Source organism: Scomber scombrus, chromosome 13, assembly GCF_963691925.1.
Source record: "Scomber scombrus chromosome 13, fScoSco1.1, whole genome shotgun sequence".
Classification (NCBI taxonomy): Eukaryota; Metazoa; Chordata; class Actinopteri; order Scombriformes; family Scombridae; genus Scomber; species Scomber scombrus.
The window spans coordinates 15,226,097-15,370,275 of NC_084982.1; the positions used below are offsets into that span (position 1 = coordinate 15,226,097).

The window sequence follows — 144,179 nt, forward strand, 5'->3', positions numbered from 1 at the left end:
TTAAAAATGTCATTAAAATGGTTCTTACTATCTATCTGGGACAATAATCTGATTGAAAATCGAAGTGCACCAGATAGCATGAAAGGAATCCTTTCTTCTTCAGGTTTTAGAAAGGCATTACATGAGAGAGCGAGAGAGAAGTCCACTTTGCAAACAAGTCACAAGACAACCAAGTGGACAGATTTACTCATTGAGCCTGAAGAAATGACTGTGAATGGACAGACATGTGAGAGAGGCTCATAATAAGACGCAAGATAGAGATTTCTGCTTCAGTCACTGTAGATGCTGTGTTTAGGTAAGATAGTGTAGTGTATGTTATTTTTAATGGAGCAAAATCACCCGATGCATTAGTAATCATCAGTTGGTACACCTAGTATTTTTATTTGATGGTTATTAACTATGACAAAAACTCTCAGTTTTGAAGTCCGGTTTTGAGTGTTTGTCTAGGCTTAACATCCCTGGAATCGGTTTCAATGTGGGAGAGAGCAGACCTGTGATGGTTACAAAGTATGTCACAAAAAACTAACAAAACAAAAAAGCAAAAGCAACTGAAGGCAAATAATTTTCATATACCACTGATTTCATTCATCCAAAAGATATCCTTTAATCTGGACACCTGCTGTTTGTAAACAAAAGATGATTTGACTTCAACACAGTCATCATTATGACAGTTACTGGTCCAGTGTGTAAGATTTAATTGCATCTAGTGGTGACTTTGCAGATGCCAAATGAATACACCTCCCATCATCCTCCCCTTCCAAGCATGTAGAAGAACCTACTTTGGCAATGAAAAATGCAATAGGTCCTCTTTAGTGCCAGTATTTGGTTTGTCCATTCTGGGCTACTGTAGAAACATGGTGGTGCAACATGGTGACCTCCATGGAAGAGGGCCCCTTCCCTCTGTAGATAAAAAGGGCTCATCCAAATGTAATGAAAACACAACCATTGTTATTTTCATGGGATAATACACCATTTAAAACATTGTTATGAATATTATATTCCATTTCTACCAAGTCTGTTCCTCTAGATGCCACTAAATCTTACACACTGGTCCTTTACATAATGGCTGTAATACATTGTTTTTTGTTACTGTTTGGCTGAAATGAAAAGCTGCAGATGTTATGGTAAGAAACCAAAGTAAACACAAAGTCCCATCAAGTTACCAAAAAGCAAGTTTTTGTACTGCAATGCCGTTAGGTTATTCAGTGAGCCAAGGAATCTGTTACTTCAGAAAGATTCAAGTGTCACTTCATTTAGTCAGCACATAGATAAAGTGTGTTTTTGCAGACCCAATGTCCTGAATTATAGCCTGTAAAGTCTCATGTGGGGGCACAGAGGAATCTGAGCAATGCAAGGTCACAGGCTCTACAGAGGCACGTCTAGCAAGGGATTATTAGTTTTGCTATGGGGCGGCTGTCCTCAAGCATTATGACATGAAAACACACACACACACATGCCCAAGTATCATAGTCTGTAGATATGCCAATCATGAAGTCACTGTACAATATTTGCTAAATGTGTAAACTGGAGTTACATTATGCTGATTGATCAATTAGCACTCTGTTTGCTATGGTTGATAAGCTTACAAACCCCCCTAAACAGATAGCTCCAGAACTCCTTTCCACAGATAAATGCAATTGCTTGCTTTTTCAGTGATACAGTCCATAAGGTTAAATATCAACACAAATCAACAAAACAATAAAAAGACGCAATCCCTAAGACCTCCCAGGAATAACTCAACTGCGATGTCAGAATTTAAAACAGTTGACCAAAAAACCATAGAGGAAACAGTTCAGCATCTAAAACCATCGACATGCTTGCTGTCTTGACACAATGCCATCAGACTTTTTTAAAACTATTGTGAACTCTGTCCAAACAGATTTGCGACAAATAATAAATAGCTCACTTCAATCAGGCACATTTCCTAAACCCCTAAAAGTAGCTGCCATTAAGCCACTCTTAAAAAAGAGAACGCTGGATGCTTCCATGTTAACCAACTACAGACCTATCTCAAATCTTCCTTTTATAGCCAAGATCATTGAGAAAGTGGTTTTTAATCAACTCAGCAATTTCTTGAACTCCAGTGGCCTTTTTGACAAATTTCAATCAGGCTTCCGACCTCACCACAGTACAGAAACAGCTCTTATTAGAGTGTTAAATGACATAAGGTTAAAAACTGACTCAGGCAAGGTGTTAGTTCTGGTCCTGTTGGATCTCAGTGCTGCGTTTGACACTGTGGATCACAGTATACTGTTGAACAGGTTGGAAACTTGGGCAGGACTCAGCGGAACAGTCCTAGAATGGTTCAGGTCCTACTTGGAGGAGCGGAGTTATTTTGTGACCATTGGAAGTTATGAATCCGATCGAGTGGCTATGACATGTGGAGTTCCTCAGGGGTCAGTTCTTGGACCCCTTCTGTTCAGTCTATATATGCTGCCTTTGGGTCAAATTCTGCAGAACTCTAATGTAGACTATCACAGTTATGCAGATGACACGCAGATATACCTAGCACTGTCCCCGGATGACTACAGTCCAATACAGTCATTGTGTCACTGTTTAGAGCAAGTAACAAATTGGATGAACCAACATTTCCTTCAATTAAATCAGGACAAAACTGAGGTAATTGTTTTTGGCAATAAAGAGAAGAGGATTGCTGTCAGTAAACATCTCGAGTCACTCTCTCTAAAAACTAGCGACCAAGTCCGAAACCTTGGCGTGCTGATAGACTCAGATCTGACCTTCAGCAGTCATATCAAATCAATCACCAAAACAGCCTTCTATCAGCTTAAGAACATATCCAGAGTGAAGGGTTTTATGTCTCAAACAGACCAGGAGAAGTTAATTCATGCTTTCATCTCCAGTAGACTAGACTACTGTAACGGTCTTCTGACTGGACTCCCACAAAAAAGCATTAAACAACTGCAGCTCATTCAGAACACTGCAGCCCGAGTTTTGACCAGAACAAAGAGATCAGAGCACATTACTCCAGTTCTAAAGTCTTTACACTGGCTCCCAGTCAGCTATAGAATAGATTTTAAAGTTATGCTACTGGTCTACAAATCACTGAATGGTTTAGGTCCAGAATACATGAATGACATGTTAGTAGAATATAAACCCAGTAGAGCTCTGAGATCTACTGACTCAGGTCAGATAGTGGAGCCCAGAGTTCAGACTAAACATGGTGAAGCAGCTTTTAGCTGTTATGCTGCACACAACTGGAACAAACTACCAGCAGAACTGAAATCAGCCCCAACTGTGAATATTTTTAAATCCAGGTTAAAAACACTTCTCTTCTCCTGTGCTTATGATTGAGCTATTTCAAAGCACTTTAAATTTTAATCTTTCATTTGCACTCTATGTCCTTTTAATGATTTTAAAGCAAATCATTATTTTATGCTGCAATCTTATTTTTAATGCTCTATTATAGTATTTTATTTCTCTCTCTTTCTATGTTTCTGTACTTTGTTTTTATTATTAGTGTGTGTGTGTGTGTGTGTGTGTGTGTGTGTGTGTGTGTGTGTGTGTGTGTGTGTGTGTAGGGGGGGGGGGGGGGGGGTATGTACGTGTTTACTATGATTGGGTTGTGATTTTTTATTTCTCAAATTCCATGTTTGTTTGTTTTTGTTTTTTGTTTTTTTTAATTTCTGTTGAATGTTTGTTTTATGTAAAGCACATTGAGTTGCCACTGTGTATGAAATGCGCTATATAAATAAAACGGCCTTGCCTTGCCTTGCCTTGCCTTGCCTAGAACTGGGAAATATTTATCAATACTATTATGCTCACTTCCTGCACTATCATAATCTCCTGATTTAGCTTACATGTAAAGGGCAGATTCAACATTATCTATTTCATTTGTATCATGGACTAGTAGCTATACATATCACATTTATGAACCACTCTGTTGGTCTGGAGTGGGCTGTGAACATTTTTAGAAAATGACTTGACTGATGGTAAAAGGTAACAACAAGGACTATAGTTTGAAAATAAAATCTCTAAATTTGTGGGATGACTGGATCTGACTGAAAGCAGTGAGTATTTACCAAGCCAGCTGCACCCACAGGCTCAGGTAGTTAATATTTCAGGATGCCAATGCTTGAAGTAGCCACATCTAGCTCAGACCTCCAAGATTTAGGATGTCTTCACTATTTACAATGAACTGTATTTGTCTGATTTGACTTTTTACTTCTCTTAATAAAGAAGTGCTGAAAGGATGCTGAAAACTAGTGTTCACTAATCTTATACTGTCCTGTGACACACTGACCAGTGTTAGTTTTTGACAATGAACAGAGAAAAAGGTTAACCCTTTCAGACAAAGTGGCAGTCAATATAGAAATGTCAGAAAGGTTTTTTTCACACATTATTTTCTGCTGTTCCTGAAACAATTTGATGGCAGGATCTGAAATCATGTGTGTATCAGTCATGCGTTTCAGTTCATCAGTAGTTGGCTGTGAGAATTGAGACACAACAGAAACACTAGAGTTTATGTTTTTTTATCTCTATGCCAACAGCACCAGTGTTAGCCAGGATGATACACGAGTTGTGCAAAAATAGACAACAAAAATATATGGTTTGTTGACTGTTGAACTTTACCCAACATGAACTAGTTAATCCTTGTTTATATTTGGCTTATTTAGCTCATTTAGATGATTCCCAGTTCCTGCAGTGTGAACACATTAAAAAAAGGGGTAGTTCCTGCAACACTTCTAAGAACTATATAGTACAGTAAAAGTTACTCTGGTCTGAAAGTGCCTTACTGTCAGCTTGTTTTGGGGTTCTTTAGGCCTGTAACAGCTCAAAACCAATGAATGATTTAGTTTAAGTGAGGATAATAGGACTTTCCCCATAGCTGCCCCCTCCCTCTGGAAATGTTCAAAATATTAATCAAAACTGCTTTTAATGTGTGATTATTTATTACCTTGTTTTATTAAATGTCTTTTTGTCTTACTTAACGTATCTTTGAGTAAAAATGCTCTATAAATAAAATATATTCTTATTATCAATAAGATTTTTTTTTTAATTCAGTTTTGTAGAGAACGCATTTGATCTGGCTGACTGAAATGGTGAGCACATGCCTCCAACTGCCAGTCATCATTTCCACATAATAAACAACAAAACCTGTTTTAGGGTGATACTGGCTCTCAGACAGAAAACAAAAGAAAAAGAAAAAGCAGCACACTCATTACTTAGAAGCAATATTTTGATTCATAGATCTGCATCCAACATTTCAACCCATATTGCCAGATTTTGTACTTGTATTTAAAGACTTAGTTCTCATGCTTGAGAAGATAATAGTTATCATGTACAATTGTGGGGTTTAATTCCAGCCTTAAAGTTCTCTTTAATAAAAACATGCCAGGATTACCAACAAAAATTACGGTACTCCCTTTAACTGTTATCTGTTCTGAATTTCATTCAGGATCATCAACTTTTTTCCTAAAAAGCAAAGCGATGCCATGATTGCAACGATATTTGCTGTTGACAAAACGTCCACTTCACATAATATTGCATAATGTAACAGGTTGATTGCCATAATAATGTTAATAATAACATTAGGAAAGCATGTAGATATTTCTCAGACCAAAAATCATTTTGAATTTGTTTATTCCATGTGCTGTTTGGTAGTGCCAACTTGGGGGCAAACACAACATGTTTAGCCCCCACAGTAGTCAAAAAACAGCTTGTCAATATGTTGTTCATTTTGTCCAGTACCTATAGTGGGTTGTAGAAGGTCTGAGAATAATATTGTTGTGTTGGAAAGTCATACTTCTCACCCCAACTGGACAGTTTAGGAAGATGCAAAGCAGTAAGGGAGTTTTGGATGAACAATAATATGCAGATCACACCCAGTGTTGGTGTGGGAACATCAAATATTATTACAAATGCCATAAATTCCCTATACATACAGTACATCAACGGAGTAGCTAAAACAGACATTCACACTGTGGTCTCTACTGGGTACAAAGTCCTGATTTCATGGTCACGGCTGTGGAGTAGACTGGCAATGGGATTAGAATTCTTTAACACTATGTCTACACTTCTTTTTCTCTACACATTTTACAACTGTTCTAAAACTAGGCCTTATTGACACTGCAAATACCCGGATAGAAGTAATTAATAAATTAGCATGGAAAAAATACACAATACCTCAGATTCAGGGTCTGTCCAGTTTATACAGCTGTGTCATCAGCAATTTTATCAAGACACCTCGAGCAGGTGACAGACATGAAGACACAGGCACAGTTTTGTTTTTGCCATCCAGGGCAGTGTTTTTTCAGAAGCCCAGGATGTGTTGCTGAATGAGATGAGACGTGTTGAAGCTTGACTGTGCTGATGCCTCATTCACAGGGTTTCCCAGGGAGGTCTGACACTCACAAACAAGCCCATTCAATACCACTGAACATACTTGAGAGACATGATCATAGACTACCAGGAAAAGACAGGCTTGTCATGATTGTGCCATCTAATACGTTTCATTATACAACTGTCTTGTAAACTTCAGTAATGCAAGAAAAATTTGACTCAGAAACAAATACTGTACAAGTACTGTGATGAATAAATACTGCATGCTATGATGTTGTATTCAACAAACCATCTATGTTTAAGTGCAGCCATCAATTAATTTCCAATTTGAATATGTGAAACAGCTCAAACTGATGTCTGATGTTCTGCCTCATACCTGAGGTAAAGAATGCAGAATGCTAAGACTTCAAAATATACAGTACACATTTCTACAGAAAAACCTCAACAATATAAATAAACATGAAAGGGCTTTGCACAATATCTAGAAGCTGCTTCTTATATAAAAGAACATCTTCAAATGCTTTTGTGCTTATGTTATGTGTGACAAAGACAGACTGGCAGTGATAGAAAAAGAAAGGTTGAAGAATGGTCAAAATGCATATTTATCTACTGTAATCAGTAACAGTAAACAAAAAAAGTAATCATAATTTCAGCAGGAGTCAACCAGTTGAACAAAGGTATATCAAAGTCCCTACATACCATTACACTCTGTTTTAGCTTGCATGACTTTTACCAGAAATATCACATTTATGCAAATTTACATCCAATAAATGAAGATCCCTTCAGGCAAATCTTAAATCAAACAGGTAGGAGCAGCACAAAGAAGAAACCAGACCAAAGCATTAGTAGAAATGTAATTTTCCTTTGAGGTTTCTGAAGAAGGTGAAGGATTAGCAAAAATGCCTACTGTGGTATGTTAGCAGCTGCTGAGCAGGATGGTCCCTTGGGGAATAGTGGGTTGATGTACAAAGAAGATTTCTATTTTTTTTTAAAGGGCCTTTCTGCTCGGTCACATTTTCTGAAAAACACCCCAGTTATTTTAAGTAACAAGAGAACAATTCAATGCTCCAATGACCAAAACATCCCCAGAACTCTAGATTACCAGCAAGTCAACAATATTGTGCAGGCTCAAACATGTCACACTGTGCGGCAAGTACAACGCACCCTCCACTTCGAGTCAAAACACAGTTAACCATCTGAGTTCAAACATTTAGTGCACAAATATATTTAAAGTTTCTGTCCAGCGCTTCAAGAGAAAGTCTGTGACAGCATGGCTTTGCTGTAAAGATACAATTATTGACAAAACAAGGAGAATAAAGCAGAAATTTGGAGAGCAGGTGTGACAGACCTGCTTTTCCTCTCAGCTTGCCAACATTTAATTCCACGCTCCTTACCTCTTTGCTTAAGGTTGTGTTTGCTCAAATAATTTCCATTGTGTTGTGTATCTCCCATGAGTAGTCTGACAGATTAAACTCTATCAGTATAGCCTCAAAGGGCCCACCTTAAATGCCACGCCCCAATCTGTGACATCAGACATCTGTCTCCTCTACCCTTGCACCAAAGCTCCAGTGCGTCGTGTGTCAGTGGCACTCCCCACGCGGCCGTGAGCCGCACAGTAAGCAGCTTTGCCTCTTTGTGCAGACATGAAACCTGTGGGTGGGGCCAGTGGAGCAACAGAGCAGTGAGGTGCACTGCAGCACGTGGGCTCACATTGCTAACTCAGGATTTAGCATAGGGTCAATATGTTGGATTACCATGATACAGTATGCGTTATCATGTACAATGAATGAGCCTTAACTCTAATCATGCCAGAAATGATTTAATTATCAGAGCAATAGAAGAAACTATTGGACTCAAACAGAATCTTCCTAACTCCCTAACTTAATCAGGTAGTTCTCCTGTGTTTGTTTTTCAATATAGAATCCACTGCCAACTTTTCAGCCACACCTTACTTCTTCTAAAACTGACTCACTCTAAAATCTTGTCGGTTGAGTGTTATGAGAACGATAGTTATTCTGGCAAACCAAAGTTTAGAACAACATATTCTCCTCACAGTTAGCAGTTTCTCTATGTACTGTTAATACTGGTATGCCTTTCATTTAGATTGTGACCATTTCATTGTTTTTCCTCACTTTAAGAATGCAGAAACTCGCCTAATGTTATATCATTTTAGGTGACATATAACTTCAACAGAACTAAAATGTGAAGAGCTGTGACTAACACAATATTCCAAAGTCAACGGACATATCCCTGACAGACAGATGGGTAGTATTGTGAGTAAAAGCAGTCAAAAGTGACTGTCAGCACCTTGCACTTAACAGATCCAGCCAGACAAAGCACTGCCTCAGCACGATTTTTTTCAGATGTTTTCATTGTTAATCTAATCAGCACTTCAGGATTGGTTCAATTAAAAAGCATTTACAATTTATTTTTAGCTTTATTTATTTGTGTAGGAACAGACGCCTTCCTTTCTCAGATTCACACAAAAGGTTTGCAAAAAAAGCAGGAAGCTGTAACTTTGCCATCTAGTGGCATTAGTAGCCTGTTATTACTTTTGTGTATTATAAATCATTTAATGAACCCTATGACTTACTGTGTAAATTTTGAAGTATGTCAAATCTATGGCTTTGTTTGGTTAAGTGTGCAGTGTGAAGTCTGGCACAGAAGCAATACATTTGACTTTCCATTATGAAATAAGTGGTCATTGCCTTGCTTTTTTATCAGCAGCCCTACACTCTCACTTAGGAATGTGTGGTTCATTCTACATACAGCACCACCAAATGCTATCAGATGATAAGGAGGTTAAGTGGTGAATGGAGATGTTCGTCCTCAAAGGGGTGGAGCTAAGGAGCTACACAGAAGGGGGTTGGTCCCAGAGGAAAGACAAAACACAGGGCCAGAGCCACAGCTGGTAATTTGGTGAGAGGTCACTCACAGTAAACACAAGCTTTTTAAAGAAGGTCTGGAAAGGCCATTACTTAATAAAATGTGTGGGGCGGAAAGAGATTAGGGGGAAAAGGAGCACAGGGACCCTATGAGAATTTCCTATGAGTATCATTTTTCCCACCCTATTTCCCAGCACAGTAAAACTCAAACTCTCAGGACGCACTTAACACTATTATAAAGAATTCTGAGAGATATTTAAGGATCAACCTTGTCACATTATTAGCTTTTCAATGCAGTATGTAATATCCGTTTGTCATGATCCACCTCATTTTCATTCAGTGTTATTGCTCTCTGTGGTGCTCACTCTTGCACATTTGTATGTTGTGCGGTGCCTAATACCACAGCAGAGGCAGTGTAAGCTAGCGGGTCAGTATGTCTGCCAGCCAGTTGAGTAATGAGATTTGAGATTATACTGTACATGGTGATCTCTCAGTTCCCTTTACAATGCCCCAAGCAGCGAGTGTGTGAACTGGGCTCTGTAACAGTACATTACCCTCACCTTATCTCAGTGTATTTTCAGACTAAACATTGCCTTGAAGTAATCTCATGGTTCTTGCACAGAAAATATGTGTGATAAGGACACATATGAAAAGAACATGTGTATTTCAGTTTCTGTTTATGCACAAATTTTATTTCAATTTACTAAAGCTGTCAAGAGGTTAACGTCTTGTTGTTTGGGGTTGCAGGCATATGCTTCCAGATACACAGCCTGTGGAGCATGTACAGAAAAGAAAAGGTAATTATCATTCTAAACTCTGGTGATGTGACCACAGTAGTGCCTTTTTTTTAAAGTTAGACCAACATTTAAATAAAATACCTTGATGAAGAGAGACAGCTCCCCCTTGAGTCATAATTATAACTCTCACACTGTGTCCTTTCATCTGAAACAATGCAGCATTGTCTACAATGGGGCATCTTTCAAAGAGCACACCAGCATGCTTTTTTGTCCTTTGCTTATCACGTGAACTGAGAGTGCACACAGTGAATATTTACTTAAACAGGCAAATGATCGTATTTACTTATTCACTTACTATTGCTAATAGTGAGAACAGAATACTGCACATACACCTCGAGGACTGGAACATCGGAAAAAAAAAAAAAACACCCCCACTTATTTTCATCTTAAAATAACAAGGGTTACACCCATATCTCATGTATGCTGACTATGCAAACCCAAGACAAGAACAATAACAATTGCCCTAATTTTTTTAAAGCATGGTTGAGGGAGGAACATTTCACAAATTCTGTTAAACTAATGCAGTGCCTATTTAAAGCATGCCTGTTTGGAATGGTCCAATTGCTTGGCCTCCGGCTGCTACCTCAATGCACAGATAAATGAATAAGAGTTGATGTGAGGTGTAAATGATCATATTCTATTGTACACAGACGATACAAATAATAGGTTAAGTACTCTAATAATGAATACATGCTCTTTTCTCATTTCAAGAAAAATAATAACCATGTACCTGAACGCCCCCTGTGTAGTCACTCACTGCTGATTTCAGAGTGTCCATTCTTGATTAAAAAGTCTGTCTTCACTGTATATTTTTCTCTCTTTAGACCACTTTTCTCTTACTTGTGTCAGGCCTCGTCTATGGTCTCTCTTTGACATGCAGGAGTCAGTTGACAGAGCTCTGGAGTTCCACACACCTCCCCTGCAAAGTGGAGCAGCTCACTGATTGCTGATGTAATTAAAGGTTATTAATATTAAACATATTGCATGTCCAAATTGCACCTAATTCGACACGGGGCTCCCTGTTTCCCAGCAATGCAATCGCCAAGTGTGGAGATGATCGGATGAACAGTTCAAGAGGACAAAGATACATGCATACCTACAAACAGACAGAGATTCCTTGCTTTATATAGAGATATGTTCTTGTGTTTCACTATATGTCTCCAGCATGAACTGAATTCTGAAGGTTTTCAACCAAATGCAGCCCCTCATAGGCATGCTACATAATGAAGTACAGCTGAAACAGAAAAAGAGCAGATCTTTGACACCAAGTGGCTTTTGCTAATTGTCAGTGTAGAAATCCTCATTGCAACAGCTGGCTGCTGTTTGTTGTGTCATGCCATGGTCCATTAACTTGCTACACAGAATATTAGGAAATGATAAGGCAACACATTACAAGTCTGATATTATGCCAGATTCAACAAAGCCAATGTCTATATGCACAAAGATCTAGGTGAGTTCAGCACTGTGAACATATTCACACACATAGTGCAATCTAGAGAATCATTTCAAGGTGTGCAGTTCTGGGTTCCTCATTTTATGCCTGTCTATTTCTGTTCAGCTGTATGATTTGTCATTCGCTGAGTAACTGCTACACAGTATATAAAGTATATAAAATGTCTATAAAATCTATAAAATGTCCATACAATTTTGATAATGAAAATAACAAGAAAAAGGAGCCAATTATTATTTCGTAGAGCTCATGGTGACATCTTTAAAAGTCTTATTTTGTCCAATTAACAATCCAAGCTCCAAATGTAGGATACAGAAAAGCATGAAATCATCACATTTAAGATGCTGCGAACAGCAGATGATACTAAAACTATTATTTGACTATCAAAATTGTTGCCAATTAATTTTCTGTTGATGGCTTAATTGATTTATTGACTAATCGTTGCAGTTCTACTAGACAACAAGCTATTGTTAAACAAATCATTAGCAAACCCAACCAATCCCAGGCAGACCGGACTCGGCCTTCTCTGTTATATCTCATCGAAACAAAACAAACTGATAATGAGGGTCAAACAAATTCAGAGAAATTGACTCCTTTGTCACATAAAAATGTCTGAATGTTATTGGAGATAAGTAACAGTTCCTGTTGGCAGCACACAAAGAACTAATTCACACAGGATGAGAGTGGGAGGCATCTAACTGTTATGATCTGGAAGAGTGTGTTATAGAAACAAAGAGGGACCAAGACTTCAGCCAGTGTCCACGCAGGATTCGTGCAGCAAATCTGTTTAAAACAGCTGCTTTGCACAATAACAGTATTATATAAATGCAAAATGAAAGTGTGTACTTTAGAGATAAAAAGAAAAATTAGTTGTAATAACCAACAAACTGTGTTTCATAACGCACATAATTGTCCGGTGAGAAGTATTCACTGGTATTTACGGTCAATGCGTTGGCTTCAGTGCGGTGACAAAGACGACCCATTATTCCCTTTTCCCTGGATCTTAGCCATTTTGTCTGTTTTAGCCCTTTGAGGCAGAAAGCATCCATCAGATGAAACATCCCAGTATTCAAAGACACACCAGTTTATTCCCAGGGCAAGACTTCATGCCGTTTTCTCTCTTTCTTACATCAAGTGGGTGGGTATCTTTGAATGACATCCTTTATCTTGCTTTTGAGTGCAGAACATCTGAGTGGGCTCTCTGAGGGCAGCATGCTGTATAGCCAATTATATATGTTCTTGAATGAAGACAGCCTTGTTATCCCTAGCTGTAAGTAAGTAGCTGTGAAAACAAGTTACTGTCACTGTGTTTTATCTAAACGTGCCCACTCGCTTAGTTTGACCAAGTCATTCTTGCCATAATTTTCATCTCTGCACTCATGTGAGCAGCTGTGCCCTTGGACGGACTGCCAGCATGTCTGGAAACAGCTGTGGGGATTCACAATACCTTAACTAATTCCACATTCTGCCCTGAGGAAAGCCAGCCATGTGAGATCATGGTTTAAGGTGTGTCCAATCAACAAGTCCAGCTCCAAGCAGTGCACTGTTAGATTGAGTATAGATGAATAATTATGCCACTTTGAGATATAGAGTTATTATGAATCTGTTTCTGGTTAGTTAAGCTTCCAAAAAGATTCATGCTTTTGGTGAATTAATTTTTAAAAAGTGTGGTGAAATTGATTTTCAGCTGAACATAAACAAATACAGAAAGAAAGAAAACCTGTGTCTTTAATTTTGTTGAGACTAACTCACGTTAAATAATATGTGTGTGGACGTGTGCAAGCAACATCTGTGTTTGGAGAACAGCCAACCAAATGATTCTGGCTGGGTCAGTAGTCGGGTAACAAATGTAGCATAGCTTTTTGGAGGGAGGGGGGTCACATGAAACCTTAACATATGACTGCTTTTAAACCTCAAGTGGCTGGATTTTCAGAAGCAGTGGTTTATTGGCTCCAAATATAAGAAGCCACAAATAAGATAGAGAACATGTGCCTTCCCCCGACACTCCGACAACTTATAGAAGAAGGTGGTTTACTTTTCCAAATAATAGTCAAACCACAGAGAGATTTAGGTAGTCTGCAGCTCTCCATTGCCAAGGAGAGTGGCTGTGCTCCCAGATTACACAATATAATACTTGGGAAATATGAATACAAGAATACAAATCAAATCAGTTTTTTTTTTTCTAGTTAACTGTATATGATGTGCTGGAATGCTATTTTTTTTACAAATGGGAAATTATAGTCCTGTATGCAGGGAAGGACTGGAAACTCTGCATAGCTCCAGTTTCATGGAATACTGGCTTTGAAACTGCATGGATAGCTATCAAGGCTTCATATTCTCCATCTCACCTCTAATTTAAATCTCAAAAACTCGGCAGATCGCCTCTGAATGCCAAAGGAGTGAGTAGTGACTGTACCAAGAAAGAAAAAAAAGGTCTGGAAACTCACTCCCCCCTTTTTAATGATTCCAACCACTGGAATACAAGCGGCTGACATCATCTCCAGGTCCCTGAATCCAAAACTGATGGTAAATTCCACCATGTCACATATCCACAGCACTTTAACAGTGATTTTCTTTAAATTATTGGACACAACCAATCAGTATCTTATAAAATATCAATTTCAAGCAAAGCTGAAGTGCAAGATTTCCACAAGAAAAAACAATCATCTGACTCATCACAGAGTCAGAGGAGGCACAATGTTTTGCCTTCAAAATACTTCCCATGACCTCAACATATGGTCAAGGCAATTTCTCAGTAAAGCTCTGAGAGCAGGAAATGAGGCAAGTTCAAAGGTTGAAACGTCTGCAACAACTGTGAGTTCGCTGAGATGTACTGAAAGGAATGTGAGTTGAAAGTTGGTTATACAGAGGCTTTTTTTTTTCTTTTTACAAAGGTGGCATTATTCTCATGCCTTCAACAGTTGCACAATGGTAAAAAGCTTGAAGGATTTATTTTTATTTTTCATGCTTTATCTGTTTTATAACTCTTTTTTCCAAACAGCAATATCAAAACCATGGAGATTTGGCTCAGAAAAATAATATTGCGGTGAGGAGAAAAAAAGGACACGTGGATTTTTTTACGTCATTGGCCAATAAAATACACAGATATGACAGCTGATATTTCCAATGACAGTGAAGAGCCTACATACCTCATACCCGAGCTCCGTGGATGGGGCTGTGATCCGTCATCATCCATGACTAAACTCATTGGTGTAACAAAATCCTTCGGACTAGTCAAACACAAACAAAAAACACAATTCATCTTTTTGTCATCAGCTTACATACTAAATGCTTCATTCTAACCTGCTCCTTTGAAGTGATGCAAAGAGGCAAATACTGAAATATGGGCGAATCCCACATGAGGTCATCAGTTTTTCAGTCTTACGAACCGTTTTCCCCTGCATTTTGCTGATAGAACTGACGAAAAACACTATTTACAAATCATGTCTTACCATAAATGCAGTTGGTTTCCCAAGCAGTTGTCAACTTCCATCGGTCTTCAAAGAGATAACGTTAGTAGTAGACTGCTAGAAACAGATTTTGTTTGGATAAACCATCCATAATTTCGCTGTGAAGTTCGGCGTTGTGTGCGTTTTTACACAAATCATTCCAGTGGTAAACCTTCTTCGATCCCTTCTTAATATGACATATCTATATAATTTCCGTCCTTACATCGTACACAGCTGTGCCAACTTTTCTCCGCACATCCGAGACGCTGCATGACTCGCAACACTGAGCTGTAAAAGTGGGGCGGACTCTCCAGTTTACCTTCCGTTCATCCTGATGGGGTGTTTTGAATAGCGGCGTGGGGCCTGCGTTTTGGTTACAACTTGGTAAGAAACACACAAAGATAAAGCCCAGCGCAGTCAGGCCTTGAAAAACAATTCAATAAAATCCATTGATTTAGTGTTAGGCTATACTTAATACACCAACATGACATCTGTGTTGTTGTTTTCTGCTTCCTTTTAATAACTGCTTTGTTTCTCTACAGTGACATCGCGTGGCTGCTTTTATAAACGACCAATTCCCCATCTGTAGGGTACAAATAATCCAGAATATCCTAAACATTAAAACAGACTATTCATTCTGAAACAAAAAATACAAATTAAACATTTCCATGTACAATATAATCAAACGTGGAGCACCAACACATTACACCCATTTATGATTCTTAAAGCACCAAACCCAGGGGCAAATATACTACCAGCCTCCAGTCTTTTGAGAAGTCTTTTCAAAAGATTCTGGAACCTGGCTCAAAAATTTTCTCCCATTCTGCCACACGAGCATCAGTGAGGTTGGGCTCATATGGACGATAAGGCCTGGCCCAAAATCTACGTTGAATGCTGTAGCTTTAAGATAGCCCTTAAACTGTCCAAAACATTTTTAAAAAGCCCCAGAATACTAAAAGTACAGTATCTGGCAGGGGTGTCCACATGCATTTGTATCTCTCAATACAAATAATTATTTGGGTAGATCTTCTTTTTATACAGGTGGTACAGTGCCAGAGATGTTGGCATCCGCACAGTAGAACATCTCCACACCGTGTGAACAGTCTTGGTGGTAGAGGCCAGTCATGATCAAACCAGTGACCATGACAAACAAGCCAAGGAATATCAAAATGGTGGGCATCAAGTTTTCTCTCTGGAACCAACGGCCCACGGAGAGTTTGAGGTAACACGCAGATGGGATGATGAAGATCAGCGGTGTGGCACACAAAACACCCTGGATGGTAGGACAAAGAGAGCATCATTAAGGTTAAAAAAAACATAAACTAAACTAAAACTGAACACAATTAAATACATTTTATTTTTATGGCCAAGACCACTACATACAAACAGCAGTCTGGTCTTGTAGGTATGACTTACATTCAGCTCCAAAACAATTCCCAGACAGTCATAGGCCAAAGATATTGATGTACAGACTGCAACTATGAGCAAGGTTATGGCCACATGTTGGGCTTTTGAAAGGTCCCTACAGCAGAGGACATTGGATACCACCTGGGAAGATAAACAAGAATATGCAAACGTATTTAATTTATGCATTTTCTGCTAATGGAAAGACTATTCAAATTAGCCTCATATTTGCAAGTTGGCAGAGGGTAACACATACAAACACCTGAGGAAGACATAATGAACAAGTACTGCAGCTGATTTTGCATTGTTACTCACTGAGCAACTCTGCAGGAGCAATTAATGTTATGTGCCAAATGTTCTTGTTCTTGTTAATGCAAAGCCCAAAAATACAACTAAGAGTCAAGCTCAAACTCTAAGGATACCACTTTCCCTTACATATGTAAACATTTAACTGTTTACATATGTCTATACTCTATATGTCATAAGTATTACTGTACTTGTTATAAGAAATTAATGATTACATTTAATAAAGAAAACTGGATTTGAAATATCAAACTTTAAGTTGAATTTCTTTAGCTTGTACAAGCAGAGCGTTTACCAATGCAACAGACAGAGTTACAATAGAAAAGGCTCCTCATGGAGCGTTGTCAGATAGGTTTTATGCTGTTCTCTACCTGGGTTGCCTCAGTCGCCTCCCATAACTGATAGATAGTTCCATAGACAGCATCATAACGGTCTCTCAACAGTTGGCAAACATATTCCCTTAATCAGTAGACAAACAGGAGTTCAAAAAGTGACTCCTCCATCACACATAGAGTTGAACTCTGTTTCTGCCAGTCTCAGCAAACCGTTGAGACAGAAAGTATTAAAACAAATGTGTAAAAACAGGAACACACACATACACACATTGTATGAATTAAAACATCTGAATTACAGTATAATCCTAATTTTTATAACAGTACTTACCTCTCGTGTAACAAAACACTCCAGTGGAAATGTGGTTATTATGCTGAGGCCAAAACAGAAACGACCAAATGTTGCCAGGTTATCATTTCTGCAGTAGTTCTCAAATATATCTCCTAAAAATAAAAAAAAAATGTAATTATAAAAAAAACCAAGAGGTATGTAGCACAAAGCTTATCATATTCTGTGCATTTGTACTGATACCTTGTGTGTACCCAGTGAAGGTGGCATAGCCTGCAACAGCGAATACGGCACTGATTATTAGTGCAGAGCCTACAGAGATGTGGGTGACTCGTGACCAGTTGGTTAGTGTGGGCTGCTCCAGAGAGCCATAGATCAGAAAGCTGTTGTGGTGGCATATAAAGGCTAAAGAGACACACAGTGGCAGAACATCAGAGTTGCATTATCATACCGAATAAAAATATTGAAAAATATTGCTGCATTTACATGAAAACCCCATAACCACAGTTTAAATATTGTTTTACTCCTTTGCTTGAACTCAAACTTAAAACATTTTAGATGTTGAATACACAAGCACTGGAGCCTAGATTATCAGGACTCAAGGAACTATTTATACTGTATATACTCCTGCTTTGTAGTTCTCTTCTTCAGTTGTAAATTGAATCTATCCCCTGTTAGACTAAGAAGCTACCATAGTTCCATGCCTGCCTTAGTTCAGGCTGCATTTTTTTCCCACAGCATGCACAAAAGAGCCAACCACATTATCATAGTTATTTCCACCAGGGAACTCAATTCAAGGCCATAATGTTCAACACTATGTTCATAAAGGCTTTGATGGAGTGGTGAAAACCCAGCTCTCCACGCCCTAAGAGTCTCAGTCAGAGGGGGATGACAGCAGATGACAGCACACATTATTTGAGATGCTTTAGAGTGTTTAGAGAGAGCATTCATTAAATTAATAGTCCAGATCTCCTGACATTAATGCTGTACTGCATATCTTATGCTTTATAGTCAATAAATGAAAGCTGTGGGCTTTGTCCCCATGATGGGATCAATTAACAGTAAAGACATTTACCTAAAGCTGTATAAATTGATTTTGTGTCAGTAGGGGGCAGAAAAACTCCAAAACAAGCTGACAGACGAACGGTCTTCACATTATAGTATGTTGATTTGAGAGACTTTAAACACTTAACTAAATGCACAGGCCATGAAACCAAAAGACAAAGTTAAAAATCTTTGTTACTGCAAGTGATCTAATGGTAAAGTTCTCAAGTGATATAATGATCACTTGCCCCCATACACCTTTGTCAACTCCTACCCTCCAAAAGATTTGACCTGCACTAATTTAAATTGGGATTTATTTCTCTGACTTTTTCTTAACAAACACAACTTCTGCCATCATAATTTGAAAGATGCTTTCATCACACAAAAACTCTACCCACAGGGGCTTTAATATAAATAATATGCATGCATATGATGATGTATCAAAGTGTATTTGGCGGTCATCTTGGCTTAAATTTTTGTCAGCACTACAGACTATTTGGTGACATACAGACTGGTGATAAATTAAAGGAAAACCTCAATAAATGAGTGGAGAGACATAACAAATGCAGATGCTTCTACACAGGTGCGCTGCATGGTACAATTAAGCAATTAACATCCAGTCATGCTCTGTGGCATGAATAAAAATACTGAGCAGGTTGATATTGATTTTGTATCAAGATGGCAAGACGAAAAGTTCTAAGTGACTTTGAAAGAGGGTTCATTGTTGGGAGACGGATTACAGGAACTTCAGTCACCTTGCTGCTGTTTCAATAGGAACAGAGACTAAAGTTATATCAGTTATATCATATAAGGATAAGACATAATTAAACCCCTGTGAGAGATTTTGGACTGATGTGTTAGACAACACTCGCCATCGACATCACCAAAACACCAAGTGAGGGTATGTGTTTTGGAAGAATGGTGTTCATCCCTCCAGTAGACTTCAGAGACTTGCAGAATCAATGCCAAGGTGCATTTAAGCTGTTCTGGCAGGACGTAGTGGCCCAACACATTACTAAGATACTTTATGTTGGCTTTTCCTTTAGTTTGTCTCCAGTCTGTAGGTTCTCTCTAAAAAGAGTTCAAGGCACCTCCACCATCAGCGTCATGCAGAAAAACTCACCAAAAGACATTACACCAACTGCCTGAATTGCATTCCACTTTGCAAATGCCCATGCATTCTCTGTAGGAGGGCTAGAGAGTGACATTCATGTTCAGTCATCAAGGTACACAGAACCACATAATTATGGTTAGTACTTATTTAGTAATTAGTAACTAGTAATTATTTGGTAATAATTTAAATGAACTCAGTGGTTGAAAATTAAGATTAGCAAACTGCAGAATGTGCATTCATACATTTGTGGGCCAAAGGTAGCTGCTCTGATGATTACAATGATGAGGATGATAAATGTCAGCACCATTGACAGGAAGGACACCTGGTAACACACATGGATGTTTTACAAGAAGCTATACATCACCAAATGACACTGCAAACTGTGCAAGAAACAGACTTACCTTCCCAAGTTTCTCGATGTTTCGATAAAGTGAGAGAGGCAGTGTGAATAAAAGGGTTGACAGCAAGATAACAAAGTGACGCTCTGCAAGTATGTGATCTGGACCAACTGCAAAGATAATATGAGACATCACATTAATTACTAAGTTGAAGCACTGGAATATTTTACATGTAATGCATGTTTCCTTTAAGGAGCTACATTGTATTGCACACATGGTTTTAATCAAAGGGGAAAGAGCTGTTAGCATCATTCCACCTCTGATGATAGGCTGCGTACCTCCAGGTATTCTCTGAAATACTTTGGTCATTGTGTCACCTGTTGTGATGTTGTAGCTAATCATAGCTGAGGAAGAAAACAAAGGTTTGGCTCATTAACAAGAACTGAAGCAGCAGCAAGACTAGAATAGAAAATACAATAATGTTTCAATCCCCATTGGAAATTTGATAAAACATACCAAAGCTTATAACTTCAAGTTGAATATTTTACTATCTTTAAACAGCTTACCAATGAAAGGGTAAAGGAACTGCAGTCCAGATAAAATGAGGAATCCAGGGAAACCAAATGTGCTTTGTACCAGTGACTGATAACTGTTTGTCCCTGACAGGTTCCCTCCTTTGATTAATAGTATGATTGAATAGTCTGCCATAAAAAGCAAAATATAATATTATTTATCTGATAAATTCATGTCTCCGTAGTTTTAATGGCACCGACAGTGTATACCCACCTGTGATGAATGCAACAACTATCAAAAGCAGGAAGCCAAAGGGGAGCCCCGCCTGGTTCAATGCATATGGTAAACCTGGTTTTAAATAAATAAGTAAACATGAATAAACATTGTAGGTGAATTTCAGCAGCAGTTACACAGCACAAAGTAGCAGACAATTAAGACAAGGTAAGTTTCATGTTAGAGACGCTAAGCCTACTTTTTAGTAGCGATGATGTCTTACCACATTGAGCTCTTCAGATAAAAAGAAATGCCAAACTTCATTTTCATACTCTATTTCTGTTTAAAGTTAGACATCTGATGCAAAAACCTGTATCTATCTCTACAGTGAACACTATATTGATATTTTCAATAGCTCCACTTAGACTTGTAAACAATCTTGAAAGAAACTGAGATTATTTATCTGTCTTGTTAAAAAAAGTCAGATTACAGACTTTTGAGATTTATAGTTTCTGTGCCATGCTGACACAAGTGACTGTTTATAATTAGTTTACGCACCTAAAGACAGGATAGATACAATTACTGTAGAATTCCCTTATACATGTAAAAAATAAAAAAAATAAAAAATAAATAATAATAATAATAATAATAAAATTATAAATTATAAATTATAACAATAATAATAATATGGAGCCTGAAACAATCTGTGCTGCTGTTTTGTGTAGTTTGAGCAATGACTCAGGACATTTTTGAGAATGAAAGAGTTAAAAGGGAGGATGGGGGTCAACAGGCGCTAGTCATATGATGAGAGGGGTTTAACACTGCAGGGCTTCACTGCTATTAAAGCTTCTATACTTGCAGCAAAAATAACAACTGAAACTGATTGTTGAACATAATCATAACAGAATTAAAAGCATGTAACAAAATAACCCATGGTTTAATTTAATTAATCTAATCAGTCTCATATAATTTAATGATTTAGGTTTTGTAAAAGGCAACAGACTGTAATGGAGTGAGCATTTAACCCTACCTATGATTCCAGATCCTATAATGGAATTAATAAAATTAAAAGAAGCAGATATCATTGAACTTCTTGACTCCCTTGCAACTTTTTCTGCAGGAATTAATGTGGTCCCTTGTTCACTGTTAAGCTGGAAAACAAGAAAACAAAGCAGTCATAACAAACAAAAAATCTATCAGTCTGTCACTTCAAGCCTACTGTACAAGATAAACATTTTGAACCTACCTCCTGAGCCATTTTGAGTACCTGCTTGTTGCCAATTTGGTTTCTCTTTGTCCAGGTTTCTCTTCAGTGTTTATTCTCTACCTCTCTGTTAAAAGTCTCTCTATGTAACTAAACTAAAGCCTTTCAAAACATCGCAGCGCCCCCAGCAGGTTGTATCCTGAGTGAACTCCTTGTCCTTCATAATGCATTGACATACATCAAAGTATCACTAATACAACACTGACTTTTTGAAACGCATGACCTATAATTCTTGCACTGTGTAACACAGGCTTTTTTTTAATGTTTTATTTTTTATTTCAACTCATTTCCAAACTTGGTACCAAATATGTATTGACACATGCACGGAAATCTGGAATTAAATGATTAATAAAAGGATTAAAGTTTAAAGCCGAATAATAAAAAGAACCATTTGTTCAGGGTAGAGGGAAGAAAAGGGAAGGTATTGGAGCTATACAATGTAGGCTACAGTAAGAAAAAAAGGAATTATTTTCACGCTAACAATTATGATAATTCTTGTGAGAGGTTAATTTCAGTTTTTTCTTGAAGTTGCTGAGAAGTTTAATTTTAAGCAAATAAATATTTTATTGGGGAAGTCTGAAGCAGCAAGTGGAAAAAAAGCTGGTGATTTATTTTGTAAGTCTAATCTAAATTATGTTTAACCAGGATACATTTTTCTAAAGTACTTTTTTTAACAGGTGAAAAAGGTTTGGCATAGAGATTTTTTAAATTCTTTTAAAATTGTTTGTTGTTATAATATTGCGGCCACAAGATGCTTAAGAGCATCACTACTCTATGTTCTAAATAGGACTAAAGCCATTCATGTTTTCTTCCAAACAAGTTTTATTTCTATATCTTCACTCTAAACACAAGGTGCATGGGCCTACAGTATATGTTAGGAGGTCATGTACCAATACTGTCATGTCTTTCTTTTGTCACCTGGAAGAAAAACATAAATCCTGTAAATAAATTGCTATTGAATAAAATGCTATTCAGAACATCGGGGAGAGGTGCACTTCAGCACTAAATGAGAATACAAACAAACACTTAAAAATTATTCATTTTTTACTTTTTCTTAAGTTTATATAATGATCTAACAACACACTTTTGTATTTTTGCCTCGCATTTTGCTACTTTTTCTATGCATATTTGTGTTTATTTAAATAAATATCAACATGAGGTCTGTAGCCACTAGGTGGCATCAAACTTACAGCGATCCTGAATCACACTTATTTACTGTAACTCACCCACCTGACTTTACAAAATGAATTATTGCTCGTGTACAAATAATACAATAAATACAAAACAAACAAAACAAAACAGCATTACATGTGACCTCCTTACGCCGCCGTTTGGTTGTATTATTTATATTGTGTTGTTTTCTGGATAACTGTTGGTCAGGGTTCAGCTAGGTCAACGATTGCCCTGTGGCCAGATGTTTGATCTAGACTCCTACAAACTATCTCTCTCTCTCTCTCTCTCTCTCTCTCTCTCTCTCTCTCTCTCTCTCTCTCTCTCTCTCTCTCTCTCTCTCTCTCTCTCACATACACACAACACACACACACACACACACACACACACACACACACACACACACACACACACACACACACACATTCAAAAGACGATGTCATTCATAGTTGTTGCTTGAGCTTTTAGTTTCAGAAAAAATATGTACTATTCCTGGCAATTACGCACGATCAAGTCCACCACAAGCAGGCATTGTGGCATCTCTGCCCCCTCTTTTGGTACTCAGGAACATCCGGAAGTTTAGCAGTCCAGTAGTCCGACAAGACTCAGCTGCACGGGATCGGATGAAACACTCTCACACTCTCTCGCAGAGTTTCCTGTTGAAATCGTGGAAATTACCAGCTCTGCGCAGGGAGGATCAGAAGAAGACGGACATAATTATTTTAAAGTAACATTTTCTACACAAACTAAAGCTCTTTCACCACATTTTCTCGAGTAATCTTCACCTGTCGAGGATGGAAAACTAATGGTGAGTTGTATAGAATCTGCTGAAGTTGTGTCCTGAGTAGTTTGTATCAAAACACATTGATTCGAAAAGTTTATTTATTTCTGTAAATTATTCATGGAAGTCTGTGGTGGGGAAAATTGTAATCTATCTATCTATCTATCTATCTATCTATCTATCTATCTATCTATCTATCTATCTATCTATCTATCTATCTATCTATCTATCTATCTAAGCCTTTAAACTTTACATAATATAATAACTGCTTTCCAGTGTGTCTGTTTGGAATGGATGGTCTTCATTTTACCAACATATTTAATGTCCTTGAATTTCAAGAACTGTGCCTGAGGGGTTTCACACATGACAATTTGATGTAGCCCTCATATATTATGCCATATGACTTATATGTAATATATTTTTAAATGTCTTTTTATGATACTAAGTGTTGGAAAAATGGGTGATTGATCTCATCTAGTTCATATAGATTAAGTCCCTAGTACAAACCATGGGCTATAGTATATTGCAGTAGTTAATGGGCATGGCAGCAATTATTAGCCCACACTCAAGCTCAGACAACTTCCTGTTTGCATGACTGTCAACATCATTATTAGATTGCTGTCAATTAGAGAATGTTGTTTGCTTTCTATCTAGGCTGTAGCCACAGAGTGTAGCCTGGCAGCCCTATAGGTAAAAAAAAAAAGAAAAACAATCTATTGAAGAAACAATGTTAGCAGCGCCTCATCATCAACTTTTTCCTTGCCAACGCCCTGAATGACCAAGATCTAATCCTGTAGTCTGTAAGAGGCGGCAGCAGCCAGCATTAGTTATGAGCACTTACTGTAAGGGCTGTGAGTGAGTTGGTCCCATAGGAGGGTGCAGATACTGAACTGTGATCACTACGTATGCAGGTATGTTCAAGACGAAAGAACATGCTATTTCAAATTCACTGATAAATTAATGTACTGCTTTAATCATTCTACCTGCCTTTGCTTGGTTAGTCAGTGTTGCAAAAAGTTGACAGAAACTGAGCTATGGAGCAAAGAGTGATGCTTTTGAATAACCATCTGCCTCAGAAATGACAATTCAGAATTCACAAAAACTTTTAAAAGAGTGGATAAATAGATAGATACATCCATATGAGTCTGACTTTACGCTCTCTTTACTCTTGACTGTGTTGACAAGTATCTTTTTCTGAAAAACAAATGTTTAGCAGTACAGACAGCTGTGCCTTGGCAGAAACAAAATGGACATACTAACTTCTCGTTTTGTACTAAATCTTCTGCCTCTGCTCTTGACATTTGTAAAGATCTGCTTGTCTTTATTTTATCACGCTTGTGACAGGGTGGCATAGATTGGGTTACAATTTGTTTGTAGTCTACTCACAATAATCAATTTCAAAACACAGACAATATTCAGAGAGGGAGGACCCTGGTGAGAGCAAAAACACTGTATTACGCCTCGCTTTAGTTTATTCATCAGTCATATTCAGGCTTCAGAAATATTTCTTGCTTAGTGTAAAATTCAAAACAACATGATAATTAATTTAATTGCATTTAATGGAATTAGATGTTTTAAAAATATGTCAAAATCAATGGTGTATTTGTCCTTTGTTGACACTGACAGTGCTCTTCATATCTTCCACTGGTTTCATTTGGAGGCCTGAAACCAATTAGCTTCAATCTGTCACGAAGCATTCTCCATCTAATTACCAAGAGGCATTTTGAGGTCAATGAAAACGCATATTGAATAACTACTGTTCATTAATTATTCAAGAGTTTTTTGATATACTTGATGCATACAGGTGGCTTGAGGTCAGTCAAAATAAAGCGCATCAACTGGACAGAGTTAAATGTTATGTGTGGAGATTTTGGTTCACTGAGAGTTGGGGTAATCAAATGTATACCCATTTTAGGTTAGTCGGCATAGCCTCATGATGGCGACAGGTTGCAGATAAACTGAAGTGGGCCTATTTGAAGCTTTAAAGTGGCAGCTCATATCTCAAGTTGTTTGTAATGAGTTGAGAGCAGATGAATGATGCATACCTCTTTGGAAGTTGGTCACTGTAGGTTGACCTTGCTGAGTGAGGTTTATTTTTTTTAATTTTTTTACATTCTCAGATAGTTATCAGATCATTAAGTAGAAGTTTGTCCTACTGTTGTTTCAGTGATGTCATTTATTGTCATCTCACAAGTTTTTTATCAATACACTTCATGCAAAACAATGGCCTCAATATGTATATCAATTAAATAATATGTGGTACACTGTATAAACAGTTGTAATGTAATGTAATGTTGTAGTAATAATTTATTTGTTTCGCACCAGCAGAGCAATCAATGTACCATACATACATATAAAGTAAGCACATAAACATGAATCAGTTATGTAATCAAAACTTTTATAATCAAGAACTAAGCATATGTTATATAAATGTTCACAGACAGTAGACATTCATCTATACTAACTAGTCTTACATATTAGCTTATGAAAAACAAACTAATATGTGACAAACTAATAAAACAAAAAAAATGTCACTGTCAAAATTCTCAAAATTGCTCAAATTGCTCAAAATTAAATTTTGAGGAAGCCTTGCTTTGGACCATGATGCTTAGATATTTATATACTGATAATATAGATAATATAGAAGTTGTAAATATGTCTACCCACCATTTTACTCCCTGCATTGCATTTGATTAGTTTAGTCATTTAGTCATTTGTGTGTCTGCCCAGAAATGCCCTCACCACTGATGCACATGTGCAAATGATCATCTGTTTACAAGGCATGTCATGGGCAGTCTGGCAATGGTAATGCTATTGACTTTTCTATTGAGGTTTCTTTATGATCTTGATTGTATTTTGTATGAAGACACCCATATTACACAATACTAAAATCCTTTATCAAAATCTCTCAAAGTCTCTGTTCAGTTGTGTCTGTATTGTTTTTGTAAGGATCACAAAAGTCTTTTCTGTCAGTGTAAACCAGACATTAGAGTAGTTGTGCAGGAGAAATGTGGAAACTCAAAGCTTTTCTTTTCTTTTCTATTTTTTTGGCTTTACTTTGTTGTTGCGATTACGTCACACATGTACAACCCACCGCTGTGAGCAGTTGATTGACCAGTGTGTTTGTGATTGATTTCTTGCCTCACAGCACAAAGTGTGGAAGTATTCTATTACACTATAACATTTAGTTCAGGCAAAAGCTCTCAGTGGCAGGGCAGGGCAGTGGCAGCCTGTAGTGCATTTATATTTAATGCTGCATAGGTCTTCCTAACACATCAGACCAGTCAGGCCTATTAGCAGGATGAATCTTTTCCTCCCGGTGCCGTGTCTCATGCTCTGAGGGAAATTTGATCTCTTTTCATTTTGAGGGATGGAAGAGGAGGGCGAGAGTCTCACCTGGAATTGATCATTGTCATGTCAAATCTTAATTTCATCTACAGAGGAGAAGATAATTAGGTCTAATTTTACCATAGCTGGCAGGAATTTATGTGTATGATAGCTATGGCTAGGCTCATTATAGCCTGCCACTTCCTGAGATGATGATCCCCGACCAGATAACTGATCACACCAACCTCCCTCTCCTTTTATTTAAGGTAGTTTTAATCAGTCAGTCAGATTTGTTTTATTGTCAGAAACACACAACTATAAAGTTACTAATTACTCATAAATAATGATCAATCTTTCAATTAATAAATAATAATAATATTTCATGTACGAAATAAAGATTTTAAAAATGATTTTCAACCCTTTAATCAACGCTCATTATCTGCTCTGACCCCTCAGGCCTTTCTCATGTTGGAGGCTCGCTGTTCACTCTGAAGGTGCAGAATGAAAAAATGGCACAGTTGCTTGTACCACCAGGACCAGAAAGCTTCCACTACTTCAGTCGTGAGTCCCTCTCTGCAATCGAGAAACGGATCTCTGAAGAGAAAGCTAAGAAACCAAAGGGAGAAAAGAAAAAACGCAAAGATGATGAAAATGAGCGTAAGCCCAGCCGTGACCTGCAGGAGGGCAAATCACTCCCTTTTCTGTATGGGGACATTCCCAAAGGAATGGTCTCAACACCGTTGGAGGACCTGGATCCCTACTACAGCAATCAGAGAGTAGGTTTGCTTGATTTCAAACTTAAACTGTGACAAAAAAACACAAGTGCTGTTTTAGAGGTCATGAGTGGACTCACACTCATACTTTGATTTTGTTTTAACTGTGTTAAGAAGTAGATATTATTTCTGATTAAGTATTCCTAAAGCTGTGAGGATTCCCTGACCCAGCATTGCATGTAGCTGTTATCAAGGCAGTGTCATCTTGCCAGAGGTTTTGGATCTTATACGGGAAGGCCGGTTAAAAGGATTTATATGAGGTTTAAATGCAATATACAAAATGTGATTAGTAATATGTACACTGAAATGCACTCTGTAAATCGTAGAGATAAAGTATTCTTTGATGGTAGTAGGAAGTTATCATATAATTAGATACTCTTTAATAATTTTTGTAAACTATAATAAGATGTGTCACGTCTGTCTTTCTATCAGACTTTCCTAGTATTAAACAGAGGAAAGTTCATCTTCCGCTTCAACGCCAGTCCTGCCTTGTACCTCTTGAGTCCCTTCAACCCTCTTAGAAGAATATCAATAAAGATTTTGGTACACTCATATCCTTTTCATTAAGATATTAATGTGGAAAGCATGAACCATGTTTATGTTAAGCCCACTACCTTATATCTGCTGTTTGTCAACGTATTTCAAGGGTGACTTGTTTCCAGTACTACATTGCTTGAGATTTGATAAATGAAAAATGACCAATGTTGATTTTGCTCTGAAATAAGTGGCTTCCTTGACAGCTGCCTGCAAATTATTCAACATGGTGATCATGTGCACTATCATCACCAACTGTGTATTCATGACATTGAGTCAACCGCCTGACTGGGCAAAGATTGTAGAGTAAGTTTTCCATGAATAACATGTTAAATCACATATACATACTGTATCGCAAGAGGCCTTGTAGAGTAACAGCAACACCTTTTGTCTCCAACAGATACACATTTACTGCGATCTATACATTTGAATCCCTCGTTAAAATTTTAGCCCGAGGATTCTGTTTAGGGAAGTTCACATTTCTTAGAGATCCCTGGAACTGGCTGGATTTCTCTGTCATTGTCATGGCGTAAGTACTTCAAAATCAGTTAATAAAACAATAAGACAATCTTTATATCTTTTCTTCATAGGTTCCTTAGTATAGTGCTTGTTTTGAAAGAGACATCGTTGATAGCAAAAACTGTTTTAGGAACAATAGTAACATCTATATTAACAGTTATAATTTAGTACAAGAGCTCCTTTTATGTTTGTTTGTGTCACATGGGATTCAGTGCATTATGTTGCCTTCAATCTGTGGTACATGTTTTTTTGTCTGAGTTTGAGATTCCATAATAATTCTTAGTTTCCCTTACAGGTACGTTACAGAGTTTGTGAACCTAGGCAATGTCTCAGCTCTTCGCACATTCAGAGTGCTGAGAGCTATTAAAGCTATTTCAGTTATCCCAGGTAAGCAGTAGGAGCATGCACATGTTAGTTAGCATCTTGCACGCTGCCCCCTCCAGCCTTCCTCCCTCCAATTACCTCTTCTTTTACTGTCCAATTGCCATGACATGAACATGGGGATACTCCCCATCCTTACTTCGTATCACATATATGTCACAGAGTTGTTTTTTATAATATCAAGGCGCTATTTCAGCCCTCATAACATTCTTAAATTTTGAACAGCATTTTGAACTTGTTGCTTGTTTTCCCTCTTAAGGATCTGTTAAAGCAATATTTGATTTTGTTTGTGTACTGTAGTTACTATATGAAATCTGTAAATTGAACAATATGCTTTTTATTTCTGGATTATTCCTTGACTACTCGTCCCTCTTTGCTTGTGGATAGTGAAGGCATGCATGCATGCATGATCCTAATTTTCTCTGCTACTTTCTTCTGTTTTATCACCACATATCACCACAGTTTTTACTGATAAATAAATAATATGCATGTTTTCAACAAAACTAATAGAAAAATACTAACAGCATGGTGTTTCTAACTATTTCTGCACTATTTCTTTCTAGTTTCTGTAGTCTTTGCAATAAAAAACCCTTAACTGTGAAAGATCCTCATTAGATGACAAAAGAGAAACATGTAATCAAACAATAAATGTGTTAGCAACAGAGCTCATTGGCATGATGTTCTATCATTTGCACATGCCTGCTGTTTATATTGTATAATGTCTTTTAATAGAATATCTAGAGTAACAAGTGATACTGTATTTGGTAGGCCTGAAGACCATTGTTGGTGCATTGTTCCAGTCAGTGAAGAAGCTGTCTGATGTGATGATCCTGACTGTCTTCTGCCTGAGTGTCTTTGCCCTCATAGGGTTACAACTGTTTATGGGCCATTTAAAGCAAAAGTGTGTACTGAATGTTACAGACACGAATGGGATAGACCCGCTCAATGAGAGTAAGTATTTCATATTCCTCTGTTCTGCTTTAGCCTGCATAAAAGAATGAAAAATGATGTGACTTAAGCGATATGGGAGGTTATGTAGAGTGATTATTTTTAAACCTCTGTTGATTTTGATTCTCTGACCACTGTCTTTATGTTTTAAGTGTTATGTTTCCCTATATGTACTGTAACCACTTTATTTATTACTTTATTACTTCTACAATCTAATGCAATACAATTACAATGTTAATTTATGAGGCCATATTTCACAGTAGCTTTGTACTGGAGTGCACTATATTGAAGGCATTTTGTATTATTTTGAGCAGCCCATCTGTGGCCTCAAAAATGACCCCTCTGATGCAACAAAAAATAACAATCTACCCATTAAACCTGTATCTCTGTAGGCTTCCTGACAACTACTGCTTTTGATACAATAAAATGTGAGATTTAGATAACAGTTATCACCATTGATAGCAAAACTGATTTTCCTTTTTTTCCCCCTACCAGGTTTGTATTATCGCCTCCCAGGCAAAAAGGATGCATTGATTTGTGGAAACAACAGTGGAGCTGGGTTAGTTTATTCCACAAGTAATAAAAAGGCCAGCTATTAAATAGAATGAATATACTTTAATGCCTGTGTACAGTATGTTTCTGCATTATTATTAAGATACAGTGTAAACAGGGAGATGGGTGATTCCTCATGAGCTTCATACACTCTATCTTGTTACAGGCAGTGTCCAGAGGGGTACAGATGTGAAAGAATAGGAAGGAACCCCGACTATGGTTACACCAGCTTCGACACATTTGGTTGGGCCTTCCTTGCTCTGTTCAGATTGATGACACAAGATTACTGGGAAAACCTCTACCAGCAGGTAGGCAGAAACTGGAAGAAGTTTTCCTAAGTATAATTATCAGATACCTATTGATGTACAAATAAAAATACAGAAAAATATTGCAATAATAAAATAAGAATTAATTAAATATGAAAACTTGCACCTCATTCATTGTAACATGTTAAAAAGGATAAAAGAAAATGTATTGCTAGAAAGTTGGAACGCCAAAAACGTGTTAAGAACAAATTGACACAAAAAATTACATTTTGGCCTGAGTCAAGAGATTAGCATACAGTAAGTTATAGTAATATAAGTAATTCTTGAATGATAAATATGATGTAATGATGTAATCTTATATATAAATATAAATATAATATGATTTCTTAAATGATCAAAAGAGAACCCCTCAGTTTATTGAAATAGCATTTTTTAATCTTTTCGAATTGCAAACTTTTAAAAGATTGTTGCCAGATAAAATATATGAGTGTCATCTGCATATAAATTAAAATGTTGTATGTCCACATAATGTGACCTAGCAGCAGCTTCTAATAATGATACATACATACATCTTTTTATTTTTTTATTTAGTAAAATATCAAATCCAGGTATTTTTAACAGCTGTTTTAAACTGTCACTCGGGATGAACTAGTCGTTTAAGCTAATTGTTTAACCTTAAATGCCATTAAGGGTCTTCCTGGGTTCTTTGGCTGCTCAGTGGCCCCGTGTTTGGTGGCGTATTGATCAAATATTTGACCCCACGGGTTGGTCATGATGCTATATTTGTACTGTCTGCCTCTTTAAATACATAAACAGCTGTGTTAGTGCTGGGGCTCTGGTAAGACAAAGCATTCTCACATTACAACATTGGTTTTCAAAAGAACATTTCAAGCACACTGTTCAAACAAACCTCTAAACTACATGCAGGTGTATCTTAGCCAGAGGGAACAAAGATGAACATGAAAAGCTCTAAAAAGGCGGAGGGGTCTCCAGTCAATAGGCCACAGCTTTACAGTGTAAGCAGTGGCTGCCTAATGACCACCGAGCAGATGACACCGCCCTGTTGTCTCTTATTCAGGGCTTGGAGTTTGATCATGGACCTGTTTGTGTCAAAAAACTAAGAAACTAATCATTGATTTGAGGATGAATTGTGACAAACCAAAAGCTATCATTATAGGTGGTGAGTATGTTCAAATTGTTAACAATATAAGCATTAAGGAACAGTGCTTGAGTTGGCTGTCAAGTGTGGACAACAAAGAATTCACTTAAGCTGAACTGTGTTTATTGAAGGACTTCTAACTTTCTCATTTGTATGCTGGTTTAATGGGTTGTCTGAGAAGGACAAAAAAGACTAAATGGTATTGTTAAGGTCTACTACAATATCATTGGAGCCCAGCAAAGACACATGTGCTCCCTCTGAGCGAAATGTGTGGCCCACAAATCAAAAGGAATTACTAACCCCCCTCAGGAAAATAAATTGCTATCAAACTGCTAAATGCTGACAGTAGGCATTTTAAATGAATGCTACATTCTTTTTAACTTGTATGAATGATAACAGGTTTATTAACAGTTTTGGGTTATTTTTGTTTTGTTTTTATCTTTGTTTGCTTTTCACCTGGCTCCTTGCATTAGTCTGTATTTATGGGGCAACCTGAGGGTGCCAGAGTGTGTTGCAAAATACTTTATTTCTTAAAACGTATGTGAATTATTTTTGTTTTGCTTGCTTCTCGTCTGGTTCCTTGTGTAAGGCTGCATGTACAGGGTGACCTGAAGTGCTAGAATGTCTTTGCTGCTTATGTTCCTTGTACCCATGTGCTGACCTGCTTTCATTATTTTTCTAAATGTTTTGGTGGCAGACAAAACTAATGGATTTAAAGAAGGATGTCCTATAAAACTGTACTTCTAGGTGGGACCGTGGCCCCACTATCATAGTCAAAATCACGCTTGTGTAATTTATTGCAAGGCAGAAAGAAAGAAATTAAGAATAGTAAAGATAAATGGTAGGGTAAAAGAAATAGTAATCATTAAATGCAAATGCTAGCACTGATGATTACCCATATTCTTCATCAGCTCTACTAGAACATTGTTTGTGTTTCTTCCAGACATTACGGGCAGCTGGAAAGCCCTACATGATCTTTTTTGTGCTGGTGATATTCCTTGGTTCCTTCTACCTGGTCAACCTGATCTTGGCTGTAGTAGCTATGGCATATGAGGAGCAGAGCCAAGCCACCATTAAGGAGGCTAAGGAGAAGGAAGAAGAGTTTCAGGCTATGCTTGAACAGCTGAGACGGCAGCAAGAGAATGCTCAGGTGGGTCCAGGACAATATGTCATATTTAACACTGGGCATCCGGTACAAAGATTTTTAAAAGGATTCTGATTAAATAACATATAAATATTAAATTAAATTGAATTAAAAAATAGGACACATCTTGTTTTTTTATAGTACTTGAAAAAAGTTATTACTGACAAAAGATGAAGAAACATGAACTGAGATGTGTAGTGTAGTATTTCCATGTCCACTAGTACCTTAGATATGAGTCTTACTTTGTGTTTGATCATATTTAATATGCTTAAATTGAACCGTCACTATCCCAGTCATACAGTACAGGTCTTTGTATACATGATAAATAGGGCTTCACCATAATCATCTGTGGTCGCCAATGGGCATTCACCAAGTTGCTGGATCAGAGCCAATTTTTTTGTTTTGATTGTTTTTGTCTGTATAATAGGATATCCAATCCAATTTCTTAAAATCTTCCACTGCAACCTGACTTGATCCACAGTGCATAATAGTTATCTGAAACCTAGATAATTGCAGTTTTCTATGGGATATTATAATCCAATCATAACCAGGAAATTAGTGCAACATGTTTACATAGTTGGTATATTCCATTTTGTGTGCAGTTGAATCATCACTTCTCCGAAACATTGTCAAAAAACACTGAACAAAAATAAAACTTCACAAAGATCTATTCCACTTGTTTTCCCTCATTTTCTTTTGTTTCCTCTTCTAGGCAGCATTATTAGCAGGGGCTGCAGAGAGTGAGGAGGATGGCAACAAAGGTAATGGCACTGGGAGCTCCTCGGATGTCTCCAAGCTCAGCTCCAAAAGTGCCAAAGAGAGACGCAACAGACGAAAAAAAAGAAAGGAGGAAGAGGGCAAAGGGGCTGACGAGAAGATTCCAAAATCCGACTCTCAGGACAGTATACGCAAAGCCCGATGCCGCTTCTCTGTGGATGCAAACCTGCTCAACTATGACATGAAATGCTCGTCTGCTCATCAGGTTTAGTATAATTTCAGTTATATTCTGCTACCTATTTATCTTGTGCTTAATATGTCCCTGCTCAATTTCAAGCCCGATTTAAGCTGTACTTTTTTCTACTACTATTTATGCATCTTTATTGAATGTAATTTAGTTACCAATGATATACAATAATGATATCATTGACATTTCTCCTCAATATGTAAATGTTTGTTTTTCAAATATCAGCTATCATATCTATCAAATTGCAATGGTATAAGTTAAGTAATATATGTCAACAATAAGATATTCAGATTAACTCGCTTCCTTTTTGTTGCAAAATAACATACTGTAGATGCATGTACAGTACAACTGACCACAGAGGTGTTGTAAAGCTCTGTCTAACTTTTGTCAATGAGAGGAGCATCTGACTTTTGTCAAGGTCTTTGCAGAGCTCAAAATGAGTGACAGGCAGGAGAAGAAAATGGATTGATAATGTCATTACTGCACTTGACAGTTCAGTGAAGGTTTTGTTATGTTTATTTCTTTACTTTGCTGATCCTATACAGGTTAACACCTTCCAATCATTAATCATATGAAATTAAGCCTCATACAAAGTTTATTTCAGTGTTATCACTATGACATCTTATCATCATCATCATCATCATCATCATCATCATCATCATCGTCATCATCAGCGTCATCATCATCATCTTCGTCTTCTTCTTCTTTGTCTTCAACTTCCTCTACCGTTTTCATTTTCATCATCAAGATGCATTTTTTAATTTTGCAGTTTTCCTTTCCTTACAATGCTTCATCATGATGAGCATCATAATCATCATGATAACATTATTCTTCATCATCATCATCATCTTTATCATGGTCATCATCTTCCTCTTCTTCATCTTACTATTCATCAGTATGCATTTTTAATTTTTCAGTTTCCTTACAATGACCACCGACATCATTATGATCATCATACCCATGCAGTTTTTTCTTCATCTCACCACACAAGTCTGTTTTATTGTCATTAGTACATATGACCGTTGTTATGTCACTGTTGTTTCTTCTTCGTGTATCAGTACAACCCACTGAAGAATATGTTTCTCTCTTAGTCCTTTCTAAGTTTTCGCGGACCCCTGTTCTCATCTCGACGGAACAGCAGAACCAGCATTTTCAGTTTCCGAACCCAAGCACAGGACATGGGCTCAGAAAATGAGTTTGCCGATGATGAAAACAGCATTTTTGAGGACAACCTTAGTCGGAGGGGCTCTTTGTTTGTTCCCCGGAGGTGTGATCGACGCAGCAGCAGTATGAGCCAGTGCAGCTTTATGTCACATTTCCTACTTGCACCCAGTGGGATCAAGCGCAGCTCTGTTGACTGCAATGGGGTTGTTTCTGTGGTTGGTGGAAATTCACTCCCATCATCACCTGTGGGGCTTCTTCTTCCTAAAGTGACAGTGGATATGGCCTCCACCGGAGACAATGTAAGAAAAGGCTGTTTAGCCCAGATGGCCCTTTTTCAATTGCTGTATAGCTCTGCTGTATCCTCAGTTGTGTTTCTGTTTCCTTTTTCTTTTCATCCTTTTCCTGTCTGACCCACACTGTGTGTTGTGCTGTATGCACTGTGTTATGTTGGCTGACAAGGACAAACGTGCTGCAATTTAAGAGCTACACAAATAACATTGGTCTATGTACAGCTTGGTGTGAAACGAATGCACAAGGGTCACCTAAAAGGTGTAACACCAAAAAGAGATACTTCAGACAGTTTGGAGGACAGCTCACTTTGATACAAATAATATTGTAACCGGTTGTCTACCTTACTATAGTAGAAAATGGGCCTAATTTGTGTTTTAATAATATTTAAATCTGAGTTACTGATGTGTCCATCATTCTTAAGTATCCTTTGGAAACACTTTGGTTGTCATTTTTGTAAAGTGTTGTGGTGTGGTAATTTGTTAGTGTTTTGTTTTTCGGTATCTGCAGCTGCGCAAGTGTTTAATTTGCTTGTGTTTTGTCTATTTGCATGTGTTCTCTTAAGATGCAGCATGTTTTACTCTATCTTCCACCATATTGTGCACCTTCATTTGAAATTAATATTTCAACCCAACAACTACACGTTTGACAGTATTGAACATAATTTTTCAAAATATCCCAATTGTTTGAAATACATTTCAATTTTCCATGCTATTAATTTCAGAGGGCAATTTGCAGTAAACATTTTGCTACATGTATTGTACATGTTTTGTGTCAAAGTTACATTTTTGTGGGAGTGATATGATTGCCAATAGGGGGCATTTTGAAAACCCTGTCATGCATTCTCAGTTACAATTTAATGTGATAATGTGATTTAAGCCCTTCCATTGAAAAAATGTAAAGGATATGGCTGATGAATATGGTTGGTTTCTATATTTTGTCTTATTGTCAAAGAAGGTCTTGTGCCGAGCTAAACCAACAATGAATTGATCCTACAATTATTATGTATGTATCAAAAGCCGGATTTATTTTATTACTTTATTACTAGTGCTGTAGAGCTCCATTTTTGTCTTAAAAACTATTAAAAACACATCAATGAGCCACACTGTCAGACTGGATGACATGGCCCTTCACCAGCAAAAGTTTTGGACATAGTAGTTTGTTTAAAAATGAAAAGACTAAGAAAAGCAAAGACATCCTCACCCTCTGAATATATTTCAGAAGAAACTTAATTACCCAAAACTCTTTATGGTAAAGGAACATGTCACTGAATGCAATGGTGCGGCTCATTGATGTGCTTTTGATTGTTAATGAGACATGATCAAATGTCTAAAGCACAGAGGAATGTGTGATATATCAGGCTTTGGATGCAACCACAATCAGTAGGATCAGTTCATTGTTGGTTTAGCTCGCACATGAGACCATTTGACAATAAAAAAAATATATAAAACTGCCAGCCAGTGAGCCCATGCTCACTATTGTATTACACAGAGTGATAATAGCAACATAACTTCGAACACCGGTAGAGTTGTCGAAGTTTTAAAATATAAGCAATTAGCACATTTGAATATCTCTTGAAACTGTAAAGGATAATGTTGGTATTTCATTCATGACTATGGTGCCATTATGGTGCCAAGTTATCATAGAGAGCTTTACTGCAAGATGTTATTATTGCAATCATACTTATATATGGTATCAGTCAGTACAATACAATGACAGTGTGGCAAATCAATCAATCAATCACTCGAAGGAATATGCAGTATTGTATTATTTTCTTTTCTTGCTACGTCCTTTTACTTTTGTAGTTTTTCACTAACACATCACAGATTAAAATTGAAACTGTTATTAGTGTCTGCAGCTACTACTGTATATGCTAATATGTGACACAATTGCATCAGTGACAACTGTCTAAAAAATGTATATTCAAACATCATATAGACAATGTTATTAGTAAACTCTGTCAAAAGGTTGGCTTCTTTTACAGAAACAGAACATTCTTCCCTATGAACTGTAGAAAGAGGATTGTTGAGGTTGTTTCTTTGTTGATGTTGGATTATGGGGATGTCATCTATAGAAATGCTGCTCCAACTGCTCTAAAACGAATCTGCTCTCCGATTTATTACTGGTGATAATTAAGGTACACACCATTGTATATTGTATGACAAACTGGGTTGATTTTCCCTAGCAGAACTTATTATCTTTAAAGCCCTGGTAGGCAAATTCAGTGATGCTGAATTGGAACCTCGGATTGTATCAATCTCACGCACACGATTGGCTTATGCTTAAGGTACCCCGAGAATTTGGAAAATCAGCCTTTTCAGTGTACCAAATACCTGGGATGACACACACTAAAAATAAATAGCCTACCAACCTATGGACAGTTTAAAATTCTGATCACTGACCTCCCTGTTTCACACTGTAACTGTTTTAACTGATTTCTTTTTATATATGTGTTTTCTTTCTTTTCTTCATTTTTTAATGTGTTTGTAACTCGACATCATTGTAAATAAGGAGCAACCTCAATGATCCTTCGAGTTTAAATAAAGGTGTGATTATGTTTCTGTCTCCAGGCTGACACCACTGACATAGAGTACAAACAGGCTTGCGGAGGAACAAACCAGGAGTCTATGGACTTCCTCGAGGGTCCAGAAGCCAGAAACAGAACTTATAGTGTAGCTAGTGTCATAACTAGCACAATGGAGGGTAGGTATTGTATGCCACAGTGTGGTTATCTTTATTATATCAAAGATTATGGCCAGTTTCAGACAAAAACATTTTTTGATTTAACTCCCCTGTGTATGTCAGAGCTCGAAGAATCAAGGCAGAAGTGTCCTCCTTGCTGGTACAATTTCGCCTACAAGTTCCTCATCTGGGAATGTTGTCCAAGGTGGCTCAAGGTCAAGAAGGTGGTTAAACTAATTGTGATGGATCCCTTCATGGACCTAACCATCACCATCTGCATTGTGCTCAACACATTATTTATGGCCATGGATTATTATCCAATGTCAAAATATTTCAGCAATGTGCTGTCTGTGGGCAATGTGGTGAGTGGAGTGTGGAATGTAGGATTTTTTTTTTAAATTTGTATTCAAAATAGGTACCATTTTCAGTTTATTAATTGTGAATATTTCTGTTTCTTGAAAAGGTATTCACTGGCATCTTCACAGCTGAAATGGTCTTAAAGATCATTGCTTTGGACCCATACTATTACTTTCAGGAGGGATGGAATATTTTTGATGGAATCATTGTCAGTTTAAGCTTGATGGAGCTTGGTTTGTCGAACCTCGGTGGCATGTCTGTCCTAAGATCATTTAGATTGGTAGGTGTAAATATGTTTATATTACATTTTATATTGCATTTTGAGCACAGAAACATTTGAAATAACTTCTTCTTTTCTTTTTCTTTTTTTCTTTTTTTCAGCTGAGAGTATTCAAGTTGGCTAAATCGTGGCCCACTCTTAACACATTGATAAAAATAATTGGTAACTCAGTTGGGGCTTTGGGCAACCTGACCCTGGTGCTGGCCATCATCGTCTTCATCTTTGCTGTAGTGGGCATGCAGCTGTTTGGAAAAAACTACAAGGATTGTGTGTGTAAAATCTCAGACGACTGCAAACTTCCCCGTTGGCACATGAATGACTTTTTTCATTCATTCCTCATTGTGTTCCGAGTGCTTTGTGGAGAGTGGATAGAGACCATGTGGGACTGTATGGAGGTGTCTGGACCGCACATGTGCATCATAGTCTACATGATGGTCATGGTTATTGGAAACCTTGTGGTACATTATCATCTCTTGTGATCAATTCATGAGTCAAAGTCATCCAACTATTTTGATCTAGTTAATTGATAAAGAATAATCATCTATGTTACAGTTATATAGCTATATGTTTTATCATGAAGTACAGTAGCTAATAGATAATGCAATCTTACATGAAGTCATATTATTATTCGATAGGTGCTGAATCTGTTCCTGGCCCTGCTGCTGAGTTCATTCAGTGCTGACAACCTGGCAGCGACGGAAGATGACAGTGATACGAACAATATGCACATTGCCATTGAACGGATTCACAGAGGCATTGCCTTCGCCAAGTCCCTGCTTCGAAGCACCTGCAACAGTGTCTGTCTCAGGGATAAGAAGAAAAAGAAGGGTGAGGAGAAATCCCTGGACGAGCTCCACAAACCTTTAGGACCCAATGGTGTCCCCAACCATACAATCAAAGACTTTCCCAAGAATGGCAATGGAGATGTGACTGGAGTGGACAAAAATGGTGACAAGTACATCGTCGTCATTAGCAAGAGTGATGATTCCATAATGTCTTTCATCAACAATCCCAGTCTGACTGTCACTGTTCCTATCGCTGTGGGAGAGTCTGACTTTGAAAACCTCAACACGGAAGACTTCAGCAGTGCCTCATCTGATGCAGCAGGATGCAACATAGTAAGTCTGCTCTTGTTCTATAATGCTCCTTTAAAACCAAGTATTATCAGCCATATCGCAAGAAGACTAGAGTTTGTGATGTGCAATGGATTGGCAAAGGGTTTCAGTATTGTGTGCGGCACTTGGCATGTACAGCTATTGTTGTTGAAGTAGATGTTCTGTTGCAGTAGTCATGTTGAAGCACTTAGCCCACACTCCTGAGCAATGAGGTATGAGCATGTGATATGATGATTCCTTGAACTTCCCTAAACCATGACCATTTAACAAGAAGAGGCCATATAGCATAGACCATACCTAATTAGATTATGTGCCATTTAAATCTGAGTGCAGAGGAGCTGAATTCTCCTCTTTAGGAGACTGCTTTTTGATGGAGAAAAGCTCTCAATGGAAAAGGAATGAAAGAAAAACACACTTTCTATTCAATATGTGCTGTGATGTTATGGTACTAACTTTTCACGTTTATATTTATATTGGTGGCTAGGTTCAGATATTTTACTTTTTTTATGTGGAGATTTGTAAGCAGTTTTATTGTTGCACATGCTTGCCGATCCTTTACAGATGCTCTGATGGGAGACTTGTAAAAACACTTTACTGTGCTTTACAATTGTCATGGAGTTGCCTGCCATATTTACAGTAACCATCAAATGCCCTTTTAGTGGGCCACTCATTTATTTTTCTCTTTTTTTTGTTTTCTTTGAGTGTCCAATATGTATGTTTGTAGCTGTGTTGATGCTGTAAATTGATTTTTTTGTATTTTTAGTAGTTATTTTGACATTTTTGACTTGGTTTTGGTTATTTTTTCTTTTTCTTTTCTTTTCCTTTCTATTCTTGTGTCTTCAGGGTTTTGACGAAACAGTGAATGGATTTTACTTGTGATTGTTCTCAAATTTAACATGAAGCAATTCCGACAGAAACAGAATGGATGGACTGAAGCTTAATTGGTGGCACAAACACATTAACTTTAGTGCTCAGAGTATATCGCAGGAACATGCTTACATCATTCCCTGCACTTAGCTGGTCCCAGGACAGGCAAGTGCTCCTGCATTCACCAGCAAGGCATTCAGCCTGTGCTCATCTACCAGCTATTAGGAGACACACTCTTAGGAAAGCTGGGAAGACAGATGCAGCGTGCTGCCATCCTTGTACTCATTTTATCTAAATACAAAGCAGCCACTGTTTTTTTTAAAAATGACAATTACAGTGACTACCATCACCTTTGGCATATTGTAATGTCTGTAACATAGTTGACTATGACTCTGGTGATGGGCACTCAACTGCTCTACTGCTGTGGAGCTAATAAGGATGTCCTAAGGGTTGATTTTCTTTTCATTTATTGGGGCTAGTTTGCTATGCAGGAAGATGACATATGTATCTGTTTTCATGTCAATAATAAAAAACAATTTGATTTGTTAAATCTTGTTACAGAAGGTGCACATACTGATCTTTATTTCCAGATCCATACACTTGATTCAATCTTGAACTGAATGCATGCCTTAAACAAGACATAATAATCTGTTCCAAACAATTACACTGGTCTTTTCCAAGTCTCTTGGTATTTTTTGTATGAAAACAAAAGTTTTGGAGAGAGATGGACTGCATGGATTATATGGACAAACAGGTGCTTCTTACATGTGCCACCATAAGCTCATCTATGACTATATTTTTCTTTGGCTTCATCTACAGAATGAAGATGATGATGATGGTCAGCTCAGTTCCTCAGAGGGCAGCACAGTGGACTTTGGGGAAGCTGGGGATGGAAGAGAGTCTCTAGACTTTGAACTACGTGATTCAATGGATCCTGATCCCTGCTTTCCTGCCGGTGAATATTACTGCAACTACTGTTGCCACTTAACTTTCTACAGCTTTGGAGTCAATCTGATGCTGCATTTTTAAAACACCATCTCCTCTTTGTCTTTGCACAGGCTGTGTGCAAAAGTTCCAGTGTTGTCAGGTAAATGTGGAGGTGGGCTGGTGTAAAATATGGTGGACGCTGAGAAAGACCTGTTATGAGATAGTGGAGCACACATGGTTTGAGAGCTTCATCATCTTCATGATCCTGCTTAGCAGTGGGGCACTGGTAAGTCTCTGTTGGAACTTGTTGTCTGGTGCAGTTGTTTTTGAATACCTGATTTGGCTGTTCTCATTTATTTACATATTGCGTTTGGCATTTGTCATCAGGCAGTAGACTCTCAAATAACTCAACTGCATTTAAAGTGTTTTTCATTGAATGTTATTGAGTTAGTGCCATCTCACGCTAGTCTGTTGTCATTGCTATGGTACAAATTTAATTCTCTGCAAAGTAAGGTCACGATTTTGAATGAGATTGACAAGTTTCCAATATGAACACATTATAAATGTCAACATTTACAGATTACTCCTTATACCTTTAAATGACAACAATAGTGATAATTGCTTTCCAAGCATATTGTATTGACAGTTAATCATTCACCATCATTGTATTCACATCCAGGCATTTGAAGATGTCTACATTGAGAAGAGGAAGACCATTAAAACAGTGTTGGAATTTTCAGACAAAATCTTCACCTATATCTTCATTCTGGAGATGTTACTGAAGTGGGTTGCATATGGATTTGCCAAGTATTTCACAAATGCCTGGTGTTGGCTGGACTTCCTCATTGTAGATGTAGGTTGAAATGTCTCTCTGTTTATGTAGAAAAAGACATACAGTGAAATGTATTTATTTTCAACTTATTCTTAAAAGCAATTCTTATAATCTGCTAGATGCCTGTAAGTATGTTAGAAGTGTCTCAGTATGGGACAGAGACAATAGTAGCACAGTGTGTGGTGTGGAAATGCTCCCTTATGCTCTGCTTAATGTGTGCCATGTATTTATGTCGTGACTTTTGGGGGACTGCTTTTGTGTGTTTGTTCCAGGTTTCTCTGGTCAGTCTGGCAGCCAATGCCATGGGAAAATCTGAATTTGGTGCCATCAAGTCTCTGAGAACCCTGCGAGCTCTGAGGCCCCTGAGAGCCCTATCACGATTTGAGGGCATGAGGGTAAGAGTCATTGGATTTCCTTACCCACTCTAGGTCCTGGTGCATTACCATCAGTTTACCACACTGGGACAGAGCATAGTCACTCTAGTCTGGTGAAGAGCAGCATATAAAAGCTCTACCACTTTGCAAGACCTCAACAGCAAATATCACAAAAAATATGTTGCATGTAAATGAGGCATTCCTCTTCATCCCTAATCCTCTTTCTCCAGTAGTTATTTGTGCTAAGAGGTGACTTAAATACTTAGCTGATTACTTCGTTTTCTTTGAACAATCCTCTAATTATTCACTTTTTTTGCTTTCTTGCAGACAGTTAGATTGAGAAGATTGATATTACTAAGTTAGAGTAGTCATGTGCACATCCACAGTAGGATAGGATGCTTGATACAAAACAATACAATTACAATACAAGGAGTACCTTCATAGCTCCCTTTAATTTTATTATAGATGGGGCAAAACATTTCTAATAAAAAGATTCATACTGTTAGCATATCTGTCCATTAAATATCAAGTTGCAGCCAGTTGCTTTGCTTAGCATTAAGACTGAAAACTAAGGGAAACAGCTAGCTCTGTCTAAACAGAACAAAATCCTACCAGTATATTTAAAGTTACCAGTCTGGCTCCAGCTTCATATTTAACAAACTCATATGAAAGTGGTATGAATCTTGCCCACTCATTCCCAGCAAGAAAGCGACTAAGGGTATTTCTTACAAATGGCGCCATGTCTGTTGTAAGCAAAATAAAACAATATTTTTGTTAAATCTACTTCTCATACCATTACAAAATGTGATGTGCAATGCAAGCATGGTATAAACAGAGGTTGATAAGGGGGAGGATATTCAGCTGCTGAAATCAATGCAGCTCATATTGATTAGTTGCTTTCGTATTGTGGTGGTCTAGATTTAGAGCACTGTTATGATGATGGTCTTTCCTCACGTGTTAGACAGTGAATTCCCTCATTTGCATGAACAGCAACAGTACGTCAGTAACACCACATTAGTTTCCATTATAATTTCACAGTTTTGGAAATTGTTGCCTGGGTTCGTTACCTTTGTTTTCATGTTTTATTTATGCTTTTGTTTACAGTAAACACATTTTGTGGCGTCCTCCTGCCTCTACAAGGTGTTCTGTTTCAATGTTTCTCAAAAATGAGTTGTAACCCACTAAAATCACTTTTGGATACATAGTATATTTCATTTCCTCAGTCTCCTGCCTCTTTTCCTAATTCTTTCCCCACTTTTACCATGCGATTGTCATTGTGAATGAGCTTTGGTGTTAGTCATAGCTGTGATGAGCTCTTGCTGATGTGCATGTTGGCACTCAAACATTCACTCTTGTGTTTTCCTATTCTGACCATAACCAAAGTATACAGTGTATGCATAATCTACAGTCTATGATCTCTGCCTGCTGTAAATAGGGGTTATGTTTGTGTGTTGGTGTGCAGGTGGTTGTCAATGCCCTGCTAGGAGCCATTCCTTCCATCTTCAATGTGTTGTTGGTATGTCTCATCTTCTGGCTCATCTTCAGCATCATGGGAGTCAATCTATTCGCAGGAAAGTACTCCTATTGTGTCAACATAACAACAGATCAACGCTTCTCTCCATACAAAGTGAAGAACAAGACAGAATGTGAGGCCTTGATGAAAGAAGGTGCTCGCTGGAAGAATGTAAAAATCAACTTCGACAATGTTGGCATGGGTTACCTTGCGCTGCTGCAAGTGGTAAGCAAAAGTAATAGTAGTAATTATTTGTAATGGTAAAGATAAGAATAAATAGTAATAGATGTAGATGATAGCAAAGTGTGTGCATTTGTAAGGTTGTAAAAGTTATTTGTTGTATTGGTGGAATATAGGTGGAAACATCAAAGGGCTTCTACAACATGTTTGTTGATATTTCTCCATTTCTATACAGGCCACATTCAAGGGCTGGATGCCCATAATGTATGCTGCTGTGGACTCTCAAAGCAAGGTGATTCCATTTCAAATTTAGTTCAGCCATGATATAACCTCATAAACTATACCTGTCTCTGGATAGGTACAGTACCTGTTTACAGCCTGAAATAACCTCTCTATACAATAGTTTTAATTGTTAATGGTCTAGTCTGCCATTCCCATACTGGATACAAATTGCCTTCATATGCACAGGGGACTCCCAGGAAAGAATGAATTTATGTAGTACCCTAGTACATGTGTGTCTGAGGTTAATGCTGACTGTGACATTTCATCAAAAATACATCTCCGAAACATGACAATGGCATTCTTGGCATTTTTCATCAACTGATCATTTTTAATTGTTTCAATGCCATAATAGAACAACATGAAGTAGCTACAGTGAGATGTTAGAAGAAGAAATTTCCAACTTCTGTCACCAAATCAACCAGGACTGAAATTTTAAGCATTATAACTTTAACCTATTGATATCTCCATTTTCTTTCACTATTATAGCAAGAAGAACAACCGGTCTATGAGAGCAACATGATTATGTACCTGTATTTTGTTGTTTTCATTATATTTGGAGCCTTCTTCACACTCAATCTCTTTATTGGTGTCATCATAGATAATTTCAATCAGCAAAAGAAAAAGATAAGTATTACATCTTTTTTCTTAACCAAATTTGATATTTTGACTAATTGCACTGAAATGCAATATGTAAAAGCATTATTTGCCATTCATGAAGTACCTCCTCATCTCATTTTCAGTGATTTAATATGCCTTATATTCCCTTTTTACTTTGGAGGTCAAGACATCTTCATGACTGAGGAACAGAAGAAGTACTACAATGCCATGAAAAAGTTGGGGTCTAAGAAACCACAAAAACCTATTCCTAGACCATCAGTATGTAACTTTAATCATGGCGACATCGAATCTGCATTGCTAATCTGATCATTGTTTTATATACTAAAATAGATTTTTGTTTCTCTGATTTGTGTATATTTCAGAACAAGATTCAAGGATACATCTTTGACTTCACCACAAAACAAGCATTTGATATTGTCATAATGGGTCTCATATGGCTCAATATGGTAGCCATGATGGTGGAAACTGTTGACCAGACAACGCAAAAAGAGAATGTTCTGTACTGGATTAATGTGTGCTTCATTATCATCTTCAGTGGAGAGTGTTTATTGAAGATGATCTCACTCCGCCAGTACTATTTCACAAATGGGTGGAATATATTTGATTTCGTCGTAGTCATTCTGTCAATCATTGGTATGACCCAACTCAAATGAATCATAATCAATTATTTTGTCAGTATATCTGTACTGTTTACGATTTGACTAATATGTTTTGCTTTCTTTCCTTAGGCACATTTCTCTCAGGTATAATTGAGAAGTTTTTTTTTTCACCAACCTTGTTCAGAGTCATCCGACTGGCTCGAATTGGGCGCATCCTCCGCCTTATTAAAAGTGCCAAAGGAATCCGCACCCTGTTGTTTGCCTTGATGATGTCACTTCCTGCCTTGTTCAACATTGGTCTCCTGCTTTTCTTGGTGATGTTTATCTACGCCATCTTTGGCATGTCAAACTTTGCTTATGTCAAGAAAGAAGGCGGCATTGATGACCTTTTCAATTTTGAGACATTTGGAAACAGCATGATCTGTTTGTTCCAGATCACCACATCTGGAGGATGGGATGGCCTGCTAGCTCCCATTCTTAACACAAATGAAGATGAGTGTAACAATACCACAGAGCATCCTGGCAGTTCTGTTAAAGGAGATTGTGGAAATCCTCCCGTGGGAATTGCCTTCTTTGTGAGCTACATTATTGTCTGTTTCCTTATTGTGATTAATATGTACATTGCAGTCATCCTGGAAAACTTCAGTGTGGCCACTGAGGAGAGTGCCGAACCACTGAGTGAGGATGATTTTGAAATGTTTTATGAGGTCTGGGAGAAGTTTGACCCTCATGCAACCCAATTCATGGAGTACAATAAGCTGTCAGAATTTGCTGATTCTCTAGACCCACCATTACGCATAGCCATGCCTAACAAGATCGAACTGATCTCTATGGATCTCCCCATGGTGAGTGGTGAACGCATTCACTGCCTGGACATCCTGTTTGCATTCACAAAACGTGTTCTAGGCGAGGGTGGGGAAATGGACATCCTAAGGGGGCAGATGGAGGAGCGCTTTATGGCCTCCAATCCTTCCAAAGTGTCCTATGAACCCATCACTACCACCCTCCGCCGCAAACAGGAGGACACATCAGCCGTGGTCATCCAGAGAGCATTCAGACGGTATTCAAGGGTACATGCTGCCACTAAGCCCTCTGACAAATCCAGGGATAACATTCAGAAGGATGAAACACTCAGTGACAAAGAGAATCCTGTCACAGACAAACTCAGTGTCTCTAGTGTGGATAAAAATGACCTAACACCTTCAACAGCCTCTCAACCTCTATGTAACAGTGTGACAACAAATGGAAAAAACAAATATGAAAAAGACAAAAGTGAAAAGGAGGTTACGGGTAAAGATGTCAGGGAGCAAGATATATGAAAGAATGTTGGAGATGCAACAAAGACATTTTAATTAATGACAACATGTTTACAACTTCTGAAAGTGACTAAGACTCTCTCTTAGTATGGATAACTATGCCAAACTGACCATCCTTAACTGAGTCTAAAGGTTGGTGCCTAAAATGGAAAAGTGGCTCATTCAGGATGTAGTGGACTGTTTTCAAGAGCAAGGAAGCCTTTTGGCTCTGTGTGAGGCTGGACAACCTGTGTCAAAATGTTCTTTGACACATTAGTTAATGCTTTAACTTCTATTGCGGCTAGTTCTGCTATCCAGTGTCTTGAATTATTGTTATATCACTGACTGTTGTATTACTTTACCTTTTTATTTTTCAAGCAGAAAAAAACAGTTTTAATGTCATTACTTTTAGAATTCAAAGCTTTGTTGATCGCCTTTTTATACACTTGTTTTACTCTTTAAAAGGGTTGTCCTTTCAGGGGTAGTTTTTACAAAGAGCTGCAATTCTTTGAAGCTAGTCTTGCTAACTGATAGCACTTAAAATACTTGACAAATCCTAGGGACAATGGTGGGGTTGCTGCAGTTAACTAGCAATGTGGACCTGCATGAATGTTTCTCCATGATTATGCATGCTACAGTGTACTATTTTCATCAGCCTCCCTCCCTGCCCACCAGGCTTCAAGATGCAAAGTATACATGTGGGTGGGTGTTTTTTTATACATTAACTTTAAAATACAGCCAAGTACGTTGAGTATGTTGGAGTATCCATGTCAGAGCAGTAACACTTGACAGTAATACTTTGCACATTTGGTGTTGTTGAACCATCAAATCATTCACATACGTCATCTCAGTTTGCTGTGTGCTACCAATGTTTCATTTACAATATTGGTGATTACATACAATTTTTATCATGAAACTGTTAAAAGCAAACTCCTGAACTGAAGAACTGTCTTTCAATGCTGGAAATTAAAGAAAAAACTTATATTGTTTGCACACTGTAACTGGCCCTGTTATAAGTTACCTCGCTTAACCACAAACCTCTGACAGTTACATGTAGCTCTGGGAACATTATCTGTAATATTGTCTGATTGTAGGACATGAGCATCACTAGTTAGTGCTTAAAATGTTTAGCATCTCCAAAATATAGGTATCCTCCATGTATCTACCTGTCCTTCATTTTGTCTGTCTTACTTCTTGTTTTTGATGTTGAACCTCAATACGTATTCCATAATGAGTATGAAACTATGGAACAATTAATGTTCATTAGTTGTGATATAAAACCAAATACTGCATTCTTCGTATTCTGTTGTATTCAGGCAGACAGGGATATGATACATCCAGCAAGAGCTGTGAGCTAAAAAAAAAAAAAAAAAAAAAAGTAAATGTCTAGGAACAATGTTATATGAATGGTAATTTTTCTGAATAATACAAAGCTCTGTGTTTAATTACTGGTGATGTTATATGACCCTGCTGTTGAAGCATTTTTATTCAACCTTTAACTGCACATTTCTATGATGACTGGAAAAAAGGAAAGTTGATGTTTTTTGATTTTTTGTGTGTGTGTGTGCTATGTAAACTGTTTTTGACAGTTTACCTCTCAATCTTTATCATGATAAATATCTGAATTGGATGGATGATGGCTCAGAATATTCTGAATGATATTCTGAATGATTGTCTCGTGGCTGTTTCCTACTTCTGTTTACATTTTATAGTGTCAGTTATGTTACTTGTCAGGTCTTCCCATAGATATGACAACCACCCTAAACTATATGGCAACTACATCTGTTGTTCCATGTTATAGAGGTATAATTCTATTCATGAAAGTATATTTTGCATGTAATTAAAACGCTCAATACTTACACTATACTTTATACATAACGAAAGAATGTTTTGATTACATAGAATTTAACGTTTCCCATCATTCATATGCATAATGTTTGTAGTGTATAAAAAAACTGCATGCAAGGCATTGCTATAACCCATTTCACTGAAAAGCCAAAAGAATAAAGATTACATGTACATCAAGTATGCCATTCATTCAGTCCATTTTCATTTAATTTGTGTTTCTTACTCTTGGAATTTAGTGTGAGAGTGGGGTCAGAGAGTGGGTATCTTTTATTTTAGCTTGTTTAAGGTGCTTTAACAGTTGATAAGGGTGTTTAGAGTAATGTCCCTTTATTTAAGCTCAGTGTTGTTATAGCATGAAGAGATGAAAAAATGAAGACAAAAAGATGAAAACAGAAAGGTAATGTTACGCTGTTGCTCCTTTTTAAAAAGACAGCTAGTCTTTTAAATGCTTTTTTTCTGAGCCTGAGCTTGTCTGCAGCTGTGTGGTCCATTTGTCTCTTTGGTGTCAGTTATATACTTTATTTACATACTTCCATTTCTTTGACGTGACTTCTTGTTCAAGTATATAACACTTTTATCCATGGCAATGTAGGGGAGCATGCATGTTACTGATATTTTCATCCTGGTCAGAACTTAGTCTGCATTATTTTGAATGTTATAGTAAGTCCAAAGCATTGTTATAATGACTAGTGGAACTGGCACAGTCTAATCAGAGAAGGTCTTTTGTCCAAATCAGTAGTGGTCTCTTGTATAGGCCACAGGAAATTCCCTAGGGTGCCAGTGCATCAGGGCACACAGAAAAGGGGGAACATGACATTCATCAGCTCCCAATTAATATATTTCTTTGTAGATTATAACTTAACTGCTTAGCCATATTTAAAAGGGGCACTTTTACACCAAAGATAAAAGGTCATGTGTGGTACAGTCTGGGATGAACCTACATTCTGTTCCCATATTCATCTTATTTTTTCACTAACATGGGAATTTTTTATTAATTAATGCTACATAAGCACATTAATCAACACTCATCTGCAAATGTATTTTATTCTCCCTGATATGAATTAACAAAATGTACTAAAGTGTGGTTAATAAATACTTTGCTCACTGTTTTGTTTTTTAGGTTTAAATATAATTTATAATTTGTAATCATTTTGTTGCTTCTAACTTAATTTAATAAGTCTTAAAGTTGCAGATTCTAATTAAAAAGTCAGAGGAAATTGGGCGCGCAGGTAGTCGAGTGTTTAGAGCACATGCCACATATGCAGCCGACCCCGGCTCGAATCCTGACCGGAGGTCCTTTGCTGCATGTCACACCCCCCTCTCTCTCCCATGTTTCCTGTCTGTCTGCTGCTAAATAAAGGTGTCTGCCAGACAAAATCTTCAAAAAAAAATTTTAAAAAGTCAGAGGAAACCTACATAAGAGATAATCACAAGTCTTAATGCATTTCTTAAAAGAATTAAACAGATGCTTTCTTCCTAACATTTTGATTATATTAATGAAGCTGGATTTTAAGAGCTAATGGCCTTCCTCAAATGTACTTCCTTCCTTTTTTGGTAAACGGATGTAAGTGATATCAGGCAAGCAAGAATTTATGATCATAAATGAATGACACGGATGAGTAATCAGGAAACTATCTTAATAACTTTTAGTACAGTTAGAGGATTTAATTTGGAAAAATGGATCTAAAGTTCTTACCACATAAATGATTCAGAAGCATTAAGCGTCAGCTTTTACAGTCATTGACTTTATGACTGTTACAATGAGATAGCTACCAAATCACTATCAGCATTAGTGTCATTTCAGTGTTAGAAGCTGAAATTATCAGTGTGCAAAATGTTATGAACACTCAAACTAAATCCCTCAAAGTATGACTTTACACAAATTATAGTGGCATGACAATACAGTAAATATTTCTTCAAAATATATCAATCTAATGGCCAAGAAGGGAGCTTCAAAACTCAAATTTGTAGCTTAATGGTTTGTGATATTTTTTGTTTTGTGTGCAGTATGTTGTATCAGCTGTAGGAGCTACATTCTGGTTTCTGAGTGTGTTTTGTGGCATCTGCCGGAAACTATTAGCATCTTAAGAGGATGGAACATTTTATTAATTATTAATAACAGTCCAAATATTTATTATAGTCCAACATTGCTTTTACCTATTGTGGCTGAATTCAGAGCGCAGTAAACAAGAGGCTGATGGCAAAGTGCTGATTATCCCTGCCATTCTGTCTCAAGATGATGATGTGATTATCAATTTGCACCACACCCATTTACAGCACTTAATAGCTCACGTGTTGTTTTCCTGACAAGCCAGTCAGCAGAACAATTGAGCTGTCCACAAATAAATGTTTTCTACCATGCTCTCAAAACACAGGACATCACAATAGCAGCAAACTGGCAATTATATTAAAAAAAGGTCAAAAGATGGTCCTCTGTAGGAACAAAGTCTTTGCTTGTAATGTCATCCACCAATAGATGTAAAAATGTAGTCAGTGACTGAAACCAGTACACAGCCCCACTGATGGCAACAGGTGGAGTTACAGATTGCTTATTTTAATGACCAGTAAATCAAGAGTGATTCTGCAGATTCCCCTTGCCTGTTGCCCAGCAACATGACATCAAGCTCCTCTGTTAGACTGAATTAGGGTGAAAGGTCGGAAGTTGGTCTGCGCTCGCACTCCTGGAGTCTTGCAGGCAAAGGCAATAATATGTGGACATGTGATATGTGAAAGGATGTCTGTTTGGCTTGGGATCCTGCCACTGGCATCCATGGAGGGGCATAGCGAAAAACAATTCAGAGAGAAATCGGAGAATGCTACCCATAACAGCTCTGTAATTGTATTTGCTCTAGATAGATGGGAAGAAAATCCCATTAGATTAGGTAGTGGTGAGTTCCTCCCCTACCTCCTCAATGTGCCAACAGACACACACTCTCAACCACTGACTAGTGTGCACAAACCCACACACATGCATATGCACTGTTTCAAGTGAACCACTCCAGTAACTCACAAGACACATACACAAATACTGCAGTTTACAAAGACAACTTGTTCAGTAGAAATACAGCAGAATATTACACACGTTAGCTTGATCAGATATTACAACCATATAGTCTTTACACAGTATAGTAACTGCAAACATGTAAGCAATTGACAACCTCTAACCATCAATAAAATACTTGCTGTATATTTACAAAGGTAGATTAGTACATGCATACTTGTGCACTGAAATGCAAAGCAATCAGACTGTGAGCAAACTTATATTGTAAAATGTGGAAAAAATAAATAAAAGAGTTAATTTGCTAGTGAGCTGCTTGTATTATTGAGCATGGCTCTTTGATCAATAATGGTCTGTACAAACCACAATGGATATAGCCATTAGAATGCTATAGCAGTATATCCCAGGGGTCACATATTCCACAGTCTTTCCTCTAATAGGTTTTCAGATGCATTCTTTGTAAGTGCAACAACACATGCAGTATTTATTGCTCTTTCTGAGTACAACACCTCAACTATCTAACATGAAACTGTTCTGTATGAGTAATTGAACATTTCATGTATTTAATATGGATTAATCAACACAAAATAGTTAATATTAATTAGTTGATATTATTATTCATTTATATTTATTCTGGTAAACCTCTTATAATATATGGGTTCAAAACTGTGAGCTGCATCGTTTGGTACAGCACACAGGCATTTCCCATTGCTGCACATGCTCAGAGCTCAATACCAACCTGATTTACTCTTCCATTGATGTTTGCTGCAGAGAGTAATGATTATGTGCCACAGTTAGTGCTAAATAGTATCTGACAAGGCATGGAAAGGTCTCTCTTGGAACAGCTGCACCCATGCTGGACACTGGCTGCTCCTGCCATAGACTCAACACTGTAGACATCAAGGGTTCATACTCAACAGTCAATGCACGGTGTTGTATAACACTGGGCCAACAATTACCACTGGTTGGATGGAAATATGTTTCCACTGTACGTGTTGAGCTATGTAAAGCTGTAGAAATTTGTGCAAAATGTCTTGTTTTCTTGTTTGGATGAATTTAACAATAATCTAGTTTTGTATAACACAAAAATGAATAAAGTGTTGAAATTATCTCTAAATTTCTCTCATTAATTGAAGATAGTCTGGAAAACAGAAGATCAGTCCAATACTAACCCGACCAACTGCATTAATTCAACCTCTTTGATTGTAATCCAGTTCACTGGAATGATTTGAGCTTCCTCCAATAATTTCCATAAATTCAAAGTAGGTTAAACTTACTCTGACATGCAATATGTTTTCTCTGTATGCTGCATCAAATCCCTAGAATTCAAAACATGCCATCTTATAGAAATCATGACATTTCTAGAAATTCATCAATTACTTTTTTAATTATAACCTTCCCACCTACCCACACACACACACACACACACACACACACACACACACACACACACACACACACACACACACACACACACACACACACAGGGTTTATTTTTCTTAAATCTTCCATCTGGATAAATTAATTTGCCCATATGTTCAATAATATTCATACTTGTATTTATTATTATTATTATTATTATTATTATTATTATTATTATTATTATTATTATTATTATTATTATTATTATTATTATCATCATCAAGCCACTGTTAATGTAATCAATTGACTAGTTGTAGCAGTTGTAGTGTAGCCGGCTGTGATGACATTTAAGAAAGGATGACTGCGCCACCTAGAGATACAAAGGAGAAAGTACATCAACTCAAAAGTAAAGATGGCGGTGAAGTGGTTCATTATTTCCTGAGCTTGGTCTTTAAGGCCACATCCTAGACTCGGAGATGATGTACGCTCTGTCAGTAACCGCCCAAAACTTTACCAATCAAATATTTAAGGATAAATAAATTGTATAAGCTATAGTTGTGGTTTGCATCTTCCAGTCATATTAAGGGAGCAGGTATATAAAAGCAGCCGTGAAGTAAGTGGTGCCTGAAAGGAAAAACTGAGAGGATAATAACCCAAAAGTAAGGAAGCTAGCTGTTACTAAGTTACCGAGCAACGCATGAGGAGCTGGTTTAATGTCAAAAACATAACAAGAACCTCAATAATGAGAGTGCTCTTATCTTAAAGTACAATGAAAACGGGGTAAATAGGCAGTTATCCACACGTCTGTTACTGTATAAGCACAACATATCTCAATCAAGATGGAGAACGAAGAGACATTGGTAAGTGAACAGCTTTTTAATGATTCAATATCACTATTACTAAACTAAGATATTAGTAAACTAAATGACATTAGGTAGCTAATATGTACTAAGATATGTAACGCTGGCTAGGTTAAATGAGAAATGGCTTTTCAACATAGCGAGAATAGCTGTTGGCCAATAATGAAGTTACTTAAGCTTAAGCTAACATGTACTATAGCTTAACGTCAAATGCAGGGTTCCCACTTTCAACTTTGGTTTACATGTTACATGCAGCTTGTGATTACAAGCCGTGTTTTGTTAACAGTTCGTTGTTTTCCCCCTAGGCTTTGATCCGGTACTATTGCTATGAAAAATATTTCAATCACGCCGTAAACGCTGCAGCAGCTGCTAAGAGGACATTCAGCAGTGATCCTATCTACAGCTTTTGGCATGCATATGGTACCCTAATGCAAGGTAAGTGTGAAATAATCAAATCAAATAATAACATGAACCTCCTACTGTCTTTTTGCCATCTGTAACATGTGCACTTATGTCTTTTTATTTGAATTTTACCACAGACCAAATTCAAGAAGCCACAATAGAGTTGGACACAATAAGAGATAGTCGAGATGTGTCTCTCTGCACGTCAATGGCTCTGGTCTATGCGGAGAAAAAAAAGACAAAGCCAGGTAAGCCAGCAAAGTCCTCTTGTCACAGGTGTTTACCCATACTCTGTTAAAGCACTATACACACTTATTTGTAATATTCTGATAAGTGTGTTTGTTTTCGCAGACAGAGAAGTCATTCAAGACCTTGATGCTAAGGTCAAAGAAGATCGTAAAAGTGCATCTCCCAAGAGTCTGTACAATGCTGGGATGTTTCTCTGGCTGTTGGGGCGAAATGACAAAGCAAGGGAGTACACAGAGAGAATGATCAAACTCTCCAATGGCTCTAGTGAGGTGAGACTTGCATATTTGTCCTATTTCTGTGAACTATTATTTGTCTTATTTATCCATATGATATGCTGGACATTCTGGCTTCTCATCTGACTGATATTTGTTGTTCAGGGGATAATCCTGAAAGCCTGGATAGATGTGACATCTGGTAAAGACGCCTACGCCAGAAAGGCTGGAAAATATTTTGATGAGGGGCTGAAAGAGAGACTAGATGTTTTTGCCTTGATGGGAAAGGTGAGATTGAAAAGGCAGCTCCATATTGACTATTAAGTATTCCTTAACCACAGAAAATGTTACAATGCTACAATTTCTCACATTGTTTATGCCTACGGTATTGTTTGTGTCTACCTGAGTCACTTCTTGATTTGAATTGTCCATTGTCATCACTGTTCTGGGTTTACTTTTAATATCTTGCAATTCCTTTGGAAAACATTTGGATTATTCCTTGATAACTTTTGAGATATTGCTTCCATTTGTTGCTCTTGATAAGTTTATTACCTTTACACATTTAGATATTTTATTTGCAATAATTAATATAGATTCATGCTGTTTACTTGCCTGTGCATATCATACACTTTAAGTGATGGTTTGTCTGTCCTAGGCACAATACTATGAATATCGTCAGAACTACTCTGGAGCATTAGAGGTGGCTAACCAAGTCGTTGTTAGTTTCCCTGGATTTTTGCCTGCTCTCAACAAGAAGATGAAACTGTTGCTGAGTCTTCAAGACTGGGAGCAAACCATAGATGCAGCACACAGGTAATGATTGAGGTGGTTAGGAGGCTTCTGTTTAATCATACACAGAGGTCACATCTGCCTCACTGCAACATTGTCTGAGCTCTCTTACCTAGATTTTTTAACAAATTCACAAGAAACACTTACAGTGTCTCTGGTGAGAGCCGAAGGAGGAGGAACATTTGTAATCTCCACCAGGGATGTGAGAAAGAAAAAACACAGTCTGTCTTTACAAATGGCTCCACATTCAAGTGCAAATGAAACACTAGCTTGATGCTTCGAACCAGTGTATACTGACTAAGCTATTGTTTGTGCTCGCCCCTCTGGACAGAAGCCAGTGTCAGACGACATAAAAAGGCCTTTGAGCCAAAGTGCTGGAGTCTAACGCCATTTGAAGGATTCGTTGGTTCAGGTTTGCTGAACAGGGGGAAGAGTGATTATTCGGGTTGCACCAACTACAGAGCCATAGTGGTGCCCTCACTGGGAGGTTGTGAGTTAGGAGGGGTCCAACCAGCAAAAAGTATACTTTTACAGCCTTCACAGTTCCTTTTAGTTTTAATGTTATTTGTCTGGGAGCCCAACACAGTACAGTAGCAGTATCAGCTATTCTATTCTATAAGTGTAGTAGATGGACTTTATTCACTGTTCCTTGTGTCATATTTCAGGCTTTTACAGAAGGATACAAATAACTTGGAGGCCCTACAGATGCTAGCCCTACATTCTTTATGTAGAGATGGAGATATTACTGAGGTAAAGTAGCAAATCAGCAGAAATCAAATTAAAATGTGAAATACTCAATTTACAGAAACGATTTTTATTTCCCCCCTGGCAGTCAACAAAGCAGCTTTCAAACCTCATCAGCAGCTTGGACATTGTGGAACCACACAATCCTGAGCTTTTCTACAGGATGTCTCTACCTTTCACCCGTGTTGTAAGATGATTTCCTGTCTTCTATCATCATTCTTAATGCTACAATATTGGGCCTTTTTTCTGAAGACGTCTTTGAAGAAGTTGCTGACTTAAATCAGAATTTCAGCGTTTACTGCATTTATTGTTGTTTTTTTTGTTATAGTGTGGACGAAGTGAGAAAGTGATCGAGCAGACGTTTAGAATGGTGGAAAGAGGTTTCTCTTTGGCATCGGGAGACTCTGATTTAGCCACAGAGTTGGGCTACCAGATGGTGCTTCAGGGCAGAATCAAGGAGGCCATGAAGTGGTACAAGACGGCCATGACTTTGGATGAAACTAGTGTTTCCGCTTTGACTGGTAATATGTTACAATGATTAATGTTACCTACATGCCTACACCCCAGATCTATACATACTTTTAAAAAGATTTCTTGAGATATAGCATTTTTTTATCTATGCAGGTATAATTCATTGCCAGCTGATCGAGGGCCATCTTGAAGATGCAGAGCAACAGTTGGAATTTCTCACAGAGATTCAACAGTCCATTGGGAAATCAGGGGTAATGTTTTTTTCATAAATGCCTACAGATGGCAACATGAAGTTACTTTTACTATTTACTATATTATAAGTATTGTAGAATAAAAACCCTATCCTTATTTACTGTTTTTCAAAGCACAAACCACACTGTTTGTGTTTATGTCTTTGATCCATCTTGTGCAGAATCCCCTTATCAAGTTTTCCTCCTTGCTACCTTCCTCTGTCTATTTTCCTTCATCAAACCCTTTTTGTTTTTCCCCTTCTGTAATTCTTTTTTAAACCCCATTAGGAGCTACTCTATCTGCGTGCAGTGCTTGCAGTGAAAAAGCGCCAGCCTCAGGAAGAGGTGACCAACCTCCTGAATGATGCTGTGGACACACACTTCTCCACACTCCAGAGTCTACCTCTGGGGGTGGAGTACTTTCAGAAGCTGAACCCTGAATTCCTGTTGGAGATCGTCAAAGAGTATCTTGCACTGTGTCCTGCTAAGGTATGACTTGGAGACTCATCAATGACTGTTGGTCCTTGAAATGTCTGTAAATTCTTGACCGTAAATATAGCCACTGCAAGTGTACCTCATTAACTTTACATTTATTAGCCATTTTTTGGTTGTGTATTTTACTTCACACATTTGGGTATGGCACTGTATATAGGGTTATGCGTACTTCTCTTAGTAAGACTCATCATGAAAAAGTAAATAAGACTTACTGTTGATGTTTCAGCCTCCAGCTCAAGGCCACCCTCCTGCTCCTCAGCTCCAGCACTGTGCCACATTGCTGGATACAGTGGTCAAGATTGTGCCAGGTCTCCTTCAAGGGGTCTTCCTGCTAGCCAGAGTCAGGTATCAGTCTGGTGAGCATCGCATTTCAAATATGTTTTGGTTGCTTTTGTGTAGATGCTGTTTCAAACTGCATTCCCTTTGTGTTTGTTCAGGTGATATTGATGCAGCTCAGAGCAGTCTACGTCACTGCCTGGACCAGTGTCCTTCTCACGCAGATGCTCATCTGCTAATGGCGCAGATCCATCTGCTGCAGGGTAACTTCACATTGTGTTCCCAGTCACTTGAACTCTGCCTCAGCCATAACTTTGAGGTAAGATCACCATCAGCATTACAGTAATATCAGTATAGAAATACAGCTCTGCCACCTTTTTGTTTGACATTTAGGAGCTTTTCAGCTTGTCCTCATTTAGACATATTAATACCACAATTGGCATACATGAAAAAATAGCATGAGATGGATATACTGTGTCTGAAAAGATAGCTGTGTGTATTGTGAAATGTCAGAAGTGCATTATTTCTGTGGTGAGAGTTCCTGCTTGAATCAAGAACTCTACCACATATTTATGTACACAAGCAGCACAATATTGATGAACTGATTGATTGAATTCATGGTGCATTCTTGTCCTTTTCAGATTCGAGAACATCCGTTGTACCACCTGATCAAAGCTCAGGCAAAGAAGAAGATGGGTGAGCTGACAGAGGCTATTCAGACATTGCAGATGGCCATGAGTCTTCCAGGGGTCCGCCGGGCTGGATCTTCATCCAAGTCCAAGATCAAGAAGATTGAGCTGAGTCCTGCTGACTGTGTCTCTGTCTTCTTGGAGTTAGCGGAGGCCCTGTGGCTCAATGGAGAACAGGTAATATAGTGAGTTTTTATGTAAAAAGGCATTCACATAATACTATCCCGTTTAATTTAAAGCACATTTTTAAAGCACTCTAAATATTCTTCTCTATGGTTTTAGTGATATATTGTTGTGTCCTTGTTTTCATCCCAATAGTGTTTATGAGTTTTGACATACTGTATGTTTGGCCTTGGAAAAAATAAATAAAATGATTTAATATTACAGCATGAAGCCGCCAAAGTAATGCAGGATGCCATCAATGAGTTCTCAGGCACTCCTGAGGAGTTGCGTGTCACTATTGCCAATGCAGACCTGGCCCTGCTGCGTGGTGACACCGAGTTGGCACTGAGTATGCTCAGAAACATTACCCCTGAGCAGCCCTACTACATCCAAGCCAAGGAGAAAATGGCAGACATTTATCTGAACCACAGAAAAGAGAAACGTCTGTATGCAAGCTGTTACAGGTGAGCAGTAAACCTCGTCAACAAGTACACTGAAATCTTCAAGTGGTCTTGATGTAAGATAGCAGTTGAACATATGAACAAATATAGTCTGTGTGAAATGTAATGCATTGTAAATGCAATAGCTCTCTCCTGTCTCCTTCTGGTCCCTGATGCCACTAATATTGACAGCTGAGAAGTAAAAAAAAAACATGACTGAACCTCAGACCAGTCGAGACATATGTCTGCATAATCAAGCACTGTACACCATATGTGATGTAATGTTTCTGTCTGTTCGCCAGAGAAATGGTGGAGAAGCTGCCCATTCCCCACACATATCTCTTACTGGGTGATGCTTACATGAACATTCAAGAAGTAAGTGGAAGATGCAATGGATCTGTGTTTGATGAGATATTGTCTTTGCCACATAACAACTGATTTATGTGGGTATGGATTAGGTTAATATGGTTTTAAAGCTGCTGCATGCTTCAAATAAGACATACAGATGTGTAGCCTCAGTGTTTCATTATAGTTCTATATCTCCGTTCTTACTATTCATGTTAAGGAACCTTGCTGTTTTCTGATTGTTCCCTTGTTGCTGAGCTTTGATGGAGCTGTATTGAAAACCATGACAAAGGTCTTGCCTTCAGTGCAAACTGAATATTTTTGGGGTGCTTCTCTTTAAAATCTACAAAACATAAAAATAAGAATTTCCCCACAGTGAACACAGTGAAGGATGTGGCCATGGGGAGACTTGCTGGTTTCACATGCATCCTGGAAAATCTGAAGAATCTGTAGATACCTAAGTGTTCAAATTGGGAAAAAAGTTAAAGTACTGGAAAACAATGCATTAAGAATGAAGCGAGAGCGAAAACTGTGGCAGCAAAAACGTCTGTGCGAGATTAAATAAGATTCAACATGTGATGAATGTATGAAAGCATTTTAAAATCAATTACTGCATGCTCACAGTGGCTCGTAAAAGAACATTAGAAGCACACTCTATGTAAACAGAAGCTTATTATCAGGTCAGTGGAAACGAGAGGATTGTAACACAGTATAATACATTGCTTATATAAAGGAGGAAACATGGTTGATAATAAAGGGGAAAAAATAATCTTATAGTTGTAGGTGAGTGATCAACTCAGAATGTTACATTGGGAGGAGTAAATTAGCTAAATATCTAACTAATATGGGAAAATGATTATTTAGTCCAGTTGTGCCTTTTATGAGAAAAAACGGTTAGACCACAGTATAAAGCAAACAGCACTATACAGAAGCAGCTTGGTGTTTTAATTGATAAGCTAGTCAAAAGCTGTAAATATATAAATGTATATATAAATATATATATATATATATATATATATATATATATATATATATATATCTGAAATATGAGGAGGCTGATAACACAAACTGCATATCTCTCACTAATGAAATCAAATGAAAAGCAAAAAAATCCCTTTCAAAACTGTTAAACCTAAACCTAAGTGATAGACAGCTGAATATGGAGGTGCAAAAATACCTCCTACAAGTCTTTAGTGAATGAGTATGTGAAAGATAAGGAGGTATGTCAGTACCTGCATGATTTTATGGATGGTGAGCTTAGCCTCTTAAGAGATCTTATCTCTACTAATTGTCCCTAACAGCTCTTACAGCATGCAACAGCCTTTAATGTGTTTACCATGTGTTTGCAGTATTTGGTAAATAAAGACATCTATCAGACTTCCTAAATAATATTTACAAAAACTTCAAATCATCACATCGCTTACGGTAAGATGTGTTTATCCTCAGCCGGAGAAGGCCATTGAGGTTTACGAGCATGCCCTGAAGAAAAACCCCAAAGATGGTGCTTTAGCCAGCAAGATTGGGAAAGCTCTGGTCAAGACTCATAACTACGTCAAGGTTTGCATCATATGCTTTTAAAGATAAGCGTTATTCACTCACAGAGAAACCCAATGTTGACACAAAGCTGCTATTACACAGGCAATAAATTACTATGAAGCTGCTCTGAAGACTGAGCAACAGAACTTCCTGCGCTACGACCTGGCTGAGTTGCTGATGAAGATGAAACAGTATGAGCGCTGTGAGAGAGTCCTGCATGATGCTCTGGACCATGAGCCAGGTACTAATGACTTCACAGTACTGCACACACACTGAACTCTCTTTTCTAGGACTCCTGACATCATGTTTCTAATATTTAACATATTCTTTGGCTCTACCAAGTGAATGAACTACCAGCCCTCTCAGATGATTGCCGTTATCTGGTCCTGTTGGCAAAGATCCAAAATAAGGTTGACAAAACTGAAGAAGCTTTACTCTCCCTGCAAAGAGTAAGTGTTTCCAGGTTCTCTGGTTTTCTGAGACAAAAAGTCACCTGTTCACATTGTGTCTCAAAACTTAAAGGTGATTATTTCTAAACCCTTAAACCCTTAAAAGACAACAGTGACAAAATTCTACCGACTTTTTAATTCATGTATTATTACTTGTGTTCATAGAGATGATGATTATTCTAATTATTTCCATAATGCGTTTGTGCCGATGCTGTTCATAGGCCCGCGATGTGCAGGCCAAGGTTCTGAAGCGGGTGCAGTTGGAGCAGCCTGACGCCGTCCCCATGCAGAAGCAGCTTGCTGCCGAGATCTGCGCTGAGATCGCTAAACACTACACAAGTCAGAGGGGCTATGAGAGAGCAGTCAAATTCTACAAAGAAGCTCTTGTGTATTGTGAGACTGATCGCAAGGTCAGTGCAGCTGAATCACAAACCTCCTGTGTACTCACTGCAGCTGTGGTTGACAAGCACTGGCATCTTTTTAGAATCTCATCCCTATATTTATAAAATGTTGTGATACATGTTGTTAGTTTGATTTAAGAAAAAGATCAGATTTATCTACTGTGCATTATTTCACAAAGATTTCCGTCACATTAACTAAAATAATGGCTCCCTATTCCCAGGTGATGCTTGAGTTGGCACGGCTTTACCTTACTCTGGATGACGTTGATGCGTGCCAGGAGCAATGCAGTGTCATTTTGAAGAATGACCAGTTTAATGAAGATGCAACTCTGGTTTGTCCTGTCTGTCTTTCACCACATGTTTGACCATAACCTTTCTTGGAACTTATTTGTAGATATTACTTTTAACGTATGTTTTTTTTCTTAGATGATGGCTGACCTTATGTTCAGGAAGCAAGACTATGAACAGGCCGTTTATCACTTCCAACAACTCCTGGAGCGCAAACCAGGTGAAAAATCGCCATCAGTTTCTTAAGACATTAATATACTACCACCCCTCAAAAGTAGTGGAAGTTTTAGAGGTTACTAAGGAAACATGTTGTGAATGTAAATGTGATTTGATGATATGAACTCCTCTGGAAAGCATAATAATTGCACCTGTTATTTTCAGACAACTATCCAACAATGTCACGTCTTATTGACTTGTTGCGGAGAGCTGGGAAGTTGGAAGAGGTGCCCAGATTTCTTGATATGGCAGAAAAACATACTTCCAGGACCAGATTTGACCCTGGGTTTAACTTCTGCAAAGGACTTCATCTTTGGTACGTCTGTTGAGAGTGTTTTCTTAAGATTATAGGGACATCTGTTTCAAATTTTGCACATTATGTGACTAAACCTGTGCTTGCTGCTCAGGTACACAGGAGCATCCAATGATGCTCTGCGACACTTCAACAAAGCACGGAAAGACAATGATTGGGGTCAACATGCTATCTATAACATGATTGAAATCTACCTAAATCCTGACAATGACACCATGGGAGGAGAAGTATTTGAGAATTTAGATGGTGAAATTGGGTAAGTGTACTTGATAAATAGTATGGAGCATAGTAACTGAAAGATTAGATTACTCATTATATATTATTGCCTTTTTACCCACAGTTCACAGACTTGCTTCTAATACTCACATGATTCAACTTTCTTTTTTTTTTTCATCAGGAACTCCACAGAGAAGCAGGAGTCGGAGCAGCTTGCTGTAAAAACAGCAGAAAAGCTTCTGAAGGAAATAAAGCCTCAGACACCGAGTGGACACACACAGCTCCGCATCCTGGAGAACTACTGCTTTCTGGCGACTAAACAGAGGGCCAATGTAGAGAAAGCCCTCAGTGTTTTTACAGAGATTGCAAACAATGAGGTAAGCAAACTCCAGATGGTGTGCATGAGTTACATCACTTTCTCCTGTGCAAATATACCCACACCAGGATCTGTCAATTACTACAGGCTCTCTTAACATCATACCATTTGGTTATAAACTACTCATTGTATTGGATCAGGCAAACCTTAAATGAATTGTGTACAGTATGAATCATTGTTTGCTATGTTAGTTCAGTTCTGAGTGTTATTTAACTTATAATAAAGTCAATATGTTTTTTGTCTGAACAAATGGGAGTGGGAAGATGTTGTCAGATTCATCCTGTCTAACAAGGATTCTTTGGTTGAATTCAGAAAGACCATGTGCCAGCCCTACTGGCCATGGCGACAGCTTACATGATGCTAAAACAAACTCCTCGAGCCAGGAACCAGCTCAAACGCATAGCTAAGATGAACTGGAGCATTGTTGACGCCGATGAGTATGAGAAGAGCTGGCTGCTCCTGGCAGACATCTACATCCATTCGGGGAAGTATGACATGGCTGCAGACCTCTTAAAGAGATGCCTCAATCATAACAAGGTCAGCCTGAAAATGTTGACACTACTGAAATATAATTTTTTGTTATGAAGGAATCCAATTCACACAAAACTTTTACTCTCCTTATTTGAAATATTTGTGTTTATTTACAATGCAGATGCCGATTTTTTATGTTTTTTAATTCTTTCTGATAATAATTGCACCTTTTTTCTGCAGTCATGCTGTAAAGTTTATGAATATCTGGGCTACATAATGGAAAAAGAGCAGGCATTCCGTGATGCAGCACTCAACTATGAACTGGCTTGGAAATATGGAAATCGGACTAACCCAACAATTGGTATGTCAACCAAAATCACATGTCCACTTCTTTTTATGAGGACAAAAGGTATTTCAAACATGTAATGTCATTTTTTGTTTTTGTTTTTGTTTTTTCAGGATACAAGCTTGCTTTCAACTACCTGAAAGCAAAGAGGCATGTTGATGCCATAGATGTGTGTCATAAGGTGAGGCAACTGGATGCTTACGAGAGTCTTAAGAAGTTTTATCCTTTTTTCCCTCATGAATCAAACTGTACTTCCATCTACAGGTTCTGGCTGCTCATCCAAACTATCCAAGAATGAGAAAGGACATCCTGGACAAAGCTCGCATTGCCCTGAGATCTTGAGAGAGAGAGAGAGAGTGTTTTGTCTGTGTGTGTGAAATAGAGAGCGAGAGTACGAAAGAGATGGAACTAAGGTCTCTGCAATAAAATGTATTTACTTTGATGTAGTCCACTTTTATTGTTTGGCTTAAATGAATGTGCATTTATTTTATTTCTTTGGGATGCCACTCGACTTGCTATGTACATTTTTTGAGTAGTATACAATGCAACACATCTCTTTCCTCCCAAAGTAACATCAAGCACCAAACTTCTCATTTTTGAGCATATAAACAAAATTATATTGCAAAAAGGAATTCTCTGTATTGGTTAAATATATATATATATATATATATATATATATATATATATATATATACAGATTAAGCTTTGTTTATTAAGAATACATACATGCTCCCTTATCTATCACACAATATATTTTTATATGATATCTTCATAGTGTCTTTCAAGTGATTTCCTATAGCTCATTTATATTTCAATATTGTGTTGAATGTTATTGGATGGAGTTGATAGTGTTTATTTCTCACTTTTCATCTTAAATAAAAGATTAAAATATCTACAAAAGATGTCTGTTTGGCCTGTTTATTTTCTTCTTATGACTTAATTCATGTTATTAAGCATGTGGGCCTGTCTGGGTAAAATGCACACCAAATTAACAATTTACATGACCAGTGTCAACACAGATAATTGCCACATAAGCAAACATTTACAGGCGTGACTGGACAAAACGTGGGACATAGTGAACATTTTAATGGACACAATAAACTGGATGCCTGTCGTGGATAGGAAGTGCTGGGGAGCACAGTCGCTCCAGATGGAGTCACTGTGCAAGTCGAAGGCATAAAGACTTCAAACCGGGCACCAGAGCAGGATCCTGCGGCTGGAATCCACGTCTGAACTCTTGCAAACACCCAACTCTTCATCAGGACTATCCGCTGTGCGTAAACCTGGGGAATTAAAGGGTTAGAGAAACTGCACAGACTCCGCTGGTGAGTGTCAATCCCAACCTTATTATTAAAAGCGCGATGTGATCAATAATCTAACCCTTCCATGCGAAAGGATGCTTAGTTTTTGGTGAAAAGCAGGCTGGACCATGTGCGTCTTCAGTTTCTCCTCGGTGTTCACATTTATTAGTTTTCCGTTTAACTATGTGCAAGATGAGGCGTTTTCTCAGAGACGCTGATTAGATGCGGTGGGCTGTGTGTGGCGTATAGCGCGTTCCTCCGTTATTTGTAACCCAGCAACTGTCCCAGTGAATAACCAGCTGAACAAATCCTATTGACACCATTATTCAATCAGAGGAACACCGCCGAGAACTCAACTTTTCAATATACCTCTAAAGTCTACTAACTTCATGTTTTTATCAACATGCTCGGATACTCAGCACGTGATTATTGAAAACAATATCTTAAAAGTTCCACGAGCTAAGGCAGACAGTGTCAGAGTCAAATGTGCTTGACGGGATCGGACGGTGATTTGTGTTTCAGGTATGGATCATGACACGCAGAAGTCCTCTCTGCGCAAGCGCACCAGCACGTCTCCTCCCTCTACCTGAGGAGCGCACCTGGATCCAACGAGACGGAAGTTTTGTGAAGTGCAAATCTCTTTTCGTTTTCACGAAAAACAAAGAGTTAGTTGGAGTCCACGTAACAAAAGAGGGTCTCCGGTCAAAGGAAAGAGGATGCTATTCGTTGGATTTTACAGGAACAATCTGAAACTTTCTAACATGAATCTGTAGTTCAGCGGCTCATATGGTATGTGGTCCTTTTTCTCTAAGGGAATCCGAGCAAAGAATGTTTGTGCGTGATTTGTAGATAGTAGCTCACCACTGTTAACTTCACCAAGAGCTGCTACACATAATGATTACAGATGTTTTGATTTCAAATACCACAAAAAGTTGCTTATAGTACACGATGTGGTGACATGGCTTTTAGCCTAATGTGAATGTAAAAATGTGATAACTGCTTTACTGGTATCTAATCACCAAAAAACATCTGACTCTATGTATTTATTTATTGTAGCTGAAACTCAGTCTAAAACCAGCCTGCCCTCCATTCAAGAAGAATGACAGTTCTCCGCAGAGTGCTCCGAAGGCGGCTGCACCCACTGAAACTGGTTTTAGTGGCCCTTGTCTTTGTCACATTTGTATTATTCATACAATGGGAAGTTGGGAGCCAAAGTCCTGAGGAGGACCCTTGGCTGAAAGAGATTGCAGTGAAGCGGGATGCCATGCTGGGCATGGTGATGGGAGCAGTCAATAACTTCAGGGATGTAATGCCAAAGATGCAGATCAAAGCTCCTGTACGTCAGCAGGACAATGCAGACAGCATGTCCTGTCTGCCGGGTCACTACACTGCTGCTGAGCTCAGGCCAGCCCTGGAGCGACCACCTCAGAACCCTCTTGCTCCTGGAGCTGCTGGGAAGCCCTTCAACACAGACTCACTGAGCCCTGCAGAGCAGAAGGAAAAGGAGAAGGGTGAAGAGAAACACTGCTTTAACCTCTACGCCAGCGACCGCATCTCCTTGAGCAGAGACCTGGGTGCAGACACGAGACCACCAGAGTATGTTGGCTAGTCTTTATGCTGTTGATAAACCTGTAAAGAAAATCTCTTGTTTACCCAAATTTTGCAAAAAAAGAACAAAAAGATGATGGTGTTAGTGATCATAGTTAACCAAATAATCTTCAATTTATTTTCCACATGATTATAAATCACAGACATCATGTGATTGCACCACCTAGTGGGTGTAAATGCAGCTTTGATGTTGTACAGGATGAACTTTAAGTTGCATACTGGGCCAATACACCAGTCTATTAAGTAAAGTCACTGAAAGATTCCCACATAGATTAGTGTAATATAGATTGGGTAATATAAAACTGACTGTCTAACCCAAAACAAATTCATCATATTTGCTTTTTGCAACTCGGGGAAGTCTCAGGCAGAAACCTCAGAGATGATTGTTCTGACTAAGACTTTGTTTCAGTATGTCTGCCCAGTTACTGTGGCCAGTTCAGGAAGAAGCACAGTTATGTTTGGCTAATTACACTATATCCAAGTACATGTGAGTCCAAGTACATGTCAGTACATAGTCAGTACATGACACAGACATAAAGCCTATCCGTGTACTGGATCTTATTAGAGGGAATTACAAAATCTCTCCCACTCAGATATGGCAGGTATTTCAAAAGGCTGCCACACATGCGGTGGCACAGCTGAAATGGACACCCCCCAGGGGAGAGTCTGCAGATGTAATAACTAGACTATTGTGCCACTTTACAGGACAGTCAAATCTTTGTGCTCTTTTTCCTTCTTGCTGCAGATGCATTGAGCAAACCTTCAGGCGATGCCCCCCCTTGCCGACCACCAGCGTGATAATTGTGTTTCACAATGAGGCTTGGAGCACTCTGCTAAGGACAGTATACAGTGTCCTCCACACCTCCCCTGCCATTCTCCTCAAGGAGATCATCCTTGTGGACGACGCCAGTGTGGACGGTAAAACTCAAAAGGGCCCTTCAGGACCGCCCTGCTCTCTTTTGGGTTTGGTTTCATGCAGCGTGTTGGGTGGGCAGCTCTTTGGTGTGCCACAAAACTTGCAGAGAGGAGCTCCTGCTCTTACTGTAGCCCATGAAGTGGGTTACAAGAAGAGGGGCTGCTAGTGAATACTTTCCTAAGAGGAATTAGCAGTAGTTGTGCTTAGACATGAGTCAGAAGTAACTCTTGTAAACAGGTCTGATAGGTAGGAAAAAACAAAACCCTGGAAAGGAAAGAGGTTTTTACGGAATGCAATCCATCTGATACTCTAAATTAAGTTATTTGTTGGGATGAAGCCACAGATGGAGCCCTGCTGTACAACAATACAGAAACTGTAGTGCAGAAACTGGTCAGACAGACTTGAAAGCCAACCAGTTTTGTCCTTTTCCCACCTGTTTGAATTTTATTTTCCAGGTTAAGGACTTTGAATATTTAATCAATTTGTCGCCACAGCAATCAGTGAGCCTTTATTCTAAGAATGTGTTCATATGAGACTGTTTATATAAGATTGTGTGCAACATTTACTCTCATATTATGTCATTTGATTTTTCATAATGTTCTTTTCAACCTCTGTAACTTTATGTCTCATGTATGTCCCATAATTTCAGATGTGTTAAAGGATGAGTTGGATGAGTATTTGAAGCAGCTGAGCATTGTGCGAGTTGTCCGCCAACGACAAAGGAAAGGACTCATCACTGCTCGGCTGCTGGGTGCCTCTGTAGCCACTGGTGACACGCTTACCTTTCTAGACGCCCACTGTTAGTCGACACCACTTACATCACTCACACATGAAAACAGGTTGCATTAACAATCTAAAATGAGCTGTTAAGTGGTTGTTGTTAAAAGTGATGATGTGACACAACGTGGTGTGTGTGGTGTATGTGTGTATGTATGTATGTGTGTGTGTGTGTGTCTGTGTGTGTGTGTGTGTGTGTTCGTGTTCGTTAACAGGTGAATGTTTTAATGGATGGCTGGAACCTCTGCTGGCCAGGATAGCAGAGAACTCCACTGTAGTAGTCAGTCCTGATATAACTACTATTGATCTCAATACCTTTGAGTTCATGAAACCTTCCCCATATGGCCAGAACCACAACCGGGGCAACTTTGACTGGGGCCTGTCATTTGGCTGGGAGAGTCTCCCAGATCATGAGAAAAAAAGGAGGAGGGACGAAACATACCCTATCAAGTATGCAAATAGTGTGCATGAGTATAGAATATCAACTTTATATAGTTTTGTGTGAAATAGTTAAAAACCTTTAACCACATTTCTCTACAGGACTCCCACATTTGCTGGTGGGCTCTTCTCCATCTCAAAGGAATATTTTTACCATATTGGAAGCTATGATGAGGAAATGCAAATCTGGGGCGGTGAGAATATTGAAATGTCTTTCAGGGTAAGACATTACTAAATTGTCATTCTGGATGTGCCGCTGTTCTGTTGTCACTGAGGCCTTTTGCCTGTTGGAAGTATCCAAATGGCTGCTTAGGTGTGTCCAACAGTGTGTCATTATGCATCTCTTCTTGTTATCTGACCAATAACCTGCAGGTGTGGCAGTGCGGTGGACAGCTGGAGATAATCCCTTGCTCTATTGTTGGCCATGTTTTCCGCACTAAGAGCCCCCACACCTTCCCCAAGGGCACGCAAGTGATTGCTCGTAACCAGGTACGGCTGGCTGAGGTCTGGATGGACGACTACAAGGAGATCTTCTACCGTCGTAATCAGCAAGCCGCACAGATGGCCAAAGATGTACGTACTGCTGATTTTAATACACCAATGAAGTACTGTGTGTTCTTTACCATTGTGATCTTCATAGATGTTCAATTTGCTGATTTTCAGCGAGCAGGAAATTGTTGTTTCAGTATTAGCTTTCACATCTACCGCTCATGGTCATATGTAGCTAAGTGACCACTCATTATCCCCCCTGTAGACAGGTTTGAGCAAATCCAACAACCAGCTGTATGCCTCAATTGGGGGGAAAAGCATAGAATTAGACTTTAACTGGGTAACCTTTCACTATTGTATTTCTCAAAGCATGAACTCTGTAGAATTCTTTGAAATGGAGAGAAGTAGATCATTTAGTTGAAAAGCCTAACTTGAGGCTATTAGAGGCTGATAGCTGTTAACCGACTGAGAAAAAGAGGTCTGAAGGAAGTCAGTTCTAGTAAATGACAGGCTCTCAGCGTTTCTCAACGTGGTCCCATAGGTGCCATAAAGAGCTCCCTTAGGCTATACCTCACAGAGTGAGCCAGTCCTCTCCCGCTGGCTTCAAACAGACATGCCGTCGTCAACAGCTTCAAGGAGTCCACTGTAGTAGCAATCAGTGTGCTCTAGAGTGAGTAGCATCCTCATCATAACAGTGAGTGCTCTCATTATTCAAGATCATGAGATGCCCACAAATCCCTTCAAATGTGGTGTTAATGTCACAGTTTAAAAAGAACAGTACTTGTCTGTGACATTGTTACAATCAGTTAATTTGTTAAACAATCTATCATTAGAGCAAAGCTACATGGTATGAACTTTAAACATTAATTGGTGATAACATTCAAAGTTAAATAAATTATTTTCAAAGTGGAATACTAAAATTGCAAAGTCATACTTTTTAATTTTTTTAATACAGTGAGATTTGGGATACTCAAATTCTTATAACTTTGGTGATCCTGAAACTTTTCATCCAGCTCCACCATTAGGTCAAAATTTGAATTTGTCCAATACATTGATTAATAATGAAATTCCTGCAAAATCAATGACTTTCCCATAATTCTCAGCTGGACTGAGTTTAATGCTTATTAGCAAATGTCAGCATGGTAATGTGCTCGATTAAACTGAAATTGTAAACATTATATCTGCTAGCATCAACAATCCAGCTTCGTCATTGTGAGCATGTTAGAATGCTGATATAAGCAGTTAGCTTAAAATATTGCTATGCCCGAGTACAGCTTCACAAAGCTGCTAGCATAACTGTACATTATTGGTGTTATTAGTATCCAGCAATGACAAACAATGTGAAAGATCTGATTTTCTCTCCTGCCTGCCATTGTTTTAACAGAGGACCTTTGGAGATATCTCCAAACGCATGGACCTCCGTGCGCGGCTTCAGTGCAAGAGCTTCTCCTGGTATTTAAAGAACGTCTATCCAGAGGTCTTCTTGCCTGATCTCAGCCCATTCCGCTTTGGCTCAGTAAGATTACACACCCCACCACTAGCTCTCCTCTTTCCAAACCTCAGAGCTCTGTCTAGCCACTGAGGGTTTCCACTTAGGATCTCCAGAGGGTACTGAGCAGTTCCAATTTGACACCACTGAAAGCACTCCAGGGACTAAAGTTGTTTGAACAGCTTGCACTGGATGTTAGCTTTTCATTTTGATTCCTCTCACTGCTTTGCCCTTTCCTTCTCTTTCTTTGTAGGTGAAAAATGTGGGCAAAGACTCATGTCTGGATGCTGGAGAGAACAATGAGGGGGGGAAACAGCTGATCATGTACCCATGTCATGGACTGGGAGGAAACCAGGTCAGTAAGAAAACATTGGCTATCTCTGATTGACAAAAAATGTTATTTAGGGTAATCACAGTGGTTGATGCAATTTTTCCTTTTTCCCCATGCTGTAGTATTTTGAGTATTCCACACATCACGAAATTAGACACAATATTCAGAAGGAGCTGTGTTTGCACGGGGCAGAGGGGGCTGTGAAGCTGGAGGACTGCCAGTATAAAGGCAGGAAAACATTTGTAGGAGCAGAGCAGAAATGGGAATTGAAGGATGTGAGTTTGTTCTTTTGCTTTTTCTATGATTTTTGATTTCAGATTTCTTTTCAGGAAAGTCATAGTTTTGTGTTTTTTTTTCTTCATTTAGAACCAGTTATTCCACATCCCAGGATGGAACATGTGTCTGAGTGCCCGTAATGAGCATCCTTCTCTTGTCATCTGCAACCCTGCAGACAGATACCAGCTCTGGTCCTTCGTTTGAGTGTGCAAATTACCACTTTATACTATACTGTATGCAGTTAACATGCAGGGTTTATTAGATTACTGACAACATTGAGTTTCTTAATTTATTTTTATACATAGAAGAACTGAACTGCTGCTGCTGGAAAGTTTGGATGTTAGGAGAAACCACAGTGTGCCACTGCTGGAAGGAAGCATTGAAACTATGCTCCCAGTCAGACTGTGAACTGAGATTCTTTGAACAATGAAGATGCACTGTGTTGGCAAGTGCCTCTTTTGTGTTTGAGGTGTTTTCACTACAGTCTACACAACCAACACTTGCAGTATTAAGTATTCAAAAACAAAGTTTGATTTTTCCAGTGATGCATAAATCTAAAGCAAAATAAATGTAGCACCAAAGAAACTGAAAGTGAAAACCTGATGCATCATCCCTTACATTTTTTTTTTTAATAATACAAGACTACTTATTTGGCTCCGTCCAGTGCCTTGGATGTAATTTTATTCTAGCTGGGGAAAAATGGTGGGGTTATGCTGGTGGAATGGGTGGTGGTATGGTTGGGTTGTTGCAGTTTTTCTGTTGATGCAGAATAGTGGCCCTTACAGTGTTGCAACCTTCAGATTAGTGTTACAGTTAATACAGTTTTATTTAAATCAGTTCTGGTAGTACGTTTTTTTCTTCAAAATCTTAAGACCAGAAAACTTTTGCAATATAAAGGTTTTATATTTTTTACGGAGACATTACGAATGAAGATTGATCAGTTTAAAAATTTGTTTGGATGTTTATGTTATGTTAAGTTTTATTTGGCCTAGAATTCATTCTTTATGAGCAATATGAATGCAGTCATGGCTGATTTGTACAAAGTATTGCTCTTCAAATCTCTTAATTGCTGCAATCTTTCCCAACATTATTAAAAGTTTATTTTCTGGTGTTTGTTAAAAGGGAACATTTTATGTAAAATTAATACACCCAAGGGACCCTATTTGTTGATCAAATGTATTTACATTGAGGTGTCTAAAAAGCTGGCTCTGCATCTAAACAGGAGTTCAATAATGCTTTTCTGGTGCAGGCACTAGTGTTTAGATGGCAGTGGGTTATTGTAATTGACTTTGTGTTTTTTGACTGGATGAGGAACAAATCGAATGTGTGTGATTGCCTAAAATGGAAACTGTCTAGTGTTAAGAGTGCCTTGGTATTAAGATGTCTTTATTTTGAGCTCAATAAATGCAGTTGGTTAGTGCTGAGATTCTTTTCGTCTCAATTCTCCCTGTGATCTGCAGAGGGCGCCTTGCACTTAGAAATAACTGAACTGTAAGCATACTGGTGACTCTACTGGCACAATGTGTTTTATCAATGCTGTGGCATGATGTGTACATAAATACAGGAATATTACATCATACGAGCTTAAGATCAAAAGAGCAAAGATTTATTACATTTATTTCAAAATCATGTTAAAAATGAAACAACTGAAAATGAAGTTGTCCCTATCTACATTTGGAAATCAAACATGAAGAAAAATAAAGTTACCGTTTTTGTGCAAAACGTATGCATTTCACGGAATATGAAATAGAATTAAATAAATCAGGCACATGAAGCTTTACAACTCACAACCAGCATGAAACAAAAGACAATTTTAAGAAGCAATTTACTCAATACAGACTTTTAGTAAACCACAATAAATACACATTTTAATATATCATTCATAATAAATACTGGAAGAAAAAAAAGTCAAACACAGGATTCTTAACTGGATGCAGTGTCATTGTATCTAGCCGTTCTCACACTGTATGCTTTGGCACAATTAATCGGTTCTATAGGCCATGTTGATGCCACTGATTGCCTGAAAGCAGTCTGCACACTTCTTTTGTACCACCGAGATGGCGTGAGAGGTCCAAGCTACTCAACAGCCACACAGAACCACCAAAACACCAGTACTGACCCCCTCTGATTAGAATGAATGGGCAGATATTTGCAAGCTTAGAAGGACAAATATCTGTATTCATGCACGAGCAAAGAGCTCAAGGTAAAAAAAACTTTTGCAATTAAAGTATTTTTTACTGGATTATTGCAGCCTCCCAGTTGTTGAGCAGTCATTTTAATTTCTTTAGTGTCAGTGATGTTATAAATATGAGGTTATTTACAGATTTTTGGTAAACAATTCATTCATATCTGGCTGTTAAGTCATTTTCGATGGCTCATAGGACTATTCATGTTGTGTGGCTGTTAATTACTGATTAGATTTTTTTTATAATAAGCTTTGATTGTCAACCTTGAACATTTGTTTCCCCCATATACAATTACTGTGGCACATGATTTTACGAAACTAACTGTGCTTTTTTAAATATAATATTTAGTGTGGCAATCAATGAAAAACAATCTCAATCCACTTTGCTGAGGGGTCCTCTCTATAAGAAAATTACGTGTGAAACTATTGCATGTAACACCTCAATAGAACAAATCAGCATAATTCCTGGAGCCACATAGATAAACATCTTATTTATTAGACAGTGGAATGTAGCTTATACTGCATTCAAAAGCAGAAATCTCATAACCAGTTACATAAGGAAATACTGACACATTATTTGGGATCACAATTTTTCTGCAATACATATAATTTATGGAAAGTTTTAAATGAAGCCTATTATGCAAATGTAATGAAGAAGATGGTGTTCCATTGTCTATGATGAATCATAGAGTTTCTCATAGTTTTGGAGATATGTCAAAGTGCTACTTTATTAATATCCCTGTATCAACAAAATGATTCAAAGAATAAATCTTCATTTGTAGTGACACTACATTATCATGTTAGTCTAAGAGTGAACAGTAGGGGAAAGAAAAACATGTGAGGGGCCACATTTTTCCACTGTTCAAGTATTAATCAATTAAAACCAACTGCATGCCACTGGACCCCTACACATAAGTGCAAAAGGCTGTGAAGTCTGACCTTTTATGTTATTGATATTGTATTCCAAACATACAAATAAGAATTCAGGCTTTTTTCATGCTTTTCCAAATCATAGAAAAGCATATAATAGTGACAAAAAAGAAGAGAAATGTACAACACAATTTTTTTTATATAAAACAATGGCAATCATTTTTTCCCCTAAATGTTACTGGGATTCCCAAAACAGCATGCGTATTGTTATCAAAACTTTTACAATATATATGTATACATGTAATTCCAAAACAATAAATAAACTGACAATAAACCATTTTTGCACATTTGACATATAGTAGACATTGAAAAGTTCCATCTACAGTACAATATCTCCTTAAAACTAGAACTTCACATCTGAAATTACAAGATACATTGCACAGCATGACATAACTGATGTTTCTGATCTTTCCATCTTGCAGCTCAGCACACACCGTGGTTGAGAAACATCAGAGTGAATACTTCCTCAAAAACATTTCAATCATGTAGTTATAGTTACAGATGAAAATGTACTGCGGTGCTGTAAATTGCTCTGAAATTTAAGGTCAGATAATGCAAAAAGGCCATGAATATGTTCCCTTAAAGTAGCACTTGGTCAGGCTTTTTCTCAAGTAAAGATGCAATAATGAAAGAACACTTTAAAAACATGAGACCCCACTAAATGGCTGTGACCTCAGGGCAATGATCAGGTAAAGGGAGATTCTTGGTACTGTTCGCTAGTAAGGTCAGGTCAGAATGGCCATTAACAGTGGAATCTTCCTGTGGCTGTTCAGCTGTCATAGAGCTGCTGTAGGAACCCTGGGTGTTATTGTTCAGGTAGTTTTGTAACTGTGTCTGGCTCTGGTTTTCTGGCTGCTCGACAAAAGCTGCTTTAGAGATCACCTTCTTCTCCTGCTCAGGTGTGTAGCAGGTCAGAGAGGTGGCTGGGGCAGCACCTGTCAGGGAAAAATGGTGATTCGCTGTGTACTGTTCCTCAGCCTGATTAGGGTAGTCTGTATACTGCTCAGCAGTCATGTTGAAGGGTCCCTGGGGCAGGCTACCATTGGTCGTGCTGACTGGATCTTGGAATGCTAAGGCTTCCCCGTAGGGTTCACGGGGTTGACTAGTTTGGCCATTGGAGATGGCACTGGAGCTCCCCAGCTGACAGTACTCAGCTGAGGAGTTCATTAAATAAGAGTTTCCGTTCATATGGTTATCATGTGCCACTGAGCCATCATTGTAACACAGCACGGAGGACAAAGGGACCACCTTAGTGTGAGACACTGACGGGGTTGTCATGTCATCCTCAAAGTTCTCAGACTTCTCCTCATCCTCATCGTCTTCCTCCTCATCCTCAGAGTCGCTGTTTGCTAAGCTCTGAGTGCTGGAGTCAGACAGTCCGCTGAAAACGCTGCTGCTATCCTCTTCATCGTCTTCTTCATTCTCCTCCTCTTCCTCCTCCTCGTCTTCTTCATCATCGTCTTCCTCATCTAGCGGCTCCTCCATCTCCTCTGCGGCCTGCAGGTGCATGCTGGCTGTCTGTGGGATGGCGTCTGACAAAGAGTACTCCAACCTGTGCTGGGTCTGAACGAGAGGATTTCCACCTCCCATGTCATTAGTTTCACCGCGGTAACCGTTGCTGGGGGAGGCTTGCTGCTGCTCACGGCTTTTCTCCAGTTCCAACTTCATGATTGTGTGCAAGAAATGGGTCCGAACACGGATGGGGTTAAACTCTACTCTCCCAGTTGAATTGCTGCAGCCTTCTTTTGTGCAACCACATGGAAATGACATACGGTCCACCTGAAGAAAGCATAGCATTTATTGTGCAGTCGTTTTATTTTCAGTCGATTGACTACTTAATGTGATAATTACATGATTTTATGTGAGTACAAAAAAGATCAGCATAGGTCACCCTTTAATGTACTGTATCAGTTATTGATCCCTGCACCTTTTTTAAATATACAGTGTGTTTTCCTGTTTACAAGTTAAAAGATAAGACATTGCATGTCATGGGATTTACCTGGCACTTGATTCCTGCATTGCTGCAGGCACAGGTCTCTGGGTCACAGAAGACTCTGCAATCACAGCCGCAATCCTCTCTGGACATTCGGATGGCCCGCAGTTCATGTTTCTCCTCCACGTCAATCTTCTTCACACCAGAGGACCGGAGCAGTGCCCGACGCTTTTTAGTGGTAAGAGGCTGCAGGAAGAAGTACTCGTCCACCTCTGTGTTGTCCAGATCAATGTCATCATCAGATATGTCCTCTGCCGTGAGCGTGTTGGCCTCTTCAGACTCGACTGTGCCATTCTTAGTTAGCTGAAAACAAGAGAGAATCATAACAAAGTATTTTTTTATGAAGGAAAAAATTAGCTAATTACAAACAAAGACTTCACATCTGATAGGCCTACATAATGCTTATAAAATTCCCTGTACAGCAAGACAGGTAACCTTGATTTTATTCAGGCACAGATTGCAAAGCATTTACCTTGAGTTTGATTGAGTTAAGTTTCTCCTCCTTCAGGTGGTCTCTGAGCATGTCTCTATGGATCCTCTCTTGTTCCAGGGCAAATTCTCCCAGGGAGTACTGCCTGACCCAGCTGTGCCTGTTGGACATGCCCAGCGTGCTACCACCTTGGCTAGGCACGCTGGTGAAGCCCTGCCGCCGGCTGAAGTAGTACACTGTCACATTCTCAAAATGCACCCGCCTCGTCCTCAGCCGCTTCTCCCTCATCAGTATTGAGTCAGCTGCAAAGGAAGATGGCAAAGAAATCTTGTCTTCTTGGTGGTAAACTGTTTACTATGTTTTGATAACTCATTAATCTCATATGAAAAGAATTAAATCTCCATTTTGTACATCAGCATCATTTACAGTACCAGTCAAAGGATTGGACACACTTTCCCATTCACATCAATGAGAAAGTGTGTCCAAACTTTTGACTGGTACTGTATATGTACTGTCATCTTGGAGTAGAAGAGTTGTAGGACTATGTAAAGCCTTGAAAGAAAAGTTACATCTTTATGGCAAAATGTGTGATACTGATTTGCTTTAAGTGTTGTCATTAAATGTCTGAAACATGAGAAATTCATTTTTGCCAGCTTTATAGCCAGCTTTTATATATCTTGGAACACAGCTTTGTGGGGAAGGATTTTATCACATATCTGTGCTTTCGCTTGGTATGCAAGTCCTCAGTGTGTCTTTTTAAGGAAAGTTCTCCAAAAGGGAGGGACAGAGAGCAGGGCAACAGTGGAGCATAAATAATCCCCTGCCTGGCCCTGAGATGAAGAGCACTCGTTCACAGAGGCAGCGTTCCCAGCGCTCACCCCATATCAGACAGACAGGACAAATAGAAACCATCTGGTTCCTACAGCTCTGTACCCCACGCAAAAGGGACAATACATTTCATTACAGATGTAGGGCTGTCGACATACTGAGCAGAGCCGAGTTTCATGCAAAACAGCTATCAGCTCGTATTTGGTGTCAAAACAGTTAACAGATGTTTTGTCCTACATAATAAGCTTCTTTTTTAGATGTCTATATTAAAACAGCGACTCACAGGTATTTTTCACAGTTTTGCAAGCTGTAATTGGCTTAGTGTTCCTTTACCCTTTAAAGACTGCAAGAACCAGACCTAAATGTTTTTCAGACATTTAAAAAACAAACACATTACAGATTTGTTTCTTCCTCTGTCTAACATAACAGCATTGGATGTAAAACCACTCCGGACATAATTGTTTCATCTCTCTCTGTTTCTCTCTCTCTCGCCAAGATAGTCAATCACTATACATGTTCATGTCAATTCACAGGAGGGCCCTCTTTATAGTGCACAGCTCCCTTGTCGCTGTTAGCTGTCCTCCTTGAGCCCCCAGCTACCAGCAGCTGCAGCTGACACAGAGGCCAAGCTCAGCTTGCAGGGACACAGCACCCTACTTATGTCTCTCTACAGGACAATTTCTTTGACATTCATCTGTGTCATTCACACAGACAAGAAAAATGCTACATTGTCAAAACACAAATTTGTTGTTATTGTCTTTGAATAAAAATTAAAAACCTTTTTGTTTTCTCAGGTAAAATATTTTAATTAAAGAAAACCCATCACTAAATAGCCAAATTGTGCACATAAACACAGTCATACACATGCAGACCAAATCTTTTGTTCTTTAAGAATCCCATTATTTTCTGGCAGCATTTATCTGGATGCTTTCAAAATCCCCCAAAGGATTACTAAACTACCACTGTATAATCTATTTCACTTACGTTCTGTCTCATTTCTTTGACTCTAAGATTTACATTTGCACTGTGTTACTCCTTAGAGATGACTTCAGTGTCCTTTTGAACCTACATAAAAATCTGTTGTGGCTGGTTTATCTTCGATAAAGACGACTGCATTCTTTAATACAACGTCAGTTCATGCCAGGAATTACCGTGGAATTTCTCAGTTGCAAGAGCTCTTAAGGTGTTTGCAAATTAAAAAGCAGAACAGGTAAGTACCTTACAGAACCTCAGCTGTGACGTTATCTTAGTAAACTAAAATGGCTTTTTAAAAACTGGGTTTTCTCATTTGGTCCATTTTAGTCTTTTTCATCCAGCCTTTTTTCCAAATGTAATATTAAAAAGTAAAATATGATTAAGTCAGCGACTTGTCAACCATCCCTATGCTGTTCCTAGAGAGTTAATGCATGCTACATGTACAGTATCAATAGTGTAGCACGCAGCTTGAGACAGTATCAGCTCCTTCATCTTGCTGTGTCTGCATGCTGATGCTGCTCCAAATGAAGGAAGCTGACTCTGCATCCATCCTCTTTATTACAGCACAGGACTCTAACCAATACTTAGCCTCACCTCTCCCCTTTTAGCTATGACTCTGCATTCATATTACACTTGCTGTATATTACAGTTGATAAGCTTTTCTTTTCTTTGACCTGCATCTTGCACTGATTGTAAGCTACACAATTTTTATACTTGTCTTGATTAAAAATCACCTCTGAGCTTTGGCTTTGTTTTTCTTGAGAAGAAATGATTACATCAACCTACTGTCAATAGAAAACATTAGCCACACTGAACACACTGCATGAATTTAAAAGGCAAAGGCACTCACGGGTAAAAGGGCCTGAGGCAGAGGGGTTGACACTGTCACTGCTATCCCCACTCTCACTGCAGGAGACCTCATCATCAGACTCCCGCAAGGAAGAGCATGGGGAGGAGGAGGCTTCCACCTCCTCAAATTTCCTCTTCAGTATTCCACTCATGGCCCGCCGCATCTGCACCTGCACCTGAAACCGAAAGACAGCAGAGGGGCCACACATTATTTAATATCCAGTTTAGGGCCTTCATAATCCTCAACACACTCAATTAGCTTTGAGACCAAGTCTCCCCTCCTCCCTCCACACACACACACACACACACACACACACACACACACACACACACACACACACACACACACACACACACACACACACACACACAGTCTCTCCTGCTGCTCTCCCAGCTCCCAGGCGTCCCCCAGGCGATTGATCACCTTGGCACAAAGGAGCTAAGATGGAAAGAGAAAGCTGCTAATTACATACTACGTCTACCTTACAGGAAGTTCATTTCACTGTCTTTGATTGAGAGGCCAGAGAAAAAAAAGAGACGTGACCAACTTGTCTTGCACTGGTACAAACCAGGGTGGAATTACATCCAATATATATTATGTATCCATAGATATAAATATAGATTAAAATAAACTAAAACATTATCTGATTGCCTGTCATTTCTGCCACAACTAGAAATGAAGCATGATTGAAAATATCCACTGGCTTCAATTACAGGTCATCTTAAGGGAGAAAGAGCCAACATGCCACTTTTTCTAAAAAATGATGCATATACAGTATTGATATGATGTGTTTATATATATACAGTATATACACACACACACACACACATATATATATATATATATCGAGAGAGAGGCAACAATCTTCACAACAAGTGATTTGCTTGGTACATCACACATCATGCAGTGATAGCGGAGGAAGAGGTGAAGCTGCTGTTGACAGCATAATGAGTGACATCCTGTATGTCAGTGGTGAGCTTCTGTTAGGTCAGTTTCTTCCTGTAAAAAAGAAAAAAAAGAAAAACTAGAGCTGAGCCATGTACAAAATCTATACTGAGATGGGCTACAATTTACCTCATAATCTGCTGCAAATACAGTCAATAATCATGTCCCATAAGATATTTTTAAAGTAATACAATGCTTTGTGATATTGTTGCAATAGATATTATCACTGCTACAGACCTGTGTGACACCACTATTAAATGGTGCCATGATAATAATATCTTGTAATAGTAGCACTACAGTTCATTTGGATACAGCACACAGCACAAAACATTATCCCTGCATCTCTGTGTAGGTGCAGCTACAGTTTGTAGTTGCAGCACTTCAACAAAGGCTGCTGTAACAGAAGTGTTACAGAACACTTCTGTCAATTGAGAGGGACCATTAACTCCCCCTGACTGATGATGCAATTAGACAAATAAACAAGAAGAAGATCATCAGTCAACTACACTAAAACCAATTACCATTACCCTGAAACTCGCTCTAATAACTACTGCATTTTAACTGTCAAGCTAAATGTCTTTTTAGGTCATATCGTATCATTTGTCATCAATGTGTAATTAAAAGACTTATTTCATTTTAATCACCATTCATAAAATCAGACGTTGAGAATGTGGTCAAAATATGTCCTTTAATGTATTTAGCTGAAGAGCCTTGTGTTCCTTGTTTTAACAGCTAGAAGGTCGTGTCACATTTTAAAATTAACAGAAAAGGTTTGCTATGACTGGCAGCTTTTCCCTCACTGCTTTCTCTTTCGGAAACTGGAATCAGTAAAGGCAGTGCATCTTCACCCAGTCCCACTCTGTCTATCTGCCAGAGCAGCTTGTGGGGGAGTTTCATTCACAGACAGCCGCTGCGTTTCATCTGGGCTCTGCTATCAAGTCATTACAGATGCAAATGCTGCCTGAGAGAAAGAGGTGCTACCCAGAGAGGAGTAGCGCTGCCAGCAAGAGGGTCATTGTTCCCAGGAGGCTGTGCTTGTTCAGCGCAGTGACATGGCACTGCCAGCATTTGGAGAACCTCCAGGGTCAACAACTCTACCTACAACTAAGGAATGTGAGGCATCCTCCATTTGAGAGAAAGTGTAGGAAAGGGCAGACCGTCAGGATAACCTTACTGAAAAAAAATCTCATCCAAATGAATTGGAATGAAATAGAAGAGAAATCTGTAGGGGTGAGCAAGCGTGTTTTAGATTCTGTAAGCCAATAATAGCACTGGTTGAAAGAAAATGAAAATCAATCTACTTCCTCTTCTGAAGGATTATAACAAATTATAATGACATAAAATGAAGAAAGAATATATTACAACATGAAACGTATAACATGATTGTTCACTGAGATTTAAAATGTTAATCAACCAACAAAATGGCTAACCTTACATCAAAACAGCTAAGAAACAGATTTATTTCATGATCCAATTCATTTGTGAGCAAACAGGAATGGAAATTTCCACCAGAAATGACCTGTGCAATTTCAGTCCATTTCCTACTAAGGGTCCTAGATGCCATTGTTGGAAACCTATTTGTATGCTTAGCTCTCAGTTGATGCTGCACTAGGCTTTGATACCAAAAGTGGTTTCCATGGAGATTCTAATGTACTCTCACAAGTACTGCTTTCCCATATGACTGTTTCCAGTGTTACATACTGTGTATGGGGGCCCCTGTTAATAATGCATCAGTGTTAGAGCAAATTAATTAAATAAATCATGTTTGTACATGCATCACAGTTCAATTATAAGATTAACTGATTATTTGTTAATTTGCATTCTGTGATGTCAACCACAGTATGAAAAGTTTAAATCTTGACACTGGATTTGCATGACATCATAAGCTACAGAGCAGTAGGTAAACTAGGGTGAACCTCTTTCATTGTGGCCAAATAAAAACCAGAGACTGTTGCTCCTCTCCAACAGCTCTCTCTTTGTCTTCTCTGTTGCCTTACCACTAATCACGGCTGGGCAGCATACACTATGGTACAAGGAAGAAAATCCCAGAGAAAATAATGCAGCAAAAGCCAGCTTGGAAAGCCCCTCCCTGTGTTTGCCTATTTGAGCACACACATCAACTGTGGAAACCAACTCTTGTTCTTAATCAACAGTAGCTCACTGCACCGTAACACACTTGCATCCTGAACGCAATCTTTTTTCCCTCGTCATTCACAAGCCTCTCACAATCACAGTAAACCGATGTGACAACACAAGGCTTAACACACTCACCACAAGTGATGCCAACAAGCCTATGGCATCTGTAGCAAGTCATGACACATCAGTCCAACAATGACCAGATTACACTTCTCTGTGCACTGGCCCTCACAGGAACAACTGACCTGTATCCACTGGCAGACTGTGACTCCGGTCACCTCTTCTCACAGCGACACAGCCAAACTATCATAAATGTGGCAATTCAAAAAAGGTGAAACATGATGAATGAAGAGGGTCCCATTTTGTTTCAGTCCACTGACTTGCAGCGACCCCAGAGGTCCACGGACATGAGAAAAAAAGGGTGCAGGAGTGTGAGGGAGACTTGTAATTTTCCAGCTCTGACTGCACTGTCGGTACTTTATGCTTTATTGTAGCAAGATGACAGTCTTTCTCACTTTAACTCCCTCTTTGTCACTGTGTTCCTCTCTCTCTTTCTATCTCTCTCTCTGTGGCCACACAAAGGCTCATTAGCGGCAGCCGGCTGAAAGGCAGAAGCCTGACTGGAGCAGAGTGGAGCAGAGCAGAGTCAGCCTGTGAGATCACATGGGTGGGTTGTCTGAGAGGGAGAGAGAGAGAGAGAGAGAGAGAGAGAGTCAGGCGTGCCTCTTCTCCTGCTGTCTGCAGTTATTTTTACCAACATGAGCTGGGGAAGGGAGGGGGGCAGGCAGGGGGGAGGAGGAGGAGGCAGAGGTATGGGGGGGTCAGAGAGAGGGAGAAGACAGAATGTTGGAGAGATGGATGGGAGGGGGGGCATTTGGGAGATTCAAGGCAGTGGGAAAGGGGAAGGGGGTTTATAACAGGGAGAGATGCAGAAAGGATGGGTTTCAGAGAGGAATAGTAAAGGGGAGGGGGAGAATGAGGAAAAGGAGGGGTGAGAGGGTATAGGAAAGGATAGAGAATGGGGCAAAAAAAAGGAAAAAGAGAAACATCTGAGCCAATAATAATACAATATGATCATCAAGTGTGAATACATAAAAGAAAATTAATGTCTGAATGACTTAAAAGATACTGATGACAAAAAAAGTCAAATTTAAGAATTGAACACTAAACAATGGCATCATTCAGCTGCAAAGTAGTTTTATGTAGAATATTTGCACTGGACAGTTAAACATATACCTGGAAGACGGTGACAAGTATAATAACTATCAGCATGCAGTATACAACCTTGTCCACAGGAAATACGATTTGTCAGCACTGTAGTAAATGTGCTTCCTACACTTCCTATGCCAGGAAGTTCTGCTGAAGAGGTAGTGGGGCCTCGGCTAGTGCAATCAAAGAGGCATGATATCATTCTTGCGCTCAATTGGGCTATATTTCAACATAAGGTCCTGTGTTTCCTCTTATAGGATAGCTTTAAGCCTGCAGAGTTTGGGGTTAGAGTTTTTGTGTTGGATTTAATGAGGACATTTTTGCCCCCTTTTTCCATGTCATCATGTTGTTAATGATGTCACACTAAAGTCCAGCTCATTTCTACATTATGTCAGATTAGTACATTTAGTAGTAGTAGTGGTGGTTTATATCCCTTTTAGAGGTAACCGTTGAAATGGCTCCTTTAAAACATGTGGTTTGCATACAGGAAGCCAGTGGAAGTGTAATAACTATTTTCTGATAGACACTGCTGAGTGCTCATTACAGTTGGCTTTTATGGCTATATCAGACAGACCAAAGAACAAAGAAGGATAAAAACATAAGTGCAGCAGCAACCACGTACCTACAGGGAGCAGACACAAAAACAGCAACACTTGTTCAGTCGAATGCAATGTGGTTAGTTACTATAGCCCCATATTAAAGATAAAATGTGCCATGTATTTGGTCCACCCCCGTTACTTTGACACTGAACATTACAAGCACAGAACTGCAGGGCTACTGGGCTTGGGAATTGGCCTCGATTGTATTAAATTGTGCTGTTGTCCTTGTTATTGCACTTTAGATAAAAGCCACATTGATCCAAACTGATCAGACTAGAGAAGGCTGATGTCCTGATTATAATCATATTTTTAATCAGAACACAGAACTGATACGTGCTTGTGTGTTTCACTCTCCACTAAAAGACCCTGCAATCAAAAGGATTTCCAATACTAATAGGTGGCAACATGAGCTGAAGTGATTTGTGCCGGCTGAAATTGTGGGGTATAATTTGAGGCTAGTCTTTTAAGGTGGCAAAGCACTATATAATGTGAGCACAGTCTATTTACTATTTTCCTGGCAAGGATGCCAAGTAAGGTTACTGACTAACATGTCTGATTTTCTGTCTTTTAAACTTTTGGCCAATTCCATTGTCATTAAATAAATCAGTGTACAATTTTTACATTTATTTCAATATGTCCAGATTTTCTTGTTTTTGTCTTCTAAATTAGGTGGATAGACTCTGGCTGCCATACTAAACAATATTAATTACTTCTACTTATTAAACCCAGCAGGTTTTTTCATGAGATAATTCTATTAGGTATTTGGCTTTTATCTTGTAATTGATATTTGACAATTATTTGAAAACACACACACACACACACACACACACACACACACACACACACACACACACACACACATACACACACACACACACACACACACACACACACACACACACACACACACAGCGAATAAACAATCAAAAACTTCAATCTGGATGCCATGGATGTTTGATGCAAGTGCATTTTCTTGGTATGATTAGTTAAGCAGGAGCAAAAACAACCTTACCTATTGCCAAAATGATGTTGTCTGCATAAAATGTAATAGATCATCATTACAGAAAAGGTTACAGTTTCAGTGTAAAAATAGTAACTATTTGTGTATTATGATAATACATACAGTATCATACAATATATTACAACATGGTTGTTTTTACTATCACTTCTTCAAACACCTTTGATGGAGGATTTTATTAGAAGACCTCATCTGCATTCCTTTAATGATTCATCCATGAGCATCACACATATATGCTGCCCTATTACATAAAAATGCAAAACATAAGCTGGAGAGATGGCATTTGTTACTCCATTGCACCAGTGATGGTGACCTATATTTGCTCTGACTTTCAAGAGTCTTTCTTATCAATGAAAGACGGCAACTATATACAAATAAGGTTTAGAATGAATCAATCTTCATACCGTAATTGAGGTCATATGCAAAACACCTACCCAACTGTCACTGTAACAGATAAAAAGTAAATTCTAAAATATGATTGCAATAACATCTCAGAACACAATCCTGTTGTTTAAAACAAATATGCAAGTAGAGGATCACCTTAGTCCCACAGCAGATACTGTATACATTTCTTGAAAAGTATTGCTAAAGAATACATAGAACATGTTAATTTGCTCTGTATGTTGGTTCTACGTTTCACATTAACAAAGAGGTTTTGGGATCATCTAAGAGCTCTTGCCTTTTGTTTTCTCTTGCAATGGTCTGTCTTGTCAAAAACATCCCTGTAATAGCTGCTCCCAGAGTCCTTTGCACAACACCATCAACCCTCAAATGGCATGTTGGGTGTATTAAATAAAATAGTAAGTGCAAAAGTAATCATTACATAAAGCCTTCAGTGATCTCACCAAAACATCTGACGCTGAACTGTATGTCTTAAATACAAAGTCAACAACTGGTCAGCCTTTTGTTTCATTCAGTGGCAGAGGCCATGAATCACTAAGGATGAACTACTAAGGATGAATCATTTCTCAATGTTTATCACCTTCATCACAGCCAATATCCATCTCAACACCCAAGACAGCTATCTTGTGTCCAAATGCCATGCAGAACAGATGGCAGGTTCTACAACCTATACAGCTTCAAGTCAAGTGTCTCCATCATGTTTCCATCACTTTTGTATCACAGCTCTTTTAAAACCATCTGCCATCACTCAGAACAAGATCTACAGTGCTTCCATTGTCTATTTATAAGGCATACAAGACTGTTCTGTTCTGGCCAAAACGGTAAGTAGATAGACATTTGTCTGGACGCCCAGGTTATCAGTAAAAGATGTACAGATCACTAAACCTACTTGTCAGCTTTCTCACCTCCAAAGATGAGACTGACACAGAACTATACATTTACTTTAGCTAGACAAGCAGTGCTTTTGCCTATTCTCCTGTGTGGTGCAGAGCCGTGGACCACTTAATACAAACATCTCAGAGCCCTGCAAATATAGTACCAGTGGTGCCTCCTGAAAATTATGGATATCCACTGGGAAACAGATACAAACGTTGGTATGCAATAGGAAACACATTTTAAATGGATTTCAACCACAACCATCAATTACAACAACACCAGCTCAGAAATACTGGCCATGTAGTTGTAATGTGTGACACATGTCAAAGCAAACACGCCACTCTAATCTACATGGTGGCTGACAGACTCCTAGATATCAGAGGAAGTGGTACAGGGCGACGTCAGGATCAACCTCAGAAAAATTCCACATCAACATCAATAAACAGAGTGACACTACACAAGCAGACATTTCATGAATGAGCCACACTGAATGACACAGAGACACGTACAAACTAAGAAGGCAGATACACGTTTCACTAACATCGTTTCAGGAATAGAAAAGACTCTCCTGATAAGTTCATGAAACTATTTTTATAACAATAAGAAACATTGTTGTGGATACATTGTGTGTTTATATCAACTAAAGGTAAAGGTAAGTTTAGACTACTATAACTGCTTGATTAAGGTTAGAAAAAGATCACGGTGAAAACTTGTATTAAGTGATATTTTTGAAAACTGTATTAACACCTAACTCTGCAGCTTGTAGTTTCTTTTAGTTCATTATTTTTACTCACTTGTACTTTATGGTTGAGTCTCATGTTTCTCGTGAATCCACCCATATAAATACTTGATCTAATAGTTGATGATATGTACGACTGACTGTGTTTCTGCATTTGCTGAGTATTTCTGGCCTTCAAAATTGCTTACTTTTAATATAAGCCTACAAATATTAAATGCATGTTTCCAGCTCTATATTTTTAATTTGCGGTTCCACTGGAATATCTATGCATGATTTACAGTTTTAAAAAACTTCTTATTTATCATGAGCTGGCCCTTACGCAGCCCTTAAGTTCAGCCTCTGTCTGAAACTGGCTGTTTAAGCTCCTGTCTCTTTGGGGCCCCCTCAGTGGGGGAGATGCCCCCCCACTGAGCCCATTCTGTTCTGAAAATATGCCCCCTTTAACACTGATATCTCAGTCAAAAGGCAACCACTCTATATGAACATTACATTTCCATTGGTATGAAATGTTGCAGATAGACAGAAACCACTGTTGCCAATTAGCTGCATAGAAATATAATTTTTAGGTGCCACAATTCCTCCATGAGGACAATCAGGATTTTATAGATTGATACAGACTGTAGGAATATTTGTTTCTTTATTCTGTGTCTGCATCTGCCAAACGCCTATGCCATTCAATATGGCTGGCTGCATCACAGACCACTAGTGTTTCCACAGTGATGGAGCAGCCCAGATGGCATTGCAGATCTTTTTTTAATTCTTTCTTTTTTTTTATTGAGAGAAACATTTTTGTCATTGCAATAAACCCCGTGTGAGTGACCAAGGATGCATTGCACCAACTGATGGGATCACAGAGCAAAGACAAACCCTGAAACCACAAAAGATCTTTAGCCGTGCAGCCAGTCCGAGGTTGTGTTTGAACTCATCCATCACTAGAGTCACACTCAGCCATAAACTGCGAGAGAGAGAGGGAGAGGGAGAGAGAGAAGAGAGAGAGAGAGAGAGAGAGAGAGAGAGAGAGAGAGAGCGAGAGAGAGGAGAGAGAGAGAGATAGAGAGAGAGAGAGAGAGAGAGAGAGAGAGAGAGAGAGAGAGAGAGAGAGAGAGAGAGTAGCTAGGTCTCAGCTGGACTCCCCTGAGGAGAGGCTGTGGCCTGGATGATTATACATCTACAGATGATGTCAGTGGAGGATCCCTGCCACCTAGAAAACACAAATGCTCTGTTCATATATTCATTGAGACAGTTTTGTAAAGGGCTTGAGACAGATTCCTAAATTATACATGAAAAAGGCCACAGTGGAATATGTTTTATTTGAGGTCAGGGGACATCTGCATGTGCTACCATTATGTTTAGGAATAGGACAATAAACATATAGTCATTTGCATTCTCTCCCTGTAGAAAATATTATCACTGGGTCCACACACAAAATAGAAATGAATGTAATAGATTGTTCAAATCTAATGTTTTTAGATTGTTAGTAAAGCCTTAACAGAAAAAATAAGTGTAATATGAAATTGCAGAAGCACAAGATAACACAGATCATCCAGTTATTTTAAAAAGATCCATGTGAAAATGCTGCAATTAAGCTATAATATCCTGAACCTAAAAATCTGCACAAATCCTTGACAAATTTGCATCTGGCCAGTCATTAATCTTTGTCATGTCAGGTACACCACAGTAAGAATGATACCCACCAATATGCTCAGTGACAGTGACAACAAACAATTTGCTCAAGCTGTTTCCCCACTGTACAGCAATAAAGGTCAGATGGACAAATTATGCAAATACACAGCATTAATTGTCAAACACAGTCATCGCCATTCTCAGTCAGCTTTGAGAAAAAAAACAACCCAAAAAACCACCCATACACAAGGAGAGAAACATTCCACAATTACACACAAAGGAATACATTTATGGAAACGTAGCAACATCTACAGATTTATGCAAATGAGACTTCACATGCGCTCTGTACATTTGTTAACTTGCCCTAGCCCTGAGGCTACAGACAGATCTGCTCCACACACATTAAAGGAAGGGGGGGGCCAGGAGAGGGACGGTAGGTGCGGGCGTGGAGGCGGGGGGGGGGGGGGGGGGGGGGGGGGGGGGGGGGGGGGTGCAGCCCACTGCTCAACACACAGCACACGGAGAAGCTGCAGCCTGGTACAGCCTAATGCTGGGAATCATTGATCTCCTCATAGAACAATAGAGGAAGCATGGCTCCTTATTAACCACATGGGTCCAGAGCTAAAGATGACCACTACTCCGCTACTACATCTTTAGTTGTACTGGGTTCTTTGTATCATCAAATTATAGCTTAATGAGGTGCCATAAATATGAGAGGATAATTATTTTAATGAGAATACTCTGGCCAGAATATGTTGAGAGCTCCGAGTTTGTGGACTCATTTGACTCCAGACATGAGGGTTTTTTTATTATAATTATTATTTCTCACCATACTAATGACATTACCAATGTATCAAAAAATAGAGCTACAAGATTAAATTGAAGTGATGTTTACTCCAGTATTTTAACTGTCTCTGTTGTTACAAGCAAGGATCAAAATGAAGCGTGGCAGACAAGTGCGAACATATGAGCTCCACATTCAGACTAATGTTTTGATTTGCAGTAATTCAAGTCACACAGTGTGCAGGCATAATCAGGTACCCTAACCCTTGTGTCAATCACAATTCTTACCTAAATTATTCATGGCGATATATTTTATTTATGATTATATTTTCCCATGCCACCTGAAAGTTCGCAGAAGCCGGTTTGCTGGCAGAAACAGAGCTGCCAAAGCATTTCATAGAGACAGGGCTGCTTTCATCTCTCGCGCAGGCTGGGAAAGCTGTGGGATGTGGGGTTCATATTCTGCAGACAAGCCTTATCATTTATATATAGCCAGTATCATGTTGAGATCTTGAATCATTTTTTTGTATGCAAAACATTCGCTCTGTTATCTGAGAAAATTTGCGAAGTAGGCCAGCTCTGCATGTGATTACAGAATATGGTGAATTAGAGGGATATGAAAGACCGGAGTTACACAAAATATTTCCTGAGAAAAGTCTAGGTGAGTGTTATTAAGGAAACCTATTGTAGTGTTATTGTACGTCTGGTCCGTTAAATTTCATTAAGATGTGTTTAGGTTTATGTGATTCTAATAAAATAAGATTAATCAAGATTGTACATTTTGAAATAAGTGACAATCGAAGAGATGATCAATCAAACTTGTAAATGTCTGAAGGTGACATGTTCATTGTCACCTAAATAATGAACATAGCTTTGATGGGTAGGTATGTTTCCTCCTGTAAATGTGGCTCATTTTCATATATCCTTTGTAACAGTAATGCAAATACCCAAGATTAGGATTATGGATATTAAGATCATTAAAAGCACCAAATTGACCTTTTCTTTATTTTCACCTCTAATGTAGCCATATTGCAAATTTATAATATTGGGATCCTTTTAATAACAATGATGGTGCTGAATTTCAACTTTATATTTTCGATTACTTTGTGGAGTAGTATGAGTGCTATCGTCTTTTTTCTGTGTGGATTTTTCTTGGTTATATAGTTTATGAGATGATGTATACTCATCTCCATTGCACCAAATGTATTATCTAAGCTTACATTCACAGAACATAAGACAGGCCAAAACTTCTTTGTCACTGAACCACACCTTCTGGCTGTAAATTAGTAGAAAAATGAGCTTTAAGTTTAAATCTTGTTTTGTTGTTGTTTGATCTAAAATTATTGTTTTTTTTCTTCACTAGACCTTTCCTTTAAACAAATTACTGTATCCATGTGGTGGTATAAAGTATCACTGATTAAGAATATCAATTGTGTAATTAAAATTGAAATTTGCAAATGAAACAAATAATTACAGAATTGCTTCAAATGTTGATGTCTGCACTCACACTGGCTGTGTAAAGCATTTATGTAGTGGCATACCATGCAGTGATAAATGAAAACTCATTAAGGCAGAAAAATATGTCGTGTTTTTTTTTTTTTTCTTAATACTTAATTAACTGGCAACAGACAAAAGATTCCAAATAGGTGTCATGGCAACATCTCAAGAGAGCACAATCCGAACCGTGAAAGCTCAGAGCTCAGCCAGGAAGGAGCCAAAGACACAAAAAGAGTCACATCAAAAGCTTCTAAATTGGAAGCATGAACCCTGCTGAGACACACAAAGCTACTCTGTTATCTAAAAGGTTGATATTAGTTTACACCACATTCCTTCTGTATACTTCATTGATGCTGCATTGATTTTAATACTGCAGAATAATGTCATTTAATACATATACAAATAAGTCAATGCAGTGTCAATTGGTGTTTTGGTCAGCAGCATTTTTATCAGTATACCACACATATTTCAACTGATCAAGAAAGTACACAAATTCACTGTGCAGACTGTTATATGTGTAGTTTGATAATATAGGGTTATTTTCACAGGTGTTTCTCTGTGTTTTTTTCTGTGCTCATTGAAAATCTTAGTTTAAGGGGCAGGTCTATGAGCAGGATTTGTGACATCTAATCAATTAGTTTAGAAGCTAATCGTGGTCCAGTAAGCAACTTAGACAAATGTGATGTGGAAACCTGAAGCTTCCAGTGCACTGGAACACTGAGACTTGACATCACAGTAAAGTAGGAGACATCTTACATCCAGCAGTTCAACTTCTGAAAACTACATATTTACATATTTATATATTGTGGATTTTTTTTTAATGAGGAAGAAGTAGAAGATGCTACTTTAAGGATTTGAATTGTGTTATCTGACTTTGTTGAAAAAACCATAACAGACACATTATTATATCAAGTAAAGTATTTTTATATTTCTGAAAACATGCCTGGAGGGGATCTTTAAGTCATCTCACTTATCTAATTCATGTAGTAAGATTACCAGCAATGTGTAAAACAAGCCAGAACAACAAGTACCACTCACACCAGATTGTTTCTTTTCTTGCTTTACAAACACACACTATAAAGAACAACCCAACAAGTCCTCCCCATGTCAATTTACAATCTGATCTTTAGCCTGACTCAGTAAATCTGCCCAGGCCTGCAGGTCAAGCTTAAAGCCATGAATTCTTGTTATTCCCACATAAAAAGAAACACAATTGATTTATCTGTGCATATGAACCTTTGTGTGCAGACAGTTCACTCACACCAGACTTCTGCAACAAGACTCTCTCAGTGATATTAAGCCATAACACCTTTCCTGTCAAACTTTAATGGACAACTTTCACCGTTACCAATCTTTAGCCATCTGTGCTAGAGTATGTAATACCAGCATGGCTGAATCACTTATTCAAATAAGCCAGCTTAATGATGCAGCTTTTCACAAGTAAATACATCTACTTAATGTTTCAGTGTCCTTTAACTCTCTGCCGCATGTACTAATTAAATCCTGTTCCTCTGAGAACTGGGTGCTGATAGATTGAGGAAACAGATGGATTGAGGAAGAAAAATAAACAGTCACACAAGGAGAGGCCCTCACTCCCCAAGCACACACATACACACATACACACACGCACAGACACCACCCAACCCCCTTCACCTTTTAGATCTCGATCACAAAGATGGAAATGGTTGTGTGATTGTGTGTGCATGAACTCTAGGCGCTGTCAGGATGGTGGAGGAACATTGATGAGGGCAGGGATGTACAGTATAATAATGCTGCCACATTAGAGCCTAATATATAAAAATAGCCAATTCACATCAGGATGTTATATCGTAAGATTACTTTCATGTAAATGTAATAAATATATGTGGCTTGATAGGCAACAGTAAAAAATATGGAAATATGTGGAGGCCCATGACTTTTCATTTGTGCAGCTCTGATGGTTGATTTATAAGGGGAAATAAATACGAAGCACATTATACAATATATCCTAGAAGGTATGCCCTCTTTTCATCATTGTGATATCACAGGCATGCCTCTGGTATAATCCAGTGAGAATAACAGAGCTGTCTGTATTGACTGTTGTCTGCAATCAACATCACATCAAATCTGGTCATCAGAGGGTCTTTTGTGGCAGCATAGCAACAGTTGTGCAAGCTTTGAATGCCATTAATCTCACAGAATTCAGTATTTTAATGTGTTGTGATATTTCAGACAGCATGGATGTATGTGGATGTGGTCTTACCTTTAGCTAAATATATTACACTGCAGCGACTTGCTTCTGTTCTGTGAAGAATAGAGAGATATACATATTAATTTATGCACCCAGTGTAATAATGCTATCTGCATAACAACGTTGCAATTTCTGGAGTCATAGTGGATTATGCAAAATGTGTCTTAAAGAAATTTTATGCTGTTTGGTGTGTTTGTTGTGACAACTGATGTCAGATGCCACAACATGAGGAAGTGGTACTGCACACAAAGTCACTACTTTGTAATTCACATGTTATCACAACAGCAGAACAGAGGCTTTGTCAGGGAAACATCACCATTTCATCATTGATATGTGTATGATTGACAAAGCTTTATTTAAATCTCTTTGAGAGCCACTCTTTCTTTTTATAGCTGGAAAGATGGGATGGTGGTGGGGGCATCCCCCAGGGAGGCAGGGGGAACAGACTCTCTGCCTCTTCTGCCTGTTCTTCAGGAGGCTCTGCAGGGAACCAGATTCTCTTCTCCCAGCGGTCTGCATAAAAGGCTGTCAGCCAATTGGCCATACACCAGGCTTATACGGTGCTTCTAGTAGCCAATGTGACACACATGTGCTCCCTCAATTATAATAATACACAAAAGCACAGGAGCTCTAATATCTGTCTCGTTCATACACACACAGACATAAATCTGGGGAAAAGGACCTTTTGTGCACAAAGTGTTTGAACAGCAAAAAGAGACACATGGTCAACGGTTAAGTAGGAACAAAGAAAATTTGGTCTTGATGTATTAGTGTAATTCTCAATGTAATTCTTAAATTTTGATGACTAGTTGAAGCAGACAATCCCTGAGCAGAGTGACTGCTGGGGTGAGATGTCCAGAAGAGTTTGACAAATGGACCATTCAGGGATGGGTCCCAACACACTGAGGCAACAGAACAGCAGGCAAACACGGAAACATGTCCTATTACTTTATGCATCACAATAAAGATGTGAGAGGCAAATATTTTCTTTCTATCCAATCAATATGCATGTTATAATACAGGCCCATCAGGTTAGATTGTTCATACTCACCATTCATTTCGTTATCAGTATCCAGCCAGTCAATGACGCCACTCTCTCAATGGACTTAACAATGTGTCCTAAACCATGTCTCGGTTTTCTTTTACACGGAGCCTCCACCACTGTGAGATCATTAAAAACCGGTGCCGGTTTCCACGATCACTACTCGACTTGACCGGCACAATTGTCGCATACAACAGCGCTTTACCAAGCACTCCTTCCGGCTGCTCCGGGAACAATGGTGCAGCACCCATAGACATGGCAGCACCAGACTGACAGCTTCACGGACAACGTGACTTCCTCTGTCCAATCATGGTTTTATAAAGCAGGAATCAGCCGCAGAGCGCTGCCTGCCTGCCCACTTTGTGCTTCAACGCAAATCCCTGTATCATCACATCATGTGCTATGGCTGTGGCCAGAGAAGATGGGATTAATCATTACTTTAAAATAACATAGATGTATAATGTTCAGTGTTTGTAAATGAATGATAGTCCTCTCCTGGAGGTGATCAAATATCTAGTAGAAAGTCTGGTTTTGCTGGTTTGGGTAGACTAAAACTAAAATAGAAATTCTTTAGACGTCTGCATGTCATCCAATACACTGGGCCACAGTCTCACTCATTTTGGAAACTGCAGTTAATACAGCTGCAACATTTGTATAACATCCCTCTAAAATGTATTGCATTACTGTTGTCTGGAATGGTTGGTTTATAAACACGTTCACATGGTAATGAAACTGATAAAGTTAAGAGGCTTATAAAAAGAAACAGCTGCCTTGGCAAACACGCATAGCCCTTTACTATTTATCAAATTTAATTAGTCCCTGCTGGGCTCTGTAAGTTGCATTAGCCAAATGTAAAAAAGGTTTCTGATAAGTTAGAGTAGAGTGCAACAAGGGAGCTTTGCCCTGTTTTATAAGTTTTGAGTTACATTTAAGAGACTGAACATGAAGTGTTGGTTACTACTCTCAGCATTGGAGGGACAAATAAATCACTAAATCATACTGCCATCTTGTGGCCATAGTGTCAAACAACAGATGGTCTGCAGGCCCAGACTAATTCCAAATTATCTTTAAATAGAGCCAAACGTGTGGGTTGGTATGAGTGCATCTATGTCTGCTGAGATTAAGGGGAGAGGGAATTATGCTCTTGCCTCATGCTCAGCATGATGTATGTTAGTGTGCTTCTTAATTTCTGGACAGAAAGGGGAAAGTGAATATTACATTTGGAAAATGTCATAATAATAGCTCCTCATTTCCAAATCTTTATTTCATCAGAGAAAATTGTAGCTGCACATATTATTTCCAGAAATTGCTGAATGTGTCACCTGTCTTTTTCACAGCAGATATTTTAGCCTGTCGGGTGTTATCAATAACTCTAAATCAAAATTTAAAAAAATAAAAAATAAAAATTGTTCATTATTAATTTTATTGTTTTCTTCTGTGCTTTTCCTACTGTAACATGTCATAATGTCTTGCGTACTTGCTATTACTCATACATGAAGCTGCACTTAGTTGAGTGCAACATAGTCATCTGCTATTAGTTTAGTATCAACAAGCAGCCATTCACCTTCTTCACCCAATCACTCCTCTAACCTTTCCTGTGACCCAAATTATTCCATCAACTGAGGTATTACATTTCCACAAATGTGATAATAACCTGATTCAGCACTGATGTGGTTGAACAGGGATCAGCAAGGTTGTCTGCTTTGTGTTTCTCATAATGAGCAGTAGATGATGCTAAAGAGCTTATTCTGGAGAGCACTTATGCAGCTAAACAATTTAGTCCAACTGCAGCTCTTTAAGTAGTATAAAGTAAACAGGAACAGTGCACTGTGTTGGCAGCTGTACTTTAAAGCATGGTCATCACATTATGTTGAAACAGAAGCATGCTGTAACTTTACTAAGGTACCTTCTTAAAAGGGGTAAAAAGTTAATACACACAGATGAGTTTAGGAGCTTTGCTGTACTGTCTATTGAATGTTGAGGCAGTGCACATAGTCGGTTGTTTCTTCCTACTTTTCATTGTCTAGTGTTTGCTTATTTCTGATGCCAACTGAAAGATATGTTCTAATAAACAGAAATTATTTAAGAGGGTCAATAATCAGAGCTCAGAGGGAACTCGTGCTTACAGAACTACAAAAACAGCACAATTGTTTCTGAAGTATTAACCTCTATTGTATCACAGACCAAAAGAAAGTAAAAACTGTCGGGGAATGGCATCGGGAGATTGCAAGTTCCAAGTGTATTTTAAGGCTCCCCACTTTGTTTTAACATCATCTTGACTCTGTTTTTTTGCATCCTCATTAGTGCTAAATGTATTTTTCCATGCACAGTGTGTGTTTCACATGAAAGGGATGCCTTGCTGGCAAAGGGGTTTAAGGCCCTGACCATGAATCACAATGTCACCAGGTTGCTGCATGTCTTTTCCCATCTGTCCCTCTTTCTCTCTCCTCATTTCCTGTAATCTCTCTAGTAAGACACCCTCTGTACATTCTCTAAAAGTAGACTTAAAACTTTCGTTTTGATAAAGCTTATAGTTAGGGCCTTCTTAGTGTTGCCTTGGACCAGGCCCTAGTTATGTTGCTATAGGCCTAGGCTGCTGGGGGCATTCCCATGATGCACTGAGCTCCTTTCTCCTCTTCCCCCTCTCCACTTGTATGCATTCATGTACCATGAATGCATTTCTCAACCCAATGGGTAAAGGCAGTTGGCTGTCCACAGAGAGCCCAGTTCAGCTTTAGGTTTCTTCCTGTTCAAAGGGAGTTTTTCTTTGCGGCTGTCGCCAAGTGCTTGCTCAGTGTTAGGTCTTTGTAAATTAAAGCGTAAAGTCTAGACCTGTTCTATGTGAAAAGTGCCCCGACTTGACTTAATAAAGGAATACAAATGCAAAAACACACACATGGACATATTCCATATGAAAATATGCATTCACTGTTCACTGTTTGCCTTTCTAGTTATTGATATACCTCAGAACTTTGGCTAGCTGTGAAATATATTACACAGAATGATGGTCCCCAGAGGATACATTGTAATAACTTTGATATCCTGTGCTTTCATCTAATGCCATTATCTTGTCAAAATTGAATTTATCCAATAATTTGGTTTAATAAACACTAGCAAAACTCATTCAATTCCCACCAGCCTCAGCTGTACTTTTTGTTTAGTGCTAATCAGCAAATGTTTGTATGTTAACACACTAAATCAACATGTTAAACATTATACCTGCAACAAACATAAACATGCAAGCATTATCACAGTGAGTATATAAGCATGCTGATGTTAGCAAGGCTGTGTACACTTGGTATGTTATTGAAAGGCCTAGGTTGACTGAAGGAAAGTGATCTGCTGTAACCTGATGGCTGTGAATGGATAAAAGACGAGGCTATACGTGACACTGCGCCCTGGCCTGCTCTGAATTATGCATTCCTCAGGTCAACAGTGGATATCCAATGTCCTTCATTCAGCACTTCACACTGGACATATGACACATGAATATGTTTCTTATATGTTTTTTTCTTCCATCAGAGCAGTTGCAAAAGACTTTGGAGGCCATTTTAAGAAAAGGTAAGCTTTTATACATACAATTCAGTTCAATACATTTATTTCTATATTGCCTGCATTGTATTAAGTTACGGTCAAATAATTATGTGTTTGTTGGGGTGTTTGCGTTTGCGTTTGTGTGTGTCGCTGCTATATCAGAATCACTCTGTGTGTCTCTCTTTAGGTAGCTCTTGAGAGCTTTTCAGCGGAGCCTGTCAATTTTCTGCCTCTATAGAACTGCTGATAGTGGCCCCTCAGGCTGCAAAGAAAGTGGAACCCTGTCGAGTGCGCTGACCTGTGTCCTCTCCCTCCTTTAGTCAAAGTGCCCAGTGATACAATTGCACCACAATGGAAATTCAATCAAGAGATGGACCGAGTGAGTAGCAACTGCTCCCATGTCTGTCTCCAGTTCACCTGCTAATCGATCAATGAACCTAAAGGGGACCTTTAAACACATCTGGATTAAAGTATTGGGAGGCCTTTTAGAGAGATCACTTCACTTTCACCAACTGTAAGTATGATTATTGTTCTATTTATGTCTCTCTCTGTGTGTGTGTGTGTGTGTGTGTGTGTGTGTGTGTGTGTGTGTGTGTGTGTGTGTGTGTGTGTGTGTGTGTGTGTGTGTGTGTGCGTGTGCGTGTGCGTGTGCGTGTGCGTGTGCGTGTGTGTGTGTGTCTGTGTGTGTGTGTGTGTGTGTGTAGGACTGTGTGTGTTTGTGACTGGGGTGCTGTTTGTGTCCAGAGAAAATAGCGGTGATGATAAATGGTAATTGGTGAGATTGAGAATCATTACCACCATTGATCAATCATTCAATGGAAATGGTTTACCATTACAGATCATGGTCTGTTACAGCAAGATTATGCTTATTAATCTTTTAAGAAATAATCTGGCAGGCAACACATATGCACATTTGGTGTTTTTGAAAGACACACTGTTGTTACCACTTCTGTCACAAAATTTATATAAAGTTTCTTGCATTCACACTCATGGTTCCACAGGTAGTTTGAGAAGTAAGCACTGATACACAATTCACTTCCAGCTGGTTTAGAACAGGCATTATGATGATAGTGTTAACATACTCCCCATGCTAACACACAAACTGAAGAGAAGGGTGACGGTATATTGGCAAAGCGAATGAACACCAGAAACTTGGAGGGAATTTTAAGAGATCCCACATTCACACCATGAGCACATATATCACTGTAAATAGACAGTTCATCTCAATCATAGCCATTTCGTTCATTAAAAAAAAAAATCAGAGCATGTCTTGCAACTATTGTTCACAATAATTTGCCCTGTGAGTTAAACAATGAGTATAATCAGTCCAACATGAAGGATTTTAATAGAGAAAGACAACCTGGCAGAACACAGAAATGCATGATTAGCAGTGTGTGGGAGCCAATCATGTCATATTCCAGGGCTGTGAACTGCTGTTGAATTTGAATGACATGGTATCCATGACAACTATAGCAAATGAGTGTGCGCACAATGCTCGTTTAGTTTGAAATAGTTAGCATGTACTGTATGTCAAATGGCCCATGTAACAGATTAGCCTTCTGGCTTGACAGTCTTCCCATCTAGCAGCCCCTACAAGGCCAGTATTTCTTTTACATAAATAATGAAACCACAAGCACTGGATGAATATTGCGCTGTGTGGGTCTTAGTAAATTACTGTTTCTGCAGTCTGACTGGTTTTATGAATGTGACTCATTTGCATTCAGACTCTATTGTAGGAGCAACAGTAATGATATATTGCAGTTGATATATGTGCACACTTCCCAGCCCTGCAATAGAAAACATTTTTCCTGTTACCCTGAAAAATATATTATTGGTTGATGTTATATTGAGTGATCATAATTAACCAAAAGTTGCTCATGTTGATGGTGATGGAGTGGCTCAGTCATAAGAACTGCACATTGAGAGGAAATAAACGTTCTTGTATAGGTGCTATTCTTATAATGCAGTTGGTACAAACAGGTACAAACTATATGCAAGAAAAGACTTCAACCCATCATGACCTTGAAAATTATTTAAGCCGGAGGAGGAAATTAAGAAAACCCTTCTTTGCCTGCCTTGATGCAAACCAACATACTATTGTAGTAACTGTATTTTACCACAAGATGGCTGGTAGGTTCACACAGAAATCATGAGGATAAATCAAGGATATTTTGTTGACTGGTTTTCTTAAGTCCTTAGAATACTCTGTTACTTCAGGGATGACTGAAAATACTCATGTTTTAAATACTAAAATAGAAAGACCTGCCAGCAACAACAACAGTTTATGCATTAAACTACACTCCAAATTATTCATATAATGATAATGTATGTACAGTTTAACACTACCTGCTGCGGGGGCTCTGTTTCAGCTGTGTGGCTGAAACATATGCCACAATAAGACTGCAATGAGTGAAGGAATTATAAAATATATTAAATCCAAATAAACGCCTGTGCTCCTAAAACAACATTACTAAAACATTCATCACGACTCTGTTGCAAACCTCTGATTCTGTTATTAATCTCTCATGAGCCAAAAACTGTTGCAATGGTGATACATTTCTACTTTAGTTCAAGCTTAGTGTGACTTATGTTTTAATGTGCTTACACCGCAAGACACTCTCACTGCAGCAAAGTTTAATTAAGCGTGATACATTTTGCATAATGGGCACTTGTGTTTAGTAAACAATTTTTGTTAACATAAATCACCATGGACAGTCTGGTTGGGAAAAAAACATCTGTCTTTGAGTTGTCCCCCAACTACTGCAGAGCAGAAATGAAGTTTTTACAGTCTGCTGGATGCAACTACTGGACCTCTGCTCCTATTGCTCATTTTAATAACACAGTTAATGCTGCATTAAATTAAAGTGTCTCGTGACTGTCCTATTAATTACTGTTAGCCCAAGTGTTTTATATGAGTTGTGATGCATTTATGAAATTGAACCTTACCTACAAACCTCAAGTTAAATGATGCGTGCTATTCTCTGATGATGATGTTTAGTGCTTACAGTTTTTGGACTGCATGTGCAGAATGTGGAGATTCTGTTTTATATAGTTGCACTTCTCTATTATAACTGACTGAAAATGTGTACCTCCAAGCAAATGGCCACTACACACCCATACAGTATGGATATAACAATACATTGTCTCTAATCATACCGTTACTGTATCATATCATTCAATACAAGGCACTTGACTGAATATAATTTGGAAAAAATCATAGCTGTGGTTATTTTTAGCTTTGTCATTACACTGATGAGTAATAAATGGAAACAAACTAAAGTTGATTGTTTCAGTCCCAATTCTCCAACCAATGTGAATCACACATATATTCTCATATACACTTTCCTTGATTCACAGAAAATGCCTTTTGATAACATTTTTCTCACCTTTAATGTTCTGTTAAATTTAAAGCAAATGGAAATGTCAGGCATATACTCACACACACACTCTCTGCTGAAAATGTATCAAGTTGAGACGGGAAAGTATCAAATATTAAATAAATCCATGAGTTTTGTGAATCATTACAGCCTTGGAGCATATTTAGCCGCCAAAGGAAATTACTGCATATCTGTAGATGTTATCATTTATAATAAATGAGAAAATTATGTTTCACTTTTTGCTAATTTTCATAATTACCCTCCGTGTTATGCATTAACCTGTTCAAAACAAATTAACATCCTTAAGTACTAAGCAGTACTAAATAAAGACAAATTATAGCGCTTTGATACAGATTCAAAGTCAAATTCAGCTCTCACAAATTCAACCAGAAAAATGAATGATTAGTCAATTGATTAAAACTAAATGGAAGAAGAGACACATGCCTGATAGTGAAGCCACCTCTAACCTCTAACTCTAACAGTCAACAACTTTCTGAGACATCTTGCTGAGTAAATCAGGACTCCGTTCAGTGTTTTGGACTGCTGGCTCTTTTTTATACAACAAGTCTTCTAATGGGTCAGCATACTAACTCAGGGCATGACTAACAAGGTAGGCTTCACACTGGTGATGAAGGAGCAGCTGAATATATACACACTGAAGCAAACAGAGTTCAAGCTGCTTGGCCTTGCAGAAGCTTGTTGTGGAGAAATGCCCAGGATGAAATGGAACAACGGTGTGTAAATAGATTTTTGACTGATGAGCGTGGAAGGTTTGACAAGTATAAAAAGTCAGGGGAAGATGACTAGACATCAACACTGACAAAGAAAGCTAACTTTGACATACAGTATCTGATCTCCGTAACAATAAATCATTTTCAAGTGTTGGTTAAATGATCTGAAAACATGGAAAAGCATGGCTTTCATTTTGAATGTGAAAGGTTAAAGTTAGTTTTCTCTGATCCCTTTCAGTTTGTTCAGGTTTTACATTACTTACCAAAAGATCTACTTTATCCTTATTCAGACTCATAGAGATGCAATCAAATTTGCCATGAGGGTGTTTGACCATCTGAACATTTTATTGATAGTAATGCATGTCGGCCTTCTCAGAGTCATGGATCTCAGTCTTTTGTCACTTGAGACAGTTATTTTTAGGTAATTTTTGAGTTTCCGTCGTGGCTTTTGGTGCCGAGATTGGGTGTCAGGCATGACTATGTCATAGGACGAGCAGGCAGGTGCTAAATATATGCTCTGTTGCTATGAATGGTCAGTGTGTGTTTTTTTTTGCAAATTGATTTTGTCATTGTCTCAGAGGCCACTGTTGTTTTCACAATTATTGTTTATGAAAGCCACCTGAAGCTTCACAGATGAACCAGTTTGAGTGTTAGGTCTATCTTTGCCTGCTTTTCAGCTCTGTTACTGCTCTATGTCAACATTGATATTGCTTGATTATTGTTTCCTTCAGGTAGTATTTGTCAGAAGTGCATGTGGAAATCTTTTGGGCGCTGTAATGTTTTCCTTATCTTCTTCTTCTTCGCTTTGTTGGTTACACACAGCCTCACGAGCAGAGAAAAAAAGTTGTGGATCACAGTAAAAGTGTTGGGTGATTATTTGACAAAAACCTGACACCCCTGACAGACCACAGTGGGTGGACGTAGTTAGGAGCCATGTACAGTTATCTGACACAGTCCTACTTGATGATCATAAGAAACACATACCTGCCATTCCATTTTAATGAGGTTCCTCTGCTGGTAGAATGACCCAGATTCAAAAAAGTTGTAATGTTTCTTTCTGCAGATTTTCCACATTAGAAGTTCAAATGTGAAACGTGTAGAGCAGAGCAGCACATGAGAAAAGTCGCCCTCTCTAGAGTCACTGTAATAATGTGTCACTTTAATAATTCTAAAGAGTAATCCTTCAAAGAAATCAGGTCACTACATTGTTAATGCTTTATAATCCTCCTTTGGATACCACAGATCTAATTAAGGTGAGCATTGGTTTGTCCTCAGTTCTCTATTCATCTTTTGTTTGCTATGATCAGGTGTCAGTCATGAACAGAGAGATGTTAAAACTGTATTACTTTGTAGCATTACATATTTTTAAAAACATCTTGCAAGTGTAATTTCCAGGAAAAGGTAAGATGGTGAATACTATGTACACATTAATGGATCGTAAGTGTCATTGCACTGCAGTCCCATTGGCCAGATTCGGCAAAAATGCAATGGTGCATTTTAGTCACATGTTAGCACATTGGCCTTTCACTGGGAAGGCTGGTGTATGTGTGTATGTGTGGTTTTCTTTTTATTGAAGATCTAACTAGGAAAGTTGAAGTTGACACATGATCAATGTTTTATAAACATCAAAGAAGTGTCCTCTTCAGTAATTTTTGGTTGCCATGGCAAGAGCTGATCTCTGATAAAATGAATACATGCGAGTGAGTTTTTAACAAAGTGAAATGTCATTATGATTGAGTCCATAGAATAAGTCTTAGCGTTATTCATTCCGACACAACTTCCAACAGTATTTTTACAGTAAAGTATAGATAAACAAAGTCCTAATACAATAGTCAAGTGCCCAAATGAACACTGACACATGTTTTTCCTTGCTGTGATCATTCCACCTGTTCAGACTGGACATTACACGATCCCTTCAGAATGCACTTTTAATGTAAGTGATGGGGGACAAAATCCACAACAAAAATGAACGTCTAAATTAGTCAAATCAAGTCAATATCTCTTATACTTACCGTCTTTTTTAGACTTTACTTTACTTTACTAAAAGGACTGTAACTGTGGAAGACTTGACCAGCTCAGACTGCTGAAACCTCATATTATTTTCAGATAAACATTTAAGTACATTCAGAAGGGATCTTCTGATGGTCAGGATGAACAAGAGGAATGACTATAGTGAGCAAAGCCTGTCTCTATGTTTATATGGGAACCTGAATATTGTTTTAAGACTTGAAAAACTGTAAATCTGTCTACCCTTTAATAAACTCTTTTGGATTCAGAACTTTTCCACCCACCACAAACACACCCATTACTGTTTTGATCTGGCCACTTTCAAGAAGTTACTCAAAACTCATATTTTAGTATATGATTGTATGTCTCGCACTACTCTATTCTTGTGTTTTCGGTAATTGTTCATACTTATTTAATTTGTCATGTAAAGCACCTTTCTGTATCTTGAGAAATCCTCTCTAAATATAAATCATTTCATAACTTTCCTCAATACTGCTTTTTTCCCTACCCTATCCTTAACCATAACAGTTGCAAAACCTGTGGTGCTGCACGTTTATGTATGTGTGTGTGTGTGTGTGTGTGTGTGTGTGTGTGTGTGTGTGTGTGTGTGTGTGTGTGTGTGTGTGTGTGTGTGTGTGTGTGTGTGTGTGTGTGTGTGTGTGTGTGTGTGTGTGTGTGTGTGTGTGTCTGTCACAATGTAGTCAACCAGCTCAGAGTTTTCCCTTTGCCGCCTGCTCCTCACTCCACATGTGCATTCAAACATCTGTGGATCCAGAAACACAAGGATACACACACACACACACACACACACACACACACACACACACACACACACACACACACACACACACACACACACACACACACACACACACACACACACACTCACACACAGAAGTCCATCCCTACTGAGCATGTGAAACGAAATGCTGCCTGCTTTTTGTTCTCAGTGGTGGTAGCTCTGAAGGGTGGCTGGAGGCTTGAAAGCACAAAGTACCTTTTTGTGTGGGTAGGCTTTGTCAGGAAGAATTGATTATTGGCTCCAGGGGACGCTTTTCTCTGTGCATCAAAGACCTCAGTCTGATATAAACTATCTGCTTATTTTACAGATATTCCAGCATTTTCATAGTGCTTTTAATGAATTTGCAAATTCCTCTAGTATTATAATGTGAGAAACCAAGAATTTTATGGACAATTTTTCTGTTCATCCCCTCACCCTTGGTCCTTGAGGGCTGCAGGACATCCAAATGAAATACATTTATTAACAAGTTATTAACATTTATAACTGCAGGCTTTAATTATTTTCATTAATAACTTATTAAATATAACTGCAGATCTATAATAGCATAATAACTCTCTGTTAATGATTATTTATAACACCATACATGATGAAACACCATACATGATGAAGTATCAGTGACTGTGACTATTAAGCAACTGTTTACCATTTACAACACCCACAAACTTATTACTAAATCTTCTTTCGGCTGAAGCTATAAGACCAACTAAAAAACCACACTGAAAAGCACACTGAATGTTTTCAGTAGGATAACGTCTGGGAAACATCTGTAATATTACGTATTATTATCAAGCTTTTTTTTTTTATCAAGCGTTTTGATAACTTGATGACTTTTTTTAAAGGCTGATAAAATGCTGAGTCTGTATTCACACTGAATGGACTTTGTGTATGTCCCCGAACAAGTGACTAAGAAGATTATCATAAATCATCATGAAAAATGATTATGAATTATTAGTAAAAGTTTAAAGGTTTCACCCTTTCTCGTCAGTCCTGCAGTTAAAAATGATAATGAATCATTAATAAAGGGTTAAATGTCTCAGTCAGTCAGTCAGTAAGTCATAAAAGGTTAGCGTTTTACATTTTCTGAATCATCAGGCCTGCAGTTATAAATAATAATAAGTCATTAATAAAGGGTCAGTGTTTCACATTTTATAAGTCATCAGATCTGCAGTAATATTTAATAAGTCATTAATGAAAAAAATTAAAGTCTTCAGTTATAAATGTTAATAAATTGTTAATAAATGGATGTTCGTCTGGATCCCCTGCAGCCCTTAAGGTAAGTGGTTGAACAGTATATTGGAGGTCATCTTAAAGAATAAGATAAAGCAAATATTAATATTGCATAGAAAGGAAGGATCTTTCGCAATCTGGCAACCCCAAAATTAAATGCTTGTAAATGAATCATTAGCATTAATTAGGGATTTATTGACCAATAATTAAGCCATTAATGAATGCTTATAAACCCTTTATAAAGGCTGCTTTATCAGAAAGTAATACAAATTTTAAAAAACACATTGTATTTATTTTTGGGAAAGGAAAACAAAACCAGATCTACAAAGGGTGTACAGTACAATTACATGTAAAATAGAATAGGACATGTAAGAGGAGAGAGAGTTGTAATATATGTTCAGTCATTGCTTTCCAAGAGATTTACACATGAGCTGCTTCCATTCTGTCCATCAGCAATCTGAAATGAGACTTTTCCTAAAGGCCAGCTTTGGACAGCTGGGTGTGAAAGATTGGAGCTTTCACAGAAATCCCTCTGTCTTCAGTCTCTTATGAGGCGCATACACTCACAGCCGGGGGTACTGGCTGAACTGGTAACCATCAGGGGCTGAGCCGAGATCCTCCTTTTAAAAAAACGTTTAAAAACTTCTAAATAGGCTGCTTCCATGCATTTGTCTTGCAAGTGAGCGCTACACATTGCTTAAAAATATGATAATTAAAGAAGGAAGGAAGAATTTGGCTTTTATTTACCATGTAATCTGCACATGAATATCCCAGCATCAGATAACTCATACAACTTTTACTGTTGGCCTACACTGAAAATCCTCAAAACCCACAATACAATGGCAATTTCCCAGAGGAGAGTTTAAAACGGCTAACTACTCACAGTGTCTTAATAAACTTCCATTACTTGGTTGAAAATCATTGCTTATGGACCTACTTGATATGAACCACAATATATGATTACACAATATTGTACATTGACCTACTGTGATGTATGACACATCAACATAATTTAGATTCAGTGTTTATTTCCTAGTTAATTCTGACATCTCTCATAAGTGGGCAACTTTTTAAACTGACTGTCATTATCAGCTCAGCTAGTAACCTAAAGTTTCTTTTTTTGGAAGCTGTGGTAACGTAACTGTCACTGTATCACATTATCAGAAAAAAGTTGGATTGGTCATGAAGTGACACTGTTTGTAGGACTACTAGACTGATAAAATATAAAACTCCTTGGTTATCTGACACAAAACTAGGCTAGTTTGGTGTTGCGAGCCATATCATGTTAACATAACTTGGAACTCATACAGACATTTGCACATCTTGTTTGTTTGTGCCACTACTTCATCTTTAGGCTCTTTACTGGTAAAAAAAAAATCTTACCAATATATCAATTTTTTCCTCTCACTGACTGACCGTGTGAGTTAATGTTTGGTATAGTAAACCCATCTATTAAAGAATTTGACAGAGACCTACAGTATCAGCCAATAAAACACTAGTATATCCATGTATTTTTCAGATTGGTCTTGCCTCAGTTCTGTTCACCAAAGATACAAAATTAAAACAGTACCACCTTCTTTAGTGACAAAGCGCTAAAGTGGAGAATTATTCAGTGCTAAAGAAAAAATCTACAGGGCTACAACACCAAATGTCCAGGCCAGGTGACTCACAGCTCAGTGTGGCTGTGTGACGTACATAAGCAGTTACAACTTGAAGACTTATGATAAGAGATACAGCTGTAAATTATGTCCTTTTTGATAATACAACCCAATGTTATGTCCAATAAGTAAATTGCCATTTGAATTTTTATGGTAATACTTATTTTTGGAAACACACTTTTCTTCCCAGAATTAGTTGAGAAGATTGAAAATACTCTGATGTGTACAATATTTGGAGATACAGCTGAGAGTCAACTAGCTTAGCTTAGTATTGTCAGTGAGAAACAGCTGGTCTGGCAGTCTGTAATGTACACAAATCTGCTCTTTAACACCTCTAAAAATCACTAATTAATATGTTGTATCTTGTTTAGGCACATGTCTCTTTTACAGATAAAGACAAAAAAAAGACATTTTTTACCTTTGGACTGAACCAAGCCAGCAGTTTTCCTCCATGTCTAAGCCAAGCTAGTCAGAAAATAATGGACTATCAGTGCAAATTAATTATCTTGTTTGTTTTTTTCTATTTTGCCATTTTACTTTTGAAATATTAACATTTCACGCCTTCTTGATTATTAGTAAAAGGAACTTAAGAGCAGCATTGCCTCTGGGCTGGCATTGCTTTATATTAAGCAGTATTGAGCAAAATAGGATGATACCCTGCAACACATTACTGACATTCCTTATTTGACTGACATTGATTTCTAACACTGTGATAGTGTTGTATAAATACAGTACTTACAGTGTTTTGTATAATATGTGTAGTTGTTCCACTGCTTTCAGATCGTATGTATACTGTGTTTTACATTCAGTGACATTTTTGACAGTGCGTGTGTGTGCTGTTCAGATACAGTGATTCGGTGATCATTCTGGAAACCACCTTTCTACAGTAACCAGTGACCCAACACCATACTAAATATATCAGTGACAAACATAGAGTCTGGGAAGCTTTAACTGCCGTCTAAATACTGTAAACTACTTCAGGTCTAAAATGAACATTTAATCTGTAGACACCAGCACTAAAATGTCAAAAATAGGCATGTAGATTATGACAGTGTGCTTAGACTTTCTCTATTCATGCCCCCAGCAACAACATCTGCATTATTCTGTGAGTGGTAGTCGGAGACATACAAGATCTGAGTGTCAATTTAAAAGTAAGAATAGATATTTCAATGACTGTTAGGAAAGACATGTTTTGATCTGGTGGAAGAAGGAGCCTCCCGAGGATCTCTGTTTTCAGCATAGTTTCTAGTCTCTCAGATGCCTGTTTAGCATTTCCTCCCTTACAAGAATTTGATTTCAGGAGAGGCACCTTCAGGAGCTTTTTTTAATTTGCAAACAATCTGAAGACCAAAGTAGAGGTATTTTTGAGCCCCGTGGTGCCGATTAGCAGCTAAGCGGGATACTGTATCCTCATTGCCCCCTTAGGCATTTACATAAAGATAAAGAAGTATGCCTATTATTATCTGTGACTGTATCACTTATTATTGCGGATGTCCATGAAAGATCGAATAGGCAACCCTTGCCTAGGATGTTTTTCCTTTTTTGCATGAAAATGTGGGCGATAAAACCAAAGAGTACATCATTTCTTGTATGTGTGCGACTCTCTCTATGGTTATTCAAGGACAAGAAGAAGAAGAAGAAGAAGAAGAAGAAGAAGAAGAAGAAGAAGAAGAAGAAGAAGAAGAAGAAGAAGAAGAAGAAGAAGAGAAGAAGAAGAAGAAAAAGAAGAAGAAGAAGAAGAAGAAGAAGAAGAAGAAGAAGAAGAAGAAGAAGAAGAAGAAGAAGAAGAAGAAAAAGAAAAAGAAGAAGACAGTCCTTTTGCAAATACTAATAACCCTGGAACAACACCAGTTTACAGGTCTGTTAAACAGTCACTGCCACAGTTACAGAGTTATGGACTTTTGCTGTGGGGTATTTCTTCAATTTGTGAAAGCTGCTCACAATCAAAAATATGAGGCTGAATTGATGGTTGTCAATGCTGTTCTGAATTTCCACAATAGGGTCACCAAGTTCAGACACATCTTCCAAAGTGACAACAGTATATTAATGTCAACGTTTTCATGACAGCAGAATGTTGTAAAATAACTACTTGCCTATGAAAAGTCTGGCATTCTCTTCTGTGTAAAAAGGACAAATCCTCACTGCAATATAGTGCAGGCAGAGGCACGTCCCACAGATCGGATGCAGTATCAATGTATTCACACCTATGGTAATAGACCAGCAACTATTGAATGGAATGCCATTGAACTTCATACAGACATTTATGATTTTCAAAGGGTGAGGCTGATGACTTGACTTTTCTTCTGGTGTCACCATGAGTTTGACATTTGTGGTTGTGAGTCAACAACAATTGCGTGGATTGCCACGAAATTTGGTTTGGAGATCATGTCCCCCTCAGGATTAACTGCACGAACGCTTTTCATTCAGCGCCACCATCAGGTCAAATATTTTGGAGTATGACTAAAATTCCTAATGACATTCCCATTAACCCTACTTATTTTTAATTAATGGAGCAAATTTTAGCATGCTAAATGTCTCATTTAAGATGACAGACATTATAACCTACTGAAAAAAAGCTGAAGTTGCCAGATGTTCTCTGTTGTCCATTTGTGTGTTTCATTGTAAGGACAAACAGAAAGGATTGTCATCACAGAGCAGGCTGGGAAGTTTGTGGGTGTATTGTGTGCCCGGTATGAATTAGATCTTGTAATGTTTTCTGTGGATCACAGGAGCCTGCAGCCTGTGAAAGATAATGGCCTTCCTCATAATGAACAAATAGCTTCCTCTCATTCTTGGCTCTCCATCTACAGTAATAGAGTTAGTACCAATCAACGAAGTACCACACACTGTTACATTATTTTACTGTGTTCTAAAATTGTTTCATACTGAAATTTGGAAAGCACATAAACACAAGGTGTCCATTTTATTTCATAAACCTCCATATACAAACTAATTATTTCATTTTTAACTTGTTAGCTTGTAGAGATGTGTGATATGTACACATTTCTCCCTTCAGTGGGCTACTATCAAGTGCCCTGTGGTCAAAAACCAACAGAAAGTGATACTTTCTGTGCACAGCAGAGACCACCACACACAGACCAGAGACCTAGAAGAGCTTAGCAAGCTGCTGCTACTCTATGTGACGCCACAGTGTACAGACACAGCCTCATACCATTTCTTAAAATACAACATATCACTGGCCTCTCACACCTGACATCATCCGTTAGGCTTGTTGGCCATTATGATCACACTTAACATATTTTAACACTCCACTTGAGATGATCAAAAGCCATGGCAATACAAAAATAATTTTGAAATGTGAAAGAAATCACAAAGGTAGTGGAATACTTTTAGATAGCTGTGGTAGTTAATAATTTCGAATTTTGAGTTTTTTGAGTTGCTGCTTTAACTCTAAATGTGAATCCAGATAAAGTACAAAAAATAATCAAATAAAAGGTTTTCCTAGGAAGTGTTTGAATCCAAGAATCCCTGCCTGATTCACAGCCTCACTTCTAATGGCATCTGGCGGAGATGTGGCTCATTGTCATGCACTCCATGGTGCTATATGCCTGTGGTCTGCATGCAGTGCTCACTGATGTGAGCTGCACCAAGCCTCGACTGGGGAGTGGATCAAAATGAAAACACTGTTGGCAATATTTCAACAGAATTTCCAAAAAAGTGAAATATTTGAAACAAGTAATGGATGTAACCATGCTGTGCAGTTAAAATGCATATAAAATTATTTTATGTATCAGCAGTTGTGTAGTAGAAAGGTGATAAAACAAGAGGCGACATGTCATAATTCACTGTTATTGCAGATTTAATAAGAATTGTTGCTATCGTAAATCTTTGGTGCTGATGACAGGCTTGTTAATTAGTATCGGCTTATTTCTGCATGTTTCTAAGATTATTGATGTACATTGTGGTACTGCTGAGGGTGAACATTTGAATTGCAATTAATGCCAGCTTATTGTTGCATTAAAACTGAAACAGTTATTTGTTAGCATTTATTAAACTTAAAAGTGTGTTGAAAATCAGCCATCATAACTATTACACAGAACATATTGGCCATCATTTTAGACCCACATTACTGATATATTTGTTAAAATACTGTAGCATTGTTACTGTGCGCCATCATTAGGCTATGACATTATGTCATTATAATCTTCTGATGGTACACAGTGTATACTGCGTCTGACATCCAGACCGGTTGTGTCATCACACCGGTATGTCAGGCCAAAAGGGGCTGTCAGCCTTTGGCATGGGACATTTCATTTGTTTCTTCAGCTCAGAGGCTTCTCCTCTGGGTCTTTCTTTTACTTAATCAGGCACTGCAACAAAGAGTTCACAGATATGTACAGTAACAGCCTTTATGAGCATTTCCGAGAGGACTAATGTTTACTCATTCACACTTTAAAGCTTTCCACCAAATGTGTTTTAGTAATGAGCATTCTTTTTAGGGAAAAGTAATAGTTTTAGTGCTATTCTCAATGGCAGAAATACTTGAGAAAGTAAATAGTATTTACCCAGTTGGTTTATATTCATTATAAATTATTCCTTTTTTGTGATTCCCTATTAACTACACTTTTTTGTTATTAGTTGTCACTTTCCTTGGAAACACCCCCAAGCTCACTGATGTTTTAACTATCAAGCTAGTCCCTCTTCCCAAGTGGCAAGATGTTTTTACATATTAATCAATGCTGAATGTAATAATAAGTAATGGTCATGTAGCAGTCAAGTATTTGGACAGTGACATGTTTTGTATTGTGTCTCTACTTAACAACATGGGTTTATAAATTAAACAATGGAAATGTGGTTATAGTGCCAAATTTTAGTTTTGTTTAATTTGATCATTATTTGATCGTTATTGGATAAACTGTGTAGGAATTTTTAATTCTGTCTCTTTCTTAAGTCTCGTTCTTATTTAACTCACAAACATAAACACATATCTCCTCAACCACAACATCTACAGCATCCAGCTACGTCATTTTCCGGCTCCGTAGTGGCTGCTGGAGACGATCTGCTGCCATTCCAGCTGGTGCATCCACGGGGTACATGAGCCGCACGTCTCAGTCCTTTATTTGCCCCACTCTGTTTTACATGCCAGGTCTATTTTTGCTGGCATAGTTTGCATCTCTGAGGTGTGAAATTCTCTTCTGAATGTAACGCCTGTAATTGTTGACAGATAAAATTAATTTCATTTAAATGCATTTCATTTGTTATGACTCGCTTTGCCTCAACAGTTTTTGTGTTCAAACCTTCATTCAGTCGCCCCCTTCTCTCTCATCACACATACTGCGCTTTAATGCAGTTGAATTCACTAATATAGTCACTTACATATTTTTCAGTTTCTGTTTTCAAACAGCAGAAGCAGTGTGACAGTGTGACATTTGATTACAGCTCATAAATACTACCTCAAACAGCAGTCAGTATCAACTACTGCACTGCAGATAAAATCATTATTTTCTGATTACTACATGGTCTGACAAAATGATCAAACATACAGGTTAGAGACACTACAAAGGAGCAGCAGCCACGCTGTGAGATTGGTTATATTGACATGTAAATTGAGTGGGCACAGAGAAAAATAGAAGCATTAATTCAATATGCATGTGAAACAAAAATGTCAGGAAACCAACTCTGAACTGTATTATAATTGTGGCTGCTGAAGAACTGGCATTCCACTTCTAGAAAGTTTCCAGTGGGCATTAAAACAACGATGGAGCTGTTACGGAGCCATGGCACAGCTGGGTCCTGTGGTCATATGGAGTTAGCTGCTCAGCTGCAGCACATTAAACAGCATGTAAACATACCTGCAAATGTTAGATGCTGGTGTGATCTTTACTCTTTAATACCACTGTTAACAGCAATGTGGTGATGACTTATAGCTACAGTGCAAGTTTGTTTACTTTGTCCTTTGTATTCCTGCAGGGGCTCAAGCTGCCAGCTGCTGTCAATCAAACAAGATACTTACATGTCTCTCCAGCCACTGTTAGGAAATGTATCAACATCTTTTCTTTTTACTTTAAACATTTTTTAAATTAAAAAAAAGAAAGAAAAAAATATTAAGTAAAATATTCAGCTTAATATTCTGCAGAATGTCAGACTGATCTTATCTCCTTGGCAGTGTGTGAGTGTGTGTGTGTGTGTGTGTGTGTGTGTGTGTGTGTGTGTGTGTGAGAGAGAGAGAGAGAGAGAGAGAGAGAGAGAGAGAGAGAGAGAGAGAGAGAGAGAGAAAGAGAGAGAGAGAGAGAGAGAGAGAGAGAGAGAGAGAGAGAGAGAGAGAGAGAGAGAGAGAGAGAGAGAGAGAAATATGGTTTCTTTCATTCTCATTGCCTCATTGCATGACTTAACACTGTTATGGATCACAGAGGACTTGAATGAAGCAGGGTCATCATGAAAAAAACATGAGACCTCTAATGTTCAGATTCCCCCATAATCCTTTCTTGCTCTTGCTTTGATTAAGGTTATCCAAACTACTTCAAAATTACACTCTCCCTAGTAACTGCCAGGATCGTACTAATCTACATGTTAAATGAGGAGGAAAAACAGGTGGAAAGCATCTGCATTTGCATTTCAGTCCTCTGTGTGGTTTGCTGGGGGCAAGAATCCAGAATCTTTAAAACAGGTGGTCTACGGAGAGTCAGGTATGAGTTACACATGCTGTATATGAACAGGGTCATGCAGATGCCTGGAAGACATGTCTGGTCTCTAAAAACTGGCCTAGCTTCCATGAGATGCCAGAGTCAGGCTGGCGCCACTGTCTCCAGCTGGGCCAAACAAGATGAGCTGGCTAACACTTCCACGCTCAGAGGTGTCTCTCCTCATATTTACGACTCCCTTGACCCTCAACAAATAGCATTACATCACTGACCCCATTTCAGACCAACTGCAAAGCACAGCTCATGGCCAACACATTTCACCACCATTTACTATCACTTGAATTTGCATCTGCCTGACATCCACTTTACATTGCTCAGGAATTACCAGGGGCAGTGAATAATGAGAGAATCTGAGAGTATTTGTTGTTGATTTGTATGTCTATAATTTGGCATATCATGACAGGCGGTAACAGCTGCTACTTGAGTATGCATTGCAATGCACTCTGATGATAGCTGTGATGATGAAACTAGGGTGACCTGATTTATTAGTACACAAGCATCTGCAGAGGAGTCACAGGAAGTATTTCCATATGGATTTTCTAGGGACTTGACATGGGAGGCATGGAGGCCTCACTCTCTAAAAAAAAACACCCCAGGCCCATCTTTTGCAAGTGGGCGGGGGGTCTAAAATAAAATCAGCTGTCACCGTCTGGTTGTTGGACAGAGGTGAACATAGACTACTGGAGCTGGTCTCCAACACTGACTGGGATTTGCTTTTGGCTTGGACAGACCCTGCAGGCTAGGGGTGCAGTGGCCATCGTGTGGGATTCTACCTATTGAGCTCATATTTCTATAATTCACTATCCTGGTAGGTAATGAACATTCTGCAAGGGGTGTTTGTGTCTTTGTGTTGGGTGGGATTTTGTAAAATATGTGAATGATCTTAGGCTTATTAAAATATGTTTTCAAATGAACTAATCTGCATGCAAATAAAACAATGATACGTTATAAATAGCTCCTAGCAAATGTACCATCAGAAATGAAGGTTTTGATATTTGCACATTGAACGTTCAAAGTTATTTGATGTTTGGCTGTGAATTTAAAAAAAAAAAAACCCTGATCATACTCTAAAACTCATTAACATTATCCTCATGTTGAGTGTCCTTGCACTAAAAATACAGGGACAAAATATAAATCTTGTGTTAGACCTGCAGGAAAATAAACTGTGACTAAAATACAAAATTAACTCTGGAATTTTTAATTTTGGCTCGAGGAGGGATTCGATTTGTTTCTTTAACTAATTCAAAAAGATGCAGTTCTGAGTTGCTATGCCTGTTTGTACCAAGGCCAGCACCTCGAGGTGTTATGTCGCTCTACTTGCATGTTGGCAGGCACGCCATAATATGAGGAATACTGAAGAGTAATTCCCATAAAGGAGCAAACACAGGATTATCAATGCAGACTATCTAAGAGCTTTTGAAAAGGAAAGCCTTGACCTCCCAGCTTTCCTCTATATTTCACAAAGAAACACGACCCTTCATGGTTATGTTTAAAATAGGCTTGATTTATTTTTGCAAGTACATGGCGCCTAGATTACTTCACTTTCTTGTTATTTGAGCTCTCAACCCAACCTAACATGTCATGAGATAACTTAAGACTGTTGACAGATTTTTCTGGCTACAAATTTTTAGTTCTTGCCACAACATTTAACAATAGATATGCTTGAAGTTCAAGGACTGAACTGGAATTAACTGCAGTACAGAATTTAGCTCTGGTGGGTTTCTTTGCTAAAGTCAAGATACAGTACATCATTTTTGAATGGCCTAATTGCAAGAGACTTGCCCCTTATCTCCCTTAACGGACTGATTGGTTTACACAAACATACCCACCATTCCTCCAAAGCTAAAATAGATCATCGTGCTAGACTGGTGAGCTACAAATCAATAACAGACAGCAAAATACTGAAATACACCAATAAAACACAGCTAACAATGGTGCAATGCACCAGTGGTTATTATGAAATGTCTTTTGGCTATGATCTGTAGAAACCAGCATCAATGGATTACAATTAGCAAAGGCTCACTTTACTTTTAAATAGTTTATCACTTATAGCTCTATGTAACTCAAAGAACTGATTTTACAAAATAGATCTCATTTGGCATTTTAATGACTCAGTAGTTTATTGAGCTTTCAGTACTTAGAACATAATATGCTGTGATTAAATCTGTCCTTTGTTGCCATAAATAATGTTACAGATTTCAAATGTAATCTCACAACAGAAAGTGCTGAAATTATCATTGAAATTACAATGAGTGTGATATAGATAAGGTTTCAAGTACTGCTTATTCACTGCAGAGCAGAGGTTTTTCTTCATGCTATTTAGTCTCTAAATGATAGTCTTATGGAAATTTCTCAGTCATCCAAACACTGTATTTCATATTTAATCCTTACATTTGCATCAGACACATTGACATATATCCACAAGAACTGAGGTGTTTCGCATACATAGACAAAAATGTTGAGTCAGCAGCTGGCCAGATATGAAGTCTACGGGTGTTAACAGTTGGAAGAGTTTATTATGTCATCGACTGTCTTATTAGCACATTTCACTACTCTGTAGGGTAACAATAATATTCTTCTGGATTGCTGATTGGTTTGATTTCCAGATATGATCTCAGCGTAATTATACCTGAGATCATTACTAATTCCACATTCTGGTTCATTTCCAAAATCCCCATGACGCATCTCTATCTTGATTGGATGTGCAGTTTACAAACTGCGCCTTTATTGATCCAGTGTGACTGGTAAAACAATGATTTAAAGGAGCAATCACTTTTTTGATGTGAGTCATGAATCTCTTGAAAACTAAATGTGTTCAGTTCATTTGGGATTGGCAGTTTTTAGGAGGCCTGGAACAAAATCTCATCACATCATAAAGAAACTGTCACTCCAGACAGCAAAGTTTCTCTATGTTTAACTAATCTTTTGAATACTGTGAGTGACTGAATGTCAGATATTGGCCTAATTGATTTAAATAATGTCCCTGTGGAACATTTTGAAGGTATTATTCATTAGAGCAAAACCTGCACTCTGCATAACAGCACTCTTTAGTTTTGTGAATCCATGTTTGAATCCACTTTGGTATAGTTTGCACTAGCCGAATGCATGTTTACATAATTTTTGTGTGATGTTACTTCCAATATACAAGAACATCTTAAACCAGTCTTACAGTTAAACGTGTAAACAAAGTCTCTGTTTGTACTTGCAACTAATCTGGCTTTAAAAACAAAATCACAGCACAAACAAAAAGAAATCTGACATAAGCAGTGTTTTAATTGCATGTGTTCACAACACTAAGTATTATGCACTACCTCTAAATAATTAGATGACACCCACTGTAATAACATGCGTAAGAAGGATTTTTTTTTGTAAGATTTTGCATTATTAAATAGTTTTTGCCTCGTATGTGCCATAGCTGCTGGCAGCACAAGTTTAACCAGGGCAGGACTTCCTGAAAGATTTCAACCAGAGGAACCGGATTCACTCTGTGGACTCAGAGGTCATCCCACTGACCAACTGCGAGGCCATGTATCAAGCAGCTGTCTCCAAGCAAGCAGACAACACCATCTACAGCGGGGTACTTAAGTTTGTGCATGGACATTCAACAACAGAATGTAACTACTGCACCTGCAAGTGCTGCCTGTGTTAAAAAGAACATTTGTGTAATTAGGATCAAACTTTTCATGACCATAATTTGCAGTCATTCTATTGGTTTGTTTGCATTCATGTATGTTGTTTATAGTATCCAGTTGCTGCAGAGCATTTAGAGCTGCACACTAACTGTGCTGCACCGAGCTGGTATTGTCGCCATTATTGTTGGTGTTGTCATGCAGTATTAGTGGAGGTGATGACAGTTTTGTAGCTGGGAAAAAAGGGGGGTCAGCAGTCTTGCATATGCAGTACAAATAAAGGGGAATGTATAAATAGAGGGACACATGAGACTACCGTCACTGGGCGGATTTTAGAGGGAGGTTGTAGAAAACTTAAAATGCTGTTGGCTTTGCTTTGCAAGAACTCTCAGAATTTAAATACATTTGATGCTATTACATGCAGTACAGTGTGTGTGTGTGTGTGTGTGTGTGTGTGTGTGTGTGTGTGTGTTTGTGCGCGTGTGTGTGTGTGTATGCACATGTGTGTGTAACTTTGTGTATGTGTATGTGTGTATCTGCAGAGAGAGAAATTATACGAACCGAACACAGCATTATAGCTGCTGCACACATACCAGACAGAATAGCCCTATTAAGCTTCAGTTTGATTTCAGGTCATGTACAAATGGAGGCAGCTAATGATATTTCCTGCTTCATTAGGTCATGGAGGAGTCGGAGGTCTGTTCCCTGCCTGGGGGACTTGCCAGTGTGAGGAAACAATTTGAGACCCAGGAAACTGCAACATCACATGCAACCCAGTTCCATTTTCATCACAGAACTGTGCAGGTACACGTATGAGAACACAGTTTAAGCAATCATCAGACTCGTGCTACAAGCATGAAAGAGGCTTAGATGCCTGTGGTCAAATGAGGATAATATTTCGATAGACCTCAGCCGGTTTCTTATTGCACCTGTCCTTTTAACTTTCTATCCGCATCACCACATGGGGAATTGTATTACTTCTTATTGCACCAATACCAGAGCAAATTGTGTGGGTTTAAGTTCCAGATATAACTTGACATTTTTAACAGCTCTCATGAAAGTCTGCGGGGCACTTTCATCATACTTATGTCGTAGCCCCATTCACTGGATAGAAACTTAACAGAGCAAACACGGCAAAGAATTTCTTACTTCTTATTTTGCTTTAAGGTACAGTGTGACGGAACTGTGATAAGTCATTGTGTTCAGTTATGTAGTATGACGCTTTGGCTGGTGGAGTAAATTGGTAAGTAAGTAAGTAAGTAAAAATGATAGAAGAAGAAATGACTTTACTGCATTTTCAAAACATCAACACAACAGCAGATGGGTGACGCAAGCTGATGACATTCCTATGCATTCATATACTTTTTTCTCTTTACGTAATAGTGCTATGATACACAACATATTCTTGGTATAATCTGACATACCTAAAAGTGACACATATTGTGACCAAGATTTTATTATACCCATCTTGCAAAGTGTGACATGTAATCAACTTTAAAGGCACTTTCACGAGCAAGGACCACACCACCAATGAGATACGTTTGACAAACTTATTAACAAAATTTGAATGAATCGTTTGTGCTCTTGATGCGGTGTGGGGAGGCCGTATGAAGGATCCGCTGCAGCGCCCGGGCAGCGAGGACCCCCTAGGAACCTATGAGAAAGAAGAGAAGAACAGAAAGAGAGGGTGGGGGGAAACTCGAATACGAGAGCGAAAGAGGGGGAAGAGGGTTAGGTTTGTTTATATAGGAGCCGGAAGGGGTGTAATTGGGGTGTGTTCCCGCTCCTGAAACTGTGCTTTACAAGCTTCAATTAAGAAAGTTTTCTTTGTGTATGTGTGCGTGTTTATGTGTGTGTGAGTGAGTTTGACAATCGTTGTCTTCATCTTCACAGGAAACCTCAAATTCAGAGGTGACAGTTTCAAGCAGCAGGCAGGTCATCCCAGGCAGTCAGCAGTTAAACTTCAACCAAGACATGATGGTACTGAAAAATTGCATGACTGATTACAATCACTTAGATTTGTATAGGGTAGAACGAGGTTGGTAGTCACACTTGTCACACACTATGAGGTTAGGTCATCTTAAAAAAGTATTTAAAATGTTTAGTTTCATTGAAATACAACAATCCAAGAGAACATAAACAGGAACAATCATTCCTTAACATCCATTTTTTGTCTTTCTATAACAATATTATGCATTTTCACCTCTCTGACTGTCCTGAGCTTTACATCTGGGGGAGTCTGGATCTTGTTTGTCTTCCTGACAAAGTTCCTGGTCATTTTTTTAACTTAAAAGAAAGAAAGAACTAGATACAGTATATCACAATATATATGTATATGCCAACATGTGACAACCAACCCCGAAGAGAATGTGACAAGCATCCCCAACTGGGATTTTTTGCTGCCAGCAAAGCTAACAACCACATGCTTTGGCGTAGCTAAGAAAAAAACCTCCCTAACTATTGCTATCTCTTCATACTTTTTAATGGTAATGATTGTTTTATTATAAACTCATTGTGTAAAAGCCTAGAAGAGTAATACTGAAGAGTTGGATATTTACATTTTCACATGAAAAACACTAAATTTCCTCTCACCTCAATGTCAACAGTTTACTCCAGAAATTACCTGGGAAGTAACATGTCACCTAAATTCTGAAACTTTCAGTGCCAAAACTTTTTTACCGCACCCTCTAGGGCCTGAGATCTGATGAATGTGACAACCAACCCCGTTCTCCCCTAGTTAATGTTTGTGTAGTTGATGTTGATAGTTTGGGCTGAGATTAAAAGTATTATATTGAATTGAAAAATGTGGTAATGTTGATGACTGGTTAAAATTGTGTGCATTTTTTTCTTCATTAATTTCTTCTCACCAGTTCTCATTTTGTACACATAGGTGTCATACAGTGACAATAACTTGGAATCCAGTCACGAAAACCATGAGGATGAAGGTGAGACATTGTTCAGATATTTCTGTTTCTGCCATATGCACTGTCACTGCCATCACGATTTATGACCTGCATTTATATTTTTGTGCTGACTTTCAGAAGAGGATTTTTCTAGGTATACCACAAAAGAACTGAGGGCTCACTTTGAAAGAACAATAGAAGAGGCTGCTGCACACAAACCAGTTAAGGTAATTGTTTGCACCTCTCTTCAGTTAGGGAACAATATTAAACATATAAAAGAAAATGACACTTAATTTAGAGAATTTAACTATTTTTAGATATAAAATATAATCATCCACTCATTTTGGTGTCTGCAAGGAGTGTAATTAGAAAGACAATTAAACTTGAACTGGCAGGTGTTCTGCTACTTAAGATTATTCATATTTTATGATCTAATTTTCACACTTTATCTAAGCGTGAACATAATGTTTTTTATAGTTATTTACCCACAAATATAATTTTTGTTCTTTAATAAGATTGGACGTGACATCAATCGATCTAAGTGGTGCTCAAATGTGACACAAAACAACACAGTGACTAGTGAGGTGTATGAAGCATCAACTACTGAAGCATCAGAGGACACAATGGCCGCAGTGATGGATTATGAGGATTTTCCACCCCCGCCGGCTGAGGATTCGGACTATCTTCCACCACCACCTCCAGATTTACTACAAATGCCATCAGAAAGTCAAGATATGCCTGAGTACCATTACTCACCTGAGCCTGCAGAACCAGAAAACTCCTCCAAATACCCAGTCAACAAAGAGGCTTACTTCAAACAAAAGAGAGCGAATGAGCTGAAACGTCTCTACAAACACATTCATCCTGAGGTCCGTAAAAATATTGAAAAAGACTACTTCAATGACTTCAATGAGACCGAGAACAACCAGCTAGAGAGCCAAGAGTACATGTATGAGGATGGTGGTGGTAGTCCCGATGATATGAATGATGAAGAATATGAGGAATGGGAAGAGATCCTCCCCGGGGATGTGCAGGCGATGCGCTGGATGTTTGAAAATAAGCCACTGGACACCATCAAAAATGAAATTCCAGATGAAGACGAAGACAACAAGAAAATAACTGAGCAGGAAATAATTCTTGGAAAAGATGTAAGACGCACAGCTTGGATGTTTGAGACAAAGCCAATGGATAAGGTGGGTTCCAAAAATACCAACTCAACAGAGTATAAAAACAAATTCAACAAATTTGACAAAGGTGATGTCCGTGCTGCAGCATGGTTGTTTGAAACCCAAACGATGGACACTCTAAACAAAATGCATAAAGAGGAGGATCTGACAAAAGAGGTTGTATTCACAGAAGAGGATGGAAATGCTACCATTTACATGATTGACAATAAGTGCATGGAAAGTCTTGGGCACACTGAGACAATTGATGAGAGCCACCTGCTGAGTCTAAGGTCAGTGTTAGAGGAAATTAATGGTGAGGTGAAAACTGTAACAAGCACTTTTGACACTCAGTTTAAATGCATCATCATGGGACAAGCCAGTCAGATGCTGGAGATAAAGTCTGTGCGAAAAATTGAAACTGAATTGGAGAACTCTATTGCTTCACGTTGGCTTTTCGATACCCAACCTCTTGACATGACAAACCAGGAACCTGCCTCTTTGAAACTTGTGTGTAGTCTCTCCATGGAGGACAGCAACAAGGGAGACTGGGGCAGGTGGTTGTTTGAGATAAAGACATTAAATTCTCTAAATGAGTGGGAATGTTCAACAACAGAGACACAAGAGATAGTTGGAGCTGATGTGCGCAAACACTGTTTAGTGTTTGAAACTCAGCCAATGGATTCTCTGAAGGATGATACCAATGCCAGATCTCAGTCTATTGAAGAAATTATTGGGGGCAATGTTAGATCGGCCAGAAACTTTTTCGAAAGCAGCCCTCAAACAGAGAGGAAGATTGGCCCTGAGGTTGGAAAACTTAAAAAAACTATATTAAATGAAGAAATGAAAGGGGATGTGAGACATCAGAAGTGGCGCTTTGAAAGTCAACCTTTAGAGCACATAAGAGAGGAGAAGAAAGAAGTTATTCGGACGGTGAATGTTGAGGATGACCTCACACAAGATGATGGAACAAGCTGCAGAGCAGATGTTCGGAAGAACTGCTGGGTATTTGAGACCCAGCCAATGGATACTTTAAAAGATGATTCAAATACTCGTCCCTTGACAAAAGAAGATATTATTGCAGGTAACGTGAGATCAGCTAAACATTATTTTGAAACGATTCCAGCTGAGGAGTTGAAGGAGCTTGCAGAGGTGGGCAAACTGAAAAAAACAGCAGCCCTTGATGAGGAGAGGGGTGATGTCAGACATCAGAAATGGCGATTTGAAAGTCAACCACTGGAACAGATTAGAGAAGAAAAGAAGGAAGTCATCCGAACAATCGACCTGGAAGAAATTGATAAAGTGGACGTGTCAAACTACAAGTACTTCTTTGAGAGCACAGATTTAAACAGAATGGATGAATCTCAGAAAATTTTCATAGAGGGGGTAACGTCTGGTTCTGTGCAGTCAAATAAAAACCTGTTTGAGACGACTCCATTGTATGCCATGCAAGACAGCTCAGGCCACTTCCATAAGGTGAAAACGGTGCGCCGTGAAGAGGTTGTCAAAGGAGATGTAACAACATATAAATGGATGTTTGAAACACGACCAATCGACCAGTTTGATGAAAGCATTAATAATTATCAGATTATTAAGGGCATATCCAAACAAGAAATAGAATCTGGCGATGTTAAAACTGCAAAGTGGTTGTTTGAAACACAGCCTCTTGACGGTATCAAGTACTTCAGCAATATTGAAGATGAGGAAATCGTAAGTACAAATATTGATGTCGTGAAGGGTGATGTCAAAACCTGCAAGTGGCTATTTGAGACAAAACCGATGGATGTTTTATATGAAAGAGTTGACTTAAAAGGAGAAAACGAGTCTGAAGAAATACTTAAGGGAGACGTCAAAACATGCACATGGCTTTTTGAGACACAAGCACTTGATACTATCCATGATGAGACAGAGACCATTTTGACATGCACTGCAAATCAAGAGGACATTAGAGGAAAAGACGTAAGAATGGCTTGTTTTCTATTTGAGACTGAGAAACTTGAGGACCTCACAGGGGAAGAGTCAGGCTCTTTTAAGCGTGTCACTGAGATAGACTTTGCATCTGGAGATGTGTCAAGGATGAAGTACATTTTTGAAAACCAAACATCTGACATCATGACTTCTACATCTGAGGAAGTAATGCAAACACTCAAGAGAGTTCAGACAGAGGACATTCAAAAAGGAAATGTGGTTAACTGCAAATGGCGCTTTGAAAACCAATCCATAGACACAATACGTGATAGCCAAGAGGAATCAATGAGCAGCCATACAGTGAATGACATACAAGGAGGTGATGTCGATAAGGGCCGCTTTATCTTTGAGACCTTCTCCTTAGATCAAATTAAGGAGGTATCCTCTGAGACAGACACAGAGCTGATGAATATGCAAAGGATTGTCCGCGATGAGGATGAGAAGGGTGACGTGAGAAATTACACAATGATGTTTGAAACTCAGCCCCTTTACGCCATTCAGGACAAAGAGGGCCATTACCACGAGGTCACCACTGTCACAAGTGAAGAAGTCACACGTGGAGATGTTTTTGGAACCCGGTGGCTGTTTGAAACCAAACCCCTTGATGCTATCAGGGACACAGATGAGGTTTATATAATCAAATCTGTTACACAGCAGGACGTGCAAAAAGGAGATGTCACCTCTGCCAAGTGGAAATTTGAGACACAGCCTCTTGATAGGATATCTGAAGAAGATAAGGCTTTAATAAAGACTGTGGATGACATTCAAGGGGGAAATGTTAGAGTGAATAAACATTGTTTTGAGTCTGATGCCCTATCACAGGAATCTGTTAGAACCGTTAATGTGAGTGAAATACAAAAAGGTGATGTCACGACCGCCAAATGGAGATTTGAAACCCAGTCTATTGATAAAATAAGAAGCATGAGCTCTGAAAATCTAATTGAAACAGTTAAACAAGAGGAGGTTGCAAAGGGAGATGTTAAACATTCAGTCTGGCTCTTTGAGAAAAATCCTCTTGACCACATCAAAGAGGTAGATGAGGCTGAGGATACAACCGTCAATCAGGAGGAAATTCCCAAAGCGGATGTAAAGACAACAACGTGGCTCTTTGAAACGACACCATTTGATGATTTTAACGAGACAAAAATTGAGAAGACTGAAATCCTGGGCAAGAGTGTCAGGGGAACGCTTGATGAACTTTATAGTCAGAAAATGGTGAAGTCAAAGGGAATACTCATTGAAACTGACGAAATTGGAGATGTTAGGATGGCAAAATACCAGCTAATGAATAAACAGTCTCCACAGATTCAACGAGAGGAAGTGATCACGGGAGATCTGCACTCTATTATGATGAACTTGCTGAACACACAGGATAGAAAGGAGACGCAGATAGTCATAGATTCAGAAGAGAAGGGTAATATCAGTTCAACAGTGGAGCAGCTTTTCAACCAAGAGAGAGACAGCAGTATTGAAAGGGAGGAAATATTACGAGGTGACATTCAGGAAGCTTTAAACAACCTTTTCAACAAGGACGGGTCAGCAAAACATGGAATACTTATCCAGGAGGATGAGAAAGGAGATGTACAGATGTCACTATATTCCCTACTGAATAAACAAGAGAGTGTTAGTGTTGAAAAAGAGGACATTGTAAGAGGGGATGTAAGGAGCGCTCTTCAAAGGCTGTCCACCACAGACAAGCTGGATCCGACAGTGAAGATAACAGTAGATGACACTGAAAAAGGAAATGTTAACTTTTACTCCACTTGCATTGAATCTGGGGCTCTCGATTATCTTAAACAGCTACATGTAGAACCTGATGAGACTTTACCTGACAGCGACGAAAAGGAGAAAATTGTTGGAGGTGACATCAAGGGCACAAAACTCATCCTCGGTCGTAATCAAACACAAATTGAGAGAACAGTGGAAGACGTTGTACCAGGCGACGTTCACAACACAGTGAAAGCTTTTATGTCCGAACCAACAATCTCATTAGAAAACCTCCAAAAGGAGGAGATAATCAAAGGTGATTTAAGAGCCACTTTGAATTCGTTGTCTGAGTCAGTGAATCAGACAGTTGTTGTGGAGAAAGAGGAGGTGGTGAAAGGCAACATACCAAACGCTCTGCAGTGCCTGGAGAGGGCTCAGAAGAGATACAAGGAGGTGGAGAAGCAAGATATTGTACCAGGAAATATCAAAGGGGCTTTGAGATCTCTCGAGAAATCAGCATCTTCCAGAGTTGAAGCTGTTGTTGAGGATTTAGTTTCTGGAGATGTTAAGGCCACACTGAAATCTCTGGAGGTGGCAAAGCAAACAGTGAGGGGAGTTGAAAAGGAGGAAATTGTGAGGGGTGATATTCACACAGCAATGCAAAATCTACACGATGCCTCCAGTGAAACAAGGAAGTGTCAACAGGAAATGGATGTTCAGGGTGATGTCAGAGGAACGATTCAGCTCTTACTGGAGCCTTCAACGTGTCCAAAAATGCAAAGGAGCGAAAGCCTTGAAGATGTAAAGGGTGATGTCAAGATGTCAATTAAGTCTTTATATGACACACAAGAGCAAACCCAGCTGGAGAAAGAGGAAGTGATTAAGGGTGATGTTAAAGGTACTATTAAATCGCTGCTAGAAACAGCACAGCGAGAAACTTCCAAAGTCAAACATGGAGCATACAGAAGAGTCAAAGTGAAGCAGAGGCCAGTTAAAAACCTAAATGTTGATGCACAGAGAAACATACAAAAGATAAAAACTGCTACTTCAGTTGAAACATCAAAAGAAAATCACTCTCTCTCTAATGAAACAGAAATTGTTCAAACCAAGTCATGTTCTGTGGAGCAGTCTACACATCAATCAAAAACTGTGGTGGAGCACAAAACTATCACCCAAAACCATGGTATCAAAACATTAAAGACAGAATTCCGTAATCTAAAATCTAGTCCAAAGGGAATGATAAAAGCAGATAAAACCAAAGTGAAAACTGGTGTTTACATTCTAAAACCAGAGGTGCCGGAGCCTGACCTGCCTCTCCCACCTCCACCTCCACCAGTGGTAGACACTGATCTTCTTCCTCCTCCTCCCACTCCTCCTCCTCCTTTTGTTGACTCTGACATTGATCATCTTCCTCTCCCACCACCACCGCTCACTAGTGAACAGGACTTCCTCCCACCACCTCCATCTCAACAAGAACTGGAGAGCATGCCAGCACAGCCAATTCATCCTTCACCAGCAAAAGCAAAAAAGATGACGGTGAAAAAAGTGAAAGCTCCTGTTTTACACCCAGTCCCGAAGCTGGAGCCTAAAGTGGAATTTAGCAAAACACAACAGGTGACTTCTGAGACGGTGGTAGAAATGAGCCAAAACCAATCAGAAACAACAATGCACACATCAAAAACAATTTCATGTGAAATCCCTCCACCTCCTGAATCACCACGACCGCTGAACAAAGTTTACATCTCTCCTGTTAAATTCACTCCTCCACCTTCCCCTCCTCCTTTCATGAGAGGAAAAATGAGTAAATTCAACACACCATTAATAAAAGCTGAAGGAAAGTTCCGGATGCTGAAAGAGGATAACACACCCCCAACCACTCCAACTCCCACGTATATACATGACTCAGTTACCGCTGCCCTTGAAATGCTTTCTACCAAAGATGCAGAGCAGCAAAATAACAACACATTTGAAATCACACAGGCCAAAGCTGAAAATACAGCCTTGAATGTTCATTCAGACTGCCTTTCATGTGATTTATCCAAGCAGGTTGTAGTCTCAAATAGTACCCAAAGCAATGTCAGTGCTAGTCATGAGAGATTCCTCACAGATTCTACCATTATATCTTCTGCCAAGCAGCAAATGGTTTCTAATGAGACTTCTAAGGTTGTCTCTGTTCAAAAGACATCATCTGTCTCAACTGTTAAACAACAGATGCATACAACTACACAGAAAATAGTGTCTGTTTCATCTGAACATTCTGCTCAGTCTGTCATGACTGACAAAGTCCAGACCTCAATCACTGATGTTGCTGCTGATAGAAAGACAGATTTAAAGAATCAGAAAACAAAGAAATCCACCATAACTGAGGATAAAAAGGAAGATGAAATGCTCATGTGCTCTGAGAAAAGTCCTGTTCAAATAGTAAAAGCTGAAACAACTGTCACTACTCAGGAGAATTTAAATTCGGGGAAATCACAATCTGAGAACAAGAGGACAAAAGATGTTACAGCAACAGAATTACCCAATGCAATTACCTGCAATCAGCCCTCCAAGAAAGAAAATATCACCTTGGACAAAAATGTAAAAACGTCCAAATCACCACAGCGTGATGACAAAACAAATACTGATCATTCTCCTACCGAGAGCCAAGAGAAAGTTTCCAATCAGCCCATGCAAACAGAAAAGGCAGTTGCCAGTGCAAACGAAAAAACTGGCAAATCAAACAAAAAGGTGAAAAAGAACAAGCAAGAAAAGCAAGTGGATATAAAAATGTCTGATGAGAGCAAGAAGCAGGTGGAAGTGAAAGGAGCTACTGAGGTGAAAGTGATCAGTGAATCTAAAGAAGAAAAGACAGAGGTAAAGCAGGGGATAAAGAAAGTTACTCCTACTCCTGTTGCTGCTACTCAGAGTGTTAGTGGCAGCCAGCCAGAAACTCCAACTCCAGCAAAAAAGAAAAAGAGATCCAAAAAGTCCAAAGGGGGTGCACGATCAGGTCAAGGTAAAGATATTTCCACCGAATCCAAGACAAACGTTATTGAAACCAAGACAGCAACGTCTGAAAAATCTCATCAAACTCAGGAAACACTTGCCGTCACCCAAATTCACGAAATTGTAAAAGAGGAGAACATTCAAGTCAAAAAAGAAGTCATTACCACAGAAAGCAAAGATGATCAGAATTCCCAGCAACAAAAAGCAGTTCAAAAGCATCTGAAGGGATCTCAAAAGAAGAAAGGGGTGACAGTAATTCAGCAGAGCGCAGAGGAACCTCCAGAAGAAAGTAAGGATGTCCCAGAAGAAAGTAGGGATGTCCCAATTACAGTGACAGGCGAGGAATCTCAGAGGCGACAGGTCCAAGACTTAATCTCTCATATCACAGAGATCCAGACAATTTCAGAAAAGAATAATTCACAATCTGTGAAGACTCTGCTCAATACACTCACAGATTGTCTTGTGAGTCCAGAAAGTAAATATGAATTGAAAAATAGCACTCAGAAAAATGAAGAAACTCTTTTGCATGAGGAGAAACTCGAAGAGACAAAACTGATGAATCTAAAAGATAATGAGATGATCGATAAGCATGAATGTGAGGCAGTTTCTGAAAAATCTGTGTCTGGCAGAGCAACACCAAGAATATCCAAAATCAGTATTGGTTCTGCAAAAATAGAGAACCAAACAAAGAAAAAGACCACACATGAAAGAAAGAAAGAAGAAGTGAGTCAGTCCAAGTCTATTGACTTGCGGGCTCCCTCACCATCACTGAGGATGCGTTCTCCCTCTCCGACCTTTATCACCATTGAGTCCACACGAAGAACTGACTCCCCGCAGAGAGTTACTCCATCACCTACCCTGTTCCACAGGCCACCTACGCCCCCCACACCGCCACCACGCAAATGTGACACACCGACATCACGTCTCACTAGAATCACACCATCTCCGACATTTGATAGAGCGGAAAATTTAGCTCGCCTCAAGGACACAACAACAAAGCTCTTGCGGGGCGTCACCCCACCACCACTCCTTCCCCCACAACAAATCTCAGAGAAGAAATCAGAGATAGTGGAATCACCTGCGTCATTCCATCGGCAAATCAAAATTGAGTCGCAGGTTGTTGAGGCTTTTAGCACTTCTAGTACAACAAAAAACAGTTCATCAGAGGGGGTTCAGCAGGCTGATTCAAATTCTGCAAATGTAGAAAAAGATTCAGCGAATATTTCAGAGAGTTTGAATGCAAATGAAACACAATGTAAGTCTGAGACCAACATGCTGTTGGCTTTTAGCACTTCTAGTACAACAAAAAACAGTTCATCAGAGGAGGTTCAGCCGGCTGATTCAAATTCTGCAAATATAGAAAAAGATTCAGCGAATATTTCAGAGAGTTTGAATGCAAATGAAACACAATGTAAGTCTGAGACCAACATGCTGTTGGGTCAAAATGTACCAGAAGTTACTGAAGACTCAGGTACTTCAGACCTATCATCTGCATCTGTGAAAGAAAAGAGAGAGTTTTTTGAAGAGTGTCCTAAGGCTGAAATTAATAAGACCCATGTGCGAAAGGAGCCCATTGTTATCGCTGAACGATTGGGCCCAGACATGGAGGACTTTGAAGAAGAAAATAAGAACAAAGAGAAGGAGGAGCTTCCCAGGGCAGACTTGTCTAGTCTTGTAAACAAATTTGAGTCTGCAGTTGAGAAAATATCCATCAGGAAAGAGCGTATCCCACTCGCAGAGCAGCTTCAAAATGACATTGAAAGCACAGATAATGACAAAGAGAATTCAGACTTCCTGGGACAGGAAATGCCAATTTTTGACATCGAGGCTATTAAAACTGTTTTTGAACTGGGTGAGCAAATTTCCTCATTCACAGAGGAGAAAAAGGATCAGGAGGAGGCAGTGTCAAGCCTGAGTGAAACAATAGTAGACACTTCAAAGCAGGAAAGTCCTCAAGAGACAAAGAAAGGCTCACGGCAGGGCACCCCTCTACCTCCGCAGAAAAATGAGGTAGAAACTTTGCCAGCCTTCACTGAAACCAAATCAATTACAGAACATTACTCAGATGTTGATGAATTTGGCAACAAGGTCACTGGCACAAGGACAGCTGTCACCAAGCACTCCGAGAGTGTTTCAACCCAACAAGTTCCTTTTTCCTACGCTGATGCAGTAAAAAGAAAAGCTGCACCTGTGAAGCAAACAGAGACCTATGATGATGATGATGCTACTGAGAACTTGCTGAGGAATTTCCACAAAACGTGGACAGAGAGTGAGACAGTTTTCAAGAGTCTTGGCTACACTGTTTCCGAGGAGACAACATCACAAATTGTGTCACATCAGACGAAGATTGTCTCTGGTAAAGAATTATGCAGCATGAAACGACAGAAACAAATGGCATGAACTACAGAATGCACGGATGGGATATTTGCTTCTGCTGTGTTTCTAATTACTGCATTGCATGGATTGTGTGGACTTTTCTGTAAAACTGTAAAAGTAAAATTAAGTCTTTAGCACAAGCACAATTCGCAAGTTCACTCTTTAATTTGGGAACAGTCGTTTGACAAAATAATCATTACTCATGGTTAAGCTTTTTCTGAAGCTTTCAACTGCATCTCATGGTCTTCATCAGTGAATGGAGTTTTCTCAGTAGTCATAGGGTTTGTTATAAGGAGACTAATCCGTTTAATGAACCACTTTGTAGAATTTAGGGGGATATTGGCAGGAATGGAATACAATATTCCTAAGTATGTTTTAACTAGTGTATAACCTAAAAATAAGAGGTATGGTGTTTTTGTGTAGGTTGTAGGTTCTCCTACACCCGAGGAGGAGGAGGAGGGTGAGAAGAGCAATATTCAGTTGGTTGCAATCTGCAACCTCACCATTAGATGCCACTAAACCCTACATACCTGTCCTTTAATTAGTTTAATTGGTCATAATAAGAACTTTAGCCACAGTCAGTTTTCAAGAGGTTGTCCATTAGCTGACCAACATAAAGCCAGCAAACTGTGTATTTCAGACAGGAAAATTACAGTATATACTGGTTGAAAGCCTCCATTAAACTACATGACAGTTTATTTGTTGTGCTCAAAAAAATCTGTCAAAGTGCAGCAGAGAGGTGCATGGACAGCTATGCATGCATGTGTGTTAGTAGAATAAATCCAGAGGAAATATAAAATGAACCATTTTGCTCCCCTGAACACTGTAACAAATACATTTTTAAAAGTGTAAAAGAAACCAACTGTACTGCTTTGTAATAAAAAGATTAACCATTATTAAAAAAAAAACAGAGAAGCTGTGGCTGTTTGTTACACTGATAGACAGCTCAGTGGAAATTCTATTCATATGGAATGAATGAAAAAAATCTAACAATTAGCATTTTATTTACTTCAAACAGACTCGAGTTCCGAAGTCAGAGCTCTGCGCAGTATGTCGGAGGAGAGCTTATCCGATGGATACTCTGATAGTGGACAAAAAAAAATACCATAAATCCTGCTTCTGCTGTGAGCACTGCAGAAGTAAATTAAGGTAAATATGGCATTAATTCAAATTCATTCTGAACTTGAATATTTCAGTCTTTGAATATTGCAATACTACTTAGTAAGGGCCTTTTCATCTTCATAGTATAAAAATGTATAAACAATATCATGATTCTGATGTGGTGTAGCTTTCAGTGAAATATTAATCTTTTCTTTTGTAGCTTGGGAAATTACGTCTCTCTCCATGGACATTTCTATTGTCTACACCATTACAAACAACTCCTCAAGTCCAAAGGGAACTACAACAATGGACTCGGGCAGAAACCTCCCGCAGGAAGTGGTGGACCCATCCCCTCAGATGAAAAACTTGAATGGAGATATTCCATGAGCAGCCTAAGTTCAGTAGACAGGGACAAAACACACAGCGGTCAAAACGAAATGACAAAAACATTTGATGAGAACAAATCACACAGCAACAAAATATCTGTAGTTTGGCCTCCACAGGCCGATTCCCCAAAGAAAGCCTTTAAAATTGAAGAAGACATTCAGCTAACTAAACCACAGTGGCCTCCTCTAGACAATTCCCCCCAGTCACCCAAACACCAACACAGAAAGGCTGTTCCAAGAAGTGTCCTTTGAAATACACTGTATAGTTTAGGCAAACAAACCCAAAGAGGAAGCACAAAAGAATAAATGGTGTAGAAAAATACTAGCAAAGAAGTGTCATGTACTGTAGGTAGAATATTAAGGAACTGTTTTATTGAAGGTGAGCTGTTAAGTGATTTAAAAGGGAACATGAAAAGTATATGGAAGGAAACTGTGTATATACTTGTAAATGGTGTGTGAGTGGAAAAGCAGATTGTAATAGTAAGTACTAGAGGGACAGATGCGGACAAAATGTGGAAAGTGGACGTAGATGTGAAGTGATGGGCCTTGAACTAACAGGCTTCTCCCATTGGAAGTTTTTCATTTGTTGCATGTTATTTCTTTCCCTCATGTTCAGCAGTGACACTGATGTACCATTTAATATTTGACACAACAAGATTGTATCAAATTGGACATGAAAAGATCAGTTTTAAACGCTAAACCTAAAAAAATCCCACTTCCCTTGAAGATAGGACAGTTAAATCATCCATGAATTGTATTTTTTAAATATGATTCAGCTGTTTCTTTTTCACTCCTTTTGTTTTACTCTAAAAAATATTGGTTTATGTAATTCTCTTTTTTTGCTACTATACGCTTAATGGAAATACTTTCCGTCAGTGGACTCTGCTGTTGTAATATTTTATCAGGGCTTTTTTCTTTCAACATACAAACATTTTTGCCTTTTTTAGCACCTGGTGTGCAGACTACTAAAAAGGACGTTGGAAGGATTTTATTTATGATATTTCAAAGTATATAATATAAACAAGTGAATTGGTAATAATCATGTTTGTTTTGGACATTTGTATCCTATTTTGAACAACAAATATTTTGCAATGAAGATTTTATTTTCTAGAGTAGACAGTTATATCTTGCTTTGTACAAGAAGATTCCTGATTATGTCATGCTGTCAGGCTGGTTCTCTTATTGCTGCTCCAAGGGCAATAAAATATTGAATTTAATTTTTTCATCTATCCTTTCAAATGTATATGGCTAACTTAAGCACATATATACAGTAGAGCAGCATCAATGTACTGTATGTGAAATTTGAATCTGTGACTGCATCTACAAAGTTCATCCACATCAAAACACAAAGAGGACATACTGTCGCAGAGCTTGTCAGACATCTGTCTGGTAGAAGCAGCCTGCAGGAGACAGGAGCAGGTCAGCAGATCCCTTTCATACCACCAGTATAATCTCCTTTAGAAGCTATACCTACCCTGAAGGAGATTTTGGAGCTCAAAACCGCAGGTGTGCCTACAGTAGACCTGGAAAGCATTTTTAACATATTAAAGAAAGGCAGACGGGAGACAGGTTGAACACTTGGAGTGTGACACATGAGCACATGTCTTCAATGAATTTTACAGCCAGGCTAAAATAGGCTTATGACCAAATGTGGTTACTCATCCTCTTACAGCTCCTCACTGGGGTGACTGCAAGCTTAGCATACAGTTTGCCACTGACTTTGAGCACTTATAAAACAAGACAAGACAATAGATATTTTTATATAGACATATTATAGATAAATATTTGTTTTTTATATAGAAAGGTTAGTGTCTTACTATGTGGTTCTGGATAACATAATATTTAGAGTAGGGACATTCTTTGTGCAGCTGTGACAGATATACACACATTATGTTTTGTATAAAGAAAAATTGCACCATCCGCATACACACAGGACCAATATAAACTTAATACATTTTGTAAAAGATGTTTTCCTATTTATCTTCTAATTCTTTGTTCCACACAAGCCTTTCAGCACATGCATACATTGAATGAGCGTGTCACAAATATATATCTATATAAAGAAACGTTCGTGGAGATATTTCTACTAGCTATAGAGGCCCAACATTCTTTAAAATAGACTTTAATATAAACCAAACAATAGAAAACCTCGTTTGCTATTTAGCTATTATGTCTTTGGATGCATTATCCTGGACATGAAAGCAAATATTTTTTCTTTTTTTTATGTCAAACAGTTTGCAGGAGTAAAGTATCTGCAGACGAACAGCATCACACAACACACACCCACTTGGTTTAAGCCATAGACTGTATTAAGCATGAACAGTGAGAGGGTTAGGGTAAGAATATTAAGGGAGGGGGTGTGTCGCGTAAAGAAGTAGGTGTGTCGTGTAGTCTGCAAGACTGCAGATGGACCCATCTCACTTCTCGCAGGAGTTCACTGGAAATTCTCTCACAGCGTCAATCTAGCTTGCTACTACTGTTTGTGTGTGCAGTCCTCACTTTCTCCCACTGAGCGGATTGGCACGGCGTCTATCGGATTACACTCTGATTGGTCGGTTTTGGCTCGTCAGGCGGTGCGTCAGCCCAGTTGCACTACCATCATGTTATCCCCCTCCCCAGTCAAATAACAGTGCTGTAGGATGCTGGAGGAGGCAGTAGCGTATCATCAGGACCACAAGTCTGACTTGGATGCAGGGGTGCTGACTGAGGTAGGCACAACAAGGATGCTTTTTTTTAATCCGATAACCTCCTCTCTTGGAGAGGAGGTTAAGCTTCACTAGTGCTGCAGAATCCAGAATGATGGGGTGGCTCTACTTTTTTTTTTTGTAATTTCAGCAATGTTGCAGGATTCGCCCATCCGCAGATAGTAGTCTGTCCTTTTTTATTTCTGTGCGTTTAGCCGCAGGTTTCGGGGATTAGTGTGGCGCTTTGATCTTTCTATAAATCCGTCCCGGTTATGCTGTGCATTAAGTGATGCAGCCACTTTGGTTCAATCCCCACTGAGCACACACTGATATCCGTCCTATTTGACGAGGGCTGTCACCTTTGCACCTACAGTGAGAAATGCGTAGGTTGACCAGGACGTTGGGAGGAGCTGGTGGGCAAGTTAAAACTGAAGCCTATCAAACTTTAAACAGATGTATGTATTTATGTCAATGTGTTGTTTAACCCCCCCAATCCCCATCCCAGAGAAATGGTACCTCTTATAGTATCTTAAAAATTGAAAAGTAGCCTAGGCTATTAGACTTATGAAGAATGCGTAAGAGATATACATAATAAGAATGGTCATTAGGATCCTTCTGTTTATTGGCACCAGCATGTAAAATAATTTTCTCCTCTTTTTCAATAGGCCTATAAAAGTGTTCCTCAATGAGTCAGACTTTCAGACATTGATGTTCAATGATGTTTGATGATTCTCAATATTCATTTTCTAAAATATTGAAAATGAAAGTGCTCTGAGGTTGTTTTTTTTTTACACATGTCAGCGTCTCAAAAAATCTGTAGTTGTGTTTCGGGTAGTCTGATGTTTTAGTAGTCATCGAAACTGAACTCACGAAATGTTCAAGTTCAAGTTCAATTTATTATTTTATTATTATCTCAAGTTCTGTACTCAGCCTATATGTATTTCATATACAGTGTGAAAGGTCCAACAAGAACATTTATTGTAATAGTGTACTTTCCTGTACAGTAGTACAACAGCAGAAAACTGAAAGAGATGGAAGCTGGCGTTACATACAGCAGAAGGTCATGAAAACAAGGTCTGTAAGTACAATGTAGATGTACTTTTGCGGTTAAAATCCAGCTAGTGAGCACTACGTTTAACGTTCTTGCTCAGTCTATTAATGCAATTGTGACAGCAGCCATTATTCCATGGAATTTAATTTAATTTTGATTTAGCACTTATATCCCAAAAAGTATGGTGAAAAGCATGTGTATGTCTGTGAATGTTCAAAGCCAAGAGTGAGCAAGCCTCTCTGAGAGTCTGTTTCTTCTTGCTGCCGTCGCTGGGACCTTTTAGATCATTATCTGGATCAAATGCTAATCCTCTTTCTCATTGAGCCACATGATGGTCTCCATTACATGTCCATCTGCCCGTACAGTAAGAAAGGTTCCTTGCCAGACTGCCTGTGTGCCTAAAAGCATATATTTGTTTATTTTGTTAGCTGTTGGACTTGTACTTATACTATAACTCTGTCTGTGCCTCTGTCCTGCTTACTGTGACTGCTCTCACTAATCACATTTCTGCAAGGTGTAATTAGTCTAGGGAGTCCAAAGCCATAATCCCCAGTTTAAGTGTGTTGTATCTTTGCTTAGTCAGTGTTGCTTCCCTTGTCTATTTGTTTATTTGTTCATTTATTTGTTAGGATTCCCATTAGCTGTTCCCTGAAGCACAGCTGGTCTTGCTAAAGTCTGCATTTAAAAGCATACATTAAACATTACAGTCAACAGAAATGGCAAAACTTAAGTCATATATTACAGAATGACATTAATATGTATGAGGAAAAGTTATACTGATGGCTCTCTCAACAGAGTCACCAGCAAAAACTACAACTCCGCATATGCATAGCATCCTACAAATATGATATTACTAGGTGCTTCCTTATTTGCTTTGTAAACATTGATCTCTGTGTTAATTTAGTAACAGTAACATTGATAAACAATTCCATATTTTCATTGCTCTATATGCCACTCTGCATTGAATATGTCTTTTCCTTGGGGAGTGACAACCAGCTTGTTTGGTGGCGTACGTTTATGACTCTAAATTGTTTTTAATTGACTGTACTGAATTTTTACTGTACTGTAATTTTGAATTGTAAAATGTTCAATGTTGAGAGTAGAAGCACAGCAATCAGCCGGTCAGATATGAGTGTATGCTAGTTATGTTAGTGCCATACGGACACTGGAGAGCAAACACTAGCCGAAGTTTACTTATATCTTTCTTTGTGACATTCGCCCACATTATCTGGTGGTAATCAAGCTGCAAAAGAATAAGAGTACTTAATCGATGTTTAGCTAAATCAAGTGTATAGTATTTTCTGCATCACCTTACTACAGCTTTTCCTATTGGTTAGCAACAGTGTTGAATTGTTTTGACCAGGACAATTTGTTGTCAAGGATGATGCCCAATAGTTTGGTTTAGTTTGTTTGCTTCATGGTTGTTTTAATGATAAAGATTTTAAGCTCTGGTTCTCACCTTGGAGAATAAACTGAAGCAATTACTGTGCTTTTGGTTTTGGATATGTTAAGTAAAATGTTATTTTCAAGGATCCACTTTTGGATAATATCTAGCTCCCTGTTCAAGATGGAAGTCAGATCAGCAGGCTTTTGTGCTGATGCACGTATTTTATATTGAGCTTTTGATTAGAGAAACTATTTTTAAGGTCTGTGTGTAGCAAATAAAAGAGAAAAGCTCTAATTTTGACTTATAGATCTGATAGAATAATGGACACTATTGCTTTCATTTTTATTGCTAAGTGCTATTCTGGAATATAAATCTTATACGTGAACTGTAACTTCAGCTTGTGTTATGAACTATATGTTTAAAATGTATTCTCTTCTGTTTGAATCATATTGCACAATGCATTCTGTCCATTCATGGCTGTAATGGCTATTGTATCAAGTAAAGATAATAGCACCCTATTTACTTGTCCATAACCACCAGGGCAAAGACCTAATAATAGGTTTGCACATACACATCTTCTTTTCTTGCTGTATGTCTGCCAAATATCTTTTCTAAAAGCACAGCTTGACACACTGTTGACTAAGAAATGTATAACATATAATTTGTTCTCTAAGAATGGCAGTAGTCCAGTAGGAATGGCAACTATTTCTAAATTGTCACAATAAATAATTGGAGCAGAGATCCATTACAAACAAGGGTTATATCATGATGCAAAATGCTTCTTTGCAATTCTCTTAAACCACACTGAAACCGATTTAAAGCACTTTTTGTGTGTTTGTGTTGGTTGTAAAGAGCACAATAGTTACTTAGGGGGAAAGTCTTTCAACATGTCAAGTTAGGGCAGCTGCCAATACTGAGTACTGATCCAACACTAGTGCTCTGTCTTTCCCAAATTTAAAATCTGTACATCTCACTTGGTGAAACTTATTGGAAACCATTTTTATGCAAGGTAAACACAAGGCCAGGAATTTCTGTTCCACTAAAAACTGAGTGAGCAGCCAATCAAACTGAGAGAATGTAACTGATAGTGGAAACACTGACAAAGACACTGTAATGTGGTCGGATTCGCATAATAAAGTCAGTATAAGGCAGACATGATTGGTGCATGATTGGCCCTATAGGGAGAACTAGCTCCGCTGTTGATGAACATGTTGACTCTAAAGATAGTAGAACTTGCTATTATATGCAAATGTTGTGCATGGAATGGAAATGGTAAATTAAAACTCTTCCACATCATTCAACTACATATTCAAATCCCAATATGCGATGTCTCTTCATTTTACGAAGCATACTTTACAAAGCAAAACAATACAGACGTGTTGAACTCTAAAGCTGTAGAGTCCATGCTCGACACAGATGTTCTATCCACCTCATTAACATACATGAGGGGGGCAAAATGTTAGCAACACTTTTTAATATAATGCATCCCAGTACTCGTACAAACATAAAGTAGAATTATCACCTTTCTGACAATGTCAACAAAAGCTGACAATGTACACGCTTCATAAATGTGGAATTTATGGCAGAGCTGTAAGATTGGATTGCCTTAGATGGCACAGGTGTTCCTAATAAAGTGCTCAGTGAGTGTATAAATGCCAAAACTATAAAGATGAACTGATTACAACTTTTCTCAGGTTGAAGTTGTACAGAGCTATGCAGCAAAATGGATGAATAAATTAACTCCACATCATCCACACAACCATAAACTTGATATTTTTGCAACTCTTACAAGTGCCACAAAATTCAGGGAGAGTCAGGGAGATGTTAACCCCCCCCCCCCAAAAAAAAAAAACCCTGTCTATATACGCACCAATAGTTGTGAAAAAATGCCTTATAAGCCAAAACAACTGAAAACACCTTTGTGTTTGCAGCACAGGACCTTTAACTTGAAGCATTTATCTTTGAGACAATCTTGTAGAGGAGAGCTGATTTACTTTGTGTAGCTCCTCCTCATATACTGAGCATTGTTAAGAAATTTTTTGTTGTGCATGTTAAAATTGTTTGCAAATGTTATTCATTTTTCTAGTGTGAACATGCTACAGTATATATAATGTGAAGACAGCATTAGAATTTCCTTTTAAACTGAGATGCAGGTGTTAATTTATCATTAGCTTGAGCAGAGATCAGACATGCATATACATATTGGCACACATGTTTTTTCTCCTTTTGTACAAGTGTTCAGCCTTCTGTCTGAATAAAATTACATATATTGTTAAGTACAGTTAAGTGTGTGTGTGTGTGTGTGTGTGTGTGTGTGTGTGTGTGCGTGCGTGAGCGCGTGCGTGCGCGTGTGTGTGTGTGTGTGTGGTGGAGGGTGGGGATTCTGTATATTTTCCTGCTTTTTTGAGCTGCACATACCTTACAGCATTCACCTGCTGTTCATTGTCTAAATAAGTTCCCTGCTTTCATCATTCAGATCCTCCTACACATGCACTGTAATGACTTTTTGTAGTCAGTCTGGGACTCTGGAGCAGCCTCCCTGGTGTAGTGTGTTTCCTCCCATTCAGTGCTTATGAGAATTCAGTCTGGAACATCGCAATTGGAAATGCAATTCTTTATATGTTTAGCTGATTTCATTTAGTCTTTAACAGCCTTTGCCTTGAGGTCCCAGTGCTATGTAGTTTTACTAAAAACTGAATTGGATAAATAGGAAAAGTGACTGATATTATTTGAAGATATGCTGCTGTTTGAAATAAGCAGAGTAAAGTTTTGGCTATGTATAATATTGGTAACTTTGTTGTACCCACATGCATTGATACAATGTCTTATGTTGTCCTGTTTTTGTCTGTTTGATTGATTGATTTGTTAACCTTTATTCAACCTGAACAACCTAATTGAGATAAAAAATCTCTTTTTAAAGATTGTGCTAATGGAGATATGTAAACAAAGAACACAAAGTACCTCACAATATAAGAATGGCACACAGCAGTTATAAATTATATCTAAAATCTGCAATACAATCATATAACACATTTATTTCATCCTAAAGACAACATACAACTCCTTTAAATAACCCAATAGCTTTCTAAATCCCGAAATAAGTGAAAACAAAACACACAAATAAGACCTAACAAATACGACCAGTCTAAAAAACAATCTATGACACCAACACATGTTGAATTCTAAAATACTTCAAAACATTGGCAGCCAGATTATGCAGCAGTGATTTAAATTCAGAAAGGTCAAAGAAATCGAGCAATTTTAGATGAAGTAGCAGAAGGCTCCAGGCAGAGAGTGCAGCAAAATCTCTTTTATCTACATCAGTGTGAACAAATAAGATGGTTGTAATACAAAAATGGCTTTATAGATATACTGTATATGATGCTTCAGTATTCAGGCGTTAAAGAGGACCAAGAGTATGAAAGCCTTACTCTTTGTAATAAATCTTAGAGCTCCATGATAACAATATATGTTAGTGTTATGTGAGTCAGAAATCATCATCAGATTAATTCATAATATATATTTTTAAAAACTTTCATAATCACATAAAGTAGCGGGCTGTTTTCATCACTGTTCGTGGGCACATACAGCATGTCAGACAGAAATGCATTTTACTGGGAGGCACTGAGAAAGAATTCCAACCCATGACTGGCGGCAAGCTACCTTATTAGAAGAACAAGTCTGGATGGGGGCCTCTTGAAGTTTGACTTGATTTCCCCAGTGACCACCATACAAACCATTTTTATTGCTGTGACAGAAAGGACCCTGGAAAGGTTCTGCAGGAGCAATGACCCTCAAATAGCAAAGAAAAAAGTTTGCTCCTGACATGAGCTAACATCTTGCACCATATACTGTACACTGAAACATATACCAAGCATTATTACAAGAAGAGCAAAGCATGTGAGGAATTTATAGGTCCATTATTTCATTTTAATGGCTTTGTTCTTCTCTTGTAGCATGTGTGTGTAGCATAGTGTGTCATCCTTTTTGTCTTCAAAATGCCATATAGACAAAATAATTTAAATGTATTTAATAGAAAGCATTCAGAGAACATGGCTGTGTGCAATTGGATTTCTGAAGAATTAATGAAAATATGTTTGATTCATACCTTCAATACTCATATCAATGCTAATACCACTACCAACGTAAAATTATAATAATAATTTTGATGATGATGAAGATGTCAGAGTGGGTAGTCATTCAAACAATGTTAATTATTTTCTTCTCTAGATCTGCTGCTATTTCTGGTTTTTAAGATTTGATTATGGATGTTTCCAGTAGAGCTGGTACAGTGAGTGTCTCTGCAGTCTACCATAACTGAGCTGTGTTGTAATCCTTTAACATACTCTATATGCTCTCTTACTGACAGTCTGTCTCAGTCAGCTGAGCAACTTCATAGTCTTTAACAGTGTCTGAGCTTGACTCAAATCTGATTTATTTTCCTCATGCTTCTACAATTCCGAATGTCTGAAAAACCAACTTGTACATTCAGAGGTAACAAATTGCTCTCTGGGGTAAAAGGGGCCAATGCAAAAAAAAAAGTGTATGCAGGAATATCAAATATCTGTCTACAAAACAAACAATCCAAAATTCCCCTTGAAGGCATCAACCTGCTGTTCTGACTTTTTGATGAATGTATTGTCACACATAGCTTTTCTTACAGAGTGGTTCTGATATTGTAATATTTAAATAGCTATAGTATATAGCAGTACCTTCTGAACTTAGGATTTTATTTAGCTGTTGTTGAGATTGAATTTGGTCAGTCTTAAGGAGACAATGCTGAAAAACATCTTCTCTTCAACACTTAGCAGCGAGATTGACCGAAACTGATTTATGTTCTTTGAATTTTCCTCCAAGGGGATCCAGACTCCCCCACTGGTCAGCAACTCTCCCCCTTCACGATATGACCTTAAAGATCCCACATAGGTCTCAGGCAGTGCTTGTAAACTATGTAGGGTACATCACTGGGGCCTGGAGCAGAGGCTGAGCATGCTGCCTTGATGACCTTCTCAACCTCCTTCAGACATGGCTCCTTAAGATTGGGCTAGGCCGATCAGAGCTTTGTTGAGTTCAAGCTCCTGTTCCCTCCTCAGATCGCTGAGTGTCATGGAGGAAGCTGCAACCACCCTTGTCCACAAGTAGTCATTTAGTAA

At 38.5% G+C, this 144,179-nt stretch overlaps 7 protein-coding genes across 9 annotated transcripts in view; 4 read left to right on the forward strand and 3 right to left on the reverse strand.

The window, feature by feature from the left end:
- Nucleotides 1–15,114, reverse strand: part of cobll1b (cordon-bleu WH2 repeat protein-like 1b) — a 23,550-nt gene extending 8,436 nt beyond the window's left edge. Inside the window, exons 1-2 of one of the 2 annotated variants that reach the window (XM_062431486.1) lie at nt 14,885–15,114; nt 14,582–14,662 (exon numbers count right to left, since the gene is read on the reverse strand). In XM_062431486.1, coding sequence (XP_062287470.1) covers nt 14,582–14,662; nt 14,885–14,925 — 122 coding nt within the window. In that variant the 5' untranslated portion in view covers nt 14,926–15,114. Of the gene's footprint in view, nt 1–7,694; nt 7,875–14,581; nt 14,663–14,884 lie in introns of those variants that run through there. The other variant, XM_062431487.1, reaches the window with a different exon arrangement.
- Nucleotides 15,115–15,914: 800 nt separating this feature from the next.
- slc38a11 (solute carrier family 38 member 11) lies at nt 15,915–21,689 on the reverse strand. Its single transcript, XM_062431295.1, has 12 exons — nt 21,678–21,689; nt 21,462–21,588; nt 20,492–20,566; nt 20,272–20,406; nt 20,044–20,109; nt 19,769–19,875; nt 19,610–19,689; nt 19,377–19,447; nt 17,453–17,614; nt 17,252–17,364; nt 16,298–16,429; nt 15,915–16,154 (listed from the first exon to the last, which is right to left on the reverse strand). Exons 1-12 carry the CDS (start codon nt 21,687–21,689, stop codon nt 15,915–15,917), a joined length of 1,320 nt encoding a protein of 439 aa, XP_062287279.1.
- Nucleotides 21,690–27,482: 5,793 nt separating this feature from the next.
- On the forward strand, nt 27,483–47,610 carry scn1laa (sodium channel, voltage-gated, type I-like, alpha). Its single transcript, XM_062431296.1, has 27 exons — nt 27,483–27,749; nt 28,179–28,297; nt 28,497–28,586; nt 28,681–28,809; nt 29,095–29,186; nt 29,949–30,131; nt 30,521–30,556; nt 30,624–30,687; nt 30,847–30,988; nt 33,049–33,255; nt 33,962–34,231; nt 35,305–35,676; nt 38,236–38,368; nt 38,471–38,709; nt 38,811–38,984; nt 39,086–39,442; nt 39,620–40,102; nt 41,786–41,921; nt 42,025–42,179; nt 42,573–42,746; nt 42,998–43,120; nt 44,562–44,837; nt 45,028–45,084; nt 45,561–45,698; nt 45,846–45,950; nt 46,055–46,325; nt 46,421–47,610. The coding sequence occupies exons 1-27, from the start codon at nt 27,483–27,485 to the stop codon at nt 47,608–47,610; spliced, it is 5,982 nt and encodes a 1,993-aa protein (XP_062287280.1).
- Nucleotides 47,611–54,508: 6,898 nt separating this feature from the next.
- ttc21b (tetratricopeptide repeat domain 21B) lies at nt 54,509–65,212 on the forward strand. 2 transcript variants are annotated; one of them, XM_062432019.1, is made up of 29 exons: nt 54,509–54,654; nt 54,960–55,089; nt 55,194–55,304; nt 55,408–55,574; nt 55,683–55,805; nt 56,173–56,330; nt 56,972–57,056; nt 57,139–57,237; nt 57,379–57,571; nt 57,675–57,772; nt 58,040–58,240; nt 58,473–58,602; nt 58,684–58,841; nt 59,164–59,388; nt 59,599–59,837; nt 60,116–60,188; nt 61,605–61,715; nt 61,797–61,935; nt 62,037–62,143; nt 62,365–62,553; nt 62,766–62,876; nt 62,971–63,052; nt 63,214–63,364; nt 63,456–63,617; nt 63,759–63,954; nt 64,266–64,490; nt 64,665–64,785; nt 64,884–64,951; nt 65,035–65,212. In XM_062432019.1, the coding sequence occupies exons 1-29, from the start codon at nt 54,634–54,636 to the stop codon at nt 65,110–65,112; spliced, it is 3,951 nt and encodes a 1,316-aa protein (XP_062288003.1). In that variant the 5' UTR covers nt 54,509–54,633; the 3' UTR covers nt 65,113–65,212. The 2 variants fall into 2 exon arrangements, with proteins under 2 accessions (XP_062288003.1, XP_062288004.1); XM_062432020.1 differs by lacking the exons at nt 64,665–64,785; nt 64,884–64,951; nt 65,035–65,212 and having other exon boundaries at nt 64,270–64,459.
- Nucleotides 65,213–67,170: 1,958 nt separating this feature from the next.
- galnt3 (UDP-N-acetyl-alpha-D-galactosamine:polypeptide N-acetylgalactosaminyltransferase 3 (GalNAc-T3)) lies at nt 67,171–72,599 on the forward strand. The gene is made up of 10 exons (XM_062432022.1): nt 67,171–67,667; nt 68,425–68,597; nt 69,245–69,394; nt 69,588–69,822; nt 69,913–70,030; nt 70,183–70,383; nt 71,684–71,815; nt 72,042–72,143; nt 72,242–72,394; nt 72,486–72,599. The coding sequence occupies exons 1-10, from the start codon at nt 67,171–67,173 to the stop codon at nt 72,597–72,599; spliced, it is 1,875 nt and encodes a 624-aa protein (XP_062288006.1).
- Nucleotides 72,600–76,167: 3,568 nt separating this feature from the next.
- csrnp3 (cysteine-serine-rich nuclear protein 3) lies at nt 76,168–80,749 on the reverse strand. The gene is made up of 4 exons (XM_062432045.1): nt 80,587–80,749; nt 77,976–78,235; nt 77,510–77,806; nt 76,168–77,289 (listed from the first exon to the last, which is right to left on the reverse strand). Exons 1-4 carry the CDS (start codon nt 80,747–80,749, stop codon nt 76,168–76,170), a joined length of 1,842 nt encoding a protein of 613 aa, XP_062288029.1.
- Nucleotides 80,750–119,209: 38,460 nt separating this feature from the next.
- On the forward strand, nt 119,210–133,527 carry xirp2b (xin actin binding repeat containing 2b). Its single transcript, XM_062431987.1, has 9 exons — nt 119,210–119,260; nt 119,991–120,116; nt 121,206–121,292; nt 122,203–122,257; nt 122,354–122,442; nt 122,731–129,708; nt 129,739–131,157; nt 131,302–132,397; nt 133,436–133,527. Exons 1-9 carry the CDS (start codon nt 119,210–119,212, stop codon nt 133,525–133,527), a joined length of 9,993 nt encoding a protein of 3,330 aa, XP_062287971.1.
- Nucleotides 133,528–144,179: the final 10,652 nt, after the last annotated feature.

Excerpts from the sequence above, each read along its gene's own strand:
- slc38a11 (XM_062431295.1), bottom strand. Across the intron at positions 20,110-20,271 it reads GTTCCTTTACCCTTTCATTG|CTATGATTAGCTACAACATC; the intron begins GTAAGCTGTTTA and ends TTTCTTCCTCAG. Across the intron at positions 17,365-17,452 it reads CTTCACTGGGTACACACAAG|GAGATATATTTGAGAACTAC; the intron begins GTATCAGTACAA and ends TTTTATTTTTAG.
- scn1laa (XM_062431296.1), top strand. The coding sequence starts at position 27,483 with ATGGCACAGTTGCTTGTACCACCAGGACCAGAAAGCTTCCACTACTTC. Across the intron at positions 30,132-30,520 it reads GATAGACCCGCTCAATGAGA|GCTTCCTGACAACTACTGCT; the intron begins GTAAGTATTTCA and ends GTATCTCTGTAG. Across the intron at positions 34,232-35,304 it reads AATGCTCGTCTGCTCATCAG|TCCTTTCTAAGTTTTCGCGG; the intron begins GTTTAGTATAAT and ends TTTCTCTCTTAG.
- ttc21b (XM_062432019.1), top strand. The coding sequence starts at position 54,634 with ATGGAGAACGAAGAGACATTG. Across the intron at positions 61,936-62,036 it reads TGCTCTGGACCATGAGCCAG|TGAATGAACTACCAGCCCTC; the intron begins GTACTAATGACT and ends GGCTCTACCAAG. Across the intron at positions 64,952-65,034 it reads CCATAGATGTGTGTCATAAG|GTTCTGGCTGCTCATCCAAA; the intron begins GTGAGGCAACTG and ends TTCCATCTACAG.
- galnt3 (XM_062432022.1), top strand. The coding sequence starts at position 67,171 with ATGACAGTTCTCCGCAGAGTGCTCCGAAGGCGGCTGCACCCACTGAAA. Across the intron at positions 69,395-69,587 it reads TACCTTTCTAGACGCCCACT|GTGAATGTTTTAATGGATGG; the intron begins GTTAGTCGACAC and ends GTTCGTTAACAG. Across the intron at positions 72,395-72,485 it reads AGAAATGGGAATTGAAGGAT|AACCAGTTATTCCACATCCC; the intron begins GTGAGTTTGTTC and ends TTCTTCATTTAG.
- csrnp3 (XM_062432045.1), bottom strand. The coding sequence starts at position 80,749 with ATGCGGCGGGCCATGAGTGGAATACTGAAGAGGAAATTTGAGGAGGTG. Across the intron at positions 78,236-80,586 it reads TGCCTCAGGCCCTTTTACCC|CTGACTCAATACTGATGAGG; the intron begins GTGAGTGCCTTT and ends CTTCCTTTGCAG. Across the intron at positions 77,290-77,509 it reads ATGCAGGAATCAAGTGCCAG|GTGGACCGTATGTCATTTCC; the intron begins GTAAATCCCATG and ends TGCTTTCTTCAG.
- xirp2b (XM_062431987.1), top strand. The coding sequence starts at position 119,210 with ATGTATCAAGCAGCTGTCTCCAAGCAAGCAGACAACACCATCTACAGC. Across the intron at positions 119,261-119,990 it reads ACAACACCATCTACAGCGGG|GTCATGGAGGAGTCGGAGGT; the intron begins GTACTTAAGTTT and ends CTGCTTCATTAG. Across the intron at positions 120,117-121,205 it reads TTCATCACAGAACTGTGCAG|GAAACCTCAAATTCAGAGGT; the intron begins GTACACGTATGA and ends TCATCTTCACAG.